The 130,163-nt window shown below is 39.7% G+C and overlaps 1 protein-coding gene and 1 pseudogene across 5 annotated transcripts; one reads left to right on the top strand and one right to left on the bottom strand.

Moving 5' to 3' along the window:
- Positions 1 to 1,778, bottom strand: part of LOC121503937 — a 4,510-nt pseudogene extending 2,732 nt beyond the window's left edge.
- Positions 1,779 to 60,885: 59,107 nt separating this feature from the next.
- Positions 60,886 to 116,948, top strand: nkd1 (NKD inhibitor of WNT signaling pathway 1). 5 transcript variants are annotated; one of them, XM_041794171.1, is made up of 10 exons: positions 60,886 to 61,033; positions 61,136 to 61,168; positions 61,393 to 61,532; positions 92,866 to 92,923; positions 101,156 to 101,259; positions 101,389 to 101,484; positions 106,374 to 106,521; positions 107,358 to 107,439; positions 107,893 to 108,020; positions 112,637 to 116,948. In XM_041794171.1, the coding sequence occupies exons 1-10, from the start codon at positions 61,009 to 61,011 to the stop codon at positions 113,170 to 113,172; spliced, it is 1,350 nt and encodes a 449-aa protein (XP_041650105.1). In that variant the 5' UTR covers positions 60,886 to 61,008; the 3' UTR covers positions 113,173 to 116,948. The 5 variants fall into 5 exon arrangements, with proteins under 5 accessions (XP_041650105.1, XP_041650113.1, XP_041650089.1 ...); XM_041794179.1 differs by lacking the exon at positions 61,136 to 61,168; XM_041794155.1 differs by having other exon boundaries at positions 60,886 to 61,168.
- Positions 116,949 to 130,163: the final 13,215 nt, after the last annotated feature.

The raw sequence follows: 130,163 nt of genomic DNA, 5'->3' as shown, positions 1-130,163 counted from the left end.
TCGCATATTTCAGACCTTTTTTGCAGATTTTTCATCACAGAATTGATGAAAAGGTTAACCAGAATTTGCACATTCAATATGCTATCATAATGTTTTTGTAAACTATATTTTCTGCGTGTGAACATTTCTTTAAATACGTCAAAAATATTCCCAATTTCCTTTGATGTTTATTTGATTTTTTTATATTTTGAGGGAAAAATTGTCAAATTTGGATAATCACATTATGTCCTAGAACAGTACAAATTCAATGTAATCAAGAGTAATGTGCTGCACATTACACTGTTAAAGTGACATTTTCAACCTGACACACTCAGCAGGGTGGGGGGATGTGTGTGAATAAAGATTTTTCTCCAACAACACACTTTCCTCAGTGTAAAATGAAAGACTCAACAGTAAAAGCTGTTGAGTCTGGAGCTGCTCTTCCTTCAAAGCAGCCTCCTTTACGGAGAAGCTGGCATGACCTTGTTTCCTTGGGAGTAAAAGATACAGAAAGCTGGAGGGGCTGGGCGAGGAAGAGGGGGGGAGGAGGAAGGAGGGTGCGGAGGTTGTGGAAGGAACGGGGGGGTGGCATAGTGGAAGAGGTGGGGTAACTTCAAAACCCACATCAAAAGGAATAAATAATTGTTTCTGCTGGTTTTGTTGTTGTGATACGGATCGGTGAAGCAGCAAGTGGCGAGCAGGAAGCTTTGATTTGAGGCAGCCTTCCTGGAGAGGGCTCCTTCTGTCGGCAGCTGAGCAGAAGGAAGAGGGGCCCACTGATTAAAGTCCTGTTTGTTTTAATCTGCTCTTTTTGCTCGGGGGAGACCCACGGAGAGACACAAAGATCCTGCCGGGGGGTGAGATGTACTTCTCCTCAGAGGAGCAGTCCTGAAGAGGAGGCGACATCCATGGCATCCAGGAAGAGGAGAAGGTGTAAAGGGACAAAGTGTGGTTGGAGGATTTGTCAGGGTGAAAATAAGTGGCTGTTTGTGTTCATACAGGCAGCTCAACCAGGGGTGTAGCCAGGGATTTTAGGCCCCCAGAAAGAAAATTACACAGGGCCCCATTAGCCAACCAGCCAAACAAAAAAAAAGTTCCTCTTGTTTATGAATATCTGTGCATTTTAATGTATGCTTTGCCTATAATTTGCCTATAAGGATTAATATTTTTACTTTGGTTGGATTAAATTTACTTGTATTATTTGGCATTTCCATTTCAAGTAGCACACTTTTTGGGGATTTTTGTCATATGAGTTTTGCTACCTTCAGTTCATCCTTGCTGTTTAGTGCTCTTTTGGGCTGCTTTGATACCTCATGAATAACCAGAGAGCATGGGATCAAGTACAGAAACTCTACACTCCCATTATGAGCCAATCTCTTCTTGTGTTGTCATGCCCATTGGCTGACTTTGAATATTGAAGGCAATTTGGAAATGTCTTGCCTTTGTTGTCTTTTGGAGCCATTTTTTGTATGTCTGTATCTTTATGTCAGTCTGCAACAACTGTCTTTCCTCATAGGTGAGCTTCTCTGGACATGATCCTGGGTCGACTGGCAGAAATTCATCTGCATTGCCCTCACCTTCTTCACCTTCATCTTCTCTCCTCTCCTCCTCTTTATAACCCTAAGACAGACCTTCATTTTTTCTGCTTTCCTCTCCTCCAACATCCTCTTCTTCTTGCCATCTGTCCCTGCTTTATCCTCCTCCATCATCCTCATCTTGCTCTCTATCCCTGCTGTCTTCTCCTCAAATGTTCTCATCTTGCTCTCTATCCCTGCTTTCTTCTCCTCAAATGTTCTCATCTTACTCTCTATCCCTGCTTTCTTCTCCTAAAACGCTCCTTCTCTCTGTCTCTGCTTTTTCTCCTCCACTATCATCATCTTGCTCTTTGTCCCTGCTTTCTTTACTCACGTGCACTCACCGTTCTTTGAAAAGAACTTGTCAAAGAGTTGTTCCCCCTTGTTCTGCCTCCTTTCTCTTTCTTTTTTTGCCCCGATCTAAACTGTTTAGGCTACGCCACTCCTGTCATCATTCTCCTCTCCTCCAGACTCTGTTCTCCAGCACAACGGGTGGACTATACCATTTGGACATTTTTGAAGGGAGAAGCATGGGCCCCACAATATTTTTACTCTATTTGATACAAATTTATGTCTGTTAACCAATTTAATTAGCTGCTTTTAATTCAATAATTACACTAATTACTAAGAAAAAAACACCATAACTCAAACTTCTGATTCTATAGTTTCCTACAGTGAGTAACAGAGGAAAAAAATCGATAGAAAAAATTAGAAAATAAAAATCTTAGGAACTATAGAACCATGATCACATAATGGCCCATAAAACGTGTTATGAGACAGCTGTTTAAATAAAAGTGATCATGACAGTTTATGCTACCATATATAGCTACAGCAGTATGCACAATGATGAAGGCCTCCACTGTCAGTTGTTAAGTAAAAGGTGCAGATAGGACCCCTGCTGACAGCTTCTGTGGAAAATGACAGGTTTTAAAGGTTCACATCCACATTGGTCAAAGGTCATGTAGTGTAAGAAAGCAGAGCAGTGGGGGGGTTGCATGTTGAATGTCAGAGTTTAAAGGAACGCGAGTCGTATACATAGGAATTCCAACGAATGAGCGGATTTGCACGCATACCCAAATATGAACACATGCACACACATACATGCTGAAGCCTCGTGAACTATCCCCTCGCATGACAGTAACATGATCAGAAATGACACATGACATGAGAAGGAGGAAACTGTGCAGGAGAGAGACAGTTTAAGAAAGCAAAACAGTGTTATGCAATGAGTACCTTGAAGGAAAACAGTACGGCCTTCCTATTAAACAAGTTCAAAGTTAAATAAACCTAGCACAAAAAATAAGTAAATAAGGAAATTTGTGTTTGGTAGATTATTTCTTTGTTGTAACAATGCTTTTTGGCAGTAAATCTTATAAAGCTGGAAATCTATTTATTTAACCTTTTAATGGTGCCATATTTGTAAGGATCATGCATTTGTGGGATGAGCAGCAGAGCTGAGTATGTGGGTTGTGCCCATGAAGAATCTGCTAAATCTTCTCTGCCATTGCCAAACAGCTTATTTTGACATTGACTCTTGTTGGATATTTGGTGGATTGGATGATTGAAGTTTGAAAAACAAGACATATTGGCAATTTAACAATTTATTCATTCAACAAACAGGAGCTTCAGTAGCTTGTGGAAGAACCATTCATAGCCACAACAGCCTGGCTCCTCCTCCTCCTCCTCATGTTGGTCACCAGCCTGGATACACACACTTGTGGGATGGCATCCCACTCTTCAACCAGCATTTGTCGCAAGTGTGGTTGTGTTGATCACTCTGGCACAAACAGCACGCCCAAGCTGATCCCACAAGTGTTCAGTGGGGTTAAGGTCAGGACTGCTGGCAGGCCATTCAATCCTCTCCACTCCCAAATCCTGGAGGTTGTCTCCAATAAATCCCGCTGTGTGAGGGTGACTGTTGTCATGTTGGAGAATAGAGTTCGGTACCAGACTGTGGAGATATGGGATTGCCACTGTTGCAGAATCTCATCTTAATATCTTTCTGCATTGAGATTGCCTCCAATGATGACAAACCTTGTTTTTCCAGTGAGGGAGATGTTGTCCCACACCATCACATCGATGCAGCAATCAGACTAGCTTTCTCAGCGCCTGCTCCACACTTTGACCCTACAATCCAATTGCCATTGGCAGAATCTGGACTCATCCCTGAACATAAAGTTCCTTCACACATTCAGGTTCCAGTGCAGATGTTGCCGGTGCAAAGGGCTTGGCGGTGAAGGGAAGTCATGGCAGGCCTCCTGGCAGCTCTATGAGACCGGAGATTGGCAGCACGAAGTCTGTTCAGGATTGTCTGGGCAGAGAGCAGTTTGGCCACATTTTGCCGCAAATCTGAAGAAGATGGCGTACGGTTTCTAGGTGCTGACAGGGTGAGGAAACGTCTTCATAGATGTCAAACAAGAGTCAGTAGCAACAGAAAAATAATGGAATGGGAAGATTTGGCAAATTTTTAAGCTCTGCTGCTCATCCGACAAATTGATTCCATACAAATGTGACACCATTTGATAGGGAAATAAAAAGGCTTTCCAGCTGTATAAGATTTTTTGCCAAAAAGTATTGTTACAACAAAGAAATAATCTGCTCAACACAAATGTCCTTATTTTTTGCGCTCTGTTTAAATGTAATTGTGTGTTATAAAGAAGCACAGTATCTTACATAGGATAGAACTTTTTTTTATGAAAACCTTTATTTTTTCTAAAATCAGGTACCACAGATCATAAATACTTACTAATTTTCATAATTTCTTGCACATGAACGCCCGTCAAATGTGTGGTGACAGTCTGCTAATTTCCAATTTCATTGACGTTTTAGGCCATTTCTTTTATTTTAATCTTTTAGCATTTGTGTTCCTCTTCTCCATTAGTGTGGTCATGTTTTTCCCCTTTTCAGTGTTTTTGGATATTTACTTTGTTTGACATTTCCCAGCCAGGGTGTTGTTAATAGTTTCTACTTTACCTGCAACACATACATGCAATTACATGAACCCAGCATCTGCCAACATGAATTTTTCCCCAACATCAGAACATTTAGATTATGGTATAATCTAGGAGCTTCCACTTGATTTTCATCAACCATTGCATGCACCAGTAACCCTTTGGTTCTGACATTAACCTGTTTTTTGCAAAAGTGTCATCAGGATTGCTGAGAGAATGAAACAGACTTGCTGAGTTGAAAATTGCACGGAGCTCCTTTAAGCACTTATTCAAACAAAGTATTCTCATTGGATCTTATCGATGTATGACGAAACAATGGAAGGCAGCGTTTTCCATCCCTGACAGTAAACAGCAACTCTGTCCACGGGCCTGTCAGTGTTAGAGACAGAGCTCGTTAAGAGCTGACATCAAACGCTTACGGAGACAGATGATTTGAATATTGAATCGACTGGCGGCGGCAGGCAGACGGAGGAGAACTGGTATGTGCTGACACTGAGACAGATGTATATTTTAGCAGCCGTTTCCCGGCTAAACTGCCTAATGGCCTTGAGGGTGTGGGAGATGAAAGTCAGACCTGCAGATCTGCTGGGACGTCTCCGGGGTTTGTTGTACTGTAAGTGGTGAAGACCCGCATTGCTCTCCCCTTCAACCTTCCCCTGTCCCTGGCCCCCCCCCCCCCTTTACATGCTGCTTCCCTCTCAGTAGGATCAGAGGGGAGGTTCCCCAAACTGAGGCCCCTTGCCAGCCCCAGGCAACGGGGATACTAACAAGCTCTAATGATCTCCAGCCAGGCCTGTCTCTCTGCTCTTCCTCTGCTCACTCACACCACAACCTGCAGAACATGACTCTAAGCAGACAGACAGAAAAACAGACAGACAGGCAGGCTGTACTGAACCCACTGCCACCAGTACTGCATGTACCGTCTCCTCCTGTCCAGCTACTTTCAGTTTAGGATCAAGAAAGGACAACTTTTCATGACCTGGACGGATGTTTTCCATGCAACAACCCACAATAATTTGCACTGTGATAAGTTCACACAGTTTGTTTAAATGGAAGTTTGCTACAATAGAAACTCCCTGACCTGCTTTTCTTTCTGCACTTCTGGTCTGCAGACTTTTGTTGGTATGTGTGCTCTCCAAGGGGAGGACCAGATGTGAGGCACTGCAGGGATTGAAGATAATTGCAAACGTGTTTTGGTCTGCTTCTTATCTTAATCGATCCATGTGTACGCTATCTATGTAAGAGCAGAGAAGAAGAGAGAACGCTGCTCTCCCACTAGACGAGGACCAAAAGGAGGCTCAAGGGCAGGCTGTAAATGCAGGGACCTTAATCTGCAGACCAAAAGCCAACTCCAAGAAATAAAATGTCCACCCTAAAACCCAGGAGAGACAGTTTTTGGCAAAAGATGCTGGATTTTTGGGGGTATGTGTTGTGTGATCCAATTAGGTTGAGTTATTTGCTTGAGTGGGGCTTGATGGCACACCATTTTTCAGTTATCTTAACCATAAACGCTGAATGAGAGGTTTGAGATTAATCAAGCATGATTTTTTTTTCCATAATGCACCTTCATTTAAAATATGACAGAGAAACATATACAGAAAATGTGCAATATAGAAACATGCAAGCAGACCTCCAAACCGTCTTCTTTGGTTTCACATCTAAAGAAGTAAATGTTAATCAACAAGAACAAATAGGGACCTGAATTTCCCTTCAAAATGAAGATCAAGTTTTCCAGAAATCTAACATGGTGTTGACATTTGGCCACTTTGCATTTTAGTCGATAGTTACTTTCAAAGTGTATTTGGAAGCCATAGAGGTACTTGTTCATGGAATAAACCTGCTTCACACAAATATCAGTGACTCCTTGAGGGCACTCACGAGCAGAGAAACTTGGTGAAGCCAGCCCGAAGAGGCATTTCTCTGTCAACAGGCAGTGATCTGAAAGTATATAGATATACTGTCCTTGTGAAGACCCCTTTTTTAAAGATCTCACTGTATGCTAATACCTCAGTAACAAGTCCACTGTACAGTAGTTATTGTGGTATCAAAAAAATAAAATCCAAAACAAATGAAGACTTGGATAAAAAGTGACGTCAACACTTATTAAACAACAGTTGCACTTTGACTAATACAATATGTGCAAAAAAAAGTGTATTTCGGTTGTGGTTTTTTAACCTGATGAATGTAAGTATATTGTTTGCTTTGACTCCTTTGAAAAATCTCTTATACGTTAGGTTTTCAGAGCTCCACAGTTTCCACAAACTTTAAAGTTCCTGTAAAGTGAAATCCAAAATTTGTGTCTTAATATTCTAGACTTATTTCGATAAGAATGCTGTTAACACTGCCTTCGTTGAAATTTAACACCGAGTTACATGCTGTGTTTTTGTTCATTTTGAGGTAGATTTCCCAAAACTATCAGCCACGATGGACTACAGGTCACCAAAATAGTAATAATGGAGAGATTTGAACCAGAAAACAATAAATGTATTTCCCAACTTCTCGTTCTCTGCTCTGGTACAGAGCCAGGCAGCTGTGCTCTGATCTGAAGCATTGTATAAAATTTGAGGGTTATATTTCTTGTTAGTGGGCGTGGCTTCAGCTCATTTAACTGACACGCCCACACCATCCTAGATCAGATTATACTGCCTCATTTTTCATGGTTTTGAAGCTTAATTTAGTAAACTTAAAGATATTCTTATGACTGAAATTTTGCCCGGTGGCTCACAACACAGTGGCCTGTCATACAACAAATCTTAAATAAGATTTTTTTTCTTTTTATCACTTTACAGGGACTTTTACCAGCGAACTGTATTTTTTGTGCTAGGCAGTTTTTTATCAAAGCTGCTGGAATCATTTAAACTTTTTTAGGAAGGATTGAAAGGAGTGGAAATGACTTAATAAAACAGATATACATCACCAAGCATCTGGGAATTTCTATTTTACAGGCTCTTTCTTAAACAGGAGAAAATTCTTTACATCACTACATATATAAATTATGCAATGTGATTAATTTTGATGATAGAAAAATGGGGTCAAAATTTGTGTACATAGCTTCTCTTCTTTCTGCTTTATCCTTTCAGCTTTGCTTGGACCAACAAAGACCAAATCAAGTACCTTAAAAGCATTCGAAAGATCATGTAGATACAAACATGGAAGACACAGTGAGCTTGCCCACTTAAGAAAGGCCAGTGCTCCACTAAAACATTGTTTATATACAACTCCAAATCCAAGACTACAAATGAGTTTTGATAAAGCGTTGAAAGCAGGACTACTTTAGTGTGGCAGACAGACCTTACCTCAGAGTCAGACACTGCAAAAAAGTATTTTGAATTTCACTAAATTTGATACACATGCACAAAAGACAACCCACATGAATTTGATTTTTAATATGAAGGTTCACGGTTTCATTCCAGGGCTGAATTGGGCTTGTTCTTTTGTGATTTTAAAGTGAAGCACAGATAAGTGGCATAAAGAAACATTAAAGGCTTTCAAACAGATTAAAAAGAAGCAAGTGCAGTGTTAGATTTTTACAGCTTTAGAGGAATGTTGTCAATTTGAGGTTGAAAAATAAAAAACATGTCAGCTTACAAGGGCAGTTCTGTGTCTGCTACAAGTCAGTGTCCTCCTTTATTATGGAGTTCATTCTCCTCGAGGAATAATGAGCATGAGGCGATCAGACAGCAAAGCTGGTCTCACTCTCTGAAGTTTGTGCCAGAAACACACATCCTCGTTAGACTGGTCCACAGCAACTGGGAACAGAAAGTTCTCGACTTTGGCTTTTGTGAACCATTGTGTCTGCTTCACTCTCTAACCCTCAAACCTTCAAGTGTATAATGGAGTGGTTACAGAATATTTTCATTAAGTCAGAAGTCACTGTCCGGCTCTGGCGAGCAGCACGACTCTGCTCTCAGCTTAGTCGACTTCAAAGTTCTCTTGAAACTTAGCTCCATGTTTATTTCTGTCAGTCCTGAAGCCCGTGTAATCAACAGGGAATTGGCTTGAAGGTCTTAAAGGGTCCGCTTTGAAATAGATCAGTGCCCTCTTACATGTATTCCTCACCCTTCATGAGAGGTGTGGACATAAATTTCACACCGGACAGCGGATAAAATGATTATGAATTTTCAACATTTTGATCTGAGCATTGGTAGTGGATAAAAGGAGCAGTCCAAAGTTCAGCTTACATTTTCTATAATATTAAACCTAAGTCGCCCTTTGATCTTCTAATCCTTTGCTCATAAGGTTGTGAGATAAGCAGGCATGACTAACATCTCTTTCTAATAGTCAAGAAAGAGCAGTGCCCACATAATGAGCACTTTTACTCCTTCTGAAGACAGAAATTCCATAATTAATGGCTCTTCCTTTCAGTAAAGTCCAGTTTAAAGTTAACAAAGAGATGGACAGTCATATTATGTTGTTTAAACACTGCGCGGCCCCTGGCCTTGTTTTTCTCTCAGCCTCACAGATGTCTGTCTGAGCTGTCTGCTGCTGTCTTTGTGGGATCCTTGTTGTTTTCTTTATTTAGCCAACACTGTCACTAAGACTGACTTGTGGTGTTGAAATAAATAGAAAAGAAGAACTAAACTCCTGTGAAGAACACAGGCTGTCACTTTTTCTCCAAACCACATTGTCTGATCTGTGGATGCCAGCTGTGGTCACCTATCTGTCATCAGTCAGCATCATGCTGCACAGTCATCAGGGATTTCACGTTTCTGGAACAACATTCAAACCAAAAACATAGTATATGTTTTGATATTATAGATTTTTAAAAACTGCATGACGATTTCCATTGCATTCAGCAAAGCCCACAGTGTGCAGTTTCTGTGCAGCTGTGTAGCTCTTTTACTACCATCTGTTGTCGCCATGTTGCATTTGCTATCCTGCTAGCTTCTGGTGTAGCATTTGAGCTCTTAGCCTAAGGCTAGCTACACACAAGACAATTTTCAAACCTCAAACATTTTTTTTCAAACATTTCAAAAACGTGGGAGAGCACAAACAAGCTGAGTGATTAAGGACAATTTCAATTGTTCTTTCATCTTACAATCTGCGCATGCACAGAAGACTAAGCCAGACCGTCCGACCACAGGGGACCACATGCCTGCTGACCTGCCAGTGACCTCACACTGAAGATTTCCAACATGAGATTTTATCAGGATTCTGCATGATCATACCTGAGTTCAAGAGGAAAACAAACAGCTCAGCTGGAAGTCCCTCCACAACAGTCTGTCTCAGCATGTGCTACTGCTGAAGCAAAAATCATGAAACAAGGAGAAGAATCAGGATGAAATCCTGACTGGAATGCAGGTAAAATTGTGTTTATTTTTGGTAGAAGTGAAAGTACATAACATCCAGCTGTTGATGCACTCAGTCTGCTTGCTCTCATTGGTTGTTGTAGGTGCTCTGATGGGGCCATTACAACATAGAATAGTAAACTACTTACTATTCAAGGCCTGGGAGGCTGACAGCACACTCTCTGGGATTATTCAGACAAATAATTGTTTGCGGTGAGCCTCCACTTGGGATACGCCTTAAGGATCATCAGGGGAGGGAAATCTGGATTCAACTTAGGCTTAAAATCAAGTAGTGTGTTCCCAGCCTAAGGTGAAGTTGTGTCAAGTATGGACCCACAACATGACACCATTGTTGGCCACTTGTCTTTATTTCAGGGGTCTTTTCAATCAAATCGAAGGGGTCTGGCTGCAGACTGTACATCTGCAAGTAGCTACATTAGCTGCATAGCTACGTTATCTATAGCTAAGTTAGCTGTAGCAATGTGAGCTTTAGCTAACAAAGCTAACTTAGCTGCGTGGATACGTAGCTTATGTAGTAGCTGTCTCATGAGCCCAGCTTTAGCCTCACTTGCTAATCAATAAGCTACATAGATACATTATCTATGTAGTTTAGTTAGCTAGCAGAGCTACGTAAGCCTAATCGCTTAGCTTAATCAAATGTTTTGCAGGTCAAGTTTTGACTTTTAACTTTTGGTATCCTAACCGTTACTCTAACCCTAAACAGAAGTTTAATCTGATTCTATTTCAAAAGTTTTTGTGTTTCTGTCTGTTCAGACATATAAAATATCTTAGCTTACAATCTTTCAACTCTAATTTCCACATACAGCGACCACGCCGCAATCCGCTGGTGAATTGTACTGCAAGGCAAATCACTCCCTCCATAGTCCATCAGAACAGTTCTACTGCCTGTGCACTAGTCCTTAGGGGTACACCCTGGACTGGTCGATAGTCAATCACACGTCTGACATAAAGAAGACAGACAACCAGGCACGCTCATATTCACACCTTTGGCCAATTCAGAGTGATCAGTTAACCCAATGAACATGTGTTCGGTGGGAGGAAGCCAGAGTACCTGGAGAGAACCCACACATGTACAGGGAGAACATGCAAACTCTGCACAGAAAAGCCCTGAGTGGGAAGTGAAACAGGGACCTTCTTGCTGTGAGGCAACAGCGCTAACCCCTGTACAGCCATGCAGCCCCAAATGTTTAGTGTTCATTCATAAATTCCTCATGAGGGAGAAATGTATTTAAAAATGCACTTCTGCATTCATGCTTGAAGCTACACCAGAGCGCATACACATTCTCCAGAGCGAATGTGGAAGTGCATTTTTAAGTGATTTCCTTCCACATTATGAGGAATTTATGAATGAACACAAAAATGTTTCTTTTCTCTTTAGTAAAAATGCTTTATGGGTTGCTTTTTTTATTGAACAGGGTCCTCAGTTAAAAACAAGAAGCAAACAGTGGAAATGGGTGGAGCTGAGCAGCACTGGTCTGTACTCATGTTGTGTTACTGTGTTGATCGAGAGCACATATCGTGCATAAAACACTTTGGCAGTTTCAGATGATTTGTTGGCCTCTGTAAGAGCCACCTTGCTAATTTTATTCTCGTGAAAATTAAGAGGATAATATAAGAGTCTTACAAGACTGACGATGCTAAACAAAGAAAGAAGAATAAGCAGCAAAACCTCAGTCAACTAGGTCATGACTTCAGACCATAGACTGGTTCATATTGCATTGTTATTGATTCAGTAAAGGTCGTACCTATGTACTTGGATCTTTATCATAAAGATTGATAAACCATTAGACATCATGAATCATGACACCTCTAAAAAAATGTGGATTTGCAATATATAAAGCTTGAACCAACCAATCTCATCACAAGTCAATCTACAACTTTTAGTGCAAAAATCTAAGAGTCAGTACGCTATTCTCAATCAACATGTTTGATTTTGTGTAACTTTGAATCATGCTTCACGTGACTTCGTTGTCGACTGTATTAAACTTTCTCAGGATTTTCCAAAATACAGAAATAAACAATTTAAAAAATGTCTATTGTTTTATGTAATAATGATGTTTTAAAAATTTTAACATGCGAAAAGTTTGTAATCTTCAGTCACCAACACAGATTATCTCCAGGATTAATGAGTAACAAATGCTAAAAACTTGTTGCAAATAAAAAAAAATTCTGTTTAGTTTAAAATCATTCATCACTGTGAATTCTTTCTCAGGTATCATAATTGGTACTATGACCTTTGGCTTTTTAAACACACAAATATTAGTTGACCCTATTAGCCTTTGGACAGCATAGCAGGGCATCTAATCAGGTTTAAAGATTAGAGCCTTCTGTGCTCAGCTTTGTAACTACAAACGGTTAATAGTTTCTCCCTAGCTCTCCCACAGGCTGAGCTCAACCTTTAATTGGGTGACACACATTCTCGTTGCTCTCTCTCTCTCTCCGTCTGTATCTCAGTGTCTCTGTTTCACAGGCAGACAAAGTTATTTAAATCGCTCTAATACTTTCATCTCATATTCTCTTTGTCCCATTGTTATGCAACCACAAGGACTCAGATGTGAAAAAGGGAGGACTTTATCTGATTTTTATGCATTATTTCTCTTCACATAACTTGCATTCTCTTCAGACAAATTATACAGCAGATATGAAAAAGTGGGGGATGGATAAGGTTCAACAAGGCCAATTTGTTTAAAGTCCAGTCTTCAGGACCCACGCAGCATAAAGCCATATTCATATATTACATTTGCGTTTTTACACTTCAGACAGTTGCTTCATCATGTGGCTGTTTTCATCTCTTCTTTTGATGCTGGTTAAAGGAGAAGGCAGCCATTGTCCTCAGCGGCCTGCAGGCATGTTTTGAGCTACGCAGAGAGAGTCAATGGAGAGTCGGGGGCCGGCTAAATGTCAGGCCCACATGGCCACACTTGCATAGCTTAATGCAGGCCTGTGTCTGGCCCTAGTCCTTGTCCCCCTCCAACTCTGTGTTTCTTTATCCCTCTGTCTCCAGCTTCTCGCTCTGTCTCAGATGTACATGCCATCTGGTCTGGCTCCACATCTGTGGATATCCTGCCTACAAAGCCCCCGGACAGCAGTGCTCTTTGTGCAGCCACTCTTTGCGCTCTGAGGCACCTGCCATGGCTTAAATCACTTTACCCATGCAAAAGAGGCAAGCCCATTACTTGTGTCAACTGCTAAATGTGGCATGTTGTAAAGCACTTGCCTGAATATCGTTTATAGCTGCAGGCTGGGATGTGGCTTTGCTTGGGAATACTTGTCTCTGCAAAGGAAGAAGGTTTGCAAACCTTTCACCAACTTGTGAGGTGACTTTAACAGAGTCACAACAATGTCGCCACCTTTTTAAAATATACAAGTGTCTGTGCAATAGAGAGGGTCACAAATTCAGTTTTAAACAAAATAAACATCATTTAATCATTAATTTTGTTTATCAAAAGAGTTTTAACATTTTTATCTTTCATTCTCTCCTTCTTCTGGCTTCAAACAATGAATGCAAAGATAAATGACTCTTCCCCGTGTTTGGCCTTTGCAGCATTTAACTCCACAGATGTGTTCAATATGGGAGTAGTCGCAGCGAGGATGTGTGTCCCAGGAATGAAAAGCCATGTGCTACAATGCTCCCCACTGGGACAAGGGAGAAGACGTTTGATTTATTATACAACACGGCAATATTCAACATGGGCCGTCTTATATAAGTCTGTTTGTGCAATGCCTCATAGTCAAGGCATCTTTGTGATTGCTTAAAAACCATCGTCAGCTTGAATTCCACAAAAATCATATTTTTAGCTTTTGTGCCCTGGTTTAAAATGAGCTTCAAAAGAAGACAATTCTCATGAGGATGTTTAAATCATTAAATGTTTTGACTTGCACAAAGCATGATGGGTAGAAAAACCCTTATTTTTAATATGTCATCAAAGGCCCAATAATTATTTACTGTGTAACACCAAATTTCACAAAAATGTAAGAGTTTACCTCAGTGATGCACACTAATAAAAAGCCATGAATGATACCTGATCATTCTTCTCTTCGTTCACATGGAGTTTTTTGCACACTCCAAGTGGGCTTTCATGTGTTTTGCACTGACCTGGGCTGGGTTAAACCCCTCTGCCATAAAGCCCAGATCAGTGGAGGGCTGCACTGATGGTTGTGCTCCTGGAACTTGTCCCATCTCCACACAGAATATCTGGAGCTCCATTCTTGGTCACCTCTCTTACTAAGGCCCTTCTTCCCTGATTTCTCAGTTTAGCTGGGCGATCAACCCTTGAAAGAGTTCTGGTTGTGTCCAAAATTCTTCAGTTTGATTCTTATGGAGGCCACTATTTTTAATCACTCATTTTTTGTTAACTTGACACTTCATAAATGCCACCAGTGAACTATTTTAGCATCTTTTGGCTTCAGTTTTGTAAAATAGGAGTACAATGAGAGACATTATTTATATATGTATATACAATTTACACATGATTTCCCATAAACCTCTGTAGCTTCCTGTCATAAAGATGTTGCTTCTTATTCACTGGTGATATCTGTCCATAAGCGTGTTTTCACTTCTGTTCAAGTGATGAGGATAAAACTGAGTAGAGTGCACACAATTCAACTAGACAGAACAAAAAGAGAAAAGCCAAGATCTCTGTCAAACACTGAACTTTCTGGGCTGTTGCCCTGAATGGACAGCGTGAACTCGGGCACCCGTGTCTGTCAAAATAAAAGACAAGGCCTGCTGACAAGCTGGCATGTCTGCTGACAGAGCAGTGTTGGTTCTTAGGGGCTGACACCTTTGCAAGATCTTCCCTTTTAGGGTGGTTTATTTCACAGCATTAATGTACATTTGTTTTCATGACATGGAAATATTTGTGTTTGATAGGTGCACAGGTGTATATCATCTTCATAATTAAGAAGTATAATCATTTATCTGTTAATACATGTTAATCCCTTATGATGATGACAGACATTAGACCATTGTCTGTATTCAAAAATAAATGAGATACTTCAAGAAAATACAGCTTGGCATTATTTTAAGTTAAAGGGATACTTCAACATTTTGGCAAATTCGTCCATTGCCATAATCCCTATATTCTTAGTAATAGGTTCATTTCCTTTAGTTGTCGGTGCAAGCTGTTTTTAGATCTGGGGGGACCGATATACAAGCTGCACAGCTAACGCTATGGAAGCAGACGGTATTTTTTGCTTTCCCTCATCACACTCATCAAATACACAATCCAACAACTCCAAAACGCTCGCGTGGACAAGTTGTGACCTGTACATTCACCACGCTATGAAATAATCATGGAACATTACGAGATGGAGATGTTTTAAAGCTAAACGCAAAGCTGGAACTACACTCCAGACATGGCTGCTGCACTGTGTCACTCCGCCCAGTGGTTTACTCAAGAAATAGTTCTGAGTATTTGCTCTATGTGTTGTAATGTTACATAATTATACGTTATTATTTCATAGCGTGGAGAATGTACAGGTCACAACTTGTCCACGAGAGCATTTTGGAGTTGTTGGATTGTATATGTGATGAGTTTGATGAGGAAAAGCAAAAAATACCGTCTACTTCCATAGCGTAAGCTGTGCTGCTGGTATATCGGTCCCCCCAGATCTAAAAGCAGCTTTCACCAACAACTAAAGGAAACAACCTATTACTAAGACAATAGGAATTATGGCAATGGGTGAATTTACCAAAATGCTGAAGTATCCGTTGAAACTCATAGAACTTTTTACTGATCACTTTAAAGTTTTAGTGAGAATAGGTTGAGTATAGCATTAGTTTTCAGTGAATTCTACTGCTATTTTTGATCCTCAGCCACACTACACAGTCCACAATGGACAGCTCACTATAAAAAGAATAGGAAGTAGGAAATTAGTGTGTGATTTCAGACAAAATCAGAGCCCAGTACAGACCAAAGATTGGCTTCAAAATGAGTTAAAACTCACAACTGCTTGCAATGGACCGCTCTGCAACGTTCCTGTCAGTTAACTGCTCTGCAACTAGAGGAGATGATGCATGGTTTAAATAGCACAGTCACTTTATTTAGAGTGAATTATTTTCTAAGTTACCGTGCAATTAATCTATCTCTGCAAGAAGCCCAGTAGTGCACATTAAGTGTTTTTCTGTATCCTCATCATCTTGATAATATATAATATTAAGCTGTTTGATTCTTGCTCATCACTCATTCCTTTATCATCATCATTGTAGCGTGGCAGTCATATTTGGCTGCATACTGTATATAAACACAAAAATGCTTTGCTGGCTCAGTCTTGTTATTACTAAGATATCTGCAGAGAAGAATTTTTTCTGCAATCAAGATTAGCATCTACAGCCTTGAATTTCTCATGTATTACAGATTATAGCACCACTGTCCTGCTTACATGATGGGACAGGAGTGCTTACCAGCGTAAAGTTTCCATTTTAATTTAAAAGATGGATGATATGGTTTCAAAATTCATAACAAATTTTTCTACTGAAATATTCTACATTGAAGAAATATTTGTCGGCATTTACAGTGCCTATAGAAGGTATTCAAACCCTTGGATGTTTTACCCTTTGATTGTTTTTATAAACCAATCATGGCAAAAATAATAAGGCTTTTTTTTTTTTTTTTTAACAAAAAATAGCAACAAAAATAGTAGTAACATAGTTAAATTATGTAAACAATGATGTGTATTGTAAAATAAGTGACTGCATAAATATTCACCCCCTTCATGTCAGTATTCAACTCTGTCTGCTTGCTCGGGGATTGGGCGTGAACAGCCCTTTTCAAGTCCAGCCATAAATCCTCTTTTGGATTGAGGTCTGGGCCTTGACAGAGCCACTCAGAACATTTACCTTGTTGTCTTTTAACTACTTCTGTGTAGCTTTTGCTGTATGCTTTGAGTCAGCATCATGCTGGAACATAAATCTCCCAAGCCATAGCTCTTCTGCTGACTAAATCACATTGTCTTCCAGGATTTTCCTATATTACAGCATGATGCTGCCACCATCTTGCTTCACAGTGGGGGTGGTGTGCTTGTGATGAAGTGATGGCCAAAGAGCACCATTTTGGTCTTATCAGACCAAAGAACTTTCTTCCACTTGACCATGGAGTCTCCCACATGCCTTTGGGTGAACTCTAGTGGAGATTTAACATGACTTTTCTCCAAAAGTGTCTTTCTCTTTGACACCCTACCATAAAGCTTCCAGGTGAAAAACCTGGGCAACAGTTGTTGTGTGCAGAGTCTCTCCCATCTCAGCTGCTGAAGCTTGTAACTCTTTCATTGTAGTCATTGGTGTCTTGTTGGCCTCTCTCACTAGTCTCGTTACACAGTCACTTAGTTTGTGAGGACGGACTGATCTAGGCAGATTTACACATGTGCCATATTTGACCTATTTCTTGATGATGGATTTTACTGAACTCCAGGGGATGTTCAGTGCCTTGGATTTTTTTGTATCCATCCCTTGACTCATGTTTTTTTAATAATCTTTCATCTAAGTTGCTTGGAGTGTTCTTTTGTCTCCATGGTGTAATGGTGGCCAGGAATACTGATTAACCAGTGACTGGAGCTTCCAGACACAGGTGTCTTTATATAATAATCACTTGAGACACATTCACTGCATTCAGGTGATCCACATTTCACTAATTGTGAGACTACTAGCACCAGTTGGCTGGACATCTGTTGTTTTAGGTCAGTCACTTTAAAAGGGGTGAATATTTATTCAATCACTCATTTTAATTTAAACATTTTTGTATGACAATTTAATGGTTAAAATAGATTGAGCATGACTGTTTCATGACATCAATAAAAGGATAATGAGGTGAATACTTTTATACAGAATAAGATTTCCCTCCCCAATTTCACATCAGGTGCTTGTTATGTCCAAAAACTATCAGTTCAGACAAATGTAAGTGTCTGCAGCAACATTCCTAAATGTGTCATCAATCTTTAATCACAACTGTGCTTAATACATAGCGTGGGCAAATGTTTGCATTTTTGCACTTTGCAATTGTCTGGTGTGTGTTTCTGTCATGTTGTGAGACTAATCTGTTCCTGACTTTTGCTACTTAACTGACTATTCAGAACAGCATCACAAGGTCAAGTTCTGAATAACTTCACTGGTTTGATTGTCACTCTGTGCCTACAACTGATTTACAGCAGTGATTATAATCAGCAAATCTTTCCGTCCCCTGTGATATTGTGGAATAAAAGCACATTAAAGGCTAAAATGGGATGCCTTGGGCTCTTAGTTTTGTTGACATGGCATCAAAAAGGTGTTAATATTGTTTGGTTTTTATTAGTACCACACTGAAATTTGAAATTCCGGTAGGAAAAACCCCTAATGTCTGCAAAAATATCTTATGTGTAGGCAAATCTTACACACAGATAATACTAAATACTTGAAAAGCAAGTGTCTCTTATTTTCCTCAGATTCCTCATGTTGAAATCTGCTTTACACTGTCTATGTCCCTCTGTTCATTGTCATGTCTCAACCCTGAATTACAGTTGAGGATACAACACATGATCTTACAGTTTGACAGGCTCACCAAGCATTACTTGTTAGTTTTGTTGTATTCTGTATTTTGATAGGTTGCAAAAATAACTCGTTACCTCAACAAGCAAAATGGAGGCACACAACTTCTTTACCTTGTTAGAGTGGGTTCTGCTTTACATCACCCTGATAGGACATGGCTCACTCCTCTAAACATGAATCCATGGGCTCATTCATTTACAGCCTAACTGCTCAAACATGTCAGTAAAGTAGAAATGATTGGTTTTGAGCCCATATTTAAAGGCATTGAGGGAGTAAAGTGTACACATTGGCTGGTAATCCAAAGCATCAGCATCAAGCCGGCGTGTTGATCTGCTTACCTTTTTTGGTTCTGGTCTGTCTGCTGACAGAGATATAAGAGCAGCAGGAGTTTGCCCGGATTTGATCCAAAGTTGGAGAGGAGGGGTGTTTTCTGCTTGTATAAATACCACAGACACACCCAACTCTTACGTACTTTTAAAAAATACTCCCACATTTTCAACACATCCTTTTTTGGCAGAAACCGGGGGGGGGGGATGTTGAATGTACACACACACACACACACCAGACAGGCTGAAAATCTGCTTCTTTAAAGCTTTGACTCCATAACGCTGCTCTCGCTTTGTTTAGGGGATTTGGTTTTACTTTTAAAAGAAAAAGACACATCTGGGATGAGAGCACTAAAGAGATGACACTGGGTCCCTCTTAGCGGTTTGATGGTGGTACTGATGTCCTCTGGGAGTGGCAGGGTGGTAATACCAACTGCCTACAAGGCACACATGGTAAAAGTTATTGCTCAGTTAATTAGTGCTGTGAAAATATATATCTAAAAAGTTCATTTGAGAGCTGCAGGCAGAAAAAAACATTGTACTATAATCTTCGACTTGAATTTCCATCAAACGGGCCGAGCTGGGAGAGCCTGATCACAGCGAGCTGTGTACTCTCTGATAATGCTATTTCAGACCCTCTGCAGGCTCACACAGGCCTTTCATATGTGTTATTTATGTAATTATCATGCTTATGAATTGCGGATTGTCAACAGTAGTTTGAAGATGAAGCACTCTGTCAATTAAAGTGATCTGCATTTGAAGTTGGCATCATCCAGCACTACAGAGGGAGCAGCTTCTCTGATGTGCAGGCATGAATACAAGCAAGTGCATGTGATTAAATATTGTTTCCTATCATTGTTTACCCGCAGATTTCTCTGAAGTTAATTCTGAAAGTATATCACATTGAATCACTTTGAGCTGCACATCAGAGGGAGAACTTAAAATCAAATGCTTTTGGTTTTCTGGCTTTCTCATGGAAAGTTGTTTGAGAGATTTATTTCAAACAGTTACCCTTGTCAGGCTGATCTAAAGCTTTGGAATTTCAGAAATGTGTGATTCTCTCCAGAGCCATCATCAAACCAGACTGAACTCAAACTTTCCACAACATGTGTTCAGTCAAACACATGTTGGCTGTGCATCACTGGATGTGTGCTTCCAGGATTGTTGTTTCTGTACCGTGGCTGATTCTTCACTGAACATGACACAGCTTTAAATCTAAATTAAGTTTTCATGTGTTTCAACTTTTCGGGTGGCATTCAAACCATGGCCTCATTTACACCTCGTGTTAACATGAAGCCTTTATTGTGATATTTACTGGTTAATAACATTTATGTGTATTTATTCAGGATTTAAAGATTTACTGAACAGAACAAGTGACCAATCTTAACATTCAAGACCTGACTGCATCAGTCTGCAGTGCCCTTTTGACAAGGTCTTTTTCCATCATGGTAAACATTTGCCTTTTTTGTTGAGAGTGGTTGCTTTTGTGACATGATTAAAATTTTTGATTCAAGTGGAAACATTACATGCTTGAACATCATGCAGATGTCATATCACAGAGAAATTTTGAAAGGAAAGCAACTCAAACGCAACTTTTTAACTGTTGTCATCATTGTCTACACCATTTGTCTGTGAACTGAGCAGACACACACAGAGCCCTACCGTGTATCTTCTCTGTTGTTAGATTTTTTTTTTATTTGTGCCTTTTGGGGAAATAAATATTTAGTTTTAAGTGTTAGTAGAGTTTTGTAAATCGCATTGAGATTTACAGAGGAGTTACAATATCCTTGCCAGCCATAAAAAGTTCTGTTAATAAGTAATAATTTTCCCCAAAGATAAACAGGGTGTTTAGCAGTGTTAAGACTTCATTTTCTCCTTTTAACTTATATCCATAAAGTGTCTTTTTTTTAAGTACTCCATGATAAATGCAAATCAGCTCAAACTGAACCAGATCAGATGGAACCATTCTGTAGTTCAAGAACCACATCAGGGAATTAGATCATTAGCCTTGCAAAGCAGATTGATTGGCTATCCTTTTTGTAATTCTTTAAACTACCCAGTCAGAGACTGATCCGATCAATCAAGGTCGCTTGTGTTTAACTGTATTTTACTTCTTGGTTTCAGCACAGGATGATGCCACCATGCTATTGCTGTAAACAAACATTTCGGGGGGGGGGGGGGGGGGCAACCCGGGCCCTCCGAAATCTGATTTGACCTACGGTAGCACTGGTGCTCCCAATACATCTCTATCTTTATCTCCAGGTAGAATTTTAACCAAATGAGATAGAGCAATAATTCTTTTTGCATATAAAACTGGAAGAGTAACACCAACAAATCACACATTCTATCAGTCCCAGAGTACTGTTTCCTTTTTTTTGCAGAAATGTTGTTAAAAGTGCACACATCAAAAATAATTTACTATAATATGATCTGGACCCCTGCCTTTCACAGCACTTCCTACTTTACGTGTATGTGATGACGTATGATGACGTTTTGTCTGCATAAAACCTATCGTGATGTTTTCTTGCAGGTCATGAGTCGCACTTGTTATTGTTTCAACATGGTCTTCTGCAAACATTTGAGACCTGATTGCACTACTGTGAATAGTTTACTTTTAATAAGCGTGCTGTGTTTTTGCAATTTGAGCATAATTTCATTTTATCTTCATTTTTGCCTTCTATGGTAGGTCATAAAGGGTTACAGTGATTGGCTACTTGCCTTGTCAGCCACTAAGTAGCCATTTAGGCACACCCAATTACTAAGGGTTTATTATCCCACAATAGACTGGATTTCCTATCCTTAAAGTGAGGTACTTGAAAGTGGCCCCATCATCCATTAGCCTGAGCTAGCTGAGTGTGAAATGATGGTATATGCTTCTGTAGAAGACAGAAGTTAGGGTTAGGATATCGACCTCGTTTAAAAAAAAAAAAAAACACAGTTTATTCGCAGTCTCAGCCAGAAATACTACAATACCCACAATCCTTGAGTGTCAGTGATGTCTCTGGTTGGTGGGGTCTCTGGTTACCATGGAAATGTCTATCAAGCTCATGATTGAGTTGACTGCTGATGAGAACAAAACATGCCACCGCAGTATGAAGTGATAAATGCTAAATTATGACATATTAAAATACATTTTTTCAAATGTGATCACTATTAAGTGATTATGTGGCTTGAAAGCTTGAAAAGCTATCATTAACAACAAATTAAATGTATCCCACAATAGATTGTGGGGTAAGTAGTTCCTTCCTCCTTGTAAAGAATACGTACAGTTGTACCTTTGCCCTTTTTATCCATTTTTTAAATGCCAGAGTACTCAGGTAGCTGTTTAGCTTGGTCATGCATTAAAAGCATTGAAATAAGGATTTTGCAAAATGTCTACAGGGATTTGAGACTTTTTCACCCCTGAAAAAGTGGGTGGTCACTGTTGACCTCTATCTGGCAGTATTATTACTGTACTGTCATCTCCTCTGAATGGCTTTTATATATATATATATATATATATATATATATATATATATATATATAAAAAGGGGTGCAAACTTCAAATTGACTTCCTAGGAGATGTGAATAGGGTGACAGTTTACAGCCACTAGGCTTTATGACACATCTGCTATGTAACATTTAGGGGTGCTGTTTTCCACATACAGGGAAATGAAAAACGGGAAGAAGAGATAGAACAACAACAAAGAGAAGTCACTTACAAAGTCAAATAAAGTGTATTAAAAGACATTCACCACTGATACTATGATGTTATGTCTGTCATGTCCTGTTAAAAATGAAGGAATTCTCCAGCTTTAAGACCAATTGGAAATATCAGGGGTAATGTAAGTACTCAACTAAAAACCAAATATCACAAGTTTAGTCCCTTTAATTAAATTACACATTTCAGAGTGAAAATTATACATATCGTACCTAAAAGCTTTTTCATTCTCATTCTCCAACACATTTGGATATCAAACACACCCTGTCTTTCCAGGAGATGAGTGTTTGCCGTTTTCAGAGAACTTACTGACCATGTGTTTGAAGAATGCAAGATGTGAGGCCTTGAAGAGCTCAGCAACACAATGCAATCCCTGTGCAAACCCAAGCATCACAGCAGCCAAAGTAATTAACAATAAACATTGTACAGGTTCTTTCTGCTTGTTTGCTTTAAATACTCCTGCTTTAAAAGGAGAAGTAGGGCTACTAAAGAACTTTTTAGGTTTCAGAAAACAAACTTTGCCAGGCATTCTTTAGAGCTCGTTCAGCCAAGTCTGAATCAAAGCGAGCAGACAATCTTCCCTTTCATCTCTCTGAGGCTGTGAAGGAATGGACTGTGTCCTGCCATGGCTGTGAACTTGTACAGCTTAGCACTGTGAAGGCCACGTTTTTTTCTTCAGAGGGTCGTCCTTTGAGTGTATTTTTTTCCCTCTCTAACCTTTTGAACTAAATCTTCTTAACTTTAAATGAAGTGCTTCAGCCTCTTGAAGATTCAGAGCTTTCATGTCACTGTTTGTCTTGAGATGTAAATCCTCTTGGCGACGTGATGATTTGATCCTGTTGAACAAGTGCAGTCATCTTAACTATGAGCATTCAGTCTTTCTAACATTGTTCTACTAAAATTAAGTTAAAAATAAAATTTAACATTACTTTACGGCTGAGAATCAAATAAGATCTGATGTCTGTTTGTATTTTTTTTATCTGTGGTTACTCCACCAAGATGTACTGAGAACATATTCATCATTTTAAACCTCTGACTTTTCCATCATACTTGATGATCATACAAGATTCCTCATGCTGCAACTCCAACTAACACCACACCAGACAAGGCTAATTTAATTTCAATAAGCTCCATACAAATTTACATTAAAATCTGGCTTGAATTACTGAAAAACGATGGCAAATCATCAAAACATCTAAAATAAATCCACTATTTGGTTCATTTGTAGCGCACACGATGAATGCACAAATTAAAAATCACTGCACTTTCACTTTAACTGTAGGCCATGTTTCAACAGTATGGTAAACACATCTCAGTCACTTGGGGAATGTTTTCTCTTAACTCACACCCACTTGTCTATTTGGTGCAATGTCGCTGAAATTACCAGGAAGGTGAGAATGAGATGACCTGGCTTTGAGAAGCTGCTGGTTGATAAACAGCACATAATGACCAACAAGGGAAACATCTGGAGACATTAAGACAGATTATAGCTTTGTTTTTATAGCATGGTCTACATGAACTGGAGTGGGCTAATGTACAGGCAAGCCAAACCTGTGATCTAGGGGCCCCAATTGTGCAAGGGCCCCTGAACTGGTCAGACAATTAATAATACAGTTACTGCAGAGGGAAAAATGGTATTGACCCATATTGGCCCATAACCACTATTTTATTTTTTAGATTAGCATGTGAATGGTTTGATATAATCGGCCACATTTAATCTACTGAATCAGCAGCTGGCCTCCTGTGCCCATGTTCATAAAGTTGGTTTCAAATGAAGTCACTCCTCTCACAAGCTACAGAGAAAATCAAGTGTATAGCATTAGTTCAAGCAGGTCATAGAGTTGAGTGCTGCCATATATTTGAGATCAGCTGATCAAACGCAAGCCCTCATCAGCTGATGTCCAGCTGATTCTGACATTCACACTGACAATATAGATAACACATAGATAACAGCAACAAGAGCAAATTAATAACTAAAAAAGAGAAAAACAACAACCACAAATCATGTATGCTTCTTGACAAAGTGGTCCTGAATGAGAGATGAAAAGCTAAGATCTCTTACCAGAAATCTAACATATCCAAAAAAGTTTGGTCACTGTGTAAAACATAAAAAAACAGAATGGATTGATTTGCAAATCTCAAAAACCCATATTCAATTGCTAATACAACATAAAAACATAACAGATGTTGAAACTGAGACATCTTACCATTTTTTGAAAAGTATTAGCTCTTTCAGAATTTGATAGCAGCAACACATCTAAAAAAGTAGGGACAGGGCAACAAAGGGTTGGAAAAAATAAGGGGAGCAGAGCATTTTGCGTCGTGTTAAGATTTCCAGTACTGGAAATCATTTCATAGGCTCAGGAACTCTTCTATAAATTCTTGTCTATTAACACAGTTTGCCGTGCCAGCCAAAAATGCAAGTTAAAGCTGTATCATACAAAGAAGCCATATGTTAACATAATCTGGAAATGCTGCCATGTTCTTTGGGCCAAAGCTCATTTAACATGGACTGAGGATAAATGGAAAACTGTTCTGTGGTCAGATGAATCAAAATGTGAAATTCTTTCTGGAAGCCATGGATGCTGTGGAGAGGGACCATCCAGCTTGTTATCAGCACATGGTTAAAAAGCCAGCATCTCTGGTGGTATGCATTAGGCTTTAAATTATATACACACAGTGCTTAAAAAATTTATTAGACCACCTGTCATATTTGTCTCAGAGACCATCCAGCATCATGAAGTGCTTTAATTCGGACTCTTTCATTTTCAGTGAGCTCTCCATGTTTTAGCATTTTGAACAGGAATGAGGGATTTTAAATTGAATTCACCCAAATTTGAGCCGGCTCACTGGGCTTCTCTGAGAAGTCAGAAATGAATCAAGCATAACATTCAACCACTAAAACTATTTTTTCTGTTCAGAAATGCAAGTAAATAACTATAATTTGACATATTAATCAAGAAATAATAATGTGCTTTACTGTTTTTTTTCTTTTTTTTTTTTTTTTTTTTTGTAAACCAGTAAATTTGAAAATTCATGGATAACAATAATAATTATTTTTCAGCATTAAAAATATCATTTGGGTTAAAGAGCTTCTACATATTGGTGTATTAACCACTGCAGAAACATAAAAAAATGATTTTGGTAATTGCCAATGCTGTTAATTTAGGACAGCTGTGGCATAAACCTTACTTTGGTTAGGGTTAGGGTGGTCTAATAAATTTGTTAAGCACTGTACACTTTAGCTCCAGTGTGTTTACTAACCATCTAAAACCTTTGTTGTCCACGGCTGTAAACAGTGATAGGTCTTAGGTAATATATATTCACCAATGCACCTTGTGTTGAGACCTTGTGCATCTGTAGGAAAGTGGGCTTGTGAACCTTTTGTCCTGGCTGGATGTCCTGGACCCTGTACGACGCCTTGGGGTAAACCATAGTTGAAAAAAAAACGACATAGGAAAATAATAAGATAATTAGTGGATCCCCTCAAACTGTTATAAATGTTCATGAGTGGAAAATGATGAAAACTGTCAAGGAGGCATGTCTTTGTATTGTAAAGTTCTGAAAAATATAACCAAAGTTTTTGGTCAACAGTTTCCACTGTAGCATTATGAAGAACTATGACGTATTGTATGCTTACCTCTATCATGATCTGCCTCATATTTTACTTCTTCATGTGTCCTTTTGTACTAGCAGGCACATGGTCTTCAAAGGGTAACAGCCAATGCACCTGTGCTCAAGCTGGTCCATGGCCTCCAGAGCAAGATTACTCAAGTCTTTTATGTGTTCACCATACAGAATATACAGCAGAGAAAGGAAAAGACATTCCTGCACCCAAGCCTACCCTGACCCAACAGTGCTAGTGTGTCTGCAGCCGGCCAGAGGAATAAGGGGAATCCCTGGTGCTCTGTGCTTAGTGCTGCTAAACAGGCTTTTGTATGTGGTATACACAGTGCTCCATCACTGGCACTTTGGACAGCGTGAGGGCTCTGCTGCCAAGGGAGCTCCTAGCTGTTGTTCTTTTCATCTAAGTTAAGCCACTTGGCCCACTGCAGAATGGACATGGAGAAGAAAGGACAAGAAGAGAGGCTTGTGGGAGATGGCAGGATTTCTCCCCGTCTCCCTCTGGGACACATTTCCCCTGCATTTTATCCTTGCACCCTTGGTCTGATTCACCATGGATTCTTTGGAACACTTTGGTACTGCTTAATTTACATGTATGCCAACAGGCTTTTAATGTATTTAAAACTTGGATGATGTTCAAAGGACGCTATAATTCCTCTGAAATAGGCCTTTTGAAGGCTTTATCTTGTTCTTTCTCTTCTGGCTAATCTTGGAGCCCCTCCGTATGCCAGAGCAATTTTTCTAATGCCAATTAAGCCTGACATTAGCATAAAACAGCTTTCAAAGTTTTTTTCTTTTTGAATGAAAGAGCAATGTTAAACGGACACTTATTTACACTCCAATAGTCTGTCTTTGGAGTTTCAATACCCAGCAACCCCAGTAAAATAACGGCCTGGTCTTTGTTGCTATTCTCTTGATATAAGCAGGTGGGAATATGAAGGCTAATAAATCCTTTTATTGCAACTCACCAAATTTTTTGTTCAGCAAATTAGCAGTCCCTGTTGTACAACATCACACATTCAGCTTTGTGTCCAAATGAAGGTTATGCTATTAATGCAGAACATGTTGGCAGCCTCTTTCATTTCTCCCAAGAACTGTGGTAATTGCCACAGAGAACTAGGAATCAATTAATTACCATCAGGGCTTCATTTCAGAGCACAGTGAAACAAGGAAATGGTTTTTCATTAGCCACAAATGTGCAAATACAACCCAGGGGGGAAACATAAACTCTTAGCAGATTTCTTGCATTTTTGAGTGGAAGTTAAAAGCCTTGTTCTTTCTCCTCATGGAGAGCTGGGACACATTCCTCTCCCAAGAAATAAAGGGTCGTCCTCTCTCAGGGAGCATTGTGGGAAAACTCAAGCTGTCGTCATATTTGGTTGTTTGTCAGAGCTGAGAATAGTGGGACCAAATGAATCCAGAATATTAATGCTATGACTTTGTGTTGTGGGATTATTCAAATCATGATAAATGGCTTCATTAACCAAATGCCTTGAAGGAAATTAGTTTATTTAATCAATTTTACAAAGTAAAGAAACTTGTGAAAGTGTATAGTGTTGGTAGAAAAAAATGCAGGCTTGTTTTAGGGCTGCTCTGGTGTCTAATACTCCAAGTTTATCTTATAACAAAGACACTAGAAGAGATATAGGATGTGCAGAGGAGTTCAGAGGGACAGGGGCGCAAAATCACAATAGGGCATTCTGTCAAAATTAGATTAAAACAACTCACAACTCACAAATTGGTGGTACTGTTTGATGAACATTAGAAAACATATTTTTAAACTTACCACAAAGGGGTAGTTCAAACATTGATACTAGCTTTAGCATTGCATCTGTTTTACTAGAGCTGGACCACGTTTCTGTATGAAATAAAGAATAAAAAAACAATCCTTAAAGCTTTTTTTTTTGTTGGGAAAGGTGTTTTCACTCTTCTGCTGACCTGCTTTGGCATGAGTATGTGATAGGGGAGAAAGGGTTACTTGTGTGAATGCTCGTATACAATGGCTGCTAATGGAGTAATTAGCTCAGACTTAGCCATGGTGGCGGTTTTGTCTGAATTGGACATCGTGTCCTTGTTAAAACAAGTGCAGAGAGCAACACTGAAAGCTTTCCGTGACAGAAAAGATGTTTTCACTCTACTCCCGGTCTATTTTGGCATGGATTTTAGATAATTACACTTATCCATATATCTAGGGCCCCAGTAGCTGTTAGCTTGGATGTCACTGTAGGAATTCCAGTTCACTCAGTATTGGACCACATTTCTTTTTTCACAGCCACAGATGAGAAAAGAAATAGGTGAGTTTTCTCAGTAATAGATCACTTTTATGGAGGATTTAACAAATAATGGGCCAATTGAAATGCAAAATAAATATGTTATATCACTCATTCTGACAAAAATGTAATCTGATTACACAGCTATGTACAAAATAATTTTCAAATCTTCAATAAGTTTAAAAACATGGAACTCCACAGACACAAGGAATGTTTCCAACAATTGCTCATCTTTTGTGCTCTGAGTGAAACTAAATGACTTGACCAGACTGTGACACCACACACCTGCTGTCTGTAATGACCTCACTGTCGTGCAGAAACTTGTGACTGAGGATAAAAAGCTATTACTAGACAGTAGTTGCCTTCTGAACCCCCAACAGTACAGGAATGGATTAATATTGTTAATTCTATTTATACTATGGAAAGAACTACTATTTGTTTACATCTGCAAAAAGGTGTTTTTGTTAAACTATGGGCCAACTGGGTTAAATATGTCAAACCTGTTCAGACAGATTTTGTGGAGGTGGCCATCTAAGGACCTTGTGGTGCTATATAATCTTAGCAAACTATTTGTTGTGGTTTTGTTGTACTTTTTTTTTTGCCTCTTGAGACTATTTATGGTGTGTTTTTGGTTGATCTTGTGTGCACACTTTACCTCTCCCATGTTGCACTTAGTTCCTTATTCTTAAATAAGAAAAATAAAAGACTGAATTGCACAGGAAACTCAGTTACTTTTCCATGTATATGATGTGTCCTGATGTCTGCCTTTCAGAAATGAAAAATAAAGAATTTCATAAAAAGTCTGACTGAGGAACCATCTGATTGCCCTTCACTGTAAAACTGAACAGTTGAAGGTTGTTAAAAATGAGTTGTGTTAGCTTAAAAATCTGAAATAGCTATTTCAGTTCTATTTTTATGACTTGACTGAACACATTTTTAGCTCTCTATAACTTTTAGCTTTTTTTTATCATTGTACTTAAATTATTTGACAGTCATTCCTTAATCTGCAGAGTTATCCCAGAATGCTTTTGGGTGTTAGACATTTTTGCACCATGGGTGAAGTGACTGACTCAGTTAGTAAGTCCTGCATGCAGAACATGATGGAAGAGTTCTCACTGGTTCAGTGTGCATCTTTCATTTACTGTTACTTGTACTGTAGTCATTTCTGTTGGCCTACCTTGAGTGCATTAATGTTCAAGATTAAAGTATGTGAAATAAATAAACAATTTTAAGTGTGGGAAAATTTCCACAGTGTAGTTTAACTTAAAAAAGTAACCCAACATAAACAAGAGTAAAATTGAGTTGATATAACTAAAAAAAGGAAAGGCACACTTTTGTTTTTTGGTAATACTCACTGGAAAAACAATGGATGTTCAGTAGCAGGTAAACCAATACTCTGAAAAATTCATTAAGTGGAGAGGGTGCTGGGACATGCAGCACCTTATTAACGAGAAAAGCCTATTGTCTTACCTTCTGCCAAACTGACAGTTTGACTGTGAAAAACTGATACCCTGTAATACACACAGGAAGCCAAGTTTCAAAGGCCAAAACTAGAATGAGCTGAAGCCCCTTTTGCATTTCCAATTTAAGCTGGGATATTCAAACATCCCACCTTAAATGTAAATGTTACAGAGGCACAATGGTGGGACCAAGTTGTCCCATTGCTGATCTATTATTTCAATCAGGAGAGACACATAGTATAGACAAAAGAATTGTTTAGTAATGAGTGACATGGAAATGAAATTAACTTGACAGAATTTCTTGGCGCATAGACTCTATGGGGAGTTTCTGAGATGGAGGACTGACTGGTCCAAGCAGCAGCGGAATAAATCCCCCCATGGAGTCCAGATACTGGTGGTAGAAGCTTGAGGGATTGCAGATGTTTAGGACTTGATGGCTCTTGTTTCTGCAGACTGGCGGTGATTGGGGTGGTGGAGGATCATGCAAAACGTCAGCATGAGAGAACTAGGGGAGAGAGAAAGAGGCATATTTAAAAAGGAGAGCAGAGTGATGATTGGCTAACGATGAGGGAGAGGTGTCATGCAATTGGCTAGATAAGGCCATGTGACGAGACAGCTAATTTCTCAGTGACATCCCACAGACAATTAAAACCCACAGACAATGACGTCCCCTTGCGAGGCAGATTCAGCAATTAACAGCAGACAATAAGTTGTGGCGTGAGAGTGTAATTATTAGAGAGAACTTAGACTGAAAATGTGAATCCATAGTCTTCCTGACTGAACTTATGCTAGAGCTTCATTTTAGGTCATAACAGGGGGGTTAGAGGGGTGGAACAACACTTTGTGTGTGCATGAGTGTGTATATGTGAAGTGACTCTGGTTCTTCAGCAACATTTTATCGCAATGTAAAAATCACACACCAGGGCCATACTGAGGAGCTTGGCCATATTTAGCCACCTGCAGTCAAAGGCCAAAGCAACACTCCCAGGCTGACTGGTTTCTACAACAAAGACAACACTTTCATGGCCTGAAACTTCACTGACAGCAGTTAAGTGGGAAAAAAAAAATGGCCAATCCAACATAAAGAAAGAGATGACAGCGTACAGTATCAGTAGTATTTGGCTGAAGTGTAAAGCTTTTGCTCTTCTGGCACAAAGTAAACTGTGATGGAGAGCTGATCAACCATTCGTAAAGCAAGTTGGACAAGAGAGTAGTGCTGACAGGGAACAGGTCTCCAAGTAAGAGGCTTTGAGATCACTTCTGAAGAGTCTGTGAACACGTCTCCCAACTCTCTCTTGTGTTTCTGTCTCATTATCAGATTCTTTAATCACATATCTTTTACTTTGTGATGCTGCTGTGACAGTGCTTTGCTGCTGTCATCTCACAGTGACTATGGAGTACCGTTGCGAATCCAAGCTGATCCACCGCTTCAGAACAGAGCAGCAAGAATCACAGGGAGAGAGACTTAAAAAAGGAGAACCAAATCAAGTCTCAGCAAAAGCCAGAGGAATACAAGAGCAAACAAGATCATTTGAAAAGCTCAGAATTTTCTTGAAAGGAAATAAAGAAGTGTTCTTGCCCCCAAAGTATGAGACATCGCACTCCCCCCTTCCCCTACAAAAAAAGTAGGGATTGTAACCCATTAGCAGCAAGTCACTCACACTGATCGTCAGCATTAGAAAGTGCTTTCAAGTCTGCTGGCTGTCAGCAACTCTGGCAGCTTGGAAGAGCTTTAGCGTCAACTCTGAATCTTTGTAGAGAGGCTGTGGTCGGAGCGACAAAATCATTGTGAACTCTTCATGTGAAGGATCTGTTAGAGGAGGTTTGGGATCAAAGCAACATAAGTGGGTCAAAATTACCTTGACCATCTCAGAACAGTCACATTTTGAAGCAGGGTCAGGGTAATCTGCAATGTAGAGTGCAGATTAACATTTTGCTGAGAAGATTCCTTTAAAAGATGCCAGATCAAAGAGAGGCAAAGCTTTTATTTTTTCTCCACTGACGTTCACTGACTCATTTTAATTTGTTAATTTCACTGCCTCCTTACATGTAGTGTGGCAAAAAATGTTTCATCATTACATTCTGCAATTGCTCTTTGCTTATCTTTTTGTGTGAATGTGAAACAACACTGACTTTGATTTATTTTAGTACTAGGAGCAATGAAAGTAATCAGACACCTCTGTTATTTGGAGCGGGATTTGGCTGTAGACTGTGCATCCCTGACTCCACCTCCAGCAGACTGTTAATGTGAAACGTCATCTCTGTCAGAACAGAAGTTCCATAATTTGTCGGCACAACATATTTACAAATTTAGATTATTAGAAAATTCACCTTTATTAGTAAACAAAGTCTGGCAATTGCATTTGTGAAATAACTACATTTCAAACATTACAGACCAATCAATATTTCATAACTAAAATAGAGAAAATGCTCAGAAGTCTATGTATAGACCTGATATAGAAATAATTAGATCAACGGTGGCTCGCTGTATCTCCATTAGCTTTACCTGAAAGCTAACAGATCTATGTGTACCTAATGGGGGCACTAAAAGTTTCAGGTTTTTCGACAAACTTTTTGCAAGAGGCATCAAACCCAGCCTTTTGACCTTATTCTGAGACTGTACTATGTTAACAGTTCATCAGTAATAAAAACTAGAGGCCTGTGCGGGACTTTTTTCTTAATCCTGCTCCAGCCGGATTTCTGACCATTACTTGTTTTGTTTTGTTGGTGTGCAAAGAATGGCTTAGTCTTTTGTTTCTTCATGCAGGCGTTTGTCTGCTGTCTCCATAGGTTACACGTTGCATTACTTCTTCTAGTATCTGCTTCATTGTAAACCTGTCTTACCTTGCTAAACATTAACCAGTACTGCTGCCCAACGGTCAACTTTAAAACCACTCAACCATCACATGCAGAATGCAGAATGCTGTGCTATAAAAATAACAAAATTATCAATTTCTTTAGCAGTGCTATCTTTGACAGGATTTAACCAGCACATATTTAATCTTTGTGAACATATCCTGCATTAACCAGCCAAACTTAAACACAATTGTACTTCTATAAGTTTTCACAAAACCCCGAACTTCAAAATGTTACCATGAACTACTAACATGTTCTTTTCTTTTCTTTTTTTTTTAACATCCTTAAGTTAAAGGTTCAGTCTATCAGGTTTCTTGATTTCCCTTGTAGATCTTCTTACCACAGGCTCAGATGGAATGTGCATTTCTTTGTTGTTGTCTGCAGAATGTGGGAACACAGTATGAAACTCACTGTCATTCTCATTGGGCTCTTTGACAGTCTCCTGAACTTTCAGCAGACTGCGGCGATTCCTCCTAAGGATTTGTCCTTCCTCTATTCTTACTGTGAAGGACCGTGGAGCTACCTCTTGAAGAACAGTGGCTTTCATTCCCCAACCAACAAGATCCTCGACTCTCACTGTATCATTGCTGGATAGTGGTGGAAGCGGCTTGGCTGTACTGTCATAGAATGATTTCTGCTTCATCTTTTGTCGTTGCAGCCTTTTTTAAAGCTTTGGGCGCATCTTTTGCGCTGAGTAGCTTGGCAGTGTAGAACGCAGTTTTCTGTTCATCAACAGTTCAGCAGGTGATAGTCCACACTCAAGAGGTGATGCTCTGTAGTTGAGTAGAGCCAAGTATGGATCTGACTGGCTGTCATCAGCTTTCTTTAGGAGTTGTTTGAGAATGTGCACTCCTTTTTCAGCCTTTCCATTAGATTGTGCATACAGTGCACTTGAGGTAATATGCTCAAAGTCGTACTTTCTTGCAAACTGCTGCCACTCTCTACTGTTAAAGCATGGCCCATTATCACTCACCACTATGTTTGGTATGCTGTGTCTTGCAAAAATGGATTTAACTTGTGTAATGACACAGACTGATGATGTGTTTGATAGCAATGCTATTTCAGGATAGTTAGAATGATTGTCAATAACTGCCAAATAGTCTTTACCTTTGGGATGAAACAAGTCAATTCCTATTTTACACCATGGTTCTGTTGGAACCTCAGCTACCACCATGGGCTCTTTGGTTTGCTTGTTTCTATGTTTCTGGCTTGTGTCACATCTGCTTATCAGTCTCTCAATGTCTTTGTTGATACCAGGCCAGAAAACACTGTCCCTTGCCCTTCTTTTACATTTCTCAACAACTAGATGACTTTCATGGATCCTCTGAAGTATGTCCTGTCTTAGGCTTTGTTTCAGTAACAGTCCATCAGCCATACTGAGCTCACCTCTGATGTGATAGAAGAGTGGAGAGGAACCTACAGGCCATCCGTTTGTCATGTTTTCAATGACCTGTTGCAGCTCTGTGTCTTTTGCTGTTTCTACAGCTATTTCTTTAGACTTTGTGTCAGAAACAGGAAGCACAGTGGATATCATCTTCACATGGTATTGAACATCCTCATCTGTTGTACTCACACTATCTCCTGTGGGCGCTCGCGAGAGAGCATCTGCGAGTATCAGGTGCTTTCCAGGTGTGTAGATGAGTTCAAAGTCATATCTCTGCATTTTCATCATTAAACGCTGAATTCTCGGTGTCATCTCATTCAGGTTTTTCTTAACTATGGCAACTAACGGTCGGTGGTCTGTCTCTACAGTGAAAGTAGGGAGCCCATATATGTATGAATGGAAGCTCTCTAAGCCAAACACTAAACCAAGGCACTCTTTTTCTATTCAAGCATATCTGCACTCAGTTTTTATCATGGACCTAGATGCATAGGCAACTGGTTTTCAATGCTCAACTTCAGCTTGTAGGAGTACTGCCCCTATTCCATTCTTGGAAGCATCTGTTGACACCTTGATTTTCTTTGTAGGATCAAAGAATGTCAGCACAGGTGCAGTTGTTCACGTATTCTTCAGTCGTTGCCACTCATGTTCATGTTTGGAACTCCATTTGAACTCATTTTCTTTGTGTAGAAGTTCACGGATGCATGATGTCTTTGCAGACAAGTTGGGAATGAACTTATCTATGAAGTTCACCATTCCCATGATGCGCAGGACACCCGTCTTGTCTGTTGGACTTGGCATGTTCTGGATGGCATTTATTTGCCTTGGTCTGGCTGAACACCTTGCGCGTACAGCTTGTCCCCAAGGAAGACAATTTCTTGAGCTCCAGACTGACATTTGTTTTTGTTGAGCTTCAGCCCATACTTCCGTATCCGCTGTAGACCTTTAGTCAGCCTCTCATTGTGCTCTTAAAGGGTGAAACCCCAGATGATGATGTCGTCAACATAAACTCTGACACCATCCAGCCCCTCGATAATGTTCTCCATTGCTCTATGAAATATTTCAGAGGCAGAAATTATTCCAAATGGCATTCTCAGGAAGCAATATCTGCCAAAGGGTGTGTTAAAGGTGCAGTACTTGGTGCTACTTTCATCATACTTTATCTGCCAAAAGCCTTGTGATGCGTCAAGTTTTGAGAAGTACCTTGCACCTGCCATTTCACTGGTGATTTCCTCACGCTTTGGTATCTGGTAATGTTCATGTTAAATGTTCTCATTCAGATCTTTTGGGTCCATACATATTCTTAGGTTACCATTTTTTTTCTTTGCGCATACCATAGAATTGAACCAGTCTGTTGGTTCTTCAACTTTTCTTATCACACCTAGTGTAGTCATCCTGTCCAGTTCTTTCTTGAGGCTTTCTCTCAGTGGTGCTGGAACTCTACATGCAGGGTGTACAACTGGCTGTGCATTCTCTTTGAGCTGAATTTTGTATGTAGATGGCAATACACCAAAACCTTGGAATACATCAGCATATGTGTTCACAATAGAATCAACAGATTCATTTGGTGCACTCACAGTTGAGGTAATGAGATACACTCTTTTAACCAGTCCCAAGTCTTCACAAGCTTTATCGCCTAGCAGTGATTCAAGTCTTTCAGGAACAACATTGAAGAGCAGGTGATGCACTTTTCCTTTTACTGTTACTCTTAGCTTGCATGTACCTAAACACTCAATTCTTTGTCCATTGTAGTCTTTGAGCTCTGCTGTTTTCTTATTTATATTTGGCTTTACTCTAATTTCTTTTTTGTCTGGCATGCTGATCAAGTTTGCTTTTGCACCAGTGTCCAACTTCACTGTGACTATTGTCCTATTAATTTGCAGTGGTGCTATCCATTTATCTTCATTTATGGCATTAATCTCACTTTTTGGTTCATTTTCACAGTCCACCATGTCAACAAAGAACATTTCACTGAGAGGAGTTTCTTCTACCATGATTACAGATCTTCCTTTGTTTTTCTCTTTTCTTTTGGGGAAACACTGTTTAGCAAAGTGATTCTTTCTTTGGCATCTAGAGCACTACTTACCAAACGCTGGACATTGTCTTGGCTTATGCTGTGAGCCACAACGCTTGCAGGTGAACAGAGCGTCCTCAGTCCGTTGTGCAGGTCGGGTCTGTGTGCCTCTCCCACCTTTTCCTGAGATTACACTCACAGCCAGAGTGTCACTTTTGTCAGCTGCATCCGCTGCTCGCTTGCGGAATGTCATCACGTGCATTTGCGAAAGTTCAATGGCTTTGCAGATTTTAACAGCCCAATCCAGCGTCAGCTCCGTTTCCCTCATCAGCTGAGCTCTGAGCTTTTTATCATCCACACCAAAAACAATCTGGTCTCGAATCATGGAGTCCGTCAGAGTTGAAAAGTTGTACGACTGTGCTTTAAGTTTTAAGTCTGCCAAGAAGCTATCAAACGTCTCATGCTGCTGCTTCACTCTTGACCGAAAAACATATCTCTTGTATGTCTCATTCTTTTTAGGAGAGCAGTGAGCGTTGAACTTTTCAAGCACTTTAGCCAGCACACTTTTGTCATCTGCACTATCTAACACAAACGTATTGTACACTTCGATAGCTTGTGGGCCTGCTACAGTTAGCAGTAACGCTACCTTTCTAGCATCCAGCTTGGCTTCCAGTCCCGTGGCCACAATGTACAGTTGGATTTGCTGCTTGAAGGTGCGCCAATTGCTGTCGACATTTCCCGTGAGCTTCAAACTCTCCGGTGCCTTCAAATGTCGCTTTCACAAAACTCGACACAGCTTATTTTACTCCTGGTACCATGTTTTGTTTTGTTGGTGTGTAAAGAATGGCTTAGTCTTTTGTTTCTTCATGCAGGCGTTTACTGTCTCCATTGGTTACATGTTGCATTATTTATTCTAGTATCTGCTTTATTGTCAGACTGTCTTACCTTGCTCAACATGAACCAGTACTGCTGCCTAGCGGTCAACTTTTAAACCACTCAATCATCACATTACTGTTGCCAGGAGTTTGGACTTGGGGTAGAGGGTAATGCACTGACTTTCTGAGTCAGAATCCTGAGTTCAGAGAGCATTTATGATGACTTATCCAACTGGCGGCTTGAAATTTCCAAGTTCCGAGATTACAGAATGCACCATTACTCTTACGAGCTTGTAGCAAATGGAACTCATTCAACTTGAGTTTGACATCATTCCCTGCTCTGACATCCCACTTCCGAGGTAACTAAATGCAAAAGAAGTCTCTGAATGATGACTCATTGCAACAACAGACACAGACAGACAGACAGACACACCTCCAATCATAGTAGTAAGACACTGGAACTAAACCCTCCTAAAATCAGCTAACGTTAGCTTTGTAGCTTCATTTGTATAAGTATCTATTTGCTTTGTGAGCTTAGCTTTAGCTACATTAGCTACATTAGCTGGGGCTTACATAGTTTAGTTAGCTGTGTCAACTACAAAGATAATGTAGCTATGTTATCCACATAGCTACATCATCTTTGTAGTTGACACAGCTAACTAAGCTATGTAAGCCCCATTTCCTGCGTTAGATATCTTTATGGAGGATGAGCTTTTGTCCTGTAAGCAGACTGTTTTCTCAGCTTTATTGGACATTTTGTAATTAGGTTTTAAAGGTCAGACTTTTACCTTTTAAATGTCTGTATCCTGAAGGCTGGCTCAAAATTCACAAATTTGACAGATTTTGACCCATCTGCAATGTCGCAGCTCATGTTCAAACCTCGGGGCCGCTTGGAGCATGGGATGTGACAAACGATCTTGTAGTATGACATAATTAATGATGCATCTAGAACGCCTCATGACCACAACTTGACAAGAATTGCATGTCAGAGTTTTTCTTACATTGTTGTCTAGTTTGACAACCTAATCTAACGTCAAAGACATGGATCCTGACACCTACCAACAGGAGAGCATTTGCTCCTCCCTTTCCGAGGGAGTTTGACTCCATCAATTTAGGAAAGTTACTCAGCAACATATTTAGTTAGGAATTTTATTTTTTTTTTATATCAGCTACATTAATGTAAAATTGCTGCACATCATAACTTAAACCTTAAGGACCTTAAACATAACCTGATACTTGTATAGTCTGACTTATTTGGCTGAGATCCTATATTGCTTCTTTAGATGTCTCATGGCACCCTGTTATGTTTTCAAAGTGATTTCACATTTGTTATATTTCATCTTGCCTTGCTATTTGTCAAAGGTCAACAGCAGTTATTGCTTCTCTCACCAGCAGTGAGAGTTTTGAAGAGGAGAAGCCAGATTTCAGGAACATCATCCCTTAGTCAGTCCAGGCAAAAGTTGTTGGCATTGAGGCAGTAATGAGCCATGGCAGTTACTCAATGGGAGCTCTGTATGAGCAAATGGACAAGAGGAGAGGAGCCATAACAGATTAAAATCAGACAGAAAAACTGTATTGACAAATCAGTGCAGCCCTTCTTGCATGGGACAAATACCCAATCAGTTTGTGCTCCTCTTAAGGACCTGTCTGCTTTAAAAAATACCAATGTTGACTGAATTCTAGCAATTCTTTTATACTCCAAAACTAAAAAAGCATAGTTATATTGTTCAAGGAACCTATACCGGACAGATTGAAATAATGATAAATCATATTTCTAAAAGATCTTATGATAAAATCTAGCAATACATTTTGATTTTTTATGTCTTCTTTCTACATACAGTAAACACTTTTAATAAATGGTTAATACTAGAGGGTATTTCTGCTGTACTGAGGAAATCATCTTGCCTGGGTTCATTAGCAGAGGTAAATCCTGTTTTAACCTCAGCCGTGCTAATTTCAGCCTGGCCTTTCGTACATGCAAGGCAGTCCTTCAAAGACGGCTTGCTTTTGAAGCCTGCTGGTCGAGCTGTTCAAAGCTGCAGCTGTTTTTGGTGCTGTTTGACAGCTTTAATTGATGTTTATTTTGGCATCGAGTTTCATTCATTTCATGCAAATGTCCTGCATGCGGCGAAATGGGTCAGGGCAGCACTAGGTGGGCACAGTTTGTGTGTGTAGCAGGATAAGAGCAAAGTGCTTAACGAATTTACATTTCAGATCACAGAATCTCAACAAGTGGAACATAACAAAAACCAGCAGCACTTATGATTTCAATGTGAAATGGCTTCATGATTGGATAATGGATGGTGAAAACACTGTGGAGCTTATAAATATGTCTTGCATTACCAAGAAGCCATTTCTATAGCTTCCAGATAGCCAGGGTATAATTTACCTGTTTTTAAATGCCAGTCCCATTATTTCATATTTTATTTGTTCACATACTGTGAGCTCTCTGGCTGTGTTTGGAAGAGATGTTTCTGCCAATCTGCCCACCTGTAGAACTCCACAGTCGACTGCCTCTCAAACTTTCTGGCTCAGCACACACCCCCCCACTCCCATCCCACCATCCTTCCCCTTCACTAGGGCTGACATCACCGTGGAGGCACGCAGGGGCCTCCTCATCTGCTCCCAATTACAGCCTCGCAAAGCCCTCCATGGAAAAGACTTCAAACTGTTATGAAACCGAGAGGACCAACCCAAGACCTTGAGAAAACAAACTGGTGACGGAGCTCGCCGCCTCACGGTTTGGCAAGGTGTGGATTTGTGTGTGATCATCTGATGACACTTTGCTTGAAATGACAACATCAGCTGGGCTTAGAGGATTTTTTTAAAGGCAGTGCTGTGGTGGATGTTCTGATAAGCGAGGTTTGGATATATAGCTCCCCATTAAGAGAGTTAGATCAGGAAATTTTGGTCCCTCTAAATTTGTGTGAGAATATACAGAGCAGTTTGACTGACTTCTGTTTGAACTTCTCGCTGTGCCAAGTACTCAAGAGGCCATAAAATCCAGACGGGTCAGAAATAAAACAACAAAAACAGGACTCCTCATATTTGTTGCTGTTTTTGGTTCAGACTCAACATCTTTTTATCCTCACAGATTTATTTTGAGCCATTTCTCAATTTTTCAAAAGCATTTCTGCTTTGATAGATGGAGAGAGATTTGTACTTAGTGCTGAGAAAACATGTCTAATCTTGGATTAGGAAGCACTACCATTTTAAGGTCAGAGGTTTGCTAGCAGTCATCATGCATTAGTAAAGATACAGTAGAGCAGGAAAAAGGACACTATTAAAGCCCCTCTTTTGGTGTTTGGAGGTCACAGTTGCATGAATATGTGGAGAGTTAAATACTGAGTAATAAAGACAGGAAAAAGCTGGTGCTTAGCTGGTATTCGTCACTAGGTAACAGAAGATTTTGAGAAAGAGGACTAGGTTAAAACCTAGTATATGGATGACCACAACTTTCTGGGGTGCCTGTTGAAATGCCTGACTGAATTGTGTGTTCTGGCAGAGTGAATTTTTGGGGATGTGTGTAATTGTTAGGTCCCTAGTGTCTGTGGGTTGAGAACTGAAGGACCCCAAAAGTTGAAAACATAAAGTCCCGTCAGCAGGAAACAACAAACCAGAAGCGCCAGATTGACCCATATCTATTGCATTAATATATTTGACATTCATCTGGGAAAGCTCCCATGGAAAACGTTTGGGAAGGGCAGGATTTTTCAGGAAATCTTCAGAAGGTGATTGGAGGAATGCTCTGTCACATTCATGACGGGCCAATCAGAGCAACAAATTGCGTTGTGCCCACACGCTACTCTTGTGCAGGCTACTGCTGCCTTGTATTGTTAATGGTGGAGCTTAGTCTAAAATAGATGCCAAGGTCAGGAGACTGGTGATGGGAATTCTAGTTGAAATGATGCTGTTAAACCCTTAACCCAATAACAGTGGTCTAAATGATTTCCTATTTAAGAATTTAATTCATTCCCACTTGAATTTCCTTTAAAAAAGTAATAATGAGGAAATCAACTGAAAGCTCGTGCTGCTCAACATCATTTACAGAGCTTTATTTCTCATCAATTGTCAGAGGTTTGGTTTAATGTTAAATACATTTTAAACATCATATCTAATCAACACTGCCAGATTCATGCTGCACAGAGACTCCACACTGACTTGGGTACCGAAAACTTGCATACAGAAGCTCAGACCTGGTGATGGAAATAACCATACGCCCAGTTTTCTGGCATACGCATGTTTGATAAGTGAGGGCCACTGGTTGTACGGTTGTAATGGCTGGAGATGGTTTTAAAGCTAGTCAAATTTACTTGCCAGCATCAGACGTGCATTTTCTCATCCATATGTCTCTTAGTCACTGAAAAAAATTGTCCCTCAGCTGTGGTGGCAGAATGGAGAACTAGTATAGAGACAGCACTGCCTCGTAATGTTTAGGTGGAATATTGCAGAGCAACACAGACACATGCACAAGTAGCGCTCTCAATGGTGCAAGTCACTATTGCATGGGTCACTATGGTGTAGGTCACTAGAACAGCCTAGATGTGACACTGAAACCAGTTGTCTAGTTACTTCAAAAACACAAAAACAAAACTCCCTCAAATTTGAGCAACAGATTGAGGGTGAAAGACCTCTCAAGTGAATTTTTAGGGCTCATTTATCTGTTTATTACCTCATATTTAGTCTATTTGTAAGTATTTGTATATCAGTGTGGATTAGTTTTTCCTTTATCTTTTTACAGCTGGTGCAAAATGTGGCTACGTCATCTGACTGGGGAGAGACTTGACCACATCACACCTGCACAAATGTGCATCACTGCACTATTGTCATGTACTCTGACCAATAAATCCCAGTCCATGAAGCTGAACACTTAACATGTTAAAAAATGTAAACAAGAGCCAGTAAATGTATGATTTATTAGCACAATCACTTAGGTAGTATGAGAATGTATCAAGTAGCTGGCACACACGTTGTTTTAACAGGTGATTGTGAAGGTCACTGACATCACGAATCTTGTGGTGAGAGGTTGTTGTGACACATACACTGGCCAGATGTTTCCCAACATGCAAAAGGAGACCATCTTTCTGCTTTTTGCAAAACAGGGAAGCACACAGAGCGTACAAAGTTTTCCTGAGATTCAGGCTTCCAGATATATAAAAAGGTATTTTAAATCTGAAACAGAACCTTGGCTTTCAGCTACATGTAAACAGAAAAAAAATGCTTTCAAATATGCCGAGATCTTTTACTGCTGTTATTCATTTGAGTTGATTCCCTGATAATTTGCATTGATTCATTTGGATCAGGGAGTTGCTAAGAAATTACCTAAAGTCATCACATGATGGGTTAATTTTGCAAACGGAATACAGCAAGACACCCTTTGTAAACTGAGCTTTGAATTGTACATTAACAGTGCCTGTAAATTTCTTGATGATAGATTTAACTGAAGTGTGGGAGTTGTTCAGTGCCTTGGATTTTTTTTTTGTACAGGTACATTTCAACATTTTTTTCTCTGAGTTGCTTGGAGTGTTCTTTTGGCTTTATGGTGTAATGGTATCCAGGAATACAAGTGTCTTGTATCTGAAGATACAAGTGTCTTTATACTACAATCACCTGAGACACATTCACTGCACTCAGGAGTTCCACATCTTACTAACTGTGAGACTACTGGCATCAAGTGGCTGGACCTCTGTTGAATTAGGTCAACCATTTTCAAGGGGTGAATATTTATGCAGTCACTTATTTTACATTACATATTTTGTTTAACTGACATTAGTTTCTAGAAATCTGTTTTCACTTTGACATAAAAGAGTTTTTGGTATTTTCTTTGTCAAAAAAGCCATATTATATTGACCATGATTTATTTATATACTCAATAAAAGGGTAAAACATCCAAAAGAGTCTAAGCACTGTATAAGTAGCTAGTATGAGTATGAACTGTTACATTGTTATTGGTTGAACTGAGCCAAATTATCTGTATTGATTTTTTTTCTGGTATTCTCCTCACCTCCTTGCTTAATAAATGAACAGGTAACATCACTGGCATTAACTCCAAGAGCGACAAAAAAAATTCTAAAGCTCAACAGCTTTTCCCCTTTTGTTTTATGCAGCCTTCACATATTAAATGGTATATTTTATGAATATATGAAGAAAATGCTCCAAAATACTCAAGGTGATATATTTGTATACTGCATCTCAATTATCAGAAATCATGCACTGTAAAAATCTCACTTGATCCACTTCCTATTGGACTCCAAATTTCTTCCACCAACAAAAGACCTTACCTCCAACAGGATGACATCCCCACTCCCCTTACCTTCACCCCCACCCCCACCTATAGAGCCAGTCGTTGGACAACCAGCCATCCATTCTGCCAGCTTTTCTCTCTCTGGGAACACGACTTCATTACAGAGATGAATTGTCTTATTGTTAGAGCCAACTGCCCCCTTCAACAGGAATGGGTGGGGCCTCGCTGGACATCGGGGCATCTTGTGGTGACCCGGCTTCAGGGGTCACTTCACCCACTGTTTGAAAAGCATCTCACGTAACGCATCACTGGATGACTGCACCCTCTTCTCAGCCGAGGGCCCTCTCACAGTCACACCAAGAATCAACGAGCTGAACATCTCTGCGGATCGCTCATGGCACTTAATGAGTGTACACTGAGAGACAGTACACTGAGAGACACTGAGAGACAGTACACTGAGAGACACTGAGAGACAGTACACTGAGAGACACTGAGAGACAGTACACTGAGAGACAGTACACTGAGAGACAGTACACTGAGAGACAGTGAGAGACAGTACACTGAGAGACAGTACACTGAGAGACAGTGAGAGACAGTACACTGAGAGACAGTACACTGAGAGACAGTACACTGAGAGACACTGAGAGACAGTACACTGAGAGACACTGAGAGACAGTACGCTGAGAGACAGTACGCTGAGAGACAGTACACTGAGAGACACTGAGAGATAGTACCCTGGAAACAACACCATGAAATATGCAGTGTAACCGCTTACACTTATAAGAAATTTGCTTATAAGAGAGAAGCTTTGGAAATACTTAGAGTACCTAGTGAATTTGACTGGGAAAAAATGTTTAGCAGTTTTTCCAGTTACCTGTTTAATTGGATCAATACTCCCATCTTGAACCATCTTCTCAATCTCTTCAGGGGTACTGGTGTGAGTCCATCACTTTGAATTTCTGAAGGCGCTGCCCCCTCTCATGATAAAAGGGGTTTGTAGATGGTCTTTTACTTCCACAGGCAGAATTTAGCGTCTTTGATGGTGGTGTTTTTGAAGCCTAACAGCTGACCTTGGCCACCATTGTGTAGAAAGGAGGGCATTTTTTGCCAGGCATGTGCAGGGTCAGTCCTGGCCAGCTTCATCAGCTATGAATAGAATATGTGTTGTTTTTGCAGAGTACACAGTAGACATGCAACCCCTTAGAGACAGACATCTGTGGCATGACTTATAAAGACTAAGGTTGTTGAATAGTGTTTGATCGGCTCCTGGAGGAAGCAGCAGTTTCCTCCTGTGGAGGACACATTCCACTTTTGTCCCTGTTAATTGTACAATCTGTGACACAAGCATCTCGCCACAGGATAGAGCTGGAATGTGGACACAGAATTACAGTTTTAAATGGAGTGATACAATAAATAAATCGATCAGAAGATCATTTTAATAGAGTTTGAATAAATTTAAAGTAATAATTTACACAGATTTTTTACATCTCATTCTACTTTCTAGTTCTAGCATGCCATATCCATCAAACTAAAAACCTTTTTAACAATACCAGCTAAGCACCATAAAATAATAAAAAATAAAAACAAAAATAAAGTTAGCTAAAACCTGGTCATCATAATGGAGCACTTAATTTAAAAAGTTATCTTCAGTAGAGACCAAAAACAGGGGTAAAGGTGAACAATGGTTTGAAATTATGAGATGTCTGGAAAACAAAACTTTATTTCATGAATTTGTCTCTGTAGCTGCATAAGGTGCAAGTGATAGAAAAATGAGAAAAGTATATTTATAAAGGAATTTTCAAACTGGAAGCTAATACAGTGCCTATAAAAAGTTTTCACCCCCTTAGATGGTTAACACTTTTTTAAATTTCATAAATCAATCATGGTCAATATAATCTGACTTTTTTAACCACAAGATACAAAAAACCTTAATGTCAAAGTGAAAACAGATTTCTACAAAGTAATGTCAAGTAAATAAAAATATCTAATATAAAATGAATGACTGTATTTACCCCCTTTAAAGTGACTGACCTAAATCAACAGAGGTCTAGACAATTAGTACCAGTAGTCTCATAAATGGGGATCACCAGAGTGCAGTGAAATGTGTCTCAAAGGATTTGAGAATAAAGATATGTGTATCTGGAAGGTCCAGTCACTGGATAATCACTATTCCTTGCTTCCATCACACCATGAAGACAAAAGAACACTCCAAGCAACTCAGAAAATGTTATTGAAAAGTATGAGTGAAGGGATGGATATTAAAAAAATTCCAAGGCACTGAACAACCCCCAGAGTTAAAGGGATACTGCAACATTTTGGCAGATTTGCCCATTGCCATAATCCCTATAGTCTTAGTAATAGGTTCGGTACCTTTAGTTGTCCAAGCTATTTTTAGATCGGCACTGCTGAGTTCGGAGCTGCTGTGCCAACTCAATGGAGTCTTACAGTATTACGGCTTTTCCTCATCAAACTCATCAAATACACAATCCAACAACTCCAAAATGCTCTTGTGGATAAGTATACATAATTATAATAACGTATAATTATGTTACATTACGACACTACTTGGTAGTTCCGACTTTGCATTTAGCTTTAAAACATATCCGTTTCGTAATGTTCCATGATTATTTCATAGCGTGGTGAAATAGTGCAGAAATAGTTTAAAGACAACAAGGTGAAATTTCCGAGGTAGTTGAGTCAAAGCTCATTTCTCAATACAGCAGAGAACTTGTGGCTGGACTTGTAAAAGGCTGTGCACACCTGATCCCAGTGCAACCTGACAGAGCTGCAGTTTTACAAAGCTGAATGGAATAAACCTGCAGTGTCCAGATGTGCAAGCCTGATTAAGACCTATTCACGCAGACTCAGTGCTGTGATTACAGCAGAAGGTGCATCTACTAAATACTGACATAAAGGGAGTGAATATTTATGAAGTCACTTATTTGACATTACATGTTTTTCTATCAAATGTTTAACATTTGTTGTCACTTTGTGTTCAAAGAGGTTTTTTTTTTTTTTTTTTTTTTTTTTTGTCAAAAAAGCCAGATTATTTGACCATGATGGATTTGAAAAATTAACATAAAGGTAAAACATCCAAAGGGATGAATACTTTTCATAGGCACTGTACCTGTTTAGTTATATTCACAGAAATACAAAAACTCAGTTAAGTACAAGCACAGGATGTCACAAGAATGGCCTAAATGGAGTGAGCCATTGCTGTTGTGTTTGGTTGCCTCCGTATAAAGAGTGAAAACCATAAAAGTTGATTTTAAACTAAAGGTTTCCGTGAGAGAAGAAAACTTAACATCTAACTGTTCAGACAATGGAAGAAAGCTTAAGCTGGTGTAGCTGATTAAATATTTTATTTAAAAATATTTTGCTATTTTTTTGGTGAACATTCTCAAACTTACTACTTATATTCTCTTTAAAACAGTCATAAGGGCTATTTCTGTGCATTTTTAACCTATATTGATAACGATTTTGGAAAGAAGTTATTTAGTTCCGCATTAACAGTTGTACAGAGGCACATCTCCCCCTTGTTTTAGGCTAGCGAGGGTAAAAGTTGCTTAACCTGTTTAAAACTGCATAAAAACGAAACGTGAGTTTATTGTGAGCAAGCATATGACTTTTGCAGTTGGTTTTGTTTGTTAAAAGAGACGCTAAACTATCTTAAAATCGTAGGAGATTTTGCCTCATTTGCATTGGTTTACGCCAATGCCTGTGTATGTGTGACTTGTGTGCCCTCTCTTGCAACATTGCAGGTGCGTTATGCTGTGTTCGTGTTATTCTAATATACTCTGTTACACATAAGGGAAAAGAGATTGCACTAAATAGGATACTTACAGTATAAAATGCACTTTTTTCCTGCAAATTTTATTTATAAGAGATATAATTTTTTGTGGATTCAGAATGTAAAACAGTGAATTTTCAGTCTTATTTGAAACAGTTTATACAAACCCAGTATTTTTGTATTTCTATAATTTCTGCAATGTTGTGTATGTTTTTCAACATGTTTTATTTTACTGTGAAAATTTTTAATGTATTAGGTACACACAAAAATAGAGGGACAGCTTCTGTACTGGGGAGAGACCACGCCAATGCCTGTGTGTGTGTGTGTGTGTGACTTATGTGCCCTCTCTTGCTACATTGCAGAAAATTAAAGGTGCTGATCCTGATTCCTGCCTGAGTGTCTGTCTTCATGTGTACCAGCATCCATCTTAAGTCTGCTACACTGGCACTTTGACTAGTTTGGCTTGTGTCAGAAATTATGCTATAAAAGGTATCAATAAACGTATTTCTTCATTGTAATGTATAGTCGAAACATTTAATGGATGTGAAAACCAGCCAATAAAGAATTAGAGTTTCTTTTATTGCTTTTCTTCAGAAATCTGGCTGCTTTCATGCCAAGCAGCTTCAGGCAGAGGTCTGTGGGGGTGGCTACGAGCCAACTCAGAAATGTTTTATTGTTGTGGAAAAATTATTTTAAGTACTTGCTTTACAATGCTGCTTGAGGCATGCCCGCTTCTGCTGACAGCATTAGCTTTTGTCTGGTTAAATGATATGCTTCATAAGATTTTTTTTTTATTTAAGTAAACACATGAAACAAACTTTGTCAAAACAGCGTATTGTGAAATGCTCTTTGCAAAAGTCCTGTTCAGGAGGAGCTTCATGTGAGGAATTTTTAGGTTGAACATGTGCATGCTTCTGTACTTCCTGATCATCAGTCACTGTAGTCAGTGTTGTATTCATCTGTGGAGGACCTAAAAAAGCATCACATACATTTTTACTCCTACTCCTATCTTTGTTTTCTAAAACAACCTATTGAAATAAACTAGAGTTTATTGGGAAGACCTATAACATCAAGCCATACTGACACATTTAAAAACCTGCATTCACCTTCAAGCTGTCTCTTTAACCTTGGCCTGTTGCCTAAAGATTTCAAACTTATTTTTCTACTCAAGTATTATACCGTGCTGGTTTAACTAAAGCAATGAGTTCCTTAAATGTTTGCAAACAACCCAACACAGCCCATATATAACTATTTTAGATTAAAATATTTCTGAACTGTACTGCTCCTAAATAATACTATCTATGCTATCTGTTCATGAACCTTGTTTAAAGCAGCAGTGGCACGCAACTCTGTCCCAGTTCGGACAGAGCATTTGACCCCAGACTGTAAGCCTTAATTACTGCTAAATGATTTGATAATAGCAAGAGATTTAAATTTTCCTAATACTACCAAATAAACTTAGCACAAAAAGTAAAAAAAATGTGTTTGGTAGATTATTTCTTTGTTGTAACAATGTTTCTTGGCAATAAATCTTGGAAAGCCTATTTATTTGCTTTTAAAACGGTGCTTCATTTGTAAGGAACATGCATTTGTGGGATGAGCAGCAGTGCCGAGTATGCGAGTTGCATCCATGACATATTTGCCAAATCTTCTCTGCCAGTGTGAAACAGCTTATTCTGCCATTGATTGGATGATTAAAGTCTGAAGAAACGAGACATATTGACAATTTCAAAATTTAATCAAAAGCCTCAGTGGCATGTGGAAGAATCATACACAGCCACAACAGCCTGGCACCTCCTCCTCACACTGGTCACCAGCCTGGTCACACACTGCTGTGGGATGGCATCTCATTCTTCAACCAGCATTTGTGGGGTTGTTGTGGCTGTGTATGGTTCTTCCATGTGCTACTGAGGCTCCTGTTTCTTAAATGAAGCAATTAGATAACTTACAATTCTTCAGACTTGAATCATCCAAAGCACCAAACACCACCAAACAAGAGTCAGTAGCAAAATAAGCTGGTTGGCATTGGCAGAAAAGTTTTGGCACAATTTTCATGGGTACAACCCACATACTCAGCTCTGCTGCTCATCCCACAAATGCATGATCTTTACAAATGTGGTGCCATTTAAAAGGAAAATAATCAGGCTTCCTTACGTTTTTTTTTTTTATAGCCAAGAGGCATTGTTACAACAAAGAAATAATCTGCCAAACACTAATGTCCTTACTTTGTGCTAAGTTTAATTATTTTGCCTATCCAAATTGAACTAAACTAGACCGGCCCGCTTGCTTTGGCTTTATGTCAGCCTTCTCAAATCTAAATTTCACTTAAGAAATGTGGCACAACAAAGTAAAGATATATGGTGGATAGCTGACTGATGGAATACTTATTAAGGTTGTTATTTTTCACAACATACCATGTACAACAGTTTTGCCAAAAGTAACCGACTTCAATCTGGTAACAGAAAATCTGATTAATGATAGCATCCCTGTTTTCCCTTAGATGTGTGGGGGAAAGTTCACAGCTATTTGGAAGTTATTCTGAAATGGTTCTTTGTCTCGTTGAAATTCCTGTTAAATATTTTGGTATAAGTCTGGCATTGTTTTCTTGTGCAGATCTCAGCTGTGCATCTCAAGCCGAATGACAAAATGCTCTGAGCAATTCTATATTAGCTTTAGCATTTGAACCCAAGCACAGAGTGCAATTTCAAAGCCTGCTGAAACTATTCAAAACACCAGTGGCCCGTTAACGGCCCCGGATAATGAATTCCGTGGCAGTGCAGGCCTCTGTGTGGGAGACTCAGAGCTTAGCTAAATAAACCTTGTCTGGCTGAGTGGCTCCACTGGTGCCCAGCCCTATGGGGACAAGCACCCTGGTCTCTCACAGGTCACTGGACAGGCTCAGCATTAATGACAACCTCATTTACCCTAAACTCATCGCTACATCCACTTGCAACATCCCACAAGTCACACCTCCACTCTGTCACAAAGGTTAGGCCACCGATGGCAGGGGCTTTGTTCTTGGCTCAGCTTGAAATGACAAACTGCATCCACAGAGGGTCTATAGGAGTTCTGCTGGCTGTAGCTGATAGCAGAGATCACTCGTCTTTCCCATGGTGGGAGTGACAGCCTCTGATTTTTTCTTCTCTCTTCATTAACTATTCGTATTTGCACCTTGTGTGCAGATCACCATCACCACTCGACATGGGTCCAAGCAGTTCAAAGCAGCGGCACTGCTTGGAAGTGTGCACGTCTCTCCAGGAGTCACTGGGCCTCAGACACCTGCAGAGTGGTGGGTGCTGAGATCTTGGGTGTGTTCGGATCAGGGACGGAATATTCCTCTGAAGATGAGGAAAAGGTTTACGGCATGCTCCCATGAGACTGTCTCCTGCTCTTTGAAGCTCCTGTCTTGGTGGCTGCTCTTATCTTGGGAAAGGATTATTTTATCTCCTCCTGTTTCTTTCTTTTTCGTCTTCTTCTCTCTCTCTCTTTTGCTTTTTATAAAGTCAGGTTTTCTGCAAATCTCTTAGGAGATCTTCTCCTTGCCCTTGCTCTTTTACTCTATCAATTCCAATTTCCCCTGTTCAGTGTAAACCCGTCCCTCCTTTTACCACCACCCCCATTCTTGTCCCTTTGCTTCCTCCGCTGCACCCCACTCTCTTTTTCTTCTCCCTATCTCCTCTATTCTACCCCTCCAACACATGACAGACTGTGTAATTAATGAGCATCATAAACCTCTCTTTCTATTAGCTACCCATTAGTAAACCTGGCAAGCCTGTCATTTTGGACAAAAACACACAGCTCCTTCATTTGATCCTCACATCAAAGGGGAAACCCCACTGTTTTCGGCTGAATACACTAATTGTGTCCTCGTTCTGGATGGGGTTACACCCCCACCGCTTCAAAAAAGCAGCCAGTGTCGAGTGCAGATAGTAAAGAGGAGTACAGAAGCAGAAAGTATTGATTATACAGGCCTAAATTTGGAGTTTTTGACATTGGAAATATTACTTGTCACTCAGAAGTCTGACCAAGAATGTGCTTCTTCACCTCAGATAACTCGCTCTGTTCAGTTTGACTGTAGACACAGTTTGCAATAAAACTATGTCAGTGAGCTTATGGCTGGGGTATGAGTGCATTTTACAGATGAGAAGGAATATTTAAGAGGGGGAGTGGGGATTTTTTTTCCACATTTTACACTATCAAACCAAAATTGTTAAATATGGGATCATCATTGGAAAGACCCAACATGACTATAACACTTTTTTTTTATCACCTTCAGCTTATTGCAGAACAAAAATATTAAGTCCAAAACAAGTAAAGAGGTATCACTGTCACAAAAGCACTTAGGATTTTACTGATCACTTATGAATGCAAGTTTACCTTTTACTACATATTTTACACTACAAAACTATAAAATTGTTAGGAGCAGTCAAATTATTCTGTGCACTTTGCAGAAAGACAGAAATACATTTTTTAATGTAACTCATGCACAATTATTATGTTAAAGTCCCTGTAAAGTGATTTAAAAATCTTAATTTCACTGTCCCACTGTGTTATGAACCACCAGGCAAAATTTCAGTCATGGAAAACATCCCTAAGTTTATAAAATTAGGCTTCAAAATTGTGAAAAATGAGGCAGTACAGTCTGATATAGGATGTTGTGGACATGTCGGTTGTATGAGTTTAAGCCATGCCCACTCACAAGAAATTTGATCCTCTCAAATAATAGAAAAAAAATGCCTCTGATCAGGGCGAAGCTGCCTTGCTCTGAGCCAGAGCAGAGAGACAGGAGTTGGGGATTAAATTTACCATTTTCTGGTACAAATCTCTCTGTTATGATACTTTAATGACCTGTAGGCCACTGTGGCTGATAGATTTGGGAAATTTACCTCACAATGAAAAAACACACGGCTTGTAGCTAGGTTTTAACTTACAGTAAAGGCAGTGACATCAGCTTAAAATAGACTGTATTGAGATGAACTGATTATATAGCACTGTAGGGGCAGGGTAATTCTCCATCAAGACTGGTGATGCCATGAGCTCAGATGTTTGCCCTGCTCAAATTAGACCTAGCCTGGAAAGAGGTGAACAACCTTCAGATGGTCTGAATCCAAAATTGAGTCACAAATAGATCTCGGTGTTTTCACATGTTTACAGCAACCTCATTACAACATATCTAGAGTGTTGACACGAAGTTTGTATTTCACTGTAAAGAGACTTTAATGATGATGAAGGATATCAAATCAAGGACGAAGGTGCCACCTGCAGTTATTATCTAATTTTATCTGCTGTGACACTGAATTTTACACCACTTAGCAGTGAAGTCAGCATTCATTTAAATCAGGCTTGTTGCAGCAGAGTCTGTTATGAATGAAGTTTATTTCTATTGCTTCTAGTATGCCAGGCTGTCTTTCCTTCCCTGCAGACCCTTCCCCTGACACATCACACGCTGGGCCGCCACAATAGGCTGAGTCACCGCCACTGCAGGAATCAACACTGTACTTCAGTCACGATTGTCTTCTGCCCTTTACAACATCTATGCCCTTTTGTTCTTCAAGATAAAGGCAACAGTCACATGTTTGAGCTTTAAGCGCCCAGCAGCTGCTCCTCTCTCCCTCTATATGCTTCACATCCCCCTCCTCAGCACTGGGCAGCATTCCCTCCTGTCAGCTCTCTCCAGGCATCAGGCCCCTAACATTGTTACAAGGACATAAACACTGACAAACCATCAGATCCTCCTGAATTTGGCTGTCTGAATGCCTCTGTTTCCAAGGAGAATGCCATCTTTATGGTGGAATGAGCTGGAGATGGCTACCAAAACGGGAGCTCCCCCAGGTCAATAAATACCTACATCAATCAGGCAGGTTGCCTAAAGAAGTCTGCCTTTGTTCTAAGAGGCTTTAGCAAATGTAATAATAAGGGTTAAATATTAACTTCATTCATTCTCTGATTTTAGGAAGTGTCATACCAAAATAACTTCATCCCCAATAATGGGGATTGATAGGAGGTTTGGGGTTCACACCAATTGGATGGAAATTTGCCTTCACACCCCCGCCACCTCCTCTCTCGCAGGCATCAAAGGGAAGCTCGGAAATAAGGCCTCCAAAGCCATCTCTCCGTTGGCCTCTTCAAAGGACAGGAAGTGTGTCACAGGGACAGGCCTTCTTTCCCAGCAAATTTGGGCGAGTTGCTATAATAACAAGCTCATCTGTGTGTCTGTGGCAGACTAGTTCAAAGGGGAGCCTGATTCCTCTTGGTACAACATGTGATGATAGGGTCAGGATGCGGAAACCACTGTTTGGAAGAAAAATGCATCTGGAGGGTTGCATTAAAAGCATGTGTCCAGTTTATAGTCCCATCCCAAAAAATGTGGAAAAAAAAAATCCTCTGAAAATTGGGGGCAGATCTTGGCCCCTGCAGAAATCAACCAAAGTCTGACACATGTCTCCATTGGTAATTTGCTGCTTATGTGCAGAAATTTGGAGAAACTCTGATGTTGAAAGTTTGTGTATTTAAGTCCTGCACTGGTGACCCATCGTGAAAACACCATCAATTTATAATGAAGGGGTTAGACGGTATGATAAGTGCAAAAAGAAACAGTTGGCTAACTTACATGTTATTTCAAAAATATGTGTATTGCAGGTTTTAAAAGACAACTGGATGTAACTGCACTTCCATAACAATATAGCTCAGTAAGCAAGTATACACAATATGTCTATCTTTATCTCGCTTGTTGTTGTCGACAACTGAAATCTGACAGTCTATACTATACATCCCACTTGAATTACTTCAGTAGATATTATGGTATGACAAATAAGCATAAAACAAATGTTGAAAAAGTTGCAGGGCTGAAAAACAGGCCCGCAAACTTTAATAGTTTTAAGTGCACGGTTAAGCCCTATTCACATGTGCACAAAACTCCTGAAAACTTTTTAGGATAAGCTATATGTGCCATTGCAAACAGACAACCTTATTCACCCAGAATTTACCAGCACCCACCAATCCAGTAGTATATTTTCTGTGTAAAGTCAGTTGAGCTGATATCAGAACACAGCAGGAAACATTTAGGAACATTCAACATGAATAGGAGTGGGAGATGATGTTAACAAGGTGTACAAGTGTTATATGTAAAAGGTTGGGTATTGATGCACAATTGCTGTAAATTACATCATTGCTAGCTACTGACTAAAATACACCTGTTTTTGCTAAGGCATTGGAAAACGATTAGTTTGAAAGTTGAGCAAAGCATTAACCTGAAGCATTAACTGAGGTGTATGAGGAACACTGCATGTCACATACACGTGTTTGAAGGGCACAAAAGATTTTGTGATGGCAGAGAGGATGTCCAAGATGAACCTTATAGGTGCCCATGCACAGCAAAAACTTCTGAAAACATTCAACAAATCATTTCAATGATAAATTACTCAGCAATGATAGCAGAAATGGTCTCCATTGATAAAGAGACAGACAAAAGTGTGTGCAGAAGTCGTCCCAAAACTTCTGACTCCTGATTGAAAAGAAAAATGCAAGCAAATTTGTGGAGACATTTTAGAACAAATTGATGGAAACCCAATTTTTTCAGAGGGAGTTAACGAATAAGAGACCACAACTGTGGATAAATGGTTTCATTCTTTTTAGAGACAATGTGCCAGCACACATTGCGCTTTCAGTAAAGCAGTTTCTGGCCAATAAACAAATCACAATGCTTGATCACTCTTCCCTTTTTACCTGATCTAGCACAGTGTGACTTTTTCCTTTTTTCCTAAGATCAAATCTTATTGGCCTGCTTTGAATCAGTTGCATCAGTCTATTCAGATTGCATGGAAAATAATATGAGGTAATGGTAATGCACCCTGTATAATGATCTCAATGCATGTAATGAAGTCTTTCATGTGTGCAATTTTCTGCTGTTTTGTTGGGATGGTGAATATATCAGAATAGATAAAGCACTGATGTAAAAGTAAACATTCACCTTATAGCTTCATGCAGCACAGTGGCTCCCATTGGTTTTTCGTTGAAGGTCCCACCACTCGTATTTAAGATAAGCGGAGCACCTCCATGGACCAATGTGGAAAAGCGTGAGACACTACAGTAAAAATTAACATAAAATTTATTTGTTTTCATTGATAAAATCCTATCACAGCAGGGCTACAGATACCTTTTATTCCACTGTATAAACTCCATTAAGTGTGTCATCATATATATCTATGTATACATGGACAAAAGTATTTGGCCACCTTATCATTATACCAACACAGACTGTTTCCACAAGATTTCAGAGTGTCTTTTTAGGAATTTGTTCCCTTCATTCTGTAGAGCATCTATGAGGTCAAGCACCAATGTTGGACTAGAAGGCCTGACTTCCAATCTCTGTTCCAGTTTATCCCAAAGGTGCTCAGTGGGGTTGAACTCAGGGCTCAAAATGGCAAGTCAATTTCTTCTACACTGAACTCATCACACCATGTCCTTATAGTCCTTACTTTGTGCTCTGGGACACAGTAATGTTGGAATAGAAAAGGACCTTCCCCAAACTGTTGCTGCAGAGTTGGGAGTATAGCATTGTCCAGAAATCTTGGTATACTGAAGCATTAAGATTGACCCTCACTGGAGATAAGGGGCCTAGCTCAAAACCTTAAAGAAATACTATTAACTCTCATCCACCAAACTTCAAAGTTGGCACAGTACGGCTTGGTGGGTAACATTCTTCCGGTATCCTCCAAACCCATTTTTTATGCAGTTGCTCAGCCATGTAAACTCATTCCATGAAGCTCCTGCTGCAGTGTTTTTGTGCTTACATTAATGCCAGTAGAAGTTCAGAACTCTTTAAATATGGAATCAGCAGAGTGTTGGTGACTTTTACATACCATGTGCCTTAGCAATCCTTGACCCTGCTCTGGGATATATGGGGTCTTCTGCTTCGACTGTTGTTCCTAAACGCTTCCACTTTCTAATACAGTTTTTCTCAGTCGCTTTGTTACATTTCTCAGATCAGAATTGAAATTCTCAAAACTACTCGTTCAATCTTCACATCATTCTGTCACTTGTGCACATCAAAAAAGCAGTTTCTCATTTCTTTGAACAAGTTAATTCGTAAAACTCATTTTGTGTCCTCTGGATATAGTGTATAATGGAACTGGAAGCAAGTGAACCATCGCACAACTTCATCTACATGGATGAAGTTGGCTTACAAAAGACAAAAGGTGTGGTCGAAATATCATCGGCCACAGAGCTACAGTTGATGTACCAGGCCAACGGGGCAGGAACATAACCATGGGTGCTGCTATCTCTAAGAATGGTGTGCAAACGCATTTCCCCATTATTGGGCCATACAATACAGAGCATCTTGTCACCTTTCTAGACACTCTCTACAGGGATCTCATCCCTGAACAAGAGAGGGGTCAGATTGGAGATGACTTGCCAAAGTACATGATAGTTTGGGACAACGTCAGTTTCCATTGCTTCAACATCATCAGGCAATGGTTTGCGACTCACAACAGGATGCTGATGGAGTTCCTCTCATCCTACTCCCCATTCCTTAACCCCACTGAGGAATTTTTCTCAGCATGGAGATGGAAAGCATATGATCACCAGCCACATACACAGATGAGCCTTCTGGCTGCCATGGATGCAATGTGTGATGACATCACAGCAGATACCTGCAGAGGCTGGATAAAACACTCTAAAAGATTCTTTCCATGCTGCATCGCAAGAGAAGATATTCGTTGAGATGTGGATGAGAATTTGTGGCCCAACAGACAGGAACATCAGGAGGTGTAGGAAGACTGCACTGTAATTCCTACAGCACTGCATGTACAGTTTTCCCTAAGGAGACTGTCCTATGTTCACATTTCTATGTAGTGCTGTCTTTTCCTTTCTGTATTGCAATGACATTGTCTGTCAACAAATTACAGTACAAATAGTAAAAGCTTAAATGTGAATCTTGTCCAGTCTCTTGCAATCACTCTCCCACATACTCTAAGGTGTAACTTACAATTCACAATAATTGCCTTTATTATATTTATATGCATTTTGACCTTACAGTTCTATGCGAAACGACGGGAATGCCGTAAGCTAGCTTTTGCATGCAATAGCTAACTTAGCTAGCCAACGACAACTTACTAGCGGTAAAAATCACAAACCAAAAAAGAGGTGAGTTGTTGTCATAGACATTATATACATATAGACGTATATAATGTCTATGGTTGTTGTCAGTCAGCTCGCTTCTTGATTTCCTACATTTTGTTCCACGTCACAATTCACGGAGTCATAACTCTGGAGTCGTCAGTTTGCCCCATGAAGATTCTTGGTCGTAAATATTGAACAAGTTTAACATTTACGATTGTTGGCCCTGAACGTTTTCGGAGCTAATTATCAGTACAAATTCACTCTTAACACAACTCAGACCGGGAAGGGGGAAAATCGGGTAGCCTGAGTAGTCATGTGACCCTACAAATCATGCAGCCATATATCAGCAGAAATTTAAAAAATGAAGAACTGTTTCATTTTGAAAAGTAGGTCCTTTACAATAAGTTTACTGTGGCAAACAGATAATATAATTTGACAGGCATAGTCAAACTAAATTCTAGGTCTCGGTTGTCACACAAGTAAACACAATGGTCCCTGTGTGATATGCTTGGACTGTGGTCATGTGACTTTCATACCTGTCTGTGAATCTGAGAGCTGGCCAGTTCAGCGATTGATGGTGGTATGATGCCTGGAAGGAGTGCTAGAGCACAGGAGTCACCAGGCCTTTGACTCCTCCTTCTTTTGTGTCCCCCTGCAGACTGCAGCCGTTTTGACTGAAGCTTCGGTATATAACTGTAGTCCTGTGCCATCTTTACAGTCCGCACACGGTAGCGTTTAGATTTCCTGTATACTCTTTTTTTGCCTAAAAGAGAGCAAGTTTAGTAACATAAGCTGGCACTTATGTTATTTTGTTTTTTGTAATTTACATGCATCAGTGACAAAATGTGCAAAGGTAGTCCTTTATAAGTTTCAACATTGTTTTCTACTGAATTTGGTGACTTCTCATATTTTTTAAGACAACAAAGACAGAACAGTAATAAGGTATAACTTATGAAATTTTGCCTTTCTTGTTCACATGCACTGGCCGGTGGTTATGATGATTGTAGTCAAGCGTAAGTGTAGGCGTGGGGGATGGAGAGGCTAGAAAGGACTCACTTTAACTTACTCTTAACTTAATAAACTTAGCTAATGGCTAGCCGCCATGCTAAACAGTAAACAGACATGCTGCGTTCTCCTCCGAGAGCGGGCGAGAGAGAGAGAGAGCACACTGCTACGTGCATCTAGCTGATCTTCCCTTTCTGACATTTGTCCCGCCCCTAAGCCAATCACAATTGAAGAAACTTGATGTCTCTCTACATTGACAAATTAGAAGCAGGTATCCAAACTTACACATCAAGATAGTTTGTCACACTCAAGCGGCAACCTCCAGTCCTGAAAAATGAAGCCAATGCGGAAGTGCAAAAAATTGCTATACCGGGAGTGTCCACTTGAAGCTGGCTGCAGGAACACTGGAAGTCCCATGGACACATTAAACAGCCAGTTTTGACACTAGAAATAAACTGGTTTACAGCCTGGTTCAAAACACCAAATGTGTCTCATTGCCTAGTGTCTTATTGTGCTCCCACTGTACGGGGGTGAATTTTTTGTACCACGACCGTTTGTACCATGATCTGTCAACCAGCATGCTAGCTAGCAGGCTGACAGGAAGTCGCGCTTAGTGGGCGGGCTGTTAGGTTGATCCAAAGTTTGGTTGAGACCGCAATTTCAATATGGAAGCCTCCATGGATTAGCTTCAAGAGCTGTTTGAGTCCGCCTATTGTAAGCAGACGACTGACGTCACAGGGAGTTTGTCCAATTCTTTCTACAGTCTATGGTCACACCTCGTGTTGTGGGAAGTACATTTCAAAAAAACTACAAAATATTCTCAGTTTTAAAGTGACAGTCTACTGTTTTAGTAATTGTAATGTTTCTGCTTTTAAGCACATTTTAATGCAGTAAGTTTTTAACTATGAATTTTAACTTGGGCTTTTAACAGATTGTAACTTACATTTTAACTCCATGTTTGTAACTTTGGGTTTTAAAAGTTTTGATTTTTACTCTGGGATTCATCCTGGGGTTACACTCGTTTCTAGCATCGTCCAGTTTACCTGTCTTAATAAAAAACTTGGGTTTAAAGCAGTGCTTCTCTTAAACATAACGACCACCTGTACTGCATATGTCCTGAGCCTGCATAATTGGTTGAAACTGCTTCACCATGCTGCTGCATTGTGCTGTCAGACATGAGTACGGCACATGAACATTTCCCACAGAACTCACATCCGCAGCTTTTTGCGTAGAGAGGCGAGTCATACCAGTGTATTTACATGTCAAATTGCTTACCTGCTACGCAAAATGCGTACAGGTTGGCAGGTCTGCAGTTCTCTATGGAGCTGACTCCTCGGTAGGTGCGCAGCTACGTCATGTGTTTTGTTGCTCTGATTGGCATGGTCATATATACTTCCTTGTAATGTAAAACCCTGATTTAATCTATTTTACATTAAGGACACTTTAGTTTTAGAATATTGATCAGACTTCTTTATTTTTCGTCATTTTTATCACTGCATTTCTGAAAAACAATTGCAAGTTGAGGACTGTAAAAAAGCATGCAGAATGTTTACTTGACCATATTTTAGAAAATGTGTTGATAATTTATGAGGTAAGAATCTCTGGATATTAAAGCATAATCTGTCACATCATGTGTCTATGTATTACTGTCACATTGACCCTAGCATTGTTTCTGTCTTTTGTTGTGTAATTGCAGACTTCAAAAGAATCTTATCATTCTTTCATCTGCTGCCTCACTCCAGTAAGACTGATATCTGAACTTCATTCTCATCTCATTTCAAAGACCCAAAACAAACACTCACACACCGAGCAGAGAACCACATATATGATTCTGTCCCTATGTTCATCCCAGAAGATAATTGAGTATTACTAAAGAGAACAGGTCAAAAGAGGGTCATTTACTTTGATGTTGGCATGACCCATTCAGTGTGTTTATTCACTCTAAAAACCTTCGGGTGCTGCTGTGTGGTTGCCAGGTTTTGATCTCTATGTAGGTGGTTTAATTTGGCAGATCAGACATAAGTGATTAGTCATGTTACACATTTCTGTATTATTTTTGGCAGTTTATCTGGATCTTTAATATTGCTGACTCCATGGCGGGTCCCGAACGTACTTGCTGAGGTGGATGGTCTCGTTAACCTGCAGACTTGGACCCCAGGAAGCCCCCAGACCTCATTTTGTGAAAGCACTTACAGTACTGCACTGCTGCCAGTTAGAGGGTGAGGTGAAAATCCTGATCTTTCAGCGGTGAAAATTAAGGTTTCTTGACGCCTCCTCAGCTCTTTGAAGTCAGACAAGAGGAGGGAGAAAGCTGAGCGAGCTGTGTCAAGCCAGACAGTAAGGTAGGACAACACCGGATGCACTACGTGACTTTTCAGCGTAAAATATGTTTTTTTTTTTTTCCTGTTAAGGTGGTGAGTTTACAGAGATTTTAAACTGGCCTGTGCTGGACTCACAGTTAGCAATAGCTGAAACTTGACTTGTGAGTTGTTATTGTTAGAAATGGCTCATTAGAATTGTTCCCACGGTACACCAGGAGTGCTACAATTGTAAGAAAAGGGAATCTCAAAGAAAGAGGACACTTTTTCAAACTGCTTGTCATGACAACAAGTCCCAGTCTCCATCCTCATCAAATGGTTAACTTTTTTGCTTGAAAGGGCGTTGGTAAATTGATTTTTTTTTTAAAACAAAATAATATGCAAGGGGTTTTTTAATCAACGAAAAGCAGTCTAAAACAGCCTATTTATTTGAAAAGCAAACATATTTTTAAATGAAGTTTTATTTTGAAAGCGTTGACAGGAAGTCCTCTCCTGTGTTTTTTTGTCGATTGTGTCGCTCTGGATCAAAGGCTGCTTTGCCTACTCAGTCATACGGTCCCGTAGCCTCCTGAACACAGTCGGCACTCGTCTCCACGGACTCTCCGCTATCTGGATATCGCAGCCTGTTTCTTTTTCACCTTTGGATTATATTCTTCTGATGGTTTTCAACACAAACTCGATGCATAGAAATGGGTAAACTGCACTCGAAACATGGTAAGGTTTCTAATTCTTGCGAAAATCACAGTAATAGCTCCTGTGTTGATGCGAGACTTTCGAGTAACAGTATTCATTGTCTTATGACTTTCTTTTCTCAAGCCGCTATTTGTAAACCGAGGGAGAGCCCAGAAGGTAAGCGCGCTTCATTTTCTGACGTTTATATTCCTTTTAAAAAGACTCATTTTTACTGTTTCTGGACAGCCGAACAGTTTTTAGACTCTCGGCTCATTAAACCAACGTTATAGCACAGAGTCCGACTCTTTGAGCACAGACCGCTTCTGGAAAACATTAAGTGAGGCGCGAGAAGATGAAGTTTGCAGATGCTGATTGTGCGGTTTTTTTTTTTTACATTTCAGGTGACAGTTTCGTAGTTAATGCCTGTTTGGCGAGAAAGGGAATCGACGACTGGCTCGTGAAGCAAAAATACTACTGCACGAGCTCTCGCCTCGAGCAACCGGACTGTCACCACAAGAGCAACTGCGGTTTGACTGCGCGGGTGAGTACGAAAGTGTGCACGAGGTGAAGTGGCGTATAAGTCATCAAATGGTCTGACGTAATTACGACGGGCTTTGCGGCGATTATTCGACCAGAAACCCCTTAACTTTCCCTTGTGTCTTTTCTTTCTCGTGCACTAAAAGTCTTTACAAACTCTCTGAAGGGTGTTGAATTTTGTCAAAAGCTACTGAATCAGGCCATTCTGCCGAACAGTGACGTTCAAATGCTAGGTTGCATACAACCTGCAAAACGCAAGCTGACACTTTTGAAATAAGCCCGTGTGTTTCTTTTTTCTGTTATACCGCTTGTTTGTTTTAATTGTCTGTGTTAAAATGAAACGGCATAGCCTATTTTAACACTACTGCCATCCCTCATGCAGGGAACAAATGTTGGTACCGTCTTAAGCAGTGGTGTGATGTTTTTTTGGTAACAATAGATCAAACCTAAGTTGAAAGCATTACATTGTGACAGTCTGGTGACAAGTGTGGATTGTAAAGACTGAGGAGAAATGTTGGAGGTCATGCTTGTTCTGTATTTTGGCATTGCTGTAAACACAGCGCTGTTGTTGTCAAGTGAAGAAAATATCCTTTGGAATTGCTTCAGAGGAGCTTTAAGCCTCTTTGGTTAGCGATGCTTTCCACAAAGGCAGCATGTTTGAGGAATAGGAGCCCACCAAGACAAAAGGAAAATCAGTTCCTCCACCCACAATTCAGACACTTTGAGCTGAAATGCATCTACCTATTGAACGCAGCCCAGATTTCAGGATCAATTGCATTTGAACACAATAGAGCATCTACTGTTACACTTTGTTGTCATGCGGGATGGCAGGAATTTCCTTTCAAGATACTTGACAGTTCCTTTAGTTGATTAATGTTTTGAAAGACTAGAATCCCATTTTGATCAACATGGAGTTTTATATTGAAATGAAATACCAGCAAGAGCTTACTCTGCCTCTTCAGTTTTCTGTTTAAGAAAATGAAACATTAAAATCCAGGTATACCATGCATTCCAACCAGGGGACTAAATACAACTGCACAAATGTGGTGGATTACTGTAGAAATGGAGCTTTTGTAAATTAATTTTTGGCATCATGGTTAGTAGAGCTGTGAATCTTCATACTAACTGATTGATCACCATGCCCTTAATTCAATAATATCACAGTGCATCACAATATGTAATGATGGGTTGCATCCTCAATTTTCTTTATTGCTTCTTTCCATGGATAAGTCAGATAAATATAAACTCCCAAAGTCAATTTAAATGTATTAACATTTTAAATCAAAATAAATGGATTATAATATACAGTAATCATTAAATAAAAGAGGGGCTATTTTAACCTGTTTATTCAAAACCTAGTAGCTGTACTAATGTCTGTAGGCAGGTAGGTGGAAAAAATTATCTTAAGTTATTTTATATTGAAGGGCTGAATGATATTTTGTTTTTCATCTGCGACAGACTGTCACATGTAGTCCACTCATGAGGACATGCAATGTTCGTCATGTGACCTGAAGCTGTCACTTCTAAGCTGCTGCACTGTGCAAGCAGAGTTGTTGCCGCTAAACGTGACTTCCAACGTTGTTGAAAATGGTTGATGACGTTTATGGAACTATGGTGAGTTTATTTGCATAGTTTATACAGAAACGAGTTGCTCCATCTACCTGCTATCATTCTTTTTTTTCTCTTCTGCTTGTGTGTTTTCAATAAACATTGCTGAAAGACAAACTATTGAAACGTTTGTGCTTTTTCTCAGTATTGCTGAGCCCTAATATTCAACACCAGAGTTGGTTAGGGAGAGCTACGCATCAAACTTTAAGATATCTTAGACAGCTGGATTATTGACTGAGTTGGGTTTTAAGACCAACTTTGATTTGTCTTGGAAAGAAGGTTTCTTCTTGGTTGCCTTGCTTCCACGGATAGGTGCTGGTTCTGTTTGTTAACTTGCAGTCCTGAGGTGACATGTAAACCATCAAGTGCAGCAGAGTGTTGGGAGGATAGGACTCACTTAAAATGTTGCAACCAACTCAACGTCAAAGTTTCTGTCTTGACATGAGCTCAAAGTTGCAATAAACTCCATCATAAAGTAACAGTATCCAGCCCAGTGCAGGCTGTGTTTCACTGGGTGTTTTTAAAAGGGATAGACTATGAGAAAACCCAAAAATATGCTTATTCTTTTAAGAGTGTCAAAGCTTCTGTAGCAGAAAAGCCTTACTACTTACTGGCTGCAGTGTGTTCATTGGGGTTTGATTCTCAGCATTTTATACACCATAACCATGTAATTACATACACTATTACCACAAAGACAAACACTATTTACTTTGGTCTCTGGAAATACTTGTTTTTTGTAGCTACAGTGGTGGGGGACATTTTTTGTCCTGGATGAAACAAGAGCACCCGCTGAATGGATTTGATATTGTTAAAAAATGTGCAGATAGTGGAGCTCAGTTTGTGTAAATAATTAAAGTCTGAGTGCCTAATGGCTGTTACAGCTCAGAGGAAGAATGAATAAATGAAGAAAGGTGTTTTCCATCATCAATATTTATTTGGGTATTTTCCTGTTTTGTTTAATGATTAGAAAGTGAACGCAAAATCTGTGGAGTTGTAGTTCTTTGTTTACTCAGTGTTGTAGTTATCCAGACATCCAACAGAGTCCAATATCCTGGACTCTGTTGTTTAGATGTTGTTTTCTTTGTTTTCTGCCCCATTATTTCACACTTGGTGATGTTGAGTTCAGTGTAGTGGTCATTTGTGTGGATACTGAAATGCTAGTTGCACTTTTCTAGTGGTGTATGTCAGAAGAGATTAAATTAAAATGGAAAATTTGTTGTTGGTTATAGCTGATGGATTCTGCGCTACAGCTGTTGCTTTCTCGTGCTCATGACAGACCAAGGCTGTTATCCATCGCAGAGCATACATTCACCAAAGCACTAGTGCATAAAATTAATCTAACAACAAAAAGACACCAGAAAGCTTCTGATACTATAGAGCTTGTCACTCAACTAATGAGTTTTTTGTTTTTGTAAAATTCTCTAGAAAATAAAATAACCAAGGATATAAATGATTTGTTCGTCCAAAAAATTAAATGTAGCTCGTTCTTTAATGTGTGTATTTGTCATATTGCTGTCACTGTATTTTAAGTCTCTGAATTCAGAGACAGATGAGCAGCTTGACCCTGCAGTGCTCGGAGGATAGAAACAAAATCTAAAGCCTCAGAATTGGAGCTGACTCTTAACTCTAAAAGTTGTCCGTATTCTGTAGCATACCTGGTGAGATAGTTATTTATAGTCTCTGATCTTTGAGCCACCTCTCAGCTGAACCAGGGTCCAGGAGAATGTGGGTCGGGTGTCAACAGTGGGAGTCCACGCTTGGAATTCTTTTGATGATTTTTTTTTTTTCACAACCATGTTTCCTGTCAGAAACGATGCCTGCCTGTTTATCACACATCAGTTTATTGAAGAGCAGTTTGTCTTCATTCACTGTTTGTACTAAAAGTATGGCAGATCATGCAGCGATAGATAAACGATGTACTGAAGGATTCATTCAGTCCTTCATGTGCTGTGCCGTTTGATGCAGAGTGTATTTGAGCTGACAGACAGTGAGTGAGCAATGCTGGCAGGTGGATCTGGGCTTTTCAACATACGAGATCCAGGTCATGTGAGCCTCGGCACACTTTGTCCCCTGTGTACAGCATGGTGTCTACACCCTCTCATAAATTTGATATGTTATGAGCACCCTGTAAAATCATACCACTGACATAGACATCCATGGAGATGAAGATTTTCACAACTCCTGACTTGGAAGTTCATATTTCCCACGGTTAGTTTAGAAGGTTGCTTCTCTTGGCATCAGATGAAAGAAAATGCCATTATTTAAAGATAAAGGATCTATTTAAATTGTTATTCCTCATTAAATTACTCCTTTCTATCCTTAAACGTCCCCTCCCCCCTCTGCTGCCTCCCCTTCTCCTCCTTCTCACCCCTCGGGCTCCATCTGTTTCTTGCGTTTACCCTGTGGCCCTGTGGTGGTTGTGGCTGATGAAATGAGACTGCATTTGTAGTGGGCCATGCAGGGAAGTGTTTGTAGTGACACTGACGGCTCCTCCTTGTCCTCCTGCTCTGTGAGGGCCTGCCCTCTGTGTAGTAAAAGTTGCTCCAGTTTAGTGACAGTCGCTCCTTTTTTAAAAGGCTGTCGTCAGCAAAGGAAAGACTTGGTTGACAATCACTTACAAACAATCAGGTGGTCATTGGGTAAAAAAAACACGGCACTTTATCTCTAGATCAACCCAATAAGAGACAGTGTATCAGTGCACCCTTACACACACCTCACTCCTTAGCTTTGTTTTTAGTGTGTTTTTGCCCTTTAGACGGTATTAAAAAAAAAAAAAGTCCCCAATTTGTGATTTGATATGCAGTTATTTTTTAAGTTATCATCTTATGCATTTTTTGACAAACACAAGCAATAAATCATTTTATGATATAACCATCACAACATCAGATTAAACTGGGGCTGACAGACTTTGAAAAAACATCTAATTGTGATCATTTTAACACATTACTAATTAATATAAATAATTGTATTAAAGGCAATGATTTTTTTGTCATTCTCATTTTGATTAAGAAAAACATGCAAAAAAAGTAAAGTAGCTGAAAAAATGTATTTAACTGGTATTTTGAAATACATGTCAGGTTAATGAAATCCTATGCACTTTTAAAAATTCAATTGGAAATACTGCAATGTAATCAAAATTTTGCTCATTTGCTTAACCTTTCTCCATTGTTGCATCAAGTGATCCGCGTATGTATGGGCGGGTTCATGATCGTGGGCATCTTAGCAAGCATCATACACTATGAGTGAAGGATTGTGCTACAGAAAACTATTAAAATGAAGACATAAGCATCAATTTTGTTTTACTAGTAGCATATGTCTGTCGGTGAATGGTTCATCGTTGTTTATGTGTGGATGGTAGAGGAAGTGAGGAGAGCGATTGGAAGCACCAGTGTGTATGCAGATGATGGTGCATGTGAGTTACATTATTGATGTTGGGGAGCGATGCAGCGCTAGATCACAGATTTGAGTCAACAGTAGCTGCTGATAAGTTTGAGTGATGGGGTTCAGCCCTGAAGTTAGCTAAACTTTGGCCCTTGAGTAAGTCTCTTCTGTGCATTCTGAACTAGGGCTGGGGGATATATCGAGTATACTCGATGTATTGTGGCTTATGCCACGCACAATATATAAAATGACTATATCACAAATATCGAGTAAAAATCATGTGGAAGATTTGAGCCATCAGCATGCATTTCTTGCTCGAGTTTCACTTTTCCCATTGTCCCTAAACGCATCTCTCACAGCAGAGAGTTCACTCCCCCGCCCATCCAGAAACTCTCCTTCGCACATGTGCATTTTTGTATCAGCGGAGCAGAGAGAATCATGGGAGACGACGGAGGTAAACAGAGCAGCGTGGCAAATTAGCGGAGAGTTAGCTCTGTTCAGGGATGGACAACAAGAAACAGCACTTGATCTTTCATCTGGCACTGGTTCAGCTTTTCGTTACAATATGCTGCAAGATGATGCTGAGCTAACGGCAGCAGTAACACAACATGTTGCTAAAGACATGAACCCAGTGTTGTTGAAAAGCCAGGATTTAAAAATCTCATAAAGACACTTAACCCAGAATATGTGATTTGCCTGTGCACAAACATTTTTCTGCTCCCTGCCAGAGTTGTACATGTCAGAGAGAGGACGGCCCAGCAGCGGAAAAATGTGACCCACTTCTCCACAACTACGGAGACTAATCTCAGCCTAACAGTTCAAAACACTGACAACGTGGAGTTAAAATGTTGTGCCTCCAAACAAGCTCTCCCCATGATCACACAGGAGAGTTTCTTAAATAAGGTCAAAATATGCTCTCATGTTATGAAGTTAAAACTGGTCCAGCATTCATCAGCACAGATAACGGACTAATATAATCAAAGCTGTGAGCCTGAATGGTGGACTAGACTGCAGGGTTTTAGCCATCGGCTGCATGCAGGATTGGTGAGTTTTGTGTAGGTTTGATTCACCCTTTGTCAGCAATAGTAAACATAACTAGGAAAACATTTCAGGACTGTCCATACACTGTAAGAGTATTTCATGATCTATGTATTTTTGATTTATTAATAAAAGATTGAAGGAAGTCCTTTTCAAACTAAAATTGTGCTTAATTTAACTTTATATTGATTTTTACCTTTTCTGCACACAATTTTATTAAAAATCCAATAGAACAGTCCATTTAATCACCAAACTAGTGTCATTTGGGGCTGATTTTAACATTATACAGATACTCAGAGGACATTTCAAAATATCACAATATATATTGTGTGTCGAGATATAACAAAAATATATCGGGATATAAATTTTAGGCCATATCACCCAGCTCTATTCTGAACACAGTTGGAATGCTGAATTAGGAAAGGTTAACAATTTTAACATGATGCTTAAATTGGTGATTTTAGTAGAAGGGCAATGAATTACCAGCAAACTTCTTAACCTTCCCTCTCTTTCAATCTCTTTTGTTCTCACTCTTGCATATGCTCACAGTGGGGGTCAGGACCCTGGGCTTTTGCTGATATCTTAAAGCAGACAACAACGTGGCATCTGCTTGGCTTTGCATTTTTGCTGTTTGTGGAGACTGTGTAGCACATGCAGCATGCCTTGTCCAGTTTTGGTCAGATTAAGGTTTGCAGGAGTAATATGTTTCCAACTGCATCCTGTAGGTGTGTTTACTAACCTGGAATGAACAGAAAAATGTCTTGCACACTGCAGGGCTGCAAAAGTCTGGTGCACCAAAGTAGTGACTTTCCAAGCACTGCTGCTCTTTATCAGACACTAACCTGTGTTTATTAACCTGACACGCCATATGACTTTGTCATAAATACATTGCATGGATATATTTCACATTCATTTGGGAAACCTCCCATACAAAGGGTTTGGGATGGGCAGGACTTTTCAAAAACATAGTTTCTGCAATGAAAAGCTTTCAATATGGTCCTTGCTCTTTTTAAATGAATAAATGTGGTCCAGTTCTGATAAAAATGCAGCTATGCTGCGGCTACATCGAAACTAATCGCTACACCATGGCAGACATTATTACCAGCTTCCAGCACAACTTAACCCCACCTGTAGCTACTGCCTTGTTTTTCACAAATGATGCTGATTGGACAGGTCTGTTCTCAGACCGGGTACACATGTTTCAGATTGGATCTTTGCAAGATGCATATTCCTGATGAGCAAGGTTACATATTCGCATGCATTTTAAAGTCCTTTTCTATGTGCATGCAAACATGCTGTATTTTCTCCAGGCTGAACCTCCATCAACCTGTATAGAATCAGACAAAAAACTGAGGCAGATCTGACGACCAGAGTGAAACTCAAAGGAAATCACAGGGAATTGTCAGCACCAACCCCCTTGTTTCCCAGTTGGTTGCCACCTTCTTTATTTTTTTTGCTTTGGAAGTAGACCTAAAGCTTTTAAATGCATTCCCTCCAAGTCTAATAAAAGACATGGCAGGTTTTGCGCCCCCTTCGTCTTTCTCCTCTGCGATTTTGCTTTTTCTGTCCTTGTCGTTTTCACAAAGCGAGGGCCCTTGTCTAAAAGCTGAAAGCACCTTTCAAATGCAGACTCCTCTTCCTCTCTCTCTCTCTTCTTCATTCGGTCCTCTCCCCGTGCGTTTTCTTTTCCCACCGGCTGGCCTCTTGTGCATGCTGTGTGACGTATGCCCCCACTCCCACCGGGCTCTACCCCCTCTGTGCTCCCAAGGGACCGAGGGCCTGTTGTTGCTCTTTGAAGAGGCTGAGAGAAAAGTTTGGAGCCACACTCTAAAGAGAAGAAAAGCCCTGGCCCTTTGGGAAGGAGGGGCAGCACCTGGCCATAGAGAGCCTCTGTGAATTTTTTAAAATTTTATTTTCCCATGAGAAGATGGGCTGGAAGTATTTGGATGACGTCACCATCGCTGGGGGACTGGGAGGTTCGAGGACATGCAGGTGGCTTTTAATGTTACATGCAGCATCGTATGTCACAGCGATTACTTAAAGCTGGAGGTATTTCTCCCATGTGACAAAGCGGAGCAGAAAATTCTAGGTAGATATGGATGGTGCTTTCTAACTCTTTCTACAAAAGAGTTTTGTTAACCTTCAGTGGCAGCCATTTAATAAGTTTTCACCCTTTCTTCTTTCTTTCTTCCCCTGTATGTCCCTCACCCCTCTCTGAATCTATTAAGAAATAAAGAATTAGTCACTATAGAGCCCTCTTAAATCTCTGCATATCAAAACAAGTCATGAATTTGTCAAATGACTGATCTGCTGTTATTTCTAGGTTCATTTCACATCATGTACTCTGCATCTTAATGGTATGAGTGAAATGTCTTTCATATATGTGCAAATGTGTTCACGCATGTGCATGTGAGAGCCGTATGTCTGGAGTCAGCTGTATGGATACACTCCAGAGATCAAAGGCTTCTGGGGGAATGTGCTCTAAATCTCTGAGGATTAGCAGCTGAGATTTTGCTTTGTTTCCCCAAATATATGCTCAGTTTGGAGCACTGGATAGCTGTTGATCAAAGTGTCTCGCACCACCCTCTTCACGGTTACATTTAGTCTTGGGGGTTGGGTTTCACCCTCGAGGGTGGCATTAATTTCACAATTGCAAGAAATAGTTGGATTTTTAGGATGAGCTGCTGTTGAGTTTTCCTTTGTTTTGAAACTGGACTCAGGCTCAGATTGAAATGGATTGTATTTGACAAGCATGTGCCCCGTAAATAGTATAAATACTTTGATACACTGAGCAGATAATCTGTCCAAATCCTGAACTCATTTAACTGACATCATCATCTTTGATGCTTACATATCTTCAACCTTTTGATGTGTGGGTAAGCCTTAGACATGCTAATGCCTTTTGAAAAGAGTTGCCTTCTACTTTTGACTTGAAATATGAGGTTAGAAAGAAGAGCAATAATTGTTGGAAAATTTCTTCTTTGGATAATGCATATTTAAATTCAGCAAGTATCTTCGATCAAAGACTTTAGCAACTAGGCACATGAATATGTGTGTCTTTGATCGATTAATGCTTATTTTAAAAGATGCAACACTTTAAAAACACAATTCCATCATCACAGCAGTGATGTATGGTTATTTATAATGATAGCATATATCGTGGCTGTATGTGGTTACAGAGTGTGTTGTATGCTGCTTATCGACAAGGACCTCAAAGTGCAATGCCTTTAATTAGTGAAGCACAACACTGGATTTTTGCAGATATTACCAAACTCATTTTAGGTGAAACCGATAATGGTAACAATATGTACAAAACATTTCTTATTGAAAAAAAAAAACAAGACAAAGTAACCAGTGCAGAGGCTGACCTCTAATTTCCACATACAACAGCTGCGCTACAATCCACCGGTGAATCGTACAGTGGAGCAAATAGCTCCTACTCTAGTCAATCAGAGCAGTTCCACTGCCTGCACTCTGGTCCAGCTCCAGCACATCCCTGAAGCGTCACTTCCCTCATCTTCATTGGAGATACGCTGTAGGTTGATTTTCAGCACTGGCAGCTGCAAAACCATGTCAATCCACGCAGAGCAGATCGATTCAAACAGCCAGAAACATATGCAAAGCATCCCGTCAGCTTCAAAATACAACACAATGCACAGACTCCTGATTGTAAATCATGACTGTATCAGTATTACATCTCATCCTTCGGCACAAGCAAAAGGTCATTGGGAGGTCAGTGGGACACAGAGCAACAACATCCCCATTACCAAGAAGAACTAACTTTGAGTTAAAAAAACAGACTTTTACATGAAACCACAGCTTCTTTGCAACAAACATTAAAACATTTAATTTCACAATGCACTCCCCATGGTGGAAGCATTAAAATCATGGAATCATGCTGAAATGGAATCAACCCCAAAAAGGCAAAATAATCCACTCTTGACATACTACTTCTGCATGGATGTGCAGTTCCCCTGTTATCTCTGCCTTTTCAATCTGATGACGGCTGCGCTTCATTGCACAGAGCTCCTGACAGTGTGTCCAGTGTTGCTCACCGTTGGTGGGAGTATAACTGCAGTGCTGCAGAGTGTATGTGGAAATTACAGGTGAGTCAAGCGAAGGCAACCACTTGTAGCTGCTGGTACATTTGTACATTTTTTTTTATATCAAAGGCTAATGCATGATTTATACTGCATAAATACCTGATTTAACTGTGGATACCATGTTGAACTTTTGGAGGTGGGCTGTTTAGCCATTATTTAGATAGAACAACTAAAGAGATTCAGAGAATGTGAGGAGAGAGTGGGGGGAAGACATGCATCAAACAGTGCCATCCAGGAATCAGTCCCATGACTTGTCCACTGAGGACTACAGCCTCTCTATATTGGCATCTGCTCTTAGCTACTGAGCTAAACCAGCACCCCTATATTTAACCTTTCTGCCACTCATGTATCCCTACCTATAATGACACATGGATCATGACAGAATAAGAATTGAGATGCTATATCCCAAATATATCTTTCTCCTACTTTTTTTGGGTCATCCTCATGCCACCCTACCACAGCTGCTCTCTCTCTCTTGCTTGTGGCATCTTTAGGCTCTATGGGCCTGCCTATTAGCTGAACAGTGACATCTGCAGGCACAGAACTTGGTGTGATTGCAGGGATTTATGGGAAATAAAAGTACATTTTTAATCCATTAACTGTATCAGTGTGAAATTTAGTAGAATTTAGTGAGAAATGAGAAAACAATATTGTTATATTTGCTGCATTGTTGTTGTTTTTTACACAACCGTAGAGTGTTGTGTATACTCCGAAATTTAAAATAACATTGTTAATGTAACAAATAACAATTACAAGTTAACACTGGCAAGGCTGTGAGTATGTGTTTGGGTTGGGGGAGAAACTCGAGGTGACTTGGGCTCCTGTGGCAGTGAGCTGGGGTCCTCTGAGCTTTCTGTGGGAGCGCAATGCCCATTTTAATCACCCACTTAAAAGGCTCTGCTGAAGTGGGTGTTTAAGTGTTTAAACCCTGAATAATTCTTTGTTGTTTGTTTATCACTTTCCCCTGCGGGTTGTGCTCTGGCCTGTGCAGTAAGTGCTGAATAATTTGACTGAGTGCTCAAAGTGGCTCTCAAATAGGACTAGATCAACATCTGCATAAAATCAGGCTCTCATGAGAGTCTTCACACTTGCACAGGATCGTGCATTCACACTCATGTATCTCACACACTCACTCACAATTACACAAACACACACTAACCGTTTGTTTACTCTAATATGTGAATCCATTTATCACTGCTAACAGACACAACTCCCAGCATGACTCTCTTCCACTTGTTTTTCTTACAAACTGGTCGTAGGGAAACACCGGGGTTTGACTCCAGAGCCTTCTTGAGTCCTGCTGTTGTATTTATCCTCCTTATGTTTCAGAGCTTTTGTGACCAGGGCTCCGAGGCCACCTGAGGTAGAGGGAATGGAGGAAGTGGGTTAAGGTAAACAGAGATGGGAGAGCATTGTGCCTCCCTCAGACACAGGTTCCAGGGCTCTCTGGTTCTTCCTGTGGCGCCAGGACTGAGGGAGGTCTGGATTGTCTGTTAAAGGGATGTTTTTAGTGGAAGGAAAGCTAAACAGAGGAGCGGCTCTGCTAAAAGGAAAGCTGTCCTCCCCTGGTGGGTTAATGCACCACAGGTGCCACAACCTAAAGAAGACCTTACCCTCTTGACTTTCAATGAAGCAGATCGACCTGTGCTCCCCGAATGTAGTCCTTCACCACACCACATTGTGCTCAAGTTTAAAGGCCTTTAGAAATAAGGTTGTTAGTCTTAGTGATTAATGATGTCGTAGACCTATACAGCTTGTGATCTTGTAAAGTGATGATGTGCTCATTTCACTTATACACCTGTATTATGGAATAGACTTCGATTTTTTTTAAGTCTGGTATCTACTCTCGGCTCCTCACTGGATAACATCATCAATTAGTTAATAATGTGGCATGAGCAGATATTAGTAGCCAGTGATAATCTGTTGTGTCATATTAATTACCTCCACTGAGGAGGTTATGTGATCAGGTGGGTTTGTTTGTGTGTTTGTTTGTTAGCAACATAACTCAAAAAGTCATGGACGGATTTTCAGGAAATTTTCAGGAAATTTCAGAAATGCCATAAGGAAGAACTGATTAGATTTTTGGACTGATCCAGATCACCGTCTGGATCCAGGAATTTTTAAAGGATTCTTTATTATTGGGAGATAGGGCTAATGGCGGAGGTCTGCGCTCTCTAAGTGCTTTTCTAGTTTGGCATCTAGTTCAGCTAACTTCTGAAATAAATTCTTTTCTCTCTTTCTTCTTCTCCTCTGTCGAACAAACTCTGATTTGTTTTCATAGTTAAACATGAGAGACAATGTTGGCTTAGAGGTTACAGCTGTGGTAAAGAAAGAACTGGTATCTGCAATTGGCAATCAGCTAAATTGATTTTAAAATATCTGTACCCACCCTAAATTCCACAATCAGTGCGCCTTAATTTTCCATACTATCGATTATGAAGGTAAAAGAGATTGTATCATTTTTAAACTGCTGGTGGTGTAAGTATTAAAGTAAAATCACAGTGAGTGTTCTACACTAAAGGTTGGGTTTTCACGCACAACTGCTGTAAGCTTCCAATAAGTGACGTCTTTAGATCACTGCTAGCTTCTGAAGTGCACATGTTTTTGCTAAGAGGTCGGAGATTAATTGGCTTAAAACTGAGCAATGCATAAATGTGAAATATTTTTTGAAATTTAACAAAACAGCTCTCGAATCTCTTCGTACATTGACTGAGGTGTGTGGGGAACACTGCATGTCACGTACACGTGTTTGAATGGCGGCAAAGATTTTGTGAGGGCTTAGAGGATGTCCGAGACGAACGTTCTGGGCGCCCATGCACATCAGAAATTTCTGAAAACATTCATCAAACTGAACAAATCGTTCGAAATGATCACCAACTCAGTAGAAGAATGATAGCAGAATCAGCCACCATTGATGAAGAAACAGTTTGGCAAATTTTGAGTGAAAACTGAACATGACAAAGCAAGTCCGACTTCAGGAAAACGTCTGAAGAAAGAAACCACAATTTTGGAAATGGTCTAATTTTTCATCAAGACAATGTGCCAGCTCACTCTGTGCTCTCTGTAAAGCAGTTTCTAAACCCAAAAACCAATCACAGTGCTTGATCACTCTCCCTGTTCACCTGATCTAGCACTGTGTGACTTTTTCCTTTTACCCAAGATCAAATCTGTGCTCAAACACATTTTGAGTCTATGTCAGAAGTCAACAACTGTCTGAAGAAGACCTGCTGCACTGCCTTGATCAGTGGAAGACCCGAATGCAGCACAGAGTTGATTCAGGAGAGTTTATTGAAGGAGAAAGACATTGAAAAAGTTTATGTTTAATAAAACTGTACTACAGCATTAGCCTGTTTTTAACAGCCATACTTCATATTGTTTCACTCTTGCATATAGATTGTGGGTATTTTTGTGTACATTTTGTTTTGATATCAGTGAAAATCAGTCAGAAGAGTCCTCTTCATCCATCACACTCTTTGAATGTGCCAGTCTTTGTGTAAAACATGCAGACTTTTCCTTGTTGTGTGGACTGTATCTCACATAGGCAGCTTGCTACAGTGTGTGGCTTCTGTGCTAGTGCAACTCCAGACAAAGGAGTTCATAAATGAAGATAATTTATGTGTTCATTTTTTTGTGATTTTTTTTTACATTTGAAATATTATTAATGTGAGTCTAAGCAGTGGTGATAATTTTCTGCTGCTGCAGCTTTACTATGGTGAGCAGTGACACAAGCCACTAATTCCAGTCATCTATGAATAGAAACCTGTCCCTGGCACCAGTGTGCTATCTATTTCTGCTGCTATGTTTACTAGAAAAGTTGAAAAAATCTCTGTAATTACAGACATTTTAGGTCCATAGTTAAAAGGTCAGATGTGAGGGATGTTTAGAGGTAGTGGCTTGTGGCTGGCAGGATGTCTGCTCTAAACATGCCGTGTGTCTCTCTGTGAGTGTATGGATGTACTATATGTTTGTACAGTCGAAAAAAAGAAAGGCTACCTTGGGGTTTAGGTCAGTCCCATCTGGTCACCATACACACATCATAATTTTTCCCACCAACCTCATGTAGCTATGCCTCTGATTACGCCTCCAAGCTTCAGTCACTGATTTTGATGAAAAAAGACTGGCTAGTGGTTAAAGATGTTACTAACAATTGTCATTCAGAGGAATTTTAGAGATCTGATCAGCTTTCATGAAGTCTCCATTCACAGTTTGCTACTCTTTCATTGTGTAGTGCAGTAGCATAGTATTTGGATCTTATTTAGAATGTATAATATTACTAACTACACCTGTTAAAGAACCAGTATATCTGATTTGTGCATTATATTGCTAAATATCAAGACCATCAAATAATAAAAATGCATTTCAGAGAGCATCATTAATCCTGAAACTTACCTCCCTTTACTGTCCTGTCTTTAAGTGAACACAACCTGTGAAGGTGACAGAATCTTTCTGCATTTAAATTAAAAACATTCAAAAAACACTGAACCTCATGCAAACATCAAGGTTCAGTCGTCTGAGAATAGATCCTCTCCAGCTGCTGACGTGATGAGCCACTTGAGTGTTTCTTCTCATTTGTCTGCTGTTAAAGGTTGAAGTGGCTGTAACCTTCCTGCTGCCCTCCAGGTAGACTTCCTGTTTTAAACGTTGTTCCTGCCACACTTTACCGCACTTCAGATTGGCGTCTGAAGCCATCCAGACAACTGAAGGACTGTCTCCCTTCAAAGAGAGCTTTGACTTATTACTGAGACCCTCCAGACAGAATGGAGCACACTCACTGTTAAACGCAAGACGCATGGAAGCTGGCGTGTTTCCAGTTAGTTTCTGTGAATAATGAGTGACACATGCACACAATCTGTGCACCCATGTCACTTCAGCAGGTCTGCAGTGTGAACCCATGTTACTCATAAAAGATGAGATATCCAAGTGCTCTCCCAGCACACAAAAGTTTGGAGATGAGAGGTGTAATTTAGTGAAAGACTCTGTCCTTTCTTTTTCTCAAACTTTGGACCTGAGAGTCACTCTGAACTTAGAGGGTCATAATGTTGTGATTTGTTGCTCTTGGCAGGCAGAGAGCACCTGTAAATCAAGGCCAAGCGACAGGCTGTCTCCATTCCCCTCCAAACCATAGCTTCCTCTGGGGAATGTGAGGTCCCAAAGTGGAGTTCATGGGCTGCTGGAGAATGTGTTTGAAGGATTCACTTCGAGCTCAGATTCCCTGTTAACTCTCAGACTCCTGAAGAGACCTTAGGATTCATAACAGAAGAAGACTACTCATGCTGTCTCCTCACTTGCCTTAGTGCCTGTGTGTTTGTGCCTGAGTGTTAAGGAGCAGCTGCAGCAAACTCAGCATTACACCATAATTAACACGTTATAATAGTAGGTCTGGTCTCCTATTTCTAAAGATTACAGTAAAAGCCATTAGAGATGGGACAAGGTTTGGTAATGCAATATATCCTGACCTGTGTGGTAGAAAGAAACAATATTCAAACTAAAATGAAGCACTCAAAACAGATTTTCTTGCCAGTTTGACTTAAAGCGTCACTACTTCATGACTCCTAACCATGGTGCTTGTGCCATGAATGGTGTTTATGTGGATGAAAGTTAGTTGACCAAAGAGGAAGCTGACAGTTGGAGAAAAGAAACAAAGAAGACCCCAGAGTAATGACATAAAATCATGCTCTTTATCTCTTTAGAGGCATTCTTATGCTCATTTGATCTGATAGTGTAATACAATATTGTAGTCTTGCAGTATCTAAATTATCACAGAAATGCTCCATCATGGTTTGTTTAATTGTACGGCTGCACGATCATGGATTCTTGCCAATGTTTGATATGCTGATATAGGTTGTTTGCAATCATTGATCCCAACCCCACCATTGGGGGTCAGGAAGTGGGGGACAACCATAAAGAATGAATGGGAACAGAGGAAAGTCAGTACTAGCTCTTAATAGATGTACACTGCAATTATCATCAAAAAATGTCTACATACATGATCCCTATGCTTTACTAAAAAGTGATTTTTACCACAGTTCAACCAACTTACCTGGCGTGGAGGTGACCAGTATGACAAATACTCAGTCATGCAGACCTCCTAGTTTCTGGCGTTGTCTAGTCAGATGAAGGGAAACAAGGGTGACATGAGAAAATTCTTGTTCTGTCATAAACTTGCGTCAACACTACGAAATGACCACTTTATGTTAGCCTAGTTAGATAGTTCTTGTTTGAGTGCCAGTTTCCTTTCCGCCATCCTTTGTTGTTAATCAATCCACATTTAAAAAGCCAAACGTTACCAAATGAAGATCCGAAACAACCAGCTTCACTGACCTGGGCCAAATGATCTGGATCTATTAAAAGAGATAGATTTAAGCTACATGTTTTTGTTTTTTTTTTTACTTTTTTTTTTTTTTTTACTTTTTAAATTTTGCATGAATTTTTTACTACTTTCAGGACACAAAAGTAATTTAAGAATAAAGAAAGTTTTTATTTTTACACTTTGAATGCTTTGCATGGTTGTAAACAGCTTAAAACATGGTCTTTTTGGTAGCATTTCTCTATGCAGAATTCACTACCTGCCCCCAAGGGGTGTTCTCTGCTGCTGTGTGACGTCATCTGCAAATAACCTATTTACAATATTTTTGTATCTGACACAGATCTTGATCCTGATTTATAAATAAAATCCTCACCTAAATATTCAAACGAACTCTGAAGTTTAAGGATGAATAAAAAGACGTAAGTCTTTAGAACAAAATTTAAGTTTGAAAAATAACGATGAATAAAGACTTCCGCTGGTGTACTTCTGCAGGCCCTGCCTTACTTATCTACTTATTCATGCATGTGGCTGTATTTACAGCCCATTTAGGTCAATAACTACAGGAGATATATTGGTTGTAAATTTGGGTGGAAATGTTCATATCTGTTGATACCATTAACAAACTTTTTACACTTATCTGCCAATACCAGTATCATCCCAATTTATTTATTAATCGAACCTTTATTTCACAGGAATTTTCCCAATTTAAATACCAAAATGTCTTTTACGAGGTAGACATGGCAGCAGCATGAGAAGTATCACACATATGACAAACAACAGACCATAACAGACAAAGGTCACAACAGTCAACATGTCAGTAGCTTTCTGCAGAAAAACACGCATTCACTGGTCAAATAATCCCTATTTATGGTTCTGAAATCTCCAAGACTTATAAAATGCTCAAGTGTAAGGCGACCCTATACCTCAGATCAAGGTGATGCTCTTTTACCAAAGACATAGCACATGCAAGGAATTTAACAATGTTTCCATTACCACCAGCTTTGAGTCCATAGAGGACATAATTAAGAAGGTGTACTGTATTGTATCGCAACGTATCGTATCGTATTTTGATTCCCAGTCCCAGACTTTTTTTCCTTTTCTCATATTTAACAAATTGTTAAAAAGAAGAGTCCAGGTGTTTGCGGTTTGATTCTAGCAAATAAAAACACTCAGACTCATAATCTTGACACTTTGTATCCTCCACCTCTCTCTTTCCTCTTGGGTGAGATAATGCTTTGATAAACTGTGTGATAAATGAAAACTGCTGTGGTTATGTATTTTTCAAACGCTAATAAAGGCCGTTACCTTGAGTAAAAGGTAAGGTTTACTGCCTAAAGGGTCTGGCTGAGCTGTAAAAGCTTATCTTTGCAGGTGTAAAAGTTTAGTAAATGGGTCATTAAAGTGTTGGCCAACTTCACACATATAACACGTAAAGGGAGAGGGGGAGGGAGATTACTTCAGATCAGCATGTTTCTGAAGCGTTGAGATGAGGGCTGTAAATCTCTGCTAATATTCCACTGAGCCTTTCAGGAGGCAGCCTTTGATGTGGGTGAGGTAATGTGACCGGCAGTGTTTGCAATGTAAATCTGACGTGGAGAAATGAGTGTTGGCTGTGCGCACTATCTCTCTACAAAAGGAAGGCATCCAATCTCACCACTTACGGGGGAATAAATTCAGAGAGCAAACAACACGTGGATGAAAAAGTCACCTATACACACAAACACGCACACATGCATGCTCACAGACACATGTTGTTGAAAACCTTTCATCCAGAAATGTCACCAAGTTCATTTACGCAGACATACAGTATAATTTAACTTAATATATAGCTAAAAGCAAAACTACCGAGCCACTCCTCCTCCATACAAACAGCTTCTCCTAAACCTCTCTGAAGATTTTCTGCTGTGTTTATGTGTGCATGGAGAATCTCTGCCTGACCTGTGTCGTGAACTAGAGCTAACACGGTAAGCCCCTCTGGCATGTGCCGCCTCCTCAAGCCCCTTCAGTCTTGGTGTTGCTGACCATGCAGACTTTAATCATAGAGCAGCTTCCTTAGACCTGCCTGGTGATGGATCCTCACTCTGCAGCTATAATTTCCTTCCTGGGTTGCAGGAAGAGAAGTGGGTGTGCCGTGACTGAGGGGTGTCAGGCATGGGGCCGCGGAGTCTGGAGAGATGGTGTGTGTCTTTGATGCTCCCTCTGAGATGTCAAATGATACGCATGTCAGAAGAGTTAAGGGCTTTACTCACTCAAGTTTCTCATTCAGTTTGGTGTAAGATTGCTAAAAAATTTCAAAACTTTTAAACTTTTTGGCAAAAGTGTTTTTAATGTTGCTGCCAATTGATTACAAAATACAAGTGTGATTAGGCTTTGTGATTAATTAATCACAGTCAATCCCATCCGTCAATAATGAGAGGAGGATTATATCACAGGCAAACCCTATTTTTCATGGTTATATCAGACAGTGAAATTTAATTTACCTGCATTTTCCAACCCATTAAGAGATCACAAAACTACTTGACTGATCTGATCATGTTGTTCTCTTCATGCTTGGCCGTACATATGGGCAGAGTGTACAATTAACTTTGCAGTTTAAAGCAGAATCAGCTGAAGTGTTTTCCCCTTTCATATCTTAATATCTTATTGAAAAGCACTAAAACATGTTGGTTTGAGTTCGATTAAGACAGAATTTTTAAGTGAAGAAAGTTCCCACGGTGTAGTTTAACTTAAAGAAGTGAAGTTAACCCAATGTAAATTTATGGGTAAAATTGAGTTGATATAACCGAACATGGCTTAGTACCTGCTTCTAAACAAATATTGATATTAACTGCTTTTTCATGTACTTTTTGTACTTTTTTACTTTTTTAATTTGTACGAAATTATTGGCCTCTGATGTTTTGAATTTAATTTACTCATCAAGGATTATTAAAATATAAAACTTCCATTACTTAAAAACTCTGAGGTAATCAGTTTCAACAAACATTTTGAGTATATTCAACTTGTTTGGTCTTGCAATTTATATACATCAAAATGATATCAATATAAATGTAAATGAGTTTGAAAACATCAGCTTATTAGAACTCGCAAAAATCCAATGTCATGCATCCATAGTGGAGGTTTCCTGGTCTTGCCTGTAGAATCAGACACACGGGAGAGAAGATTATGAATCCATGATGGTGTTGAACTTTTGGATATATTAAACTATATAAAATTGACAGTCCTTTAGACTTTTGAGAGAAGGTAACTTCTACTAATCCAGCAGTGTTAAAGCAACTCTGTAAAGAGTCACTGATCTAAGCTCTGCTCACTGCGATTTCAAACTGAGGTGTGCGAGCCCCCATCATGCCATTGGGCAGAGCCTTTCGATGAAATTGTATTTGTTTAGTCGTGTTTGGATGTTGCCTGTTGTACAGTGATCTCTGCTGGGGTTCTTTTGGCCCTGTTTCTGGTGGATTGTTGTTATTTTTGATGCAAGACACATTTGCGCAACAAGTGAAGTTATCCGCTGTGTTAGGATGCATAATATTCTTTATCAGCATGCATTTCCTTACTGTGAGGTTGACTCTGCTTTGTTCTTGTCAGAGGAGACTTACCTTGCTACAGATTTTCAAGAGTTGCTGCAGCTTTGTCGTATTGTAAAATATTTAACACTTTCAAATGAGTAGTTTAACTGAATTTAGTGTGGACCAAAATAGACGCCTATATAGTATTAAATTCTATCTACTTTCTTGTTGCTCTGCCAATAAGGAATGATTGATATTTTACTGAAAAACTCCTCAACTCCAGCTACTCAGAACTAAGCTCTTAAAGTAAACTAAATTTTTTTTACTTTTACTTATAGACCAGTTCTCTAACTTCTACTTAGTTACATTTTAACCTGAGTTACTATACTTTGACTTAAGTACAATAGTCGTGAGCTTTTTCCATCTCTGTCCACAAGACAGAAAGTGTTCCCATCCCATCAGTGACCTCTGTACACGCATCACATTTCATATCAGACAAACAAAACTGCATTATAAAACCCAGACGATATGACTTCCTCTTGGCATCAGTCTGCTCATTTTTTTGTTGTGGAACACATTAACATCTCTTCCTCCGGAGGAAAATAAAACCTAGTCAGTGCTTTATGTGATCTTAAACTTAATTAAGAAAAATGTCATGTTTTTCGAGGTAAAAACGCAGAGGTGGTATTACGCCATGGCTCTTAGTCTGTAGGTGTTGTATGAAAATTGGCCCCGTCTCCCCTCCCTCCATAAATGGGATCGTCTCGCGTCAGCTTTGCTATGCCATATGATTATCTGAGATCTTTATTTCATGTGTGAAAACCGATCCTCTTTGAAGCCTCACTCAGAGGCCGTGCGGTGCTTCACTACCTCACATCAACACTCTCTATCTTGGCTCCATCTCGAGGCGTCAAGTTTTACTGCTTTGAATGAGACTGTTTTTATGTTGCTGGAAGGTGAGGAGCACTCCTGCGTAAAGAACTAAAAAGGACTGGATCCAGGATTAAACTGTTGTCTGATGACGACTGGTGGTCTGCTCTGATTTTGTTTTATCTTCCAGCTGCACCACCGTGCTGACCACACATTGCAGGATAGGCACCGCTCCAGATTCCAAGTGTTGCTTAGTTCTTTGAAACTGCCTCCAGTGTATCTCCATTTACTCTTTGGGATGGCGAGGGGGAGGGGTATTTCCTTTTCTCAGGTCTTGTGCGAGTAATACTACACCTATAAGCTAATTTGCAGCTCTAAAACTAATATGTTTTCTTACTTCTTAGTTCTCATCTTTGAGACTGTGTGCACACTTGAAAATTCCCAGGCTATACAGCTGTTTTCCCCATTAGTAATTCATAAACTTAAGTTGATGGCTGCTTTCCAGGCTACACAGAATCTGTCAGAATTGTTTTATATGCCAAGTAAAAGAAATTTACAGGCCAAAGTAAGAATATGATAGAAAGTTTGGTTTGTCATAAAATATCTGGCACAAAGTAGTCAAGGATCATATGTTTTGCACTGCCCCTTTGTATTTATGCAACCTTTTATCTAGTATACTTGTTGGGCTACTCAAATGCCCATCTCTAATGCCATCTTTAAGCATGACTAGAGCTGCTTATATGAGTGCCGTTTTCAGTTTGAATGCCCAGGGGAAAGCAGACATGTAGTTGTAGAAACATAGCAGCTGTTTCTCCATTCTTCCTTGTCTCTATGACATCCTGACTCACCCACTTTTCAAAATGACTTTTCATGTGTGTTTCTCCCCTCTCCGTGTCCAAACACCACAGTCCTGAAGGTGTTTTCAAGCAAAGGGTGTGGGGCAGCAGGAGAGACACCCAGCCACAGTCCTAATGAGATTTTTCCTGGGTTTTGATGGAGTGCCAGTAGTGCTGCCTTTGCTCCAGAGGCCTGCCTCCACTGAGCCCTGGCTTGCGATCAGGGGGAGCTGTCGTCGGCCGCATAAATTGTCAGCTTGTGTGGTGGGTCGTGGAAGCAGACAGCACAGAGACCAAGAGGCCCTGTGGGACTTTCCCACAATCACATACAAGTACATATTACTTTCACTTTAATGTACCCTTTTGCTCTCAAACACAGTCTCGTGGCTGAAAAAAAATTGATCCATTGGGTCCATGTCTGCAGTGGCAGTGTGAAGATGACGCTGGAGGCTGTCTTAACTCACCATGTCGAGTCCGTTCCAGCGTGCACTCGCTGTCCTTTCACTTTCTGTGGATCAGGAATACGAAAGACAGAGAATTAAGACAAAAGCATCATCATACAGTTTGAACTGTGAAGAGGAAAAGTGAATGGAAAGAGCAATTTCCTTGCTTAGGGGAGTGCAGGATCATGCTCAGCTCTTGATTAGTTCATCACTCAATGTGTTTCATATTCAGGCTGATGGGCTGGAACCAAAGAGATAACTTGCGCTAGAAATCTGTGAGATTTCAATGTGCTCAAGCTGCTGAAAGTTTGGCTACCTTTTCTGGCCTGTCATATTTGACTTGTGAACCAAGCTAAAAAAGGGCCACAGATCATAGTAGGGTAGTCTCAGACAACCATTATCATCCCCCCATTTACACTGCATTTTGGTGTGTTAATGCCTTTTTGTTACTGGGATTTAGTCTTCATTTTAAGCCTACTCACCACATCTTTGGGCTTGTTATATAACTGACAACAGGAGAGGAAGGAGCTTTTCAACTCTCAAGGCTATGTTACTTAACTTACTAAGTAATCTGAATCTGAGATCTAAAAGTATATGATATCAGGCTCCATTGTTGAGATATATCACGCTTGTGTATAGTTGGTTTCCACAAAGTAGTTCAGTTTGGCTCAGTCCAGTTTTGGCACGGTTTAACACTCTAACCATACCCATGTTTCTTCAGCTAATACCCATCCCACCAACCTCCAGCCTTGTTCGTTTCAATGGCAAATCCACCTCTTTAAAAGATCCAGATCATTTGGCTCAGCTCAGCTCAGTAGAGTTGGTTGTTTGGCTCACAAACAGCTCTGCTTTTGGTCACAGTTTAGCTTTTTTAATGTGGATTACATAAGGACAAAGGATGGAGGAAAGAAAACTGGCACTCGAACAGGAGCTAGCTAACATTAAAGAGCTGTTTTGTGGCTCTGTGGTTTGTTTGTAATTAAAAGCATTTTGTGACAAAATGAAGATTTTTTTTATATGTTAAGGGAATTCAGCTAGCCTCTTAGGTTAGTCTTGTTTCCATTCATCTGGATAAAAAATGCTAGACACTAGGAGGTCTGTGTAATTCGTGATGTTGATCACAAGCATGCCTGTTAAATCTATTAAATAGGTAAAAATCCCTGTTTTGTAATGATTAGGAATCATATTTAAAGTATGTAAAAGTTTTCTGACAATAATTCTAGTGTAGAGGTCTGTTAAGAGCTGTTCAGTTTCCCTTCCAACAGTGCCAGAAGTCCTGCCTCTTCTTGATTTGGATTAGCCAATGAGGGAAAAGTGACATGATGAGTGCAGCGCTGTTCCAAAAGTGGAACCGTTTTCTACTGAGAGCGCTGACAGGGTTTAGAGCGCTGAGAGCACGGTGACAAAAACAGCTGATGCTGGGGCCGTTTTTCTATGAGCTTTGTGTTGAAAATGAGTGCTTGAGGCACCAGCTGTGGTCACAGGCTCTTATACTATTGTTGATCTTTGAGTTTAACTCAATTGCCATCGATCATAACCTTGCTACTGTGACATTAGTTTATCAACAGCTATTAAGCTTTTCTCATAGTAATATTTTAGGGCTGATGTTTTCATAAGTAATGGAAAAATATTAAAACAAGACATGTGTTCATTTTTTTTTCAGGATATACTTATAGTACATGTTCAGTAAACATTCTTCTTCTCCATAATGCTATACTGTTTATGATCCATCCAAAATCCATATACTTAACTGTGCCATTGATGAGGTTTGCCAAACCAAACAGGCTGGCTAGTGATGTAGCTGGGATGTTGTAATGGGGCAGGCACACTGTGTTCTGTGTTAAAATCCGTTCAGAAATCACTCCTTGTGTAGAAGCCCTAACAACTTTAAACACACTGGTGCCATACAAACACTTGTCCTGAGGGTTGAAGAAGCTCTGAAGGGGCCGGCTGCGACTAAAGGCTGTGGTCTTCACAGAACATTTAACATCATGCCTGGAAAATTGTTTTAGCTGAACTCGTGCAGCAAAATAAAGAAGCTTGTTTGTGCCCTTTGTTTCCTGCCACGCCCACCAATTGATAAACTCGTGACAACAACTGCATCATTGATTACCAGGGACATAGACTGAAATTATTAAGCATCATCAACATTATCTTAAAAGCACTAAATTTACCAGGATGGTTAAAACAGATGAGGCTGGTAGCATTTCATACATGAACCTTAACAGCTGAAGCATTGAAGCACTTTGTCATTTTGTGTAAGAAATAACAAAGATAAATTGGGTTCCACATTTTACCAACAAGATCATTCAACGTGCATTTTGTGGGAAATACAAAGCATCACGGTGATAGAAAGCAAGAAATGTTAAAAGAAGACATAAAGAAAAGATTAAAACAATTAAAAATCAAAGAAAGTATTAAATAAAAACAGAAACGAAAAACAAACTAAAACAATACAACCATTAAAAAAGCATAAAAGTCACAGTGCAGCATTACAAAGTTAAAATATGAATTTAGATTATGAATTAAAATGATTTAATAAAATGCAGCTGCAAACAGGTGAGTCATCAGCCTTGATTAAAGAGAGCTGAGAGTTTCAGCAGACCTGCACTTTTCTGGGAGTTTGTTCCAGAAATGCTGAGCATTAAAACTAAACAGATCATCATTTTGCATGCTTTCATTCTGTTGGGCCTTTTTCCCTTCTGCACTCTCAGAAGATGCTGCTCCTCTGTGCCTACCTGAATCCCTGGCTTTGATCATTTCCATTAGATCCTTGGCCATCAGATGCAGGCCAGCATCCCTTTACAAGACTTTGGGTTTACGGTCCTTACTCTTATCCTGTGATGGATGATGGGACTTTATAGCTAACCTAGCAGAGATGCTAGAAAGTGACACGCCTGGCTCTGTATCTAATGAGAATAAGAACTCAAACTGAAGACATGCAGACAGTCAGGAAATTGCAGCACTGCAGGTTGAGCATCTGTGGTTGAGTTAGCAACTAAACAATCTTCCTCAGTTACCTCTGACCCTGGAATAATCAAGAGCCATAAGACAGGCGTATGATTTGCTCTTCAAGACTAAGTTTTTTTGGTGACCGTCATGTGTATGTTTTAAGCTAACCTGGTTAATTGTGCACGCTTGACATGTGTGAATTAAGTAAGACCTGGCTTCCTTATTTGTAGCCTGTATCATTCAGATTCACTAACTGTTTGCAAATCTTGCATCAGTTCAGTCTCGTCTTTACTCATTAGTTGAGAGATCGTTTTTAGAGGGGGATGACCAGAATTGCCGTTTTGGGCAAATCCACTTTGAGCTCCTTCATTTCCAATCAAAGTGAGGGGAGATAGTTCAGCCTTCATTCTCTGTGGCTCCACAAACTACACTCACTTTCATGTTTAACATTAACTTACACATGTACTGGAATTGCTTGAAATGCTCTTTATTGAAGATAGGCAGTCTGATCCTTTAACAGTCTTCTAATATGCATAGTGCAGCCGTTAGATTGCTGTGTTGAAAATTATTATAGTTGACACTTTTTTCCAAAGGAACATTCTACCCATTTTTGTTAGAATATGTTTAATGTTTAAATAATGCTTGGTTGCACTTTTCACCTCTTAAAAAAGCCTGATTTGTTTCTGTCGAACTTTCTTTGTTTCAGGCTTTACTACACTTTGGTGGAGTTGTGACTCAGGGTATAACGATATGACTCAGGCAAAGAAGATGAAGCCAAAAGTTGTCAGAAAGATGAAAGATGTAGAAACAGAGCTGGTAGTGTTTGTTACAGCACAGAAAAGTGACAAGAGCATTATTCAAGGTGCAGGTGGGATTAAAGAGATGAATCTGTGTTAAGTCGTCTGAAAAGATCTGCTTCTTCTGCCTCTAAAGTCTCTCTTTTCTGGTGCTGGGTTAAGATATTTATATGACTTTTCTCAGACCAGTTGGCTGGTAGGAACATAAGAAACAGACACAGATGCTTGTTATTTTTAGCAGTTCTATTTGTTGGTTCCTGCCAAACCGCAATCTAATCAATTACTGCCAGAGCTAAGTTTAAAGTGGAATTGTCTTTGGGTCAGTCAGTCTTGGGCCCTCTTTGAAGACTGTTAGTTCAGCTTGTTAGTCTTAATGTGTCAGATTGATTGAGGCTGTACATCATGACAACTTGAAAATCACTGAATCATGTTTTGAGATTAATTTAAAAAGCAGAAAAGATGGAGAACAACTTCCTGACACCGTTTGAAAATTCTTCGGTCTTCTCTGCTTCGTGGTTATTTATTTCTCTCTCAGTGGTCAGAGACTTATCATGAAAGGAGGACAAATGTGTGTGTTCAGTAAAAAAGCATGTGGTATTTTCTTCTTTACACTGACCAGAGCGAGCCCTAGAGTAACCCTAGCTTCCTCACAATACCAGTCCCATCCATCACCATGGACAACGACCAATTAGCACATTTCTCTTTCCCCTTTTTCCCATGTTCTGTTCAACCCCTGAATAATTCTGGATCGTTCATCAACCACCAGAAATCCATTCAAGATGCTGAAACTTTGTGTGCCTTTGAGTAGCATGCATGTGTCTTTTTATGTGAGGAATTGAAGGAATGCTGATCGTGGAGGAATTTTGTATTTTGTGGGCCAGCTGGAAACAGAGACAGCTAATATTACCACTGTGAAATACCAAGTTTAGACCAACACCATGACAGGGGTCAAACCATGCTTCTGAAGCTGACTGTACAAATGGAGAGAACCAGTGGTTAACCAGTGATGGCTGTATTATAGGGATAGGTGCAGTGCAGATACAAGAACTAAAGCACACAAACAACTATTAACAGTACTATCTGTTGATTTACTATGTATTTATTATTTTTCTATCATGCAGTCAGTAAAATGTGTGAATAAAGCCAAAGCTGTGGTCAGATGTTTTCATAGATACTCACAGAAATAAAGAGGTGTAGAACTCATATTCAGCTAAACATCAATGAAATGGGCTTTGAAGAAAATAGATATGACAGTTTATAGCAAAATGAGTACATTTAGCAGTCACAGTCAGTTACTGACAAGTTGTAACTGTAGCTTACAATTAAGCAAAACTGGTCATACTCAGGTGATGAATATGTAATAAGGCACATCCTAAACAAGATTATATTTTAAGGTGTAGCCAGACCATCTGCTTTTATTCTTTATTACTAGGTCTTTATTACCTCCGCCAAGGAGGTTCTGTGATCGGGTGGGTTTGTTTGTTTGTTTGTTAGTTAGTTTGTTTGTTAGCAACACAACTCAAAAAGTCGTAAACAAATTTTGACGAAATTTTTTAAGGAAATGTCAGAAATGGCATAAGGAAGAACTGATTAGATTATTGGAGTGATCCGGATCACCGTCTGGATCCAGGAATTTTTTAAAGGACTCTGTACTATTGGGAGATAGGGCTAATGGTGGAGGTCTGCGCTCTCTGAGTGCTTTTCTAGTAATTAGTTTGTTCCAGCAAAGGAGCACTCAGTCATCTATTAACAGCAGGTCTCAGGCCTAATTTTATACTGAGGTTTTTCTGTGAGTTTTGGCCTTTACACACACAAACAACGTTTTAGGTTGCTACAACACACCTAATAGGAAACTCTTTCCAGGGTGAAGATTTAAAAAAAAAAATGCATTTATGTGAAGAAGAGGAAAACTGACTTTTGGGTTAGTAATGTCACACTGTGCTGGGTTTTTCCATGCCAGGGGCAGTTGTAGCCAAAATTGTGCTCATGTTAACTGGGCTTTTGATTTACTCTCCCACTATGTTGACAAACAGAGACGCCTGAATGGACTGTGGAAGTCACTGCTGGTCAGTGGTGGATTTTGCAATTTTGGGGTTCAAGGCAAACCCAGGCATGGGGTCCTCCACATCATTATTCTCCCCACTTTTTTAACCATTATTTATCTAAGATAACCTGACTGTTTCTAAGATTGATTGTTTTAAATATCCATTGCATGAATATATTTCACATTTATCTGGGAAACCTCCCATACAGCGTGTTTGGGAAAATCATTGTTAAAAACTCATCTCTTCTCTTTGGCTTCCAATTCAAGATGAGATCGTTTTATCCCAACTAATATTTACTTATGACATCATTTTATGATGTTCTGGTTATTTTAAATGTGCTTTATAAATACAGTTGAATGAAACTGAACTGAATTTGGAAGGGAAGGACTTTTGAAAAATAAATTCTGACGGTGATTGGACGAGCGTTCTGTCACAGTCATGACAGGAAAATCAGAGTATTGAAACAGAATGAGGTTGCTAGTTTTCTAGCAGGACACACGACAAGGTGTAGTTGGACTTCTGTATTCTATCTTGCTGAGACACTAATTATTCATGAATTACAGGTATTCTGATGCCATTGTAGGATAAATGGATTTTTATGACAGAATTAATTTCTGACAAAAAATATAAGCTCAAAACCAACTATTTTTTAAGTTCCTCATTTTATGTATTTCTCAACATAATAGTTATAATAATGAATTATTCTATATTGTAAAGATCAAAGTATTTGGTAGCTTAACTAGGATTGAACAAGGTGGAAAAAATATTTCTAATTGTGATTATTTTGACTCGTTGCAAATTGGTTAAATGGTTGTGCTCAGAGGAATGATGATTTTTATGTCTCTTTCATTTTTAATTTAACAGATGTATACAAAAGCAAGAACAGTGGGATTTTTTTCCAACTATTCCAGGAAAATTTGACACTGTTATATTTGCATGATGTGTGGAGCTTTACATCTCTGTCATAGAAAATATACAAAACTGATATTTTGAAACACATTTCAGGTTAAGGAAATATTGTGCCTCCCGTAATTTGAAAGTTGCAGTCAGACATTGTGGGATTTAATCTACATTTTAATTAATTGTCCAGCCCTACTAAGTGCTTTTGGGACACTTCGAAGTTGAGAGCCCTGGCGGGTGCCTACCTCCGCCTAATGGAAATGTCCACCTTTGCTGCTGGTTTAACACTCCCAAGACATTAATGCCACCGCCAGTGTCTGTAGTTTTTGAAGAGATTTTGGGTTTGGGTTGGTGGGACAATTTTGAAAAGAAAATGGTTGTTGTAGAGGAACAGCGGGGAAATTTTCACATCAAGGACATCAATGCTGTCTGTGAGTGAGCTGCTTCATCTGCACAGTTAAGGACAGACAACATTTAACATATACAACATGTAATAGTGAGATTTCATGTTTTCATGTGGGCAGAGATGCTCTAGAGAATGTAGAGTTTGGACAGGATTATTTTTGTAAATGTTGAAGGAAATCCTCCTTTTAAAAAAATCCAGCCTATGTGTGGAATGGGCCTTGGTTTCATTGTCTCATAGTGCATTTAAAGCTAGGATATTGATTCCACTGTAACATTTCACTTTCACCATTAATGTTGTGGAGGTGTAACTGGTTGATGAAGTGATCTCTGTGCTGGATCCAGGAGCATTACAAAGGCTTGTACAGGTACAGCAGAGCAGCAGGGAAAAGCAGCACTGTATGTGTGTATGCCTGACCTTGTGTGTATATGAAACCCTCGCTGTGCCATGATCGCTGGCACTCTACAGTGCCAGAAGACTATGACACCAATTAATCAATATGAATGTCTTAAAGGAGAATGAACAGAACAGTTTGACAGTGCTGTTGTAGAAATGCACAGTGAAACGCCTGCTGTAAATAGTAAATCACACTGACGCTGCACTCTGGCTTTCTACATAATAAGTAGAACCTTTTGAATTCCATTTTCTTTTTAGAAAGGTCTTGCAAAGGACAAGAAAACAAATTAGCTTGTTTAGAAAAGAGAGTTTGGATGTATTCTGATGCATGCAGGGACTCTGGAAATCAAAGTATTGGGTGGCTTTTGTGACTCAGCATCAAGTAATTTGAGCCTGAATGTTTGAAGTCACGTAAATGTTGTTGTTCATGTTTTTGCCAGGTCTTTTGAGTCAGTTGCATTCCCCATCAAAAGTATCTTATACACACTAAAGTTTATGTCTTGACATGACCTTCTCTCTTGCCCATGATCTGGATAAACCTTGAGAGATCGATCCCCTTCTACATTCATCCTCCTAATTCTACCAATGTCCTCTGTGTCACACTGAAGTAGACCTTATGGAAACAGCTCAGGACTAGGGTTATGAGGCCAGACTGAAATGTGTGTTGACCCATTCATATCAGCAACAAGCATAGATTTATCCAGGGTCCTGGCCTCAGGGAATCAGTCTGACAGCCATCGAGCCAGTCACTCCTGTGGTTCGTTGTATTCTCTTTGGCCACCCACTGTGCTGCGGCCCAGCCAGCGCCAGTCTGAGGAGGGTGGGATCACACCATCTGACCCTCTACTGCTGTGGATTACACAGAAATTCCCTCTCACGCTGTCACAGTCTCACCTATTACACACAGACAGACACAAATACACACCTGTGAACAAACATTCTCTGACAGTCACACCCAAGGATGCATTTTACAAAGTGAGTAATTGATTATTGAGGCTTGTAATCACCTACGATGGAATTTCCTCAGTTTGTTGTTCTAGTATTTGGACTTTTTTGGTCTCATGTCCGACTGAAATGCTTCTTGTGGTAGTTTGTTAGACTTGGCAGTGAGGTCTGGGTGGGTCCTTGGACGACGAGTGTATGGATGTGATCATGCATATGTGTTTGTCAGCCCGTGAGTAATGGTTTTCTGGCCAGATGACTGTAATGCCACATGGATACCTGAGCCAGACTTTTCCATAGTAAAGCAGGAGGATCACATGTCCCTCCAGTCTCTGTGGTATGCACTAACAGACAGAGTTGCCAGGAGAGGGGGCCAGGGTAAAAACAGTCCCAGGATAAAAACAAGCCGCCAAACGTATCACTGCAACGATAGCCTTCCTGCCACAGAAATAGCCTTACTACCAGCCGTCTTTCTCAGAATTCCCTGCAGGGACAGCGACAGTGATTTAGATACTCCTTTCATAGTTTCAATTCCAACTGCCAGTCTTATGCTCAGTTTGTTTCAGTCCTGCAATTACCCTCCTCTTAAACTTTCCACTGCTCTCTAGGCAGGGTGCACAGTTGTCAAACTGTGCATATATAGATGTATAAACGTTGTAATTTTGATTCGGGCATGCCTCTCCTGTTGGAAGGCTGTGCTGTGGATTTGCACCGTTAAAATGTTTGTTTTTATGTGACAAAAATATTATGCTTCTCCTTTATATGACTTGAAACTGTGATTTATGTGTTTTTTCTCTATTTTTTCATTTTCAGGACTCTTTGGAAGAAGCATGTGCTGAGGGCTTTGGTGAGGAGCACTATCGTTTAGAAGGTAAGCCCCCCTAAGTCCATTATGGCCGATTTTACTGATAGGGGTCCCAGCACAAATATCATTCACATTTTCCCTGTGGGTACATCTGTGGTTCTTTGCAGTTGTTTATTCTCTCCCCTTTGCTTCACACCCTTTCTTTAAGTCCCAACAATGTGCTGATGAGGTCCTGTTTACCTCACTCCAGCCTCTCCTCATCTGTCTCTCATCCATGCCTCCCCTCATGGTGCTCTACAAAGCACCTCCATTCCTCCATGTTTTCTCCGCTGATGTGATGTGATCCTGGATTAGGAGCTCCAGGAAGAGAAAGTCTCTCCCTCCCATTTAAAGACAGGGTTGGACATGAGGTGGAGGCAGAAACTTAGAGTTGAATGCAAGAAATTTGGAAGCACTGCAAATAATTTTATTTAACCTCTGCTTCACTGGAAAACAGACAGAATTCAGAGCAATAGACAATGAGGAATTTTAGTATTTGTCCTCCCACAGAATCATGCTGCATATGTATTTGACCTTATTGCTCTGATCATTTTCAATGATTAAAAAGATAATTAAACATTCTAGGGATTATGGTTTATTATTTCCATACTTCAAAACAAATACTGTCAGGAAAATATATTTACTTTTGTCTTGCAAGAGAAACAACACTGTGTTATTCGATGACTTCACAATATTTGATCTTAGAGAGATAGCTTGGGGCCTCACTCTGGGAGAATGGGAAACCCCTTTGCTTGTTGGCCAGAGTGGAGTTGAGATTTAGTTTAGTTTTTTTTTTTTTTAGGGCTGACGGTATTGCAGTGCATTTTTTTTTTCCTAATTGCAATTAATTGCATGCTTATTTTTGCTTTAAGTACACTTTGGATAAACCCCTGTGTTGTCTCCCACAGCCCCAGTGTTGTAAAATAAGTTCACCAATGCTCCTCAATGTCTCATTTCACTTAAAAAAAAAACCCTCACAGACAGCTCAATGAACAATGCAAAAGTCATCTGCGTCTTGGTTATCAAATATTGACATTTTTACTGTTCCATTATTTCCTTTTCAATCCATACCAAGTTACTTTTTCCATATATGAATTCATGTCATAGTCTTCTATCTACCCAAAGGTCCATGCGTGCTATCAAAATAAAAGTTGGCCTGTATCCAGTACAAAAATCCAAAATGAAACCAAAACAGTTTTAAAAGCATACTAATGGAGTTTCAAAATATGACAACAAGGTCAAATTGATCACAGTTAACTACAGAAATTCTGAGATTATTAAAAATTAAGATAATTGACTCAACTACAGCCCAGGTTTTTTCTATTTTGTATAAAAATTAGTTGAATTTTTAAAAACTTTTTTTAGTATAAAATTAGCTGTCAAAAGGCTTGATTAATTTTGATTAAATCTACTAGTAATGCAATCTTTGTCAATTTAGTGATGTCTTTGAATTTGATTAATTACAAAGCCTACAGTTAATACGATTATTTGTTTTAACTGATTGACAGCACTGATAAAACATTGTCAATTGATTTCACTCCTTTGGAAAGAGTTTAGATTTTAAACAGAAGTCAGAAGTGAATGCATCCATCATATTGTCCTCCAGAGAATTTAATCTATTTTTTAAATTATTTTGTTTCTCAGAAACTCAGAAATTTTTGACCAGGAATCATTGCCATCAAACTGTAAGATATTTCATTTATGCATTCATGACAAATTCTATAAAGTTTCAAGCAGTTTCCCCTAGAGGTCTTCCTGAGTTGGCTTTAACATGGGTGTCTGATGGTAGGGCTAATATATTAATGAAGCTCAGCGTTAGTTCATGCAGGACACAAAGTCATATGCCATGCTGCAATCAGCTGATTTCAATTATTGTCTCACAGCTCTAACAGCCAATCACGGCTTATTCTCTTAACAAGGTGGTCTGTTTAAACATGGCGTCCTTCTCAATAGTCCCTGCTGCATCATTGTGAATTAAACCACAATTCTGCTAGTAAAGCTTCACCTCCACCACCCCAGCCTCCTCCTTTCTAGCCTAAAGCTGTTGTTGCACCCTCACGCTCACTTTAATGCTACTTCAGAGTAAATTGCTTCTGACAGAAGAAGTTTCGTCTGACAAGGCAAAACCTCTGGATGCTTTTATAGACTTATTTTAACTCCTATCAATATCTCTGACCCTCTCGTCAAATCAGTGAGCTGTGATGTTTGCTCGTTTAAAGAATGAGCTGAGGAACAGCAGCGGAGACTCTCAGACCAGCAACCTGGTACTGCTGGCAATAAGCTCTTTGTGGTATAGACTATACCATCAACCTGCCAGGGACTACAGATGGCAATTAGCCTATGGCTACAATTTGGCACATTTACATGCCCATGTTCATTAATGTGCATTGTCCCTTGTAACAAATAAATAAATATCTCTTATCTCTTAATGTTTATTCATATTATGGATATAATATGAATTGAGCCTTTAATTTTTGCTTTAAAGATGCACTGTTATTGATTGGCAGCAGAAACTGGTGGATTTTTGTAACTGAGGCTGTAGTGTGCATGCGTAAAAGGCACAGGCAATAGCACTACACTTTGATGTCAAATAGGGGGCCACAAAATATCTTCCTGTGGGCTGCAATTGTCCCGTGGACCATGAGTTTGAGACCCACGTATTAAAGGGTTTTGATCCATGCAAACAACATATTAACAGTTTAGTGGTAATAGAAAAAAATAAAGGAGGGAGGGTAAGTGTTTTTATGTTAAAAGGTTGTCAGAGCATGCATAGATGTTTAACTAAAAATGCCCTGTATTGGCTTTTTGCCTTTTTTTTTTAACAGGAAAGTATTAAAGAAACCTTCCAATTATTTTTATTTATTAAGTTTACAAATCACAGTTGAGTAAGACTGGTTGTGAAGCAGCAGAGAAAGAACTTCGAGCGTCTGATAATTCAGTCCTTCAGTTAGTGTAGGAAAGAAGTAAAAAGAGGAACTTGTAATCATCAAGTACCAGAGGTGTTTGAATGTATTTAGATCGACGGGCCTAGTTGGTTTGTAATACAGCAGCCTTGGAAAGCTGGGTGTGATTGCTCACAGTGTGTGGCAGTTTTCCCGACCTGCCTTCTTCTCCATGTGTGTACAAGAGTATGCACGCACGTGTGTGTAGAGCGCGGCTGCTGGAACAGCCTCGGCTGGGAGGGTGCCTGCCTCGGCTGCCCTCGTCTTGCCCCTCAGATCTGATGTGCAGCCAATCCCCCTGGCTCAGCTCCTCTCATAAAAAGGCGGCTTATGTCTGTGGTGAGGGGGGGGTTGGCTAAGGGGAGGAGGGTGATAGCAGATTACTGTTACTCCTCCTGGCATTTCATTAGCTCCGAGATAAGCATCACACCACCGTATTGAGCCTGCTACGGAACAGATTTGCCCTTGCACACAATGTTCCCTTTGAGCACCTCAGATGATCAAACAGTGGGACCCCAAATGCTGCTCCTCTCCAAAAAGTTGGTAAAAGCTCCCTGGGATGATGCCTTTCATTTCTGGCATTTTCCCCTACCCTGGGATGAGACAGGTCTGCTTTGATCTGCTTTGGATCAGGAGGAAAGAAATTGGGCTGTTGTGTCTGCTCCGTTGGCGAGCAAACAAACAGTGTTTCAGATTTGACTTGGCTTAATTAATTAGTGATTCTGTTTTACAGCCGGTCTGATCCTCTTCCAGAAGGTTTGAGAATGGAACTTCAAAGTGTGGCGGGTGGAGAGATGAGCAATGAAGGGTGCAGAGAAAGGGGCGTGGTCTGTCTATGGGTGTGTGTATGGCTTTAAGTGCTGTGATTGGATGAGATGGGAAGACTTACGCAAAATGGCCAGAGTTAAAACATACAAGGGCTGTGGGTTTAACAACCTTCTGAAGAAATACACATTAGCATATATGAGGTTGAACCAAGGAGGTGTCTGTTACTCTTAGAATCTCGCAAAAGAGCCGGCACGTACACCTCCCAAATCTCTGTTGCATGGTGCGCGTGTATTTGCAGTCTCATGTGCCAAACAAGTGCTGGATTTCAAAGAAGAGGAGGATATCCGGTAGCATTACATCTGGGCCTGTGTCCAGCACTGAAACTTAAACATCCAACCAGACAGTTGTGTTATTTTTGTCTAACATGGTGGACCGCCTTCCAGTGAGGTGTCATCCAAAGATACACCAGCATTAAGTGTAGCCACAGATAATGTAATATTCAGTCAGTGCCTGTAAAAAATTCAGGGAAAGCTAGTCTTGATCTTAGTCGTCACAAATTTCCTTGTTGAATTATCAGAAAATTAGTTAAATGGTTTTAGATACCAAATAGAGTGACTTGTGTGGTTTTTAAAATTATTAAGGTGTCTCATCTGTCACATCACCATTAAATCCTTAGTTTGAACTCTGTCAGGGGAAACCAGTGTTGTCACGTTGTAGAAAAAAAAGTCTCATTGGCTTCTGTGGTATAGGAAATGTCAGGCTCGATGCAGGTCGTCACTATAAGTGGATACGACAGATTAGTGGTACTCCCTCTGGACCATCTGCTGTTGCAGCACGTCTGGATGGTAATATATGGTGGATGGGATTCCATAAAGAGATGAGCTCTGCTGCACTGAGCTGGGGACTCGGGGGTCTCCTATAGGTCTTTTGATGTTCACATGCTGTTTCCACCACTTATATCTGAACATCACATAATATTCAATCCTGTTGAAGACATGTTAATGTCATTTAGTTTCATGTTTCACTGCCACCCTCAGTGTGAACGCTCTTGGATGTGTAGATAATATAGCTGAGAGCTTTAAAAGTATGTTTGCAGCTGATGGAAGAGCTTTGGCTATTGAAGAACAGGAGTGATCGCAGTTTTAACATGCATGACTTTCTCCTCTGATCCTAATATTGCTGCGGGATCCTGCTATTTCAGTATATCTGCTCTTCAGAGGGAAATAATACTTATGTCACATTGCGAGTAGTGTTATTATTAGAGTTATCAAAGGATTAACATTTAACTCAAATATAGTCAGAATTTCGATAGTTGAGCAAAATTAATCCCCTGATTATGTCATATTTTGAAATTCTACTACTTTGCAAGGAAACAGTTTCATTTTAGTTCGTACTACCTAAGATTTAGGGTAATTGATTTCCCGTTTTTGACTTTCTGTTCCTGCTTTTATTTTGAAAGAAATTAAGGAACTTTGGGAGGAATGAAGACTGATTTCAATCCTTTATGGGGCAAGAAACCATATATGGTTGACTTCCTTTGTGGCCTCTTCCCATCTCTCGGCTATCTAGTAGAACCAGAATGATCTTCTCAGCCAATCCGTGGAGATCAGCCAATGTCACAGGATGTGAAACCCCAGCATCTAACCAATCATCAGTGGCCCATAGCGTCTCAAACTTTCCGTTTCCTCCAGAACTTGCAAAAAGCAGTTTTATGTCTCTTCTGGCCCCCAAACAAATAGCCCTAAAATCATAAATAACCATAATAAGCTGATGAAACTAAGAGTATCCTGGCCAAGACAGCAGCAGCACAGTCAAAGTTACAAACAATGAGTAAACATACAAGTAAAATGTCAAACAACAGTACACTGAAGAGAAAGCAGCAAGTAATTGTTAAAACCAGCTATGATCAAACACATCATTCAAAACATTTGCAAACAGATCTGACTGCCTCTAAGCCAGTCAACCTCCTCTTAAAAGCTTCCAGTGAGACCAGTTCAGTTCAGTTTTAGGTCTTTCTATAAGTAATTCCAGGCAAAGGGAGCAGCAAATTTAAGGGCCTTTTTTCCCAGTTCAGTTCTGACCCTGAGGACAGACAGTAAGAAAAGATCCTGAGATCAGAAATGATAAGTTCTAGAGGTCTTTGTACTGATGTAGGTCAGAAGGTAGGAAGGTAGAAGACCATCAAGTTCATCTCGCAAGCCATACTAAGGGTATTGTCTTAAAAAAATAACTCATTTTATATGGGATAATAGTAAAAATAGTAAAATTAGAAGTTGCCAAAGGTTTGTACAAAAATAAGGAGCGATCCAGTGGTGAAGTTTACCAACTTATTGGTAAACTTAGTAATTTATTTATTCATAGCGTGGTGAATGTACAGGTCAAGACTTGTCCACAAGAGTGTTTTGGAGGTGTTGGATTATGTATTTTCTGAGTTTGATGAGGGAAAGCAAAAATTCCGTCTGCTAAAATAGCGTTAGCTGTGCAGCTGGTTTAACGGTCCCCCCAGATCTAGAAACAGCTTGCACCATCAACTAAAGGAAACAAACCCATTAATGAGACTATAGGAATTATGGCAATGGGCGAATTTGCCAAAATGTTGAATTATCCCTTTAAGTAAACACAGCTTAATTTGTTTAAACCAAGTAAACTAAAGTAAATTGAGCCCTTTAGCTGTTATGGCTAAGAAGTACAAGTAGCTTGTTTAAAATAAGTATTTAGAACAGGTTACAAAAACTGAGTTAACTCAACTTAATGTTTCTGAGTAAAATGGATGTTGGGTTTTACAGTGTGGTGGCGTGCTTTGCACCACTGCATCCGGCGCTTTGCATTGCATTCGGTGATATATGGCTTGGATGCAGCTGCTTGGCCATAGAAACCCATTCCATGAAGCTCTCTACGCACTGTTCTTGAGCTAATCTGAAGGCCACATGAAGTTTGGAGGTCTGTAGTGATTGACTCTGCCGAAAGTCGGCGACTTCTGCGCACAATGCGCTTCAGCATCCGCTGACCCCACTTCATCATTTTACGTGGCCTACCACTTCATGGCTGAGATGCTGTCGTTCTCAATTGCTTCCACTTTGTTATAATACCACTGACAGTTGACTGTGGAATATGTAGGAGCGAGGAAATTTCATGACTGGACTTGTTGCACAGGTGGCATCCTATCACAGTACCACCCTGGAATTCACTGAGCTCCTGAGAGCGACCCATTCTTAAATTCACAGATGTTTGTAGAAACATTCTGCATGCCTAGGTGCTTGATTTTATACACCTGTGGCCATGAAAGTGATTGGAACACCTGATTTCAATTATTTGGATGGGTGAGTGAATACTTTTGGCAATATAGTGTATGTGATTTTAATCCGTTTTACAACAATATTAACATTTTATGACACCTAGATGACATAAAACTTTTTTTATTTTTATTGCGAGTCTCATCACTGCTAAAATTCACTCACTAATTAAATATTCTTTAAAACAATTTTTAGGTTTCCTGTTAGAATTAAGAGAATTAACAGTTAGAATTAACTAACAGCATTCCACCATTACTTAGAAAGTATTCTGAACCCAGTTATATGTTGCTTCTAGTAGAGGTCAGAATCTAAAGACAGTCTCATGAGAGTTGGTGCACCAACTCTGATGTGTCTGAGTCTGTCAGCAGACTCTGTGTGGTTTGGCCTGTCTCTGTTCCAAGTTTTATGAAAAAGCATCTTTGAAGTGTCATTATGTTCCTTGAAAATAATAGATATGTTTTTAAATATATTTTAATGTGTAAGTAAATACTCATTTGACTTTATTTGTGTTTATATTTCTATAAATAACATTATTGTCTGCATGGACTGTATGGATTTTTTTTTTTTTTTTTTTTTACCAGGAACCAGCAAGGAACCATATTTGGCCATTTTATTGACCTTTATTTTTACCATAATAATGAAAAAATATATAAAAAAGTGACAAAAGTAAAAAAAAAGAAGTCATTGGATGCCCATCGATAATATTCTGGGCTTTCATTTTGAATGTCAAAGCATTGCAATGACTGCCCTATATGGGGCAAACTTAACCACAACAAAAAAAATAACTTATTATGGGGTAAAATGGAAGTAAGTTAACAGTTAAAAGGTAAATATTTGATAACACGTGGTGCAAATGACATTTAGCTTGCCCTCTGAGCTGTCTAAGAGGGTTGTTTTTTTTAAAGTGAACTGGCACATTAAGGAGCATTGGTGAACTTGTATTACATCATCGTGGCAGTAAATGCATTAATGCTGACGTGTTAGTTATTATTTAGATAAAGAAACAGCTTCAAAGTTAGTACAGGTGATAAAACAGAAGGCTTATTTCAACAACAAGCCTTTAAATTCATGACACATCTTAATTGCTGGTTCCAAACTCGGAAGTTGGGGCTTACATGAAACTCTCAAAGGCAACGATATATCCCCAGGTTAAGACTGCACCCAACGTTTTCATCCTCAGGCTCTCACTTTTATCTGTGTGTGTGTGTGTGCCTGTGTGTGTGTGTGTGTGTGTGTGTGTGTGTGTGTGATTTCAGTGGCTTTACCCCCAGAGAAGACAGACGGCTGCTGTGTGGAGGAGAAGATGCAGGAGAGGGACGGCCAATCTCCCGCAGGGCCACAGAAGCAGCTCCAGTTTGAAGTGAGTGCCGACTCCAAAAGGACATTTATTGCTTCCCCTTCTGGATTAAACTAGGGCAACGGCAGGGCACACACACAAATAAACACTCACTCTGAGTGATATCGATGGTTCAATGTTGCTCTGTTTCAGGAGTTGGAGTGTGCTGTGTCTGTGGAGGAGGATAACAGGCAGGAGTGGACTTTCACCCTTTATGACTTTGACAACAATGGAAAGGTCACCAGAGAGGTAATAATCGTCTACCCTGGAAACAGAGATGCACCGACTGCGAACACCAGTGTTGATACCATTATATAAAATAACAATCCACGTGATCCCAATGTTTTTTATAACTTCTTTTGGTGTTAGACTTCTACAGCATTCCCATTACATTTGACAATGAAAATGGTTCAGAGTACATACTTACTGGCATAAGTGTGCAGTATATATACCCATAGCAGTCATACAGACACATACCTACCCTCACACAAACAGACATTTGCAGGTATGATCATTCATTTCTAACCCATCCCATTGATAATATGGTTATGTAAGGGTACAAGGAATGAGGCAGACCTACAGATGAAGCAGCACAAAATGTAAAAAGTTTCATTATATAAACGTTTGTTTTCATTGTGGTAATAATGATAACAGTTATGGAGCTTATTGGGACTGTGGTAACTGTAAAACAAAAAGCGACATTTTGTAAATTAATAGTATTAAAGAGTGATTATATTACAATAGTATAAAGGCAGCTAAAATTATGTTTAAAAAAATGTTAAGAATTATTGCTATTCTCATGCCTACTACAAAGAGATTCGACTTGAACCATTTAGCCAGCTAATTGCACGTATCCCTTGTGAGCCAGTCAAAGTTACATAACAACACCCTCCTTTAGGATAAATCACCTTTACCCCTATGAACCTATTTTTAAGTTTCCTATAAACCTTTTTTTTTATAACTCTGTCATCTGTGAGAATAGAGTTTATAATGCTTCAATCCAATCTCCTTCCTAAGAACTAAACCTTGTGACATCTGTGTGTTCCCGTTCTTGCCAGGTACCTTGTGGCTGGTGTCTGCCTAATAAGATCTGAGAGAACATTAAGAAAGGCTCGTGTTTTTTTAAAACAACTAGAAAGAAGGCAAAGACACTGAAGCTGTCCTCTGTGTGGTTAGCTGTGCAGTTTTTTGGCATTGCCTGTGGCTCTGTGGCTCATGAGATGGCAGGCAGCGGCTTACAGGGAGAAAAGCTTTTTTCCAACGTTTTTTTTATCCTGTCAAACAATAAAAACTGAAAATATCATAAAGCTTTTATATTATTTCATATATTTTTTCTATGCATCTATGTCTCAAACTACTAGTATGCAGAACCAATCCCTAACGATTGGTAATAGTCCTTTTTAGTAAAAGTCAGGGAACTCTTGTGAGTAAAATATCAGGCTGTTGGAATCTTGTGGTTGCATAGGGCTTAATTCCCCACAGTTTTGCCAAGTGAAGCTGAGTTACCTTCCCAAGATAAACACTAATGAGATTTGAAAAACTGACTTCATTGTACACCCATCCCAGGTGTTTTTTAATCAGATTATAGTTTGCACAAAAATATTCAGCATTGTTTTCAACATCCCAGAGGAAGTCAAAAGGTTCATGCGAACACTGACTAGTGACTAGTTGTGTTTGGTAGATTTCTTTGTTGTAACAATGCTTCTTGGCAATAAATCTTACACCACTGGAAAGCCTGTTTGTTTATGAAATATTTGCCAAATCTTTTCTGCCACTGCCAAACAGCTTATTCTGCCATTGCCTCTTGTTAGGTGTTGTTTGGTGGATTGGATGATTGAAGTTGGAAGAAACAAGTCATATCGGCAATTTAACAATGTATTTATTTAACAAACAGGAGCCTCAGTAGCGTGGGGAAGAACCATAAACAGCCACACAGTCTGGCACCATCTCCTCATGCTGGTCACCAGCCTGGTCACCAGAGGTGTGGACTCGAGTCATGCGACTTGGACTCGAGTCAGACTCGAGTCACAATTTTGATGACTTTGGACTCGACTTGACAATATCATCAAAGAATTGCAACTTGACTTGGACTTTGACATCAGTGACTCGGGACTTGACTCGGACTTTAGTCCGATGACTTGAAAATACTTGAAATTTTCATTGAGTGCATTCAGTAAAATGTGCCCCCATTCAAAGTATTCAACTAACGCAGTGGTACTCAACCCATGGCTCTCGAGCCGCATGTGGCTTTTTAGTGACCAGTTGCTGCTCTTTTAAGGCTTACTTTAAACATCCTCCCGAAATCCTCTACAAATATAAGTCCACACAAAGAAGACAGACTTTAACTTCCAAATTCAATGAAAACTTGTATATTATTACCGTTGGATGCGCACTGGATGGAGGAACATGCGTAAAAGAGTGCAGAGGAAGTCCGCTGGTGGCGCGTCTCTTCATTAAGTTAATTCATAGAGGTGTGTTGTCTTGTGTTCAAAGTGAAGCTTCTAATGCCCTCGTTTTAACACATTTCTTCAGTCACTCCCTGCCGATGCTCTCCCATACTCGTATTTGATGATGACCTTTACAATGCACATCATCATCGAGCGAAACACACACAGATCACACTTTGAAATAATGTAAAAATTGAGTAAAACTTGTCCAAACATGGGTGTTTTATTTGATCTTAAACGTACCAATGATAAATACTGTCAAAAGGGCAGAAACAGAAAAATGAAAGCAACAAACTGGGAGGACAGAACAATTTGTGAGGGGGAGCTGCAGGTGTGAGGCAGGGCCAGTTTTAGCCATTTGGAGGCCCAGGGCAAAGACCAATATGGGGACCCTCCCCCTTTAGCTAAAAGTAATAATAATGAGAGGGAAAAAATAGAAAGCACAACTTTAAGTTAACAGAGTCACAGAACTACAGTAAATGTCAAAATATTAATATAAATACCCAAACAGACATCCATAATTCATCAGCTCTTTTTTTGTTTATTTACTAGGAGGCAGTCATTGTGTTAACATAACTTGAGGTCTCATAAGGTTAAGAGCTGGTTATGACATCTTAAACCTAATATTGACCAGTCAAACATATTCACATACACACACAAACCCTATATATCCACTCACACACCTATACATATACACACTCACCACACAGACACACACACTCACATTAGATGAGTTAAAATGACTGTACAGCGTCTTCAGAAGTTTATTTGTTGTTGCACCGCTTAGCACTGATTATATCCTGAATGCTATGTCAGCACTCTTTCTGTGTTTGATTAAGTTCTGTCACACTGGTTTTATTTTATAAAAACAAATAAAACAATTCAAAATGCAGTCATTGTATTTGTCAAATTTTTTAGATTGTTACATTTTTAAAATGGCATTTTATTTGGTAAACAGTGCTTATGACTTGTAAGGACTCGAAAATTTCAAGCCTATGACTTCGGACTTGACTCGATTTGTCTTGTCTTTACTTGATACTTGACTTGGACTTGGGCATCTTTACTTGAGACTTGACTCGAGACTTGGGATTAAAGACTTGAGACTTACTTGAGACTTGCAAAACAATGACTTTCTTCCACCTCTGCTGGTCAAACACTGCTGTGGGACGGCGTTGCATTCTCCAACCAACATTTGTCACAAGTCAGCCATTGTGGTTGTGTTGGTCACTCTTGGAAGAACAGCACATCCAAGCTGATCCCACAAGTGTTCAATGGGGTTGAGGTCAGGACTGCTGGCAGGCCATTCCATCCTCTACACTCCCGAATTCTCGAGGTATGAGGTATGATCCAACTGCCGAAAGCAGAATCTGGACTCATTGCTGATAATAACAGGTGCAAATCATACCAGGAGCTCAAAACAAGACTCAATAGCAACAGCAAAATAAGCTGTTTGGCATTGGCAGAAAAGATTTGGCATATTTTTCATGGGTTCGAGCCACATACTCAGCTCTGCTGCTCATCCCACAATTACATGTTCATGTGGCACTGTTTGAAAGGGGAAAAAACAGGCCTTCCAGTGATATAAAATTTATTCCCAAGAGGCATTGTTACAACAAAGAAATAATCTACCAAACGCACATTTCTTTACTTTTTGTGCTAGGTTTAGTAATTACTTTTGTTATAGATTTATGTTCAGGACTAAAGGTAAATCATTTGCGAAAGAAACATATCGTAATTTTACACATACTTTTTTTTTTAGATCTTCCACTTTCTTCTTGTGTCTAACAAACAATCTTTGTGTGCCATCAAACATCAGATTTTTATATTCAGGAAGTTTAATCCATCTTAAACATTTGACTGAAAATTGACTGAAATGGTTAATTAAATGCAAATGTAGGTGCCAATTAACACTTGCCATTTTGGTTTTCTCTGCTAAACATCAGTTACTTAGTCCTGAAATAATCGTTCACTTTCACAGTTAGATTTCTTTCTTATGCTGATATTTATGTGTTTTTATCATATGTTGTATGCACTGTCCTTTATGAACCCTTAGCTTATGGAAAATAGGTTTGTAGTTTTTATATGTGGTGATGTGAGCTGCTTTGTTTCATAAATGTGTGCTAATTTGTCTGTATTTGTGCTTGTATTTAAATTTTACAGCATGTAGGCTGCTTCCTTAGCAGACCTAATTCCAATCATCTCAGTGAAATTGAAGGATTAAACAGAAAAAAAAAAATGTAGAGCTCGCGCAGTCAGCTCTTATCAGGCCTGACATCTCAGTCAGACTCTTCTGCTACTGCCGAGACATTTCTTTACATGAATTTATAACCTGTCTGTAAACCCTGTCTGATCCCTTCACTTGGAGAGCTGAACTACAACAACAGACATCAGTCCCTTGACGCTTTTGTCTGAGGCAATTCTTTAAATACCTCGCTACCATGAAGTTTGTAATGCTGAGTTTCAATGAACAAAGCTTCAGAATATTTGATTCAAGTGCCACCTTGTTGCAACTAATCTCCTTTGTTTTTGTTTTGTTTTTTTCAAGTTTTTTTGTACTGAAAATCAGTCCCTCTATTAATGGAACCAAAAGAACTTTGAGATACTTTCATAATTAGTGATCAAATGCTTCTCTTATGTAAGCTGTACATCAGACTGCCAAGATTAAACTCACCTCTGCCCTTCTTTCTGCAGGATATCACCAGCCTGCTTCACACCATCTACGAGGTCGTGGACGCCTCCGTCAACCATTCTCCCAGCAGCAGCAAAACACTTCGGGTCAAGCTCTCGGTGGCTCCTGACTCCAGCCAGAGGTGGAGGAGTTGCACGCAGGGTGCAGCAGGTGAGACTCACATTAACAGAGCAGGTGGGGGTGGAGAAGAAGAGAGGGCATTTTAGGGTCCTGCCTGTGTTGCTTGCTGTCAGCTCTCCCAGAGATGTGTTTGTTGTTGTGCAGAAAGGCAGCTGCTTCAGGCCTGTCAGAGCTTTGTTCCTCGCAGCCTCGGCGTCGCTCCATCTCTCCCACTCAATGGGGTTCATTTTTAATGATGGGGGGAGTGACAGAGCTAAGTGAGGGCCCCTCTCCCTCAGCGCCTTCAAATACTCTGAAAGAAACCTTAAGAGATGAGCTGAGTCCTTTTGATAACCACAGCCATTTTTCTTTTCTCCAAAGTTCCCTTTTTTCCGGCTTCCCCCCCCCCCCCCCCCCCCCCCTACTCAGAGCTGCTGGGAAAATAGAGCTACGTTCAACTTAACTTTTCTCACTGTGGTAAACAAGTAGTCAGGGAAAACAATATCTCAAAAAGTATATATTCTTGTGTGTTTGTGTCCTATTGTTTCAGCTATAAATATCTGTCAAGAGATTCAAACAGAGCAAGCTTTGAAAGTATTGCTGCTTGCTTTCATGCTAATTTGAAACTGCATCAGATCTCGCGTCCTTAATAAACTATTTCCGCATGTCTTTTTTCTTTCATTCCCTGCCTTATAAGACGCTGCGGGTTGAAAATAGAATAAATGAAGCATTGTTGTTTTTCCTTTTCTATAGATCTTCAAAGTGAAACTGCAAAACAAAGGTTCCTTTCTTCTTAGGCTTGTGTGACTGTTGTCATGTCTGTGTGTGTGTTTTTCAGCTCAGTTGAACTCTTTGATAATAGCCGTCTGTCTTTCACACATACACAGACATGTCCCACCCCAGAGAGAAAAATGACAAGTGCATAGAAGACCCCAAGAGTGCAGACAAGAAGAGTCGAGCTCTCCTAAGGTAAAGCCCCTTCCCCAGCACTTTTTCAGTCTCTGTTGTTTAAATTTTGCCATCTGTGAGAGTTTATCATCTAATTTTTCTGATAACATCAAAACTCTGAAGGAGACATTTTTCTCTTTTACATTGTCTATGGGCTGATGTTGTTTTAGAAAGGTTTCACACTTGGGAGCTGCTGTAGTGCTCTACTCTAATAAGTTTAGCCTAAATATACCTCCTCTGAACTAAGTACACGTTAACAGCAGAAGGCAGAGACAGCCCTCTTACCACACTGCACAAATCCTCCCAAATGAGGTTTAAACCTGTGATTTTCCAGTTGCAATCTCACTTCTCTAACAATTACTCTGCTGCTGCCTGATCATAAGGAACACTTGTTTGACTTTCTCCAAACACTACCATACTGAACCTCACTGGCCCAAACTGCTACCTAATGAGAGGTGCCGCTTGTGTCCACAGGCGCCACCACAGTGACCACCACACCCAGCCGGGCTGCCAGCGCCACTGTGTGGATGAGAACCTGGAACGCAGGAACCACTACTTGGACCTGGCAGGCATTGAAAACTACACATCCCGTTTCGGAGCCGGTGAGTGGACCGGGGCCAGGGGTGTGGAGGGGGAGAGGGGAGGGAAAAACACAGGCCATGGCCCTTTGAAGCTGCTTCCAGGGGCCCTCATTACTGCGGCACCTGCTTGAAGCCATTAGGTGGAACTAGCAGCCCACTGCGCTCCTCGCCAGTACAAACATCTGGGCTGAGGCAAGCACAATACATCAAGTGTTCAAGGCTAAAGCCCATCAACAGAACAGGCTGTTGTGAAGTGAAATATTAGGTTTAATAAGCAACAGCCTTGATCTGATGGGTAGCGATGACATGAGATTGTTTTAATGTTGGTCCTGTTAGCAAAGTGCTAACAGAGAGATCTGCTTTCAATGAGGAAGACTAGACTAATAAAAGCTAATAATAGATCTTAAGTGATAAAACTCAAAGTATGTTTTGTTTTCATCAGGAAGACTAAGACAAGCCTAGAATGTTAGTGCTGGACTGATGGACAATCAGAATCAGTGATATTTTTCCACTGTGCGTATAAGGTATACCCGTATTTTCTGCAGTATATTTTAAACCAGTTAAAGTATTTATCATGCAATGATGTGAAGGTTTTCATTTCTATTAACTTTAACAATTTTACTTATTAAATTACAACCTCATTTCCAAAAAATAGCTGTGGTGCTGTGTAAGATGTAAACAAAAACAGAATGCAATAATTATAATGCAAAACTCCTAGACCCATATTTTATTGACAATAGAACATAAACATGCTGAGAATGAAACATTTTCTAATTTCCAGAAAAAATATTTTGAATTTGATGGCAGCAGCACATCTAAAAGATTTAGGGGCAGGGCCATGTTTATCATTATGAGGTATCTCCTCTTCAACGGTTTATAACATGAGTCTCAAGCCTGCGGGCCGCAATTAGCCCACGGGAAGATATTTTGTGGCCCGCCACTTGACATCAAAGTGTAGTGTTAGTGCGGCCCACCCCTTTTACGCACACACACTACGGCCTCAGTTACAAAAATCCACCAGTTTCTGCTGCCAATTAACAACACTGCATCTTTAAAGCCAACAAAAGGCTCAATTCATATTATATCCATAATATGAATACACATTAAGAGACAAGAACAAGAATTCAGAAGAGGTGCCCTAATCCCCAAACACATTTAATTAACACTCTGCAGCCAGAAAAACGCGCTCTTTTGATGTCTTCATAGTAGAGGTGTAACGGTACAGAAAAATTTCAGTTCGGTAAGTACCTCGGTTTTGAAGTCACGGTTCAGTACGTTTTCGGTACGGTGATTGAAGCGGATAAATAAAATTTAATTTTAATTCTTTAATTAAATGGTATTAAAATAAGTAGCCTGAATAAATTACATTCAAATTATAAATAATGCTGCGACATCCCTCCGAAATTTCCTCAAGGATTAAAAATATTAATAAATAAATACATATTTGAATAACTAGGTTATTTTCATTGATATATTGACATATTTATGCCCATTCTTTAAACACTAAAATTTCCCAGCTAACTTGAACGTATCATCACACAACTGCAAGTTAGCTTGTTAAGTATGGAAATTAGCGTATTTTTTTTGCAGATTTCAACACGGACTTCAGCACTGGACTACTTTTTTAACCAATGGGACCTACTACAAAGTTTGGAAGAACTTTTCACAGCCCATCTCAGAGGATAAAGAGGTTAAAGCCGTGTGAAATCTGAGGATAATTTTACCTATGGCACAGCTGCAGAGTGCCTCTCTCACTCCTCCGAGGCTGAAGGTGAAGTTAATATGATTCACAGAGCCAGAACACCATTGCTATGATGTGATTTAAATGAAGCCGGTGGCTCTTCTCAGATTTGTTTTTGTAACTGCTCCTTCTTCTGTAATGACGGTTGCTGGCAGCTTTTAGGCTCATTGCCGCCACCTGGATTGAGGTGAAGTAAGAGCTCAACTTTTTTTTAATACTCAGACATATTCGTCGTATTACTGTGTGCACCGGACCGTGACGGCCGTACCGTGATGGTACAGGACGAATACAAATACCGTTACACCCCTACTTTATCAATGGTTTTTGCTTGGTCCAGGGCTCGAGTTCTGTCTGAGTTTATTGCCAGCAGTACCAGGTTGCTGGTCCGAGAGTCTCCGCTGACGTTCCTCAACTCATTCTTTAAACGGCGCAGAGATGAGAAACTGTGATCACAGCTCACTGATTTGACAGGAAGGGTCAGAGATATGGATAGGAATTTGAATAAGTCTATAAAGGCATCCAGAGGTTTTGCCTTGTCAGACCAAACTTCTTCCCCTGAGTGGGATTAAAACAGCTGCGCTCAGGATGACAAATGTTTTCCCTGCATAACTGTCCGTCAGCCACAAACGCAGACATCATATCTCGTATTTGTGAGCGACTCAGTTCAATCTCCCGACTGATTTAATCCCTCATTATTGCAATCTGTAATGCCAAAGTAATATCAACTAATTTTATTTACATACGATTTAAATTTATGTCAACAAGAAGTGAAATTGTGGTCTTGATCACCTAAGTTTAAACGGGACATTGTTTATAAATCCTGAGGCATATTTAACTACAGGTCTTGTCAAATGGTAAAAACACACAGGCGTGTCAGCGTGAGATCAGCGGGTTTAGTCTTGATGCAGTGCTAAAATATGCACGGAGATGGCCCAGTTCATTGCACGTGCAGGGACGTCAGGGGGATTCAGATAGAGTGGACCTGCAGAAGAATAACTCTAGGGCTCATACATGTGTTTAAAGTCAAGTTTTCACTCAGCAGGTGAGGGTTTGCAGCTCTATAAACAGTAATAGCGCAGAAGTGTGATGAACCTCCACAGGATCCTGTCTCTCCCTCTCTCTCTCTCTCTCTCTCTCTCTCTCTCTCTCTCGCTCTCCCCCTCCTTTCTCTCTCTCACTCTCCTCTCTGGACTCTGTGCACTGATTCCAGGCCGGGTGAAATAGGGCTCAGATCAGGTTTTTGACAGGTTGCTGTTTTTAAAGCCATTGAACAGTCATGCCGAATGTATGTTTTTAATGAATATTCCAGTCTTGTAGATTCATCATCAGTGGATTCTAAAAATGTTAAAATCTGTAAAAATTGTCATATGTTACAAGGTCAGCATGTTTTTGCCTGACCTGTTTAGATTACTTGTAAATATATTCTCTTTCTAAAGTAGCTAACTAACCCTTTAGTGTGCAAACATGCAACACTACCTGCATCCAATATTGGATCATTTCTCTTTATAAACATTACAGCAGCCTTTATATCAGTCGTTGGTTGTATTGATATTGCTAAAAAAAATTGTCCGGCCCACAGGACATCCTGTTGGAGCAAATCCGGCCCCCTGCCCTAAATGAGTTTGGGACCCTTGGTCTATAACATCTGGGAAGTAAGGAGACCAATTGCTGGAGAGGAATGTTGTCTCTCTCTCGTCTAATGCTGAATATTCCTGGGACTTCTTTGCTGGATTTTGTGTTTTATGATGCTGCAGTGTTTTTGGTGAATGATCTGGACTGCAGGCAGGCCAGTCCAGCAACTGGACTCTTCTCCTGTGAAGCCAAACTGTTGTGATGGATGCAGTCTGTGGTTAAGCATTGTTTTTCAGATATATGCAAAGCCTTTCCTGAAAGAGATGTTGTCTGGATCGGAGCATATGTTGCTCTAAAATCTCTATATACTCATCAGCATTGATCGTGCCTTTCCAGATGTGTAAGCTGTCCCATGCCTTAAGCACTAATGCAACCCCAGACGCTGGCTTTTGAACTGTGTGCTAATAACAAACGGAATGGTCACTCTCCCTAGTCAGCAGGACGTGTCGTCCATGGTTTCCAAAAAATATTTCAAATTTTGATTCATCTGACCGCAGAACAGTTTTCCATCTTGCCTCAGTCTATTTTAAAGAGCTTTTGCCCAGAGAAGAAGTGCCGTTTCTGGATCCTGTTCACATATGGCTTCTTCTTTGCATGATACAGCCTTAACTTACATTTGTGCATGGTATGGCAAACTGTGTTGACAGAAAATGATTCCTAAAGGGGTTCCTGAGCCCATGCTGTGATTTAAAGTACACAGTCATGCCTGTTTATAACGCAGTGCCGCCTGATGAGCCAGGAGATCGCAAGTATTTAATATTGACCCTGCCCTTGCACATAGAGATTTCTCCAGATTTTCTGAATCTTATTCTTTGAAAATACTCCTTTGAGACCAAGTCATGTTGCTGACCAGTTGCCAGTTAACCTCATTAGTTGCACAGTGCTCCTCCAGCTGTTTCTCTTCAGTACTGCTTATTTTTCCAGCCTTTTGTTACCCCATCCCTATTTTTGTGGTATCCTGCTGCCGTTGAAATCAAAATGTGCCGATATTGTTCGTGAAATTGTATACCTATTGTATGCCTATATGCCTATTTCGACATCTGATATTTTATATTCTATTGTGAATAAAACATGGGTTTATGAGATTTTTATTCACATTTTTACACAGTGCCCCTATGTTTTTGGAATTGGAAATAGATGCCAAAATAACACTTCCATCAACCAGTGAAATAAATTTGATGAGTACATTTTGACCAATCTGTGATGAAGTTAAAAATGTTCATCTAGAAGCTGAAGTTAATACCTGTGCCTATTTTCTTTACAGCCACTACCACAGAACAAGCCAAGGCAGAGCCCCAGACTCGGTCGTCCAACCAGACCCGCTCTCGTTCCCATGAGCCAGAAAACAGCCACTCACATGCCCACCACCGCCGCCTTCATTCTGTTGTGGATGCCGTTTCTCCAGACGGCCTCCACACCTCCCGTGCACGAGGCCAAGACTCAGGAAAACATGCACTTCGTTCTCCTAAGACCCACAGCCGCACACCCCCTGCTCAGATCAGCAGCAGGGTGATGAGAAGCAGAGGAGTGCCCCCTCCCCCAGCAGTACCCAGCCAGACACCCCCTCACCAGTCCTCTGCCCCCTACCGCAAGCACAAGCAGCGGTCAAAGGACAGCCAGGCCTACAGGGCCTTACAGGGCCCCGTGGCTGCCTCAGGACCAGTGGTGGAGAGGGAGCAAGTGCGGGACCTGCCCAGCGTGGTGCTGTATGAGGGGGGGCTGGCACAAGTGGTGCAGCGGCATGAACATCACCACCACCATGAACATCATCACCACTACCACCATTTTTACCAGTCCTGAACTTTCAGTCTGGCTGGACAGCTCGGCGCTCCTGCAGACCCACAAAACCTAACAAGGCCAGCAGACACAGACTACAGTGAGCTCACTACCAACACTGGGCTGCTGCACATTGTGCAGCACTACAGGGGCTTTGTTGGGGTTACAAGACAAAAGGGGATCATGGGAGGGGTTTCCCTGTGCTGAGTGGTTAATCAGTGTTATATTGAGGCTGGTCAGACGTTTACAAGCTCGGGGTGCAGCAGGACATTGATTCAGAGCCACTGCATGCCCAGGACTGAGGATCACAGCTAAAGGGTAAAAGAGTTTCTGCAATGACAGTTTAATAACAAAAAACAGGCCCTCAGCCTCTGAGCCTGTAATCCTCTCTATGATGAAAGACTCCAAGCCAGCAACACAGACCTTTCAGACCACTAAGCCAAAAGGTTTTCAAAGAAAAGGAGGGACAAGAAGAAGATAGGATGCGATGTAAAGAAGAAAATATATGAAGGAATATAGGTGAGAGCAGGGCATGGTGTGTGCGTTTGTGTAAAATGGTGCGTATGTGTGTGAGTGCATGTGAGTGTCACGACACTGGTGTCTGTTGAAAACCACTTGAAGTGCGCTCATGGGTGCGTGAGTATTTAAAGCAGGCTGTCAGGATGGTTTCTAAGATGAAAATGAAGATTCTGATTAAAGCACGCAATACCCCGTTAGCAAAACTGGGAAGGAAAAATGATGAAATGCTGTAAAGTTTAAAAAGAACAGAGATCCCAAATCCGCTGCTACCTCTAATTTTATCCTAATTGTTGTAATGGTGACTTTGACTAAGAGGTTATTTTCAAATTACTTTGAAACTTTTTTTAAGAAAAGAAATTGTGTCACTATCTGCAGTACTGAAGTGTCGAGAAGCTCCTTACATTATTTACTAACATTTACTGTACATAAGGTATATATTGTTAGCAATTTTATAAGCTTTATTGATAATGTGATTTCTTTGTATTCACTATCTGAAGCTTTTGTGTTTGTTTTTCCTTCACAACCACATTTTCTAAAACCACTCAGAGCCTCATGTTTTTGATAAAACTGTATTAGTCTAACACACTCGTCATCCTCTCTTCGTTTTATCTTATTACTCTGTGAGACAGTTGACTTTCATCTTGTAATTATTCCTCAGTTACTCAAATTCCAACTCTGAACAGTGCTGTCTGTGTGGACTCTTTTAGTTCTGCACAGAGGTGAACCAGAAACATCCTATCAAATCAACATGACTCAGTTAAGTGTTAAAAATAAAGTATTATTCCATTTATCCTGTGGTTCATTAAAAGCAATTTACCTTTAAAATACCTTAATTTAAAGCTTTTGTAATGCTTTTTGGAATTTAAAATCTTTGAATAATGAAAAAAAGTGGAAAAAAAAATAAATGGCGATATTCAGTAAGTGGGACAGGTTGGAACTCATTTACCACTAGGGATTTGTTCTAAAGCTCCTGTGAGAAACACAGGAGTTTGTGTCGATTTTGGCACCCTCTGTGGCCAAAATGATACTTATTATGTCTTTGTTGATCTTCACATGTTTAGGTTGCATTTACAGATGAAAAATCTCATCCTGCTCTCTTTCACAGTCTAATCAGTCACTAATCAAGATTTTTTGTTTTTAAAAATTAAAAGACAAACTTTCAGCAGCATACTGTTAACCATTTCATATAAAACCTGCCTAGCTGCGGTGGTTTTAGGCCTTAAAATTAACAAAGAAAAATCAGCAGTCTTTTAGCTGATTGTCTTGTTTTGCTTTTTGAGATCATTTAGAGGCATCAGTATTGGATTCCTATTTCTTGAAGGAACTTTAAAGGCATAAATGAATCATATTGTTTTGCTCAGCATGCTTTTATTTTTTCACTACCACACTGCTTCTACATATTTACTCGTTATCACAGCTGGAGGCTGCCTAACACTAGGCTTTTCTTTTGGACTTTCCTTTTCTGACTGACACAGTAGCACTACCCTGAAGCAGCTAAGTCGTCCCCTCGGCCTTGGTGAACACGACTGCTCCCTCTGTTTCCATGGCATCCTCCTGTCCCCCCAGCTGTCAGCAGGTCTTTCACCGTGCAGCCATGTGGCCTCAGAGCTCAGCCAACAAGGCTGTGTTTGTGGTGCTGTAGGGCAGGGCTGCAGCTCTTTCAGCTGTCCCATTCCTCTGGTGCTGGATAACACTGGGCCCGGCCTCTAGTCTCCACTAGACCCATAATTCACCACTGCTGCTCTCCTGCCAGTCCTGGGGACTGTCTGTTCATCCGGTCTATGATGCTCTCCGGGTGCTGCCATTCACATATAGATGTTTGTAGAAGTCAGTGACCTGAGATCTTTAAATGGCAGGCTGTTGTAGTGGTGCTCTGGCCCTGGATTATGGTGACCAGACGACATTTTCAAACTCCTTCCTCCATGTTTGTTGCTAGCCTGCCATCAGCATGTACATGTGTTTGCAAAGAACAGGAATGTAGTGTATGCCAGTCTTGTCCTTAGCCCTGTGGTGTCCCCTCACAGCTGCAGGCTGTCCTTTAGCAGAGGCACCAGTCAGATGGCTTGTCTCACGGTGGCTGGTGGTTAGAAACGGTGACGTTCCCTGACAGGGATCACAGCTGCTCTCCATACCTCAGCCTCTTCACCTCATGCTGCTCTTCCGGGACAACTAGTCTTAATGCCGAAGCCCTCCTAACTTTGTGACTTTTTTGTCAGTGGTTTCCCCCCTCGCCAAAAAATAAGTAGTGTGGAATTTGTAGTTTGGCAGCATGGATGAACAGCTCAAAGACGACCGTTGGTCCTGCAGGGTGGTCTGTTTTGACACGGTGACCGAGAACTTCAGAAGGAATTTGGGTGAAAGGCCCGGTCAGACACTCAGCCAGGTTTTTTAACTTCTTTTACCCGGAGAGAGTTTAACTCAACACACAGCTTCATACTTCTTTTCATGTCCTGCTTCATGTTTATACAATTACTTGAACTCACAGAGGAAACCCACTTTCACCCAGTTGACTTCAAAGAAGCATTACCAGAGCAACTGGAGGGGATCTGCCTTGCTCAAGAGCACCTCAGTATTTACAGAGATGGTAAAGTACTAATTTTTTTTAGGAGTTTTGTCACACAGAGTTTACAAGCTGCTCTGGAGCATTCACCTCCTCTGGAGACTTTTTAACCTTTAGGCTACTGTCAGAATCCCTTTTCTGTCTTATCCTACCACACCAATACATCTTTATTTTTGGATTTAAGAGATCCCATGCAAATGTACCAGACTATTTTTATGTCAAACTATGAATGCCTCTTTTTATAACAAAAATGTGCATCAAATCATCCACCATCGTCTCTCCTGTTGTATAGAGCTGTCAGTATTCAGAGCTACTCTCCCATGTTAACACAGTTTGTTGTGCACTACGTATTTGCTTTTTCAGCATCCATCTATCATCATTTTTAAATGGATGTATATTGTGAACTGCAGAAAGGATTACATGTAGAAAGAATAATATTTATGGTTAAATAACTGTCTCACTTGCCTTCTTTCAACTATTTCTCCAGCCTCCATCATGTCAATCCCACCTACCAGAGATGAATTATAAACTGTTAGTAACACAATCTCTCCCTCTCTGATCAAACACAGACACACTTTCCCTTGTGTTTGTTGGAAGTTTTCTAGCACTAGTCGATTTTACCCCTTCTGTTTTCCATGACGTTGTTTAGTTTATATAGATTGTATTTGATTAATTGGTTTATTTATTTGATAGCAGATCTGTGCCAAGGGAAACCCCTTTATTAAAGTATGAACCTGTTCCTTATTAAAACACTGACTGCTGTTGTCTTGATTTACTGGTTACTTTCATGGTATTTGTTACTGCCCACATTTACACATTACTTGTGTTTACATTATGATCTTAGTAGTTATATTACTACAAAATCAGTCAGAAGTAGTAGAGTGTAATCTGTTCACACGTTTATATTGCAGTATTGATAAAAAACAGAAACAGTTATCACAATGAGGAGGTTTCATTTTGCTCATCCTTGAGTCTTTTCTACTCAACTGATCCAGAAATGGCTCTTCCTCCACCAGGATGAAGTATCATCTAATTTTTACCTCTGCCAAGGAGGTTGTATGATTGGGTGGGTTTATTCGTTTGTTAGTTTGTTTGTTAGTTTGTTAGTTTGTTTGTAAGCAACATAACTCAAAAAGTTGTGGATGGATTTCGATGAAATTTTCAGGAAATGTCAGAAATGGCATAAGGAATAACTGAATAGGTTTTAGGAGTGATCCGGATCACCCTCTGGATCCGGGAATCTTTTAAAGGATTCTGTACTATTGGGGGATAGGGCTAATGGCGGAGGTCTGCGCTCTCCGAGTGCTTTTCTAGTTTTCTAGCAACTGGAGGAGACCTCTTCAGGATCTCAGAGTGAGGATAGGGCTGAAGTTTTTCAACTAAGGATATGACATGATTGATTTGGAGGCAGGGCATCTACCAAATGCAGCACATCTACAATTTTACAGTTTTTTCTTACAGCACTGAACTACATAAACACACCAACACACAGTGATGGTGAAATACATTGATGCATTTTACAACTTCATACAGGACAATCTAATCTGAAAGTATTGCAGCATCACTAGGGATCCATGATATTAGAATATTGGTATCAGCAAATGTTAGTCAAGTCAATGTTTATCTATATAGCACATTTAAAAACAACCTTAGTTCAGCAAAGTGCTGTACAGTCTTTAACAAAATGTTACAAGATATAATCAAGAAAAATAATAAAAGCACAATAAATGACTCACGAAAACATAATGAAATAGCAATATAAAAATGATGCATATCAAAATGTCAAGCTCAACTTGTATTAAAAGCTAGTGCAAACAGGAGAGTCATCAGAGATTTAAAATGATCAATAGACTGAGCAGTTCCAATGTTAAGAGGTAAACTGTATTACAGTCTAGGATCAGCCACAGTAAATGCCCCGTCACTTCTAGTTTTATGATTGCATCAACTCAGATAAGAAGGTGCCAATCCATGCAATGCTTTAAAGACAAGTAACAGAATTTTAAATTCTATCCTGAAACTGACAGGAAGCCAGTGACGAGAAGCCAGTACATTTTGAAATAACGGCAAGATTAAACTGTAATACATTTATGGAGGTTTCATCAGAATCAACTCACCCAACCTGTTTTTTTTCTGCCATTTTCATTCCCTAAAGTGTTTTCAAAGGGTGGAAGTTTTGGGTCAGAACTACAGCCAGTTAATTTTTTACTCTTGAGAAGAATGTGTTACCTTTAATTGATTTTCTAAATCAATCATGGTCAAAATAATTGAAAAAAAATCCTCTTTAATGTCAACGTGAAAACAAATTTTTACTAAGCAATTTCAAGTAAATATTCTTTTTAATTTAAAATAAGTGACTGCATAAATATTCACCCCCTTTAAAGTGACTGACCTAAATCAACAGAAGTCCAGCCAATCAGTGCTAGTAGTTTCATAATTAGTGAAATGGGGATCTCCTGGATGGAGTGAATGTGTCTCAAGTGGTTGTAGTATAAAGACACCTGTGTCTGGAAGGTCCAGTCACTGGTTAATCAGTATTCCTGGCTACCATTACATCATGATGTCAAAAGAACACTCCAAGCAACTCAGGGAATAGGTTATTGAAATGTATAAGTCAGGGGATGGATGCAAAAGAAATTTCAAGGCAATGAACATCCTCTCTGAGTTTAGTTGAATCTATCATCAAGAAACAGAAGGCATATGGCATATGTGTAAATCTGTCAGAGCTTTATGGGAGAGTGGCATGTTGAGACAAATCTTGATGAGAGTTTGCATAAAAGGCCCATGGGAGACTCCATAGTCAAATGGAAGAAAGTTCTTTGGTCTGATGAGACCAAAATGGTGCTTTTGGCCATCAGACAAGATGTTAAGTGACATCAAACACTGCACATCACCACAAACACACTGTCCCCACTGTGAAGCACAGTGGGGGCAGCATCATGCTGTGGGGATTCTCTTCGAAGCCAGACCTTGAAAGGCTAGTAAAGGTAGAGGGTAAAATGAATGCAGCAAAATATAGGAAAATCCTGGAGGGCAATCTTATCCAGAGAGAGAACTACGGCTTGGGAGAAGATTTATTTCCCAGGATGACCTGACGCAAAAAGCAAAAGCTACACAGAAGTGGTTTGAAGACAACAAGGTGAATGTTCAAAAGCTCAGGCCTCAATTTAAAAGAGAACTTGTGGCTGGACTTGAAAAGTGCTGTTCTTGCCTGATCCCTGTGCAACACGATACAGCTTGAGCAGTTTTTCAAAGAAGAATGGAGTAAAATTGCAATTTCCAGATGTGCAAGCATGGTCAAAAGTATTCACATTCATTACTCAGGTAGAAGTATAGATACTAGGGCTTAAAAAGACTTCTGTAGAAGCTGAAGTATCAACTCAAGCTTTTTACTCAAGTAAAAGTGTAAAAGTACTGGTTTCAAAAGCACTCAAAGTATGAAAGAAAAAGTAATGTAAAGGGGAAAAAATGCCATTAAGGACAAAAGCTTAGGCAGCGCCACAGGGGCCTATAGTGCACTACCCCACCTCCCCCAAAAACATTTTTCTAAAGGCCATTATGACTATAATGTTATATTGAAATGTTAATGTTGAAAAATTTGGGATGCACCTGTTTCAGCCGCATTTGCGCCCATTGAAAATGATCGCATTTTAGTACAATGCAAATACATTCAAGAACCATATATGTGTACTACCAACCTCCTCGCTGGTGCTTGGTTGGGACATTTTGCTCGATTTCTCTTGAGTCTCTGCCACGGACATCCTCGTACCAGACTACATATGTCTGCTATTTCCTTGCTGGAGTGTGACGTGATTTGTGTCATATGCGCAGGTGGGATGGATCGCATAAACCAATAGGGTGTCGGAATGGTATTATGTTTATACTTCTCATCCAACCACAATCAAATTCACTCTATCTGGATGACGTGATTTATCTAGATAGGTTTTTGGATTTTTTATTTGGGTTTTTTTGAACGATGACAAGCCAAAATGAAAACAAGCCTAAATGAAATAGCAGTAACGAGGCTATTTTTAAAATGTAAGGAGTAGAAAGTACAGATAATTGCTTGAAAATGTAAGGAGTAGAAGTAAAAAGTAGGCTGAAAAATAATTACTCCAGTAAAGTATAGATACCCAAAATTTCTACTTAAGTAAGGTAATGAAGTATTTGTACTTAGTTACTTGACACCTCTGTGTACAAGAATGATTGAAACCTATCCACACAGACTGTGATTGCAGCCAAAGGTGCATTTACTAACTCTAACTCTGTCTTCACTTTGGTAGTAAAGAGGTCATCTGGCAATATCTTTAAAAAAAAAAAAAAAAGGCAGATTATACTGACCATGATCAGTTTATTAAATCAATAAAAGTGTAAAACATCCAGAGGGTGAATACTTTTTAAAGGTACTGTATATATATTGCATTACACTGGCTCTTGGAGTCTGTCAGTAGATGACAGATGATCATCTGTCTAGTTTAAAGATTTCAGCGTGAACCCCCTTTAAAAAACATAAAAACACGTCATAAACACCTTGATGTTATTTTCTTGATTCATTTATATGTTTATTTTATTTGTAGCATTTGTTACAAAAGTAAACAACAAGAATCAGACCTTGCAATGATATCTTTGTTTTATTCTTGTTCACGTTAATAAAAAGTGACAGTCATGTAACCATTTTTAAATACATGGAAAACATGCACACTCCATAAATACAATAGTGAAAAGCTTTTTCTGTGAGACAACAGTGAGATCCAGACAGCTGCAGAGCTGCTTTTTGCCCATATGGAGCCATTAGGATCAAACAAGATGACACAGGATTTGGGTGAGAGAGGGCATGAACTTTCTGGGACAACATGTTTACTCTTACCCTAGTGTACTTTTCAAAAACCTAATCTTATTCTTATTAACTTTTCATTGAAAACAGAGATTCCATTTTTTTAAAATGTTCTGCACGTTTTCCTGTTTGGATTTTATTTATTTTGTTTTTTATATTCTCCCAACCATTTTGACTTGTGTGAAATGTCTATGTGTGTGTATTTGTGTGTGTGTCTATCAAAGTAAAGCTCCTCTCTGCTGTCTCCTAACAGTGGTGTCACTGAGGGCTCCCAAATCTGGCTGACCACAGCTGCTCACCATGCCACACTCTCTACATGCACTCACACTTTCATCTGCAGCTTAGCAGCTTATCTCTGGTCGGGGCAACCACAGAGAGTCTGCCTCTTGGCAACTTGATATGCCCTCCTCTCACGAACATGGCTATTTGTGTAAGCAAGGCCATGTAACCCAAAGAACTTGTATCATCATTACAAATGATTTCCGTCCTAACACAGCTTACCAGGTTATTATTACTGCTGCTTCACACATGCCAGCTTTTGAAAGCTTCTAATTTCCACATCATGGGTGTAAATATGTTGTTAGGTGACAATGGCAAAAAACCACACAGAAATTATATTTCATTACATCTTATTTTGTCTCAATGTATGTTCAAAGTATAGAAAATATTCATTAAATAGAAACCTTTTGACATGCACCACAAAGTGGAGTATAATTAAGGATACAGCAGAGTCATTATAACTTCATTTAATTATTCTTTATGCCTAATAATATGTTATGATATTTTTTTAGTCTTTTAAATGACTATGGGGTAAGATTTGCATTTAAAGTCACAAACTTTAACAGAACAGACCTTCTTTTGCATGTGACTAAAAATAAATCACAAACTGATTAATATTGAATTTGTGAATGTTTCAGAGAAAGATGTCAATCTAGTTCTTTAGAATAGGGACATACTTTGTAAAAGGGAAAACGGTTTTAATTCTGTAATTTTTTGCCCAGGCCAATTCTAAACTGAAATCCCGGAGGTGTGCCTGCTTGTTCTTATTCCAAAGATTTCCCTTTCAAAGACATAAGAGCAAATCGTGTTCTTTCTTGAACCGTACAATAGCATACAAATCAAGCTTTCAATGATGCAAGTAGCACAGCTGTTTTCATAAGCACATGAAAATGATTGGTTGTTTGCTTGAAAAAGTCCAAACAACAACAACATGATCAGGAGAGACCTGTAAATGAATCAAATATAGACATATATTTTAAATTGTGGCCCAGTAAATGATAAAAGTGAAATGAATACAGCCTATTAGAACATATATGTTGTGCCTGACACTAGGTGGCACCACAGTGTTGGTCTTGTAAACAAACATTTTTACAAGAATTATTGGACATCCTTCTTTCATGACTAAACTCAGACAACATAAACCTGAATAATGACTCGTGATTCAGGATACTTCAATGAATACTGATACTACACTGAATAGATAAAACAATTAATACAGAATGGTAGCACGAATCATGCTCCTTTGCTCTGCAATCTTCTAAACTTCAAGGTCAGATAAAAAAGCATATTGCACTTGTAATCTCTAAGCAATAACACCCATATAAAGTGCAGCAGATACATGCCTTTTGCTTTTTTTGTGTCTGAAAGAGTAGATGATTGGTCAGCATCTCTCCTCTCTGCTCTACCTGACAGCTGTGGATGGATTCCACCAGCCGGGTGCACATAACCTCGTCCGAATGTTACTTCTAACTAGTGATATGTCGTTCGGGAATGAGCCGGATCAAATCAAACTCTTTAGTGTGAATGATAAGATCTGGATCAGAATGAAAAGCTGTTTTGGAGCCAAAAGAGTCAGCTCTTCTTGGTGAGCTGAGTGAAATGACCAAGATCACTTAAAAGAGCCAAAACTCCCATCATTAATTCTAACCTACAACAGAGTTTATGCTCTACAAACATTGAAAGTGTTGCACCAGCTGAAACTGTTTCAACATTGGCTGAAGTTTCAACTTAAATATACACCTACATCAGAGTGGGCGTAAGTCACCTGTAAAATAAGGTTGTCTTTTTAAATGGTGGGATTACACTGGATGCGGATCAGAAGATTTTACGGGCTGTTTATTATCAGCAGTGAGTTTCCACAAGCTGAGACAAGTTGCGCCATCCGACAATTAAGTACCCTTGAATTATCGGATATTATTGACCATTTTACTCTTGTTTCATACTAGCTCTAGGTTTGCAATGACAATGCTCGTCTGGGACAGATGTTCATGGTGTTAATTGCCCAGGGCCCCACCATACTCATTGTGCCGTGACCAGGGTATGAACTCCCTATTTCCTGTAACAAAGTTGGCAATGTAAACCACTGAGCTATCCAGCCACCACGTTTAGGGTATAGGTTTAAGTTATCACTGAATCAAATTGCTTTGCTTTGTCATACCATATGACTGCATATCACCAACTGTGAATCTTTATGTTCTAGTTCAGTCATCATACTCTTGTCCTTCTGGAAGCTCCCAGGTGCCCATGTCTCGTAGATTCCTCTGGATCTTCTGTATCAGGTGTACATCTATGGTTCTTATTCTTATTTTTCTTATTATTATTGTTTAATGTTAAAGTGAATTTAAGGACTGCTCAACTTGAATTACTACTTACTTTTATACATTATTACACATTTTTTCCTTATTGACTTTATTTTTTCTAATGCTAGTCTTAGAATTATCAGTTAACATGACTGTTCCTGCAAACTCCACACTGTTCCTGTTATCATGGACATTGAGAGCTTGCTGCTCGTCTACAACTGCTTCATCCTTACTTCTATTATCATTGCTACCATAGTGAAAATGAATCCAAGAGCAGCTCTACTTTAACCGCTATGATTACTGATAACAGTCGTCTCCATTTTATCATTATCAAGGCATCTAATGCAAACATTACAGTGTTCTTTTTTCTATTATTAATGGTTGTTATTGCTTATTCTTCACATATTGCTTCCATCTTTTCTGAGGTTAAAGCCATACTCTACAAAATCAAAGGTAAGTTTAAGGCTATAACAACCATACATTTATTTTATTTGTTGTTTCTCCTGTCCCTCTTCCTGCATCCCCCCTCTTTTGTGCCACCTCCTACCCCCCCACCCCTTTCCAACCCCAGCACGGCTTCAGCAGAACATTTACTGTAACTCATAAAAGCCACGAGGGCTGACTAGCATTACCAGAAGAAGTTTGATTTAAGTTTGGATTAAGTGAAGAAATATAACGAGATAGTGATTTTAAATCCACGATCCAAGAAAATAAAATGACTAAAGCTTAATAATATTTGATTTAAATCTTTATTATCTTTTGTTTCTTTCTGAGTGCACACTGAACTGGTGATCTCTGTTTTTTTTTGTTCGTGACATGCATATTATTGTGCATCATAAACCCAGAAGTCTCTCCAATCTGCAGTTATCTTTGAAAAAAGGAAATGTTCAGGAACTTCTCTTCCTTGCATCTTCATTGCAAGTCTCGGAGGCCGTATAGCCGAAGGGCCCGTTTCCTACGGTATCCTCCTGCATCCTCTCTTCTCTGTAGCTTGGCATGAGATTTTTTTTCCTTTTTTTTTTCAACATTTTCTTCATTTTTTTCATTTTGACTTTGATCTGCGCTCCTTTCAACTCCTCACATATGTTGGTAATAGCCTTGGTGTTCATGGAGATTTTCTTCTCCAGTGCAGGGTAACGGGTGGATAATGCATTCACGCCTTTTGAAATGACAGTGCTGGAGACACTGTCCTTCCGCTCATCTGCACACCTGTCTCTGCTGCTCAGTCTCTTTGGTGTGGGTCTCTTCATAAGTGTGTCAGGTAAAAGAGTGGGGCCTTTGAAACATGTTTTTACAAGTTCACACTAAAGTTTTAAAGACAGATGGTCTATAATTGTCTACTGCAAAACATTCATATACCCATTAATAACTTTGATAATAAAATGATTTTTGTTCACTGTGGTGCTACTAAAACATTCTGGGTATATAATTAGATTACATTTCAAGTGATGAAGGAGCTTATTTACAAATTTATAGACCACTATCAACATTTCTGGCAAGTTGGCGATCAAAAGTCTGTATTTATTGGCATCATTCGCCAAGATCTTTCTTAAAATATTCTGTGAGTAAATTTCTGAAACCTTACACACACTAAAAGATTTTTGAAGCCAATATAGCTCAGTTAGCTGTAGCAACGTGAGCCTTGTTAAAGCGAGCTTTGGCAATGTGAGCTTCAGCAAACCTAGCTAAAGCTAACAAAGCTACATAACATGTGTAGCTATGTAGCTAATGTAGCTTGTGAAGCTAACATTAGCTTTGTAGCTTCTTTAGCTTTGATAGCACAGAAATCTATGAGCTTTGTGAGTTTTAGCTTTAGCTAAGTTATCTACGTAGCTTATGCAGATAATAGAGTATAAGCTTCGTTTGCTCATTAGAATATAAGACAAGCATTTTTCCTGTAAGCAAACTGTTTACTCTGCTTAATAAAACATTTTGTAATTAGGTTTTGCAGATCAGGTTTATAATTTTTAAGCTTTGGTATGTTAACCCTTACCTTAACCCTTACCCAATTATTACTAAAAGTTTAATGTAGTTTTATTCTGAAAGTATTTGAGAGAGGTATTTAAGACAACAATGTGAAAAATCACCTTCTGTACTCTGCAATATTATTTTCATTTGTTCATTTTGTTTGTGTAGTTTAATTAAAGCCTGCTTTTATAAGAAGTTGTTCAAGGCATTAACACATTCAACACATTTGGAATTAACTAAAAGAAATTACTTTGAAATGAGAACCATTTGTTATAATTTCATGTTAATATGATTTAAGGCAAACCTCTGGCTTTCCAATATTAAGCACAACAAACAGCATGAAAAACCTCATGATTAAATGGCACCATAAGAGGATAAATGTTTCCTGTGCATGTGCTCTGTGTTGTATTTGTGTTGTTGGGAAAAGCGGGTTACAGGGAATGATCTTCTCCGGGTGAAATAACCCCTATCTCTGTGTTGCCACTGGCAGAAAAAAAGCAATGATACTGACTTAAATATGCAGAAATGAGAGACAGCCATAAAATGTTCTGTGTGCTTTGTTTCCAGCAGATAGACAGAAGGCTTTGAAGTGTGGATTGGCACAGCAGGGTGCGAGCTTCTGTAAAGGCAACATGCTAAACGCTAAGGATGAGAAGGACATGAGGTAGTCTATTACCAATACAGGAGCAAAGAAGAAAGAAAAAAAGGCAAATCCAATGATAATGTACATCTGTTCCAGTGAATTTATGAGCTTTGAACATTTTTTCATGTGGGATAAGTGGATCCTTTTTCTTTCAGAATCTCACAACTTCAAAGCAGATTCGCTTTGGATAATGCAAATGATCGGAATATGCTGGTCCCTGCCTACTGAAGAGCATGAAAAGAAAGAGGGGAAAGGGAGAATTAAAGCTAATTGGCATGGCAGGCTTTTATGTGGGCAAAGAAGGGCAAAAATAAAACACTCTAATTATTGTCAAGTTCATTCAATTACGAAACAAGCAAGAGTGCCACAGAGTTCAGCAGGCATGACCTAGTGGCCACTAGTCTGACATGTCACATATTAATGGTGACCGTTTCTTTTTTTGTATCTGATAAAAATAGAATTAGAAAGATTAAATCCGCACCATAATCACCAGCTGGCAGAGGGGAGAAATATGCAATGTCTAGTGCTTAGGATGTGGTTGCTGGAGTTATTCATTTTTTGATCCAATACTTTGCTATTTGTTTACAGTGACAGTAGAACACACCCTACCCCCAAAACACAGTTGAAATGGCTGAGTGAGAGGAGTTACAGCGTCTAAAAACAGTATTTATTCAATTGGACATTTCACCCTTTTACTGATTTTACAAATCAATCATGGCCACTATAATTTGGCTTGTTTAAAAAAAAAACAAAGAAAAAAACCCTCTTAAATGCCAGAGTGAAAACAGATTTCTACAAAGTAAGGTCAAATTAATGAATATGTGTACTATAAAATAAGTGACTAATAGTCAACCTTTCAAGTCAGTATTTAGTAGATCCACCTTTGGCTGCAATCACAGCACTGAGTCCGTGTGGATAGGGTTCAGTCAGGCTTGCACATCAGGACACTGAAATTTTACTCCAGTCTTCTTTGCAAAACTGCTCAAGCTCAGTCATGTTGTATGGGGATTGAAGTGGTCTACCTTTTTCAAGTCCTGCCACAAATTCTTCTTTGGATTGAAGTCTGGTCTTTGACTCAGTCACTCCAGAAAATTCACCTTGTTGTCTTTAAACCATTTATGTGTTGCTTTCACTGTATGCTTCAGGTCATTGTCTTGTTGGAAAATAAATCTCCTAAACTGTAGTTTTGACTGAGTAAGATTGTCCTTCAGGATTTTGTCATATTTTGTTGCATTCATTTTATAAATGAATTTTAAGCATGATGCTGCCACCACTGTGTTTCACGGTGGGGATGGTGTGTTTGTGGTGATGTGCAGTGTTTGGTGTCCATCAAACATAACGTCATGTCTGATGGCCAGATAGCAGGATTTTGGTCTCATCATACCAAAGAATTTTCTTCCACTTGACCATGGAGTCTCCCACAAACCAAACTCTAGTCTGCATTTAATTTAATATTCTAGTCTCCTTCTTGCATGGTCACTCCGTTTGTGAGGACAGCCTGATCTAGATAGATTTACACATGTGCCATATCCCTTCCATTTGGAACGGATTTAACTGAATTCAGGGGGATGTTCAGTGTGTTGGAAATCTTTTTGTATCCCCTGACATGGTGTAATGCAGGAATACTGATTAACCAGTGACTAGACTGTCCAGACACAGGTGTCTTTATACTACAATCATTTGAGACACATTCACTGCACTCAGGTGATCCACATTTAACTAATTGTGAGATTACAGGCACCAGTTGGCTGGACCTCTGTTGATTCAGGTCAGTCACTGTGAAGGGGGTGGATATTTATGCAGTCACTCATTTTACCTTTGTATTTAACTGGCACTTCTTTGTAGGAATCTGTTTTCACTTTGACATTAAAGAGTTGTTTTTGGCATTTTTTTAAAATCAAAATGACAAATAACATTGCCCATGATTAATTTATAAAATCAGTAAAAGGGTCAAACATCCAAGGGGGTGAGTTCTTCTTTTGGGCACTGTATGTACTCATGATGGCATAGGCCTCTACGGTGTATCAATGGCATAGATTTGATGTAGAAGTATAAATCAAATGTTACTGACAGAGGAATGGTAAACTCCGTCATGGTAGGGCTATGCCCCCTTTCAGCTACTTACTATTTGGGCTATTACATCAAATACTAAACAATCAGCTAGTAATCAGCAGGATGAATACTATGGTTCATGTTATAGTGATATCTGAGGGCAAGATGGCAACACTGTTAGCTCTGTACTAGGGGTGTGAAGAGATTTCATGCCATGCGAGATCAAAACGTCACGAGATTTCTCGTCGAGGAAAAATCTGTCTCACAAGATCAATATTGTGCAGACACTAGAAGCAGCAGCTCTCCTTACAGAAAACAATTCCAAACTGGAAATTATAAAGATCATAAAGATTCCCTAGACACTTTAAAATTGTTGGTTTGAGGGGTGCAGGTGGCTGAGTGGTTAAGGCACTCCCCGTGTGCGTGGGCGGCCTGGGTTCGAATCCGGCCTGAGGCCCTTTACCGCATGTCTTTCCCCTGCTCTCGTCCCTGTTTCCAACTCTATCTACTATCCTCCTTTATCAAATAAAGGCACAAAAATGCCCAGATTAAACCTTTTAAAAAAAATAATCGTTGGTTTGACATCTAATGAAGAAACGGAGCTGATCTGTGACCCATTCAGTCACCGCTCCAACCCCCACCTCCTCCTCCGCATGCTCTACTCAAGGCCGCACATGATCCGTCTATGAATAATAACTTCATCATAATGGTCCAAAATGATGAAATGGTGCTGCTGGAAACCTGTGCAGTCTCCTTAAGGAAAATATAGTGTTAAATTAGTTCCTGTATGCGCGCATACTCGCTTATAGTGCCGGTGTCTATGACTTAATAACTTTGTTTCTGCACTGTTTCGTCCTGTCTCCTTCTCGTCTCAGTCACTCATCTATCAGCTGTTGGCTGTGCGTATCATCAGTCAGAAGCTTAACATTGGTAGTGCGATGGACTGTTGTATACTGCAGTGGTAAACTTAGCAAAACAAACTCTTTCAGCACCACAGAGTCCATTGTTAGCTCAAAAAAAACGCAATTATAGCCCCATTTAAACACGCCCTGCTTGTTGTCTGACAGCAGACACTTACCAATGCACACATATTTACGTAAATGCTCATGTGTGCGATGGTCCAACACGTTTAAAGCTCATACGAACAAAAAGCGCACAAATGATCAAATAAACTATTTATCTACATTACAGCAAATGTGTTATTGACAGGAAGATTTCTTTTAAGTGTTTTCAATATGGATGTACTTGAAGAGGATGAGAAATAGTTTGATTTTACTAATGCAGGTCTTTATATTTCAGTCTGTCGTAAACAGTGTTTAAAGTACTTTCAAAATAATCTAAATGCTTTTATCATTATAATTGTAATTGTGGCAATGAGTGTATAGTGTAGTGAAATAAAGATGTGGATGACTACTGGAATGAAAGGTTTGATTTGTAGAGCATTAAAATGTACAGTTTGAGTCAGAGTTAGACAAGACAAACTGTGTGTAAGCATTGATAGCCTATTCAACACGAGGATTTTGTTTAAACATTTCTGAATATACCTGAATGCTTTACAGTTATGACTTATACTGTAGCTGTATAAAGGACATATTACCCACCCATCTATTTTTTTCCAAAATTGGAAAAAAAAAAAAAAAAAGAGTAAAATCTCTTCTCGCCTCGTGTCTTGTGGGCCCAAATCTTGTCTTGTCTTGTTTCATTAGATAAGAGTCTCGTCACACCCCTTCTCTGTACACATTTATGCTGTTTGACTTCCAGGTCAAATCTCAGCATAGGAGCTGTGGAGCATGTTCAAAAGGCCTTGGCCATTTAGGGCCCAGCAAAGGTGCATACAAATGTAAATAGACCTTCAGTTATCTA

This window comes from Cheilinus undulatus, linkage group 1 (genome assembly GCF_018320785.1).
Source record: "Cheilinus undulatus linkage group 1, ASM1832078v1, whole genome shotgun sequence".
Classification (NCBI taxonomy): Eukaryota; Metazoa; Chordata; class Actinopteri; order Labriformes; family Labridae; genus Cheilinus; species Cheilinus undulatus.
This window is presented reverse-complemented; position numbering and strand designations above follow the sequence as displayed.

Excerpts from the sequence above, each read along its gene's own strand:
- nkd1 (XM_041794155.1), top strand. The coding sequence starts at position 61,009 with ATGGGTAAACTGCACTCGAAACATGGTAAGGTTTCTAATTCTTGCGAA. Across the intron at positions 101,260-101,388 it reads AGAAGCAGCTCCAGTTTGAA|GAGTTGGAGTGTGCTGTGTC; the intron begins GTGAGTGCCGAC and ends GCTCTGTTTCAG. Across the intron at positions 107,440-107,892 it reads AAGAGTCGAGCTCTCCTAAG|GCGCCACCACAGTGACCACC; the intron begins GTAAAGCCCCTT and ends TTGTGTCCACAG.